The following is a 144,179-nucleotide window of genomic DNA, read 5'->3' on the forward strand; positions in this document are numbered from 1 at the left end:
ATGTGTGTAACCTTGACTCATGTTAGATAACTGGAACTAGGAAAAGAAGATCAATCTCTTGTCAGCATTTCTGTGTAACGTAACTATATTATAATGATATAAGCAGCTGCTCACAAAAGCCTGGGCTTTTTTACAGTAGAGAAAAGTTCTAATTCACATGCATAGAATTGCTGAATTATGTTTTATAACTTTAAAAATACCTTGCTAAGTTTCTTCAAACTTGTCTTGGTATTTAAATCTTACCGGGATCTACAAAGCAATCCAAGTGTGAGGTCACTAGTTCAGCCATTTTAAAAGTTATCTGTCCACAAAATTTCAGTGTGGAGCATATGGGGACAAAATTTGCCAGGCTTGAGTAGTTACATAAAAATGGCACAATCAAAAATTAATAAGTGAGACAGTAAAAAGGCTCTTTTGGCTGAGACCAAGCATTAATGATTTCAGCACACAAAGAATTAGTTTGAGAAAGATATAAGCAAATGAAGAAAAGGATTTACAATAGAAGTGAGATTAACAATAAGAGGAGGATACTGGGGACTGTTACAATAAATCTCCCTGTTGGATCTTTCCATTTCCTGCATTCTCTGTACTGCAGAAAAGTGAACAAACATGCTAAGCACAGAATTGTGAAATTCAAAAGGCAAAGCTGATGTGAAAAGTGATCCTTGATAAGTAAACCGTGAAAAAAAAAATTTGTTGTATGCATTTTCATGTTCTTGGCCAGTCTCACTGAATGAGAATTACATGTATTAGAGAAACAAGGTGGGTGAGGTAATATCTTTTATTGCACCAACTTGTGTTGGAAAAAGAGACAAGCTTTCAAGCTTACACAGAGCTGTTCTTCAGTGTAAACCTGAAAGCTTGTCTCTTTCACCAACAGAAGCTGGTCCAATAAAAGACATTACTTCGCCACCCCCTCCAATATCCAGGGACCAACAACACTGCAAAAAAATTAAATATACCGTATGTTTCTCATTTATAGATTAAGTTGACTAATGCACTTCTGTGTGTTTTTGCTCCTTATCCTTTCCCAAGTTTTCACTCCAGTGGGTACAAGTGTAAAATGCTAGAAATGTCATGCAATTTCACACAGTCTGGAGTTTAGTGAGTTTAAGAAAACTTGAAGCTCAACAGTGCTTCACTCTTAGGTGCCATCATCAAAAGTCATCTACCTACTATATTCTGTTATGTTGTGGTAAGAACTAAAAAGAAAAACTTCATGCTCTAGTCTCTGGTATGTTAAAAAAAAAAAAAAAAAAAAGAGATGGTCCCTAAGAGCACATTAACATGCAAATTCTATGTATGGTCCTGCCAAAAATATAAGTATTCCATCCAAAATATATAAATACAGTCTACATCCCTAAAGAGGCATCACTTTAATCACATTTATATTTGAAGCACCACTCACTAAGAATTTGTACTCTTCTTGTCATTATTTGTATTAAAAAACAGATTGCCAAGTTTTAATAAAGAGCTAGTTATCTTCATTTGCTAATATAGCATTCTAATTTTGCTTCTGCATCCAAGAATGTAGGTGGCCAAAATCCTTCTTTACCGTTTCAAGGTCTAGTTGTAATGCCATACACACACACACTTACATAGCTATAGCAGAGGGTGTGCAGGGAGGCAAAAAGGGCATAAGGAGCCTGCATAAGGCCATGCATAAACCTCAGTACAGGATCACTTCAGAGCACATGTGGTAGTGATTTAGGGGATATGCCCACCTACCAGAATGGACAGTTCACCATGACCCCAAGGATGTATAAATGTGGGCACAATTTAACCTATAATTTTATTTTATTTTTAAAGTGTATCCTTCCATTGCCAAACATAATTCAAGATGGCTGAGATGAGGTCATGTGATCAAACAGCACGCTCCTCATCCTAGTTAGATGATACACTTTCATCATCGGCTCAGGCAGTCGTGTGGCCCTGTGTGAGGTGAAGGAGAGAAATATCAACAGAACTCCAAAGGAAAGCCTTGTGGAGCTTCTATTAGGATGGGGAGGATTCACACTGCCTCCTATGTAGAATTGTGTCACAATAGAGTCCAGTTTAAGTGTTTGCAGGAAGAGGCCCTTCCTGTACTTCCTGTACTTGCTTTTTTTAAGTCATGGAAGATGAAGGAAAGCTGCATAAGAGGCAGCAGGTTAAAAAGCACAGGGGTGTCAGAGAATTACCTGAACCTTTAAGCTCCTCATCTAACCTTGTAACTTCACACAGTCCCCCACGTGTATTGTCATTTCTTCTGTAATCTCTCTTCTTGACCTTAAGGGGTGATTCAGGCACTTATCACTTCCATAGTCAGGGTCTTTCTAACAGGCAATAACTACCAGTGCCTTCCCTCCCTCTTTGATTTTAAGGGTACTCAGGGAAGGGCTGGCAGGGTAGCTCCGGCTGTCCTAGTGCTGCTCCTTGTGCACGTGGGGTGAACAACCTGCTCCATCGCAAAGGTGCATGGTGTGCTTCCCAGGCTGGCATGGATAAAGGGGTAGGGCCATGCCCCCACCTTTCCCCTTTTTAGAGTCCTGTTGATTATGGGATGGAGATGGCCCTACTCTCAACAGACACAAAAGCTAGCCTGTAGTGCGGGGGTGGGCAAACTTTTTGGCCCGAGGGCCACATCTGGGAATAGAAATTGTATGGTGGCCATGAATGCTCACAAAATTGGGGTTGGGATGCGGGAGGAGGTGAGGGCTCTGGCTGGGGGGTGTGGGCTCCGGGGTGGGGCCAGAAATGAGGAGTTCAGGGTGTGAGAGGGGACTTTGGGCTGGGGTAGGGGGTTGGGGTGTGGGAAAGGATGCAGGCTCCAACTGGGGGTGCAGGCTCTGGGGTGGGACTAGGGATAAGAGGTTGGGGTGCAGGAGGGTGCTCCGGGCTGGGATCGAGGCGTTCAGAGGGTGAAGGGGGCATCAGGGTTGGGGCAGGGGTTTAGGGAGTGGGGAGAGTCTCAATGGTGCAGGCTTCAAGAGGCGCTTACCTCAAGCGTCTCCCTGAAGCAGCAGCATGTCCCTTCTCCAGCTCCTACTCCGAGGCGCAGCCAGGTGGCTCTGCACGCTGCCCCATCCACAGGCACCACCCATGCAGCTCCCATTGGAGCACCAGAGGGGGTCATTAGAGTATGTTGGAGCCGGAGTGGGGCCATGCCATGGCTTCTGGGAGCTGCATGGTGCAGCCCCCGACCCTGCACCCCAGCTGGAGTGCTGGAGTGGTGTAAGCCCCAAACCCCGTTCCCCACCAGGAGCTGGCGGGCCGGCTTAAAGCAGCTCGTGGGCCGGATCCAGCCCGCAGGCCATAGGTTGCCCACCCCTGCAATAGTATATAACATTTTAAAAAAACAATTTCATAATTCAAACCTGGCTTTTTTGGGGGGGGTTCATTCAGTTTAATCAAATATAGGGCTACAGACAGACCTGGTGTAAGTGGATAAAACTTTATTGACTTGACTAGAGCTCCAATCAGTTCCATCAACTCTGAATTTGGTCCATGGTGTTCAAGCAGTTTTCCTTGTCTACTGAAACATGCTGTACTTTGAAAAGAATTCTATGCATGCATGTGAAAGCATATTTCTGTGTATCAAAAGGTTTTATGGGGTAGGGCAAGCTGAACCACTAGCAATGGGAACTTGATAGCGATTCTTGCCTATACTTCCTTTTGCAAAGTTGCAACACTGGGAAATGAACTAAACCCACTCTTAGACATTAATGAAAGAACTCTAACAAACAACTACATGTGAAAATGATTCCACTGTTTATATTTTATATACACACACAATGTGTGTCAGATTTTGTGCATATGCATAATAATTATGTTATTATGTAGACAGAATTATAGGTGTTATGCAGTTATGGTGCTGGTTATAAACTGATTCTGGAAAAGATTAGTGTGGAGAAATGTTGACTTTCCCACAGAAAAGTACATTAGCAAACTATTTGAGAGTTTCATGTTGGAATGAGGACTAATGATATAAAGATATTAAATTCCCAGTGTACAACTTTATTTACAGGTGGTTGTATATATCAAAACAATTTAGTTTGGGATTTTTGTTTTCATTGAGTGAAACAAAGTAGTTTTATGTATTGTATTCTTGCTTTATGCAAAACAATTTTATATTGAAAACCTCTTCATAAAATAATAATTTAGCAATGGCCAATCATGTTTTATTTTAATATTATGCAACTTGTAAAGCACAGCTCACGATTAAAGTGCTTGTGCACAGTATAAGAAATTTGACGTGCTTAACTCATTACTAAGCTTCATTACTAATCTTTAGAAATATTAAAAATGCTTCTCACTACAATATCATGATAATCCCGTGGCCAATTAGTTTAAGAGAAAATATTTCACTAAGAAAACAAGTTTTTATACTTATTAAAAAATCACAATAAATGTTTGAAATAAAGAAATTGCATAGTAAAGGATACTCTTAATGCTAGATCAGCTCATTCCATATCAGTGAAAAGGAGACAGTAGTGAATGTGACTTACCTTCAACACATGAGTATGCTTTGATGACTATTTGAGCTCTCAGCAAGAGGCCACATTGCCCCTTTTGCTTTCATTTCTAAACAGAACAGGCCAACTTCCAAGTTTCATTTTGTGACACTCTTAGAAAAACTGAAATGTAGCTAAAGTTCATGAATTTCACATATTTCTTGATACATTTTGCAATTGAAAAGTTTTACCCAGGGTCAGTGTACCGGGATTTTGAAAATTTTGGGATGTGACTTATCATTGTTCAACTCTCAGATCTTCTGTTCATCTCAGTAAGAGCTTACATTAAAACTGCTGGGCACAGACCATAGCCCTTAAAGATAAATGTTCACAACTCTTTCTCCCTCTCTTTCCCCTTCCCCGACCCCCATGAAAATGTCTGACCACGCTTGGCAAACATAGGCAAGATGACACTGCTGAAAACAGGGGGCCACATTCTCCACTCACTTATACCAATTTTTTTGCCAGCATAACTCTGCTGACCTCCATAGAGTTACTTCCTGTTTATATCAGTTAAATGTGTGGAGAAACAGGCACTGGATCTAAAGGGTCAGATTTGATATTTCCATTTAACATGTGAAATATTTTTCACAGCACTGCTTCTTTTTTCAATTTTTTATGTGTATAGTAAAAAACATTAAACGTAATTCAAAAATGAAATGGAGGACTCAAACCACATGAAACAAACTTGTGATGAATTGTGTGTGAAGCATCTTGAAAAACATGTTGCCATTTTGTCCCCAGTCCTAATTAAAAAAAACAAATAACTGCTGACTCACATGGGGGGAAAGGAAAGCAGAGAGTGCAATAAATTGGCTGCCTGTCAGAGATTCTAACTGTGGGACAATCCCCTCCCAGCCAGTGAACTCCTTGCCATTCGCCTTGCTAAAGAGCAAGTCACAAATCACACCAGCTATTCATAGAGGTATCAGCAAATGTCAAAATACTTCATGTGCAGCAGCCTACAGCAGCTATCAAATAACATTCAGGGCTCAAACGCTGGATCATAATCTCATTCAGAACATAGCTTTTAATGTGAGCGGGAGCTGGAGTGTATATATGTGAACTGGAGCTCAGTGTCAGAAAAAACAAGAGGAGTCAGATGCTGACAAACGCTTAACTATGGTGTTGCAAATATGACACCAGAATACTTATATTACAAGGGCTTATTGGTATTACCAACAGCCTCTTCAGTCTGATTTCTTTTCTGTGTTTGAAAGAAAGAGGTTCACACAAATCCACTCCATTTTAGCAAAATAAATTCATCTCCCTTCATGGCTTCTCACCTGAGCCTGCCAACGAGGGTGCCTATAAGTACCATCTGAGGCTATGGTTTGTGCTTTGTGAGCATCTTTCCATTGCAAAATGGACCGAGCCTAGGAAACTCACCTTTCATAGACCACCCAGCAAAACAGCCAACAAATGGGAAAAACTTTGAATCACTACCATCTTGGGCTATGCTTGAACTGGTGACATAGAGGTCAAAGGTTCTGCACTGTCACCCAAGCCCTCAGGACAACATTTCAGTTATAACATAGCCATCAACTAAAATAGGAAATAAAATCATCAGGGGGCCTCATCAGTGCGATGTTTTTTCTTGCAACCCATTACGCATCACGCCTTTTCACAGATAAGGGACAAAAGCAAGTCTCTTCAAAAGCTGCATTAACTGGATGCAAATCACGAGTCAGATTCTAACTTACAAAAAAAATATCAAAAGTTGTGTTTTTTCCTGGTCTCCTGCTGACTGTCCTTCTATACATTTCTGTGGTAGGCCAGAAGCTGACTACTAATATCAAAAAGTTTGAGGAATAAGAATACACACCTTTCAGTTTGTGACAGGACAAGCTAGCCGTGCAGAAGAGGAAAAGATCTCAAGGACAAGCCAGTGCTTGTTAACAAGTTTCAGAGTGGTAGCCGTGTTAGTCTGTATCAGCAAAAACAATGAGGAGTCCTTGTGGCACCTTGGAGACTAACAAATTTATCTGGGCATAAGCTTTCGTGGGCTAGAACCCAATTCATCAGATGCATGGAGTGGAAAATACAGGAGCACGTATAAATAAATGAAGAGATGTGAGTTGCCTTACCAAGTGTGAAGTCAGTCTAATGAGACAATTCAATTGACAGCAGGATACCAAGGGAGGAAAAATAACTTTTGAAGTGGTAATGAGCGTGGCCCATTTCAGACAGTTGACAAGAAGGTGTGAGTAACAGTAGGGGAAAATTAGTATTGGGGAAATTAGGTTTAGGTTTTGTAATGGTTGCGTCAGATTCCACTCCATGCATCTGCATGTATTTTCCATTCCATGCATCTGATGAAGTGGGTTCTAGGCCACAAAAGCTTATGCCCAAATAAATATGTTAGTCTCTAAGTGCCACAAGGACTCCTTGTTCTTTTTGCTTGTTAACAAGTTTATCTTGTTGTCCCAGGATGTTATATTAGGTTGAGAAGTGTTCCCTTCCCTCCCGTTATTAGAAGGTTCTCTATTTCCCCTAGACCGAGCAGACAGCTGGTCCCTGATACAGGTTCACCTTCTTTCTGGAAAAGGGAGCATAGGCAGGAGTGGTGTTGTGGGGAAGGTTTGCAGGGACTATAGCCACCCCAAAATTTGCCTCACCCACCCATAGCCATCCCTCCTAGCACAAAGGTCAAATATTATGCCGAAATAAGGTTGGCATGGTATGGCATTGCCACCCTTACTTCTGAACTGCTGCTGGCAACGACGCTGCCTTCAGAGTTGGGTGCCTGGCCAGCAGCCACCGCTTTCCAGCTGTCCAGTTCTGAAGGCAGAGCAGAGAAAGTGGTGGCTGCTGGCCTGGTGCCCAACTCTCATGGCAACCCCACCGCCAGCAACAGCACAGCTGCCAGAAGCAGCACAGGACTGTGGAAGTAAGGGTGGCATGTGCCCACAAGATGTATAGCAGAGCTCTGCCCCAATTTTCTGTCTAGCCCACCTCAGCTCCACTCTACACACCAGGAAGAGGCTGGTACTGCCCCTGAGCATAGAACAGATCTGGCTGATTCTTCAAGATAATAAATTGAACGGGAAGGCTCAGAGCTGCCCTACTTTGCAGCAGGGTCTGAACTGGCTCTCAAAGGTCCTTGAATAGAAGAGGCACAAACCACCTCTGCACAGTTCTGTGCTGGCCCATGGTGGCCCCTTCCTTGAGCAACCTCAGTAGAATCCATCTGATATAGATTCATTGAGTTTAGGCCAAGAAGGGACCATTGTGATCATCTAATCTGATCTGCGTAACAAAGGACATAAAATTTACCTGAATTAATATCCTGCATCGAGTGCAATAGCTGTAGGTGAACTAGAGAATATATTTTTAAAAAACAGCCAATATCGATTTTAAAATTGCCAGTGATAGAGAATCCTCTGCAACGATTAGTTAATTGTTCCAATGGTTAGTTACCCTCACTGTTAAATCACAGAAAATCATAGAATATCAGGGTTGGAAGGGACTGTTAAAAAATTGCACTTTATTTCTACTCTAAATTTATCTAGCTTCAAATTCCAGCCATTGGATCTTGTTATATCTTTGTCTGCTAGACTGATGAGCCTTCTATTATCAAATTTTGTTCCCCAGGTAGGTACTTATAGATTGTGATCAACTAACCCCTTAACCTTTTCTTTGATAAACTACATAGGTGGAGTTCCGAGTCTCTTACTGTAAGGCATGTTTTCCAGTCCTTTAATCATTCTTATTAGAAATTGTAGGAAATGGTTTTTCTGTCCCACAAGAGTATTGAGATTTTGAATTTTTTTCCTGTCTCCAATCTGGATGAAAAGTCAAAGTCTCAGAAAGTTTCATGACCTGATAATCTGAGTTCTGCAACAAATTTTGGATCCGTTCACTGAAATATTTCATTTTGCTAATTTCAAATAACTTTGTTACAAGTTTGACTTTTTAAAAACTTTTAGTATGAAAATTAACTAAAATTTCTAAATGAAAAGTCATTTTGAACCAAAACATTGAACCTTTTTGTTTTGAAAATATCAAAATGGGACACTAACAATTTCAAAAGGTTTTCTTTTCAAAAATTTTTCAAATTAGGAGCTTTGTCCAAACTCATCCTTTCCCATGAACTGTTTCAGTTTTGACTAATCAGTATTTTCCAACAAAACAGTTTCAGCAAAAAAATGGCCTGATTTTCAGAGGACCTGAGCTCCTGCAGCTTCCACTGATGCCAGTGGAACTATCCTAGCATCACAGTGTCATGGAGTGGAGAATCATACCCTATAAGTTCCTAAATATTTTTTTAAGTGTTTCTCTTGTTGAAAGTGCTAATTTCCATGCAGTGCAAAAATGAAGCATTAGAATGTTGATAGTATATTTCTCCAAAGCAAACAACTTTCTTTAAGAAAGGTGCAGGTATTGAAACAGTGGAATCACACTGGCTCTCATTTAAAGTTTCCTCCTCTGGAAATGTTTTATTCCACATACATTCAGTCTTCAAATTCTGTCTTGCCCCACACTCATTCTTTTTTCAGTTTCTTCATTTCACAGGAATCCACTGACTAGAGATGTGCCACGTGAATGTTTTCTATCTGCCTGCCAACTGAGAACTCCTTATCATTTTCTGTCAAAGATCCCTTTATGTCTCACAACTGCTGTTCTTTCTTTTTTTACTTCTCTTCTCCCCAGTCAGTAGCATTGTTATCTCTTTAACTGGAATACAGATCTTATCTGTCATTTCAACGACTCTGTATTTCTTACTTCTGTTAGGATTGATGGCAGTGCTGCTATTCATCTGCATTTCATCTGGCAGTGGTCACTGTTGGAAGACAAGATACTGGGCTAGATGGACCACTGGTCTGACCCACTATAGCCATTCTCATGTTCTTATGCTATTCCTGATTGGTTATTCCAGCGGTAAGCTATTTCTGTTTGCTCCACAATTACCAGATCAGGCACCTACAATCTGGGGCAGAGGTGGGTAGGAGAATTGGGAATATTGTCTAATTAATTTTTTAATGCAGCTCTGGGTGATGTAATTTAACAGTGTGATCCAAGCCAATACTATAAACCCATGGGTCTATTTTATTTGAGTAAAGCCAGTTGAACAGTAATGAATGGTTGGATCCAATTTTCACTGTAACTGATGGAAAGATTCCCAATGACTTCACTGGGAGTTGGAGCAAATGATTTTGTGTATATTTGCATGAACATACATAAAGCAGGTTTGCTATGATTAGGGGAGGGAGTCACAGTACTCATTACTGAGTCGTGAGCCTTCATACAACCCTTGAACATTCAGGAATTGTTGTGACTCTCAAAAGTTTCACTATCCGTAGCATGAACAATTATTCATTTGAAAAATTGTACCAGAAATGCATTATCCATCAACTCATTATTTGCTATTTTCCTATTTGAAATGTTTCAGTCAACCAATCAGAGGGCCCAAACAAAAACATGTCACCCAGGTGACCAACCACTTGACACAGCTCATGAACAGTTAATAATCCATCTGAGTAAATTTGTATTCATTGACTTCATATGCAGATTTGTGAACAATTGGCATAGTCAAAGAAAATGAGGATTGGTTCACTATCCAATAACCAGCCCTGATCTTTAGTTTGAACAGCTGTAGGAAGGAGCATAATACAAGTTGCTCCATTACCGCAGACAATGGCATAGATCATACATGACAGGATCCTTTCAGCTATATGGATGGGTTTTAGTGGTATCATGAACTTGTCTGTCATTTTAGGCTCTGGAATTTTTCATTCTAGGCTGGAGTGTTGTATAAGGCAATCAACAGGCAAAATTGCCTCAAGGCCAGCAAGTGTCTGGTTTGGATGTGTAAGTGATGCCTCCTGGCAAATAGTAATTATTTCTGCTTGTTATTTTGGCCATAAAATACACTCAGTGCAACATCCTCTGAAATGTGCTTTCTAAAACACATTGCACTTTACCAGCCTTAACTAAGCTATGAATATTTTTAATCCACTTAAAAAGTTATTAACAAGATGTAACATGATATTATTTGAACTGAGTGAAACACTGAACTATGAATATCGGGAGGGAGGGTAATCAAAATCCCACTGAGACCTCCGTTTGGGATTAAAGCTGTACAAAATGTTTGCATCTGAAACAAAACTCACAAATATTTGGATTTTCATCAGTTCTACTGGGATGCCAAAACTGGAATGCCTGATAGTTTTGGCAATCAAAAAATGATTTTCCTAAGTGTCATCTGTTTTTTTTCCACCAGCCAGAAAAATTGCAAAAGACCCAGGGGGACTGTCAATCATGTATCCATAGTCTCAAAGGAAAGGACTTCTCTAGGTGTTCTTTGTTTCCCCACAGTGCAGCATGCCACCTCCAGGCCCATGTTTCAGTTTTCTCATAAGAATAACCCCCCTGGCAGCCTTCCAGTCAGTAATGGTTCTGCCTTGGAAGAGGGACATACACTGCAATTCCAAAAAAATGACAGGGGCTGCAGCCTTATAACTTTGTTTGAACAAGTGCTTAGATTAAAAAAAATATTAACACTCTACTAAGCTCTCTCCTTCCTCTATAAACAGATTCAAAAATGTTTCTTCAGGGAAAGCAAAATTTCCCCTATGGACAGAAGAGGGAGTTGTTGCAGGTGCAAAATTTTGCAACAATATTTTTTACTATTACGAAGAAAAAGAGTTCTGCCCAGGTTGTTTAACAGCATCAGAGACTTTAGGATCTCATTCTAGTGTCATGACTATTTTGAAGCAATTTTTCATTATAGGGACATTGTCAAGGTTAGTAAGCCCACAAGCTGACGCAGTCTTCCCCTCCTTCCCTTCCTTCAAATGTCTGTCTCCAAAGTACACAGTTTTTATGTATTTTAATGCCTCAAGGTGTCATCTTTTCTTTAAGAAACAGATCCCTCTTACTAGCACAGGTGAGAAGAGCAGGGAGAGCTATTAACAGACAAGAATTTGTTTGATGCCTCCATTTCTGTTTGCAAATTATCCAGGAACAGGCTTATTTTATGAACTGGGTTGTTACTCAAAATGAATCCATCAGCAAATGGTTTATGTGAACATATTTCATTCTTGGGGTCCCCCAACCTATTTGCCATGACTATTGCTACAACTACTTGCTATTCATAATTCACTCTTCGTGCTGTGTGATTGGCTAAATTACAAGACATTGTTTATGCCTCTGACCAGACGATTCCTAAACCCTCAAAGTCCTTCCAAGATGGCAACACAACTACTTCTGGTGTGAAGATGTATTTACGATATTTCTAGCGCTGTCGATTAATCCCAGTTAACTCATGTAATTAACTCAAAAAATAAATTTTGATTAAAAAATTAATCACAATTAATCGTAGTTTTAATCACACTGTTAATTAATAATATACCAATTGAAATTTATTAAATATTTTGGATGCTTTTCTACATTTTCATATATGTTGTATTCTGTGTTGTAATTGAAATCAAAGTGTATATTATTTTTTATTACAAATATTTGCACTGTAAGAATGATAAACAAAAGAAACAGTATTTTTCAGTTCACCTCATACAAGTACTGTAGTGCAATCTCTTTGTCCTGAAAGCACAACTTAGAAATGTAGATTTTTTTTGTTACATAACTGCACTCAAAAACAAAATGGTGTAAAACTTCAGAGCCTACAAGTCCACTCAGTCCTACTTCTTGTTCAGCCAATCACTAAGACAAACAAGTTTGTTTACATTTACGAGAGATAATGCTGCCCACTTCCTATTTACAATGTCACCTGAAAGTGAGAACAGACATTAGCATGACACTTTTTTAGCCGGCATTGCAAGGTATTTACATGCCAGATATGCTAAACATTCGTATGCCCCTTCATGCTTTGGCCACTATTCCAGAGGACATACTTCCATGCTGATGACGCACGTTAAAAAACTAATACATTAATTAAATTTGTGACTGAACTCCTTGGGGGAGAATTGTATGTCCCCTGCTCTGTTTTACCCACATTCTGCCATATATTTCATGTTACAGCAGTCTCAAGTGATGACCCAGTACATGTTCATTTTAAGAACACTTTCACTGCAGATTTGACAAAATGCAAAGAAGGTACCAATGTGAGATTTCTAAAGTTAGCTACAGCACTCCTCCTAAGGTTTAAGAATCTGAAGTGCCTTCCAAAATCTGAAAGGGATGAGGGATGGAGCATGCTTTCAGAACTCTTAAAAGAGCAACACTCCAATGTGGAAACTACAGAACCCGAACCACCAAAAAAGAAAATCAACCTTCTGCTGGTGGCATCTGACTCAGATAATGAAAATGAACATGCGTTGGTCCTCACTGCTTTGGACTGTTATTGAGCAAAACCCATCATCAGTATGGACGCATGTCCCCTGGAATGGTAGGGTTGAAGCATGAAGGGACATATGAATCTTTATCACCTCTGGCACGTAAATATCTTGTGATACTGGCTACAACAGTGCCATGAGAATGCCTGTTTTCACTTTCAGGTGACATTGTAAACAAAAAGTGGGCAGCATTACCTCCTGCAAATGTAAACAAACTTGTTTGTGTGAGCAATTTGCTGAACAAGAAGTAGGACTGAGTGGACCTGCAGGCTCTAAAATTTTACATTGTTTTATTTTTGAATGCAGTTTTTTGTACATAATTTTACTTTTGTAAGTTCATCTTTCATGATAAGGAGATTGCACTACAGTACTTGTATTAGGTGAATTGAAAAATAAGATTTCTTTTTTTTTAGTGCAAATATTTGTAATAAAAAAATATAAAGTGAGCACTGTACACTTTGTATGCTGTGTTGTAATTGAAATCAATATATTTGACAATGTAGAAAACATCCAAAAATATTTTAATAAATGGTATTCTATTATTGTTTAAAAGTGCAATTAATCGCACAATTAATTTTTTAATAACTTGACAGCCCTAAATAGTTCCTTTTCTGCAAACATTCTCACAAATAAAAATGTGTTCACACAATAAAAGTGGTGGAATAGCACCAAAGCGAACTGACATATTTTACTGGAAGAAATGTTCATGGCTACTTTTTGTACGTGCCATATTTGTCCAGCGTTACCCCGGAGAAATCCTAAAAAATAAAGCAGTGAGTTTTGTGCACTGGTGGGAACAAAACCAGGAAAGAAACACATATGATACTTCTCTCACTAAGGTTACACCTACACAGCAGCTGGGAGGCTGCTTTCCAGCGCAGGTAAGCAGATGTACTAGGTCTGCTTGAGCTAGTGCACGAAAATTAGCAGCATGGCTAGCCACCTGAGTACAATCCTGCCTGACCAGCTGAGTATGTACCTACCTATCTATGCAGAGCTAGCGTGTCTGTCTACCCATGCTGGGGAGCATCCGCCCAGCTGCTGTGTAGATATACCTTTACAGTGTACCAAGGTATATCAGCAATCTTTACATTGAAGTCACTGCAGGTACACTGGTATAAATGAATCAGATTCTTTATTTTCAAACAGTTAGTAGCAGAAGAGTGTGAAATATTTGTCATGAAACCCAAATCATCTCCTCATAGTGTTGTATTTTAGCCACAAGACAGCCCTCCCTCCCACAAATAAATTGATCCAAGTTTGCTCAAAGTATTCATGTGCTTTTTGACAAACTTGGGCTGGGTTTAGAGTTTGGAACAAAAGCTAGTCAAGTGTTGAGTTTAATTGTGAACATTTCACTCATTTCTAACATCATAACTCTTTGGAAACCAAAAATTAAGTATGTTTCCCTTCCAGTTATCTATCTATCTATCTATGTATCTTTACACATATACAATATATATACAACACATGATAGTGTGGACATCGGCATGAGGTTGGGAGAACCACACAATCACATTACTCATGACTGGCAAAGCCATGAATGAGTTATGCAGAGTTTCCCAACTAAATGCAAATAAAACTTCTGAGCCATCTCAGTCAAGTCAAGTTTGAACAAAACTGTGAATGTTATAATCAGTTATAAAAGTAGGGGTTATAACTGGAAGTTTCATTTCAACTTTAACTAAAGCAGTAGCAAGGGCTAAAATGTGTTTATATATCCATAGACAAATAAACACACACACCGTTTGGTCTGTGCTAAAAAATCACATTAAGTTAAAGCACAAACAGCTTTGCGCTCAGTTTAGAGAGGGCCAGCACTCAAAAAGAGAGATACATGGGGCCTATTCTCATTTATACTAAGGTCTCTTTACACCACTCTGGTGGTGTCAAGGTGCCTTAAATTAGCCCATGTTATGGCCCCTTGATACTGCCATAGTGGTGTAAAGGGGCCTTAGTGCAAATGGGTATAAGGGCCAGGAGCTGAAAGACTGAAATAGGTAACATTGTGATTGCCACTATTGTCTTACCCCAATAACATGACTGAGGATTTGGCTTTCAGCTAACATTCAAGAAATTGAACTTTTAGAATATGAACACAATAGGAAAAAATCCCAGTTCAGGATTTGAAAGATTCAACATAGTTACAGACCAAAAGGTGTCTGTCAGGGCAAAAAAAGTAGAGAGACTTTACATAAAGATCTTTCCAGAGTAATCAACTATTGCTGAGGATGTGTGTATAGAAGGAGCTACATGTAGCTGATAACACTTTGTACAGTATAGATAGAGAACTGCCTTTCAAGAAGGAATGGGAGAGATACATAGGGAGCAAAATCAGTGAAAATAAAAGATAAGTATATGCCCCTCACCCTACAGAATTGGTTGTGGGGTCCACCTCTAACCTGTCAGATCCCAGGAGGTCCATGAGACACTAGGGTCATTTGCACAGAAATCCTATGCCCATACACCAGGTTTGGCCCCTGAAACCCTCTGGTCCCTAACAACATGCTATGAAGAACTGCCCCTGGCTGGTTGGGGCTCCCTGGAAAAGATTACATAGCCCCAGACTGTGGGTTATCTGCAGAGCTGGAGTATGATGTGCATCTCTCTGGCTCTGCTCTTAAGTTGTCCATCTGCACTCCTCCCCTTGCCCTGACTCTGGACCCGCAGAGCATTCTATGGGTTCTGGAGCTGTTGTGGGGAGATATAGCACCATGAAGCTGAGCCCTGATCCTCTTGCTTTGTGGGGCACTTCCACATGTCAATTTGGAGGGGCTTTTATTTCCAAAAATGTGCAGGACTAGCACCAAAGATGTTTCATGGGTTAGAGGTTCACAGAGGAAAAAGTTCCTTTCTGCCTCTCACCCCTTTTGCATTTATGCTTCCTTCTTGTGTTGATCCTTAATTAAGTACTAGGCCCTGTATAAAAGCCCCTAACTTTTTAACTGAAACTTTTTGCAGCCACCATGGAGCAGGATTTATTTATTTTCTAATAGATAATTACATCCTTATGTAACATGTGCAAAAGTGCAAGATGTGCTCAATAACTAAGTTTCAAACATCAATATCTTGAAGGCTTCAAAAATTTTTTTTTCAAAATACTAAAAATAAACCCCAACCCTATGTTCACCAAGGTCTAATTGGTTGCAAACATATTTTAAGGACTTAAATCTGTCGTTTGGTGGGTTTTTATATGCTTGGTTACTTGCTTTTTTGTTTGTTTGTGTTTGGTTTGTTTTTTTAGTTTGGCAGGGACTTTTTTTTGCCATTCTCTTTGGGGAAGATTAATGTACAGCATTTCTCAAAAAGCAACACAAGACTGACATTTCTAAAATCATGGTTGAGAGTGGAGTCAAAAGTCTCTGCTGAAATGCCTTGTCTTTCCCTAGAGCTAGATGCTTCACACTACATGATATTTCACACTGTACAATGATATAACAACTTTCCATTTTACCTTACTAGTACAAGGTGGTACCATTGCCAGGTAGCTTTACTTTAAGATTATACCACATCAAGTATGCTTTTTAATATGTAATTCCTTTAACACAGTTTGATTTTGACACCTGGTGCATGGAAACAGCTAACCTGAGCACAACATGATCTTAAGAACATGTGGACAAGATCTGCTTGTTTACTGGCATTTTAGTTATGGTTTTCCTGACCCTTTATCCATAGTCTATAAAACAGACCAACAGCACAGAAAACAAATGCAGTAGTGCCATGGCTAATCCAGAAGCGTTTTTCTGGATATTATTAACCTCCTTCAGTTGTGAATCAAATACAAAACAAAATAAAAATAAGCTGGGAAGAAATAAGGAAGGTGAAGTTGATATTCATAAAAATACTGTAAAGATCTTTTACATAGTTCCTCTTAAGTGCCTCAGTGATTTATTCCCCTGGTATTAGACTAGAATCATCTGCAGTGTTATAAATGCTTTATAAAATCATGGACTTATCTCATCTGCATGCATGGACAAGAGAATAGGCGTGACATACAGTACCCACTGAGACACCAGGTCCTTGAAAGGTATCATGGGGGCTCTACGTGCCATGGGTTGGACCTGCTGATAAAGAGGGGCAATCAGATACTGTGGAGATGAGTGCCAGACCAAAACCTTCAGACTGATCGAAATCAGGGCAGAATTACCTAGATCTTGAATAAAAATAGGGAACATTAGGTGTAGTTACAGTCCCCTGGAAAAAATGCCAATTTAGCCCATTCCCTATTGCACAAATGCTAGGGTAAAATGCCCAGCAGTAACGTGCCCTGAGGGTCTGAAGGGTTCTTTAATAGAGGAAATGGAAATTCTGCCACAGAATTTGCATCATAAGGCAAACGCACAAAGGAATTAAACTAAATTTGCTGGAATGAAGGTTGCCCAGGCATTCCTGACTTTTGAGTGCTTGACTTTCAAGCCATAGTGCAGTTTTATTTATGCTTTTCATCTGTGATTTAAAAAAAAAAACTCATTAAAACAAGTGGGTAGGGGGCATGCTGCTATCCATATGATCACACAATTTAATAGCGGAACAAGAGTATGCAGCTCATGGCTCAGAATTTGACAACTAAATAGACAAAAGGGTACCCAATGCAGGTGCATTTTCTATTGTGCTATTATTAATATTCTTTTAATATGGTGCTGTAAGGCCTGCGGTCAGCTGGTAAGTGGCTGTCTTGACAGGTGACAAAGCCAGTGTTCTGAGCCGTCAGAGTTGTCGCTGAAGGGTGAGTAAGGGTAGTTGCAGCATGGCAGCTGCCACACTTCTACCTCTTGGTCACAAGAGCACAGAGCAAGAAGAAGCAAGTGGACACTATTGGAAGAAGGTTTGTGGGTGGAAGTGATGTGTTTTACAGAGGTACCGGAGGAAATTACAGTGCCTGAATGCTGTCATGAAGACAAGCCTCTAGCATTCAGAGGTGAAGGACTTTAGATTTGATTCTTCTCCCACCAACTTCCATGGGAGCAGGAGCAGATCCTACATTATTACTTTACTATGCTTCATTTTGTTCATGAAGCCACAGTTGCCTCATTATTCATCATAGAAATAATAGAACCATAGAAATGTATGGTTGGAAGGGACCTCAAGAGATCATCTAGTGCAGCACCCTGTGGTGCTGAGGCAGAACCAAGTACATCTAGAACATCACTAACAGGTATTTGTCTAACCGGTTCTTAAAAACTTCCAGTGATGGGGATTCCACAACCTCCCTTGGAAGCCTATTATAGAGCTTAACTACCCTTATAGTTAGAAGTTTTTCCTAATATTTTACTTAAATCTTCCTGATTAAGCCCATTACTTCTTGTCCTACCTTCAGTAAACATGAAAAACCTCAATCACTGTCTTAACAGCCCTTAAGATATTTGAAGGCTGTTATCAGGTCCCCCCTGAGTCTTCTTTTCTCAAGACTAAACATATCCAGTTTTTATAACCTTTTATTATATCATGGGTTTCCTAAACTATCATTTTTTAGCTCTCCTCTGGACTCTCTCCAAATTTATCCACATCTTTCCTGAAGTGTGGTACCCAGAATCAGACACAGTACTCCAGTTCAGACCTCACCACAGCCAAGCAGAATGGGACAATTAATTCTTGTCTTATATACAGTACTCCTATTAATACACCCCAGAATTATAGTGGACTTTTTTCGCAATTGCATTGTACTTTTGACTTTGTGATCCATTAACTCTCTGATCTTTTACAGCAGTACTACTGCCTAGCCAGTTATTCCCCATTTAGTAGTTATGCATTTGATTTTTTCCTTCCTAAGTGGAGTATTTTGTGCTTGTCTTTCTTGAATTTCGTCTTTTTGATTTTAGACAAATTCTCCAATTTGCTAAGGTCATTTTGAGTTCTAATCTTGTCCCCCAAAGTGCTTACAACTCTTCCAGTTTGGTGTCATCTGAAAATGTTATAAGCATGCCATCAACTCCATTAATCAAGTCATTAATGAAAATATTGAATAGTACTGAACCCTGCTGGGCCCCACTGGATGCATCCTCTTTCAACCAGTTATGAACCTACCTTATAATAATTTAATCTAGATGATATTTCCCTAGTTGTCGTATGAGATTCATGTGAAATTGTCAAAAGCCTTATTAAAATCAAAATATATCATGTCTATAGAGTTACCTCCCATTCAGTAGGCCCAGTAACCCTGTCAAAGAAGGAAATTAGGTTGAGTTGGCATGATTTGTTCTTCACAAATCCATGTTGGCTATTAGTTATTACCCTATCATCCTTTAGGTGCTTCCTTCTCCAGACTTAAAGAAGAGCTCTGTGCGGCTTGAAAGCTTGTACCGTCCACCAATAGAAGTTGTTCCAATAAATGATATTACCTCACCTACCTTGTATCTCTAAGATCCTGGGACCAACATGGCTACAACAACACTGCATACAAATTAATTATTTAATAATTTGTTACAGCATCTTTACATTAGGCTGACTGGTCTATAATTCTCTGGGTCCTTTTTGTTCCCCTTTTTAAAGATAGAGCCTACCTATGTTTACCTTCTCCAGTCTTCTGGGACCACACCCATCCCCCATGAATTCTAAAGATAATTGATAATGGTTCTGAGATTGCTTCAGCTTGTTCTTTAAGCACCCAAGGGTCAATTTCATCAGACCTTGCTGACTTGAATAGATCTAACTTATCTAAATATTGTTTCACCTGTTCTGTCCTTATTCTGACTTGTGCTCCTTCCCCCTTGTTACTATTTAATTGTGTTAAGCATCTGGTCCCAGTTTCACCTTTTCAGTGAAGACTGAAGCAAAATAGGCATAAAACACCTAAGCCTTCTTGTTGTTGTCCATTATTAATGCTGCTTCCCCATTAAGTAGTGGACCTACATGTTCCTTTGTCTTTCTCTTGCTCCTAATGTATTAAAAGAACCTCTTCTTATTGTTTTTTTAATGTCCCTTGCTAGATGTAACTCATTTTGTGTCTTAACATTTCTGATTAATTTATGCTGTTCTCTTGTATTCGTCATTAGCAATTTATCCATGTTTCCACCTTTTTGTAGGATTTCTTTTTGATTTTTAGATTATTAAAGAGCTCCTGATGGAGCTGCATTGGCCTTTTACTATTCTTCCTACCTTTCTTTCACATTAGGATAGTTTGCTAATTTAATATTGTCTCTTTCAGAAACTGACAGACCTCCAGAACGCCTTTATCCCTTCCATTTTCTTCCCATGAGACTTACCTACCAGTTCTCTGAGTTTGTTAAAGTCTGCTTTTATAACGTCCCCTGTCCTTATTCTGCTGCTCTCACTCCTTCCTTTCCTTAGAATAATGAAAACTATCATTTCACCAATATTGCCTTCAACCTTCAGATTTACACCTGATTCCTTCCTGCTAGACAGAATCAAGTCTAAAATGGCTTTCCCCCTGCTTACTTCCTCCACCTTCTGAAACAAGAAGCTGTCCCCAATAAATTCCAATAATTTATTGAACATTTTTTGTTGTATTACTTTTCCAACAGATGTCTGCATATTCAAAGTCCCCCATTACTCCAAGGTTTTGTGTTTTGAATATTTCTATTATTTGTTCTATAAATACCTCATCCACCTTCTCCTCTAATTTGAGGGTCTATAGTAGACGTAGTATAGATTAGTACCAGATATAGCAGACTTTTATCTTCACCCAGAGACTTTCATGTGGTCTGCCTCTGACCTCCTTCTGGACCTCAGAACAAGACACAAGGATCCTGACACAAGGAAGAAAGGAGAGCAGCAGAATACGGACCCTGGACTTCAGAAAAGCAGACTTTGACTCCCTCAGGGAACTGATGGCCAGGATCCCCTGGGAGAATAACATGAGAGGTAAAGGACTCCAGGAGAGCTGGCTGTATTTTAAAGAATCCTTATTGAGGTTACAGGGACAAACCATCCCGATGTGTAGAAAGAATAGTAAATATGGCAGGCGACCAGCTTGGCTTAACAATGAAATCCTTGCTGATCTTAAAGACAAAAAAGAAGCTTATAAAAAGTGGAAGATTGGACAAATGACCAGGGAGAAATATAAAAATATTGCTCAGGCATGCAGGAGTGAAATCAGGAAGGCCAAATCTCACCTGGAGTTGCAGCGAGCAAGAGATGTTAAGAGTAACAAGAAGGGTTTCTTCAGGTATGTTAGCAACAAGAAGAAAGTTAAGGAAAGTGTTGGCCCCTTACTGAATGAGGGAGGCAACCTAGTGACAGAGGATGTGGAAAAAGCTAATGTACTTTTTTTGCCTCTGTCTTCACAAACAAGGTCAGCTCCCAGACTACTGCACTGGGCAGCACAGCATGGGGAGGAGGTGACCAGCCCTCTGTTGAGAAAGAAGTGATTCGGGACTATTTAGAAAAGCTGGATGAGCACAAGTCCATGGGGCCAGATGCACTGCATCCGAGAGTGCTAAAGGAATTGGTGGATGTGACTGCAGAGCCATTGGCCATTATCTTTGAAAACTCATGGTGATCGGGGGAGGTCCCGGACAACTGGAAAAAGGCTAATGTAGTGCCCATCTTTAAAAAAGGGAAGAAGGACGATCTGGGGAACTACAGGCCAGTCAGCCTCACCTCAGTCCCTGGAAAAATCATGGAGCAGGTCCTCAAGGAATCAATTCTGAAGCACTTAGAGGAGAGGAAAGTGATCAGGAACAGTCAGCATGGATTCACCAAGGGCAAGTCATGCCTGACTAATCTAATTGCCTTCTATGATAAGATAACTGGCTCTGTGGATGAGGGGAAAGCAGTGGACGTGTTATTCCTTGACTTTAACAAAGCTTTTGATACAGTATCCCACAGTATTATTGCCAGCAAGTTAAAGAAAGGCTGGATGAATGGACTATAAGGTGGATAGAAAGCTGGCTAGATTGTCGGGTTCAATGGGTTGTGATCAATGGCTCCATCTCTAGTTGGCAGTTGGTATCAAGTGGAGTGCCCCAAGGGTCAGTCCTGGGGCCGGTTTGTTCAATATCTTCATTAATGATCTGGAGGATGGTGTGGACTGAACCCTCAGCAAGTTTGCAGATGACACTAAACTGGGAGGAGCGGTAGATACGCTGGAGGGTAGGGATAGGATACAGAGGGACCTAGACAAATTGGAGGATTGGGCCAAAAGAAATCTGATGAGGTTCAACAAAGACAAGTGCAGAGTCCTGCACTTAGGACGGAAGAATCCCATGCACTGCTACAGACTAGGGACTGAATGGCTAGGCAGCAGTTCTACAGAAAAGGACCTAGGGGTTACAGTGGACGAGAAGCTGGATATGAGTCAACAGTATGCTCTTGTTGCCAAGAAGGCTAACGGTATTTTGGGCTGTATAAGTAGGGGCATTGCCAGCAGATTGAGGGACATGATCGTTCCCCTCTATTCGACATTGGTGAGGCCTCATCTGGAGTACTGTGTCCAGTTTTGGGCCCCACACTACAAGAAGGATGTGGAAAAATTGGAAAGAGTGCAGCGGAGGGCAACAAAAATGATTAGGGGACTGGAGCACATGACTTATGAGGAGAGGCTGAGGGAACTGGGATTGTTTAGTCTGCGGAAGAGAAGAATGAGGGGGGATTTGATAGCTGCTTTTAACTACCTGAAAGGGGGTTCCAAAGAGGATGGATCTAGACTGTTCTCAGTGGTAGCAGATGACAGAACAAGGAGTAATGGTCTCAAGTTGCAGTGGGGGAGGTTTAGGTTGGATATTAGGAAAAACTTTTTCACTAGGAGGGTGGTGAAGCACTGGAATGGGTTACCTAGGGAGGTGGTGGAATCTCCTTCCTTTGTGGTTTTTAAGGTCAGGCTTGACAAAGCCCTGGCTGGGATGATTTAATTGGGGATTGGTCCTGCTTTGAGCAGGGGTTTGGATTAGATGACCTCCTGAGGTCCCTTCCAACCCTGGTATTCTATGAATCTATGTCTCTATGATCAACTTGGCTAATATACATTGATGGACCTATCCCCAATGAACTTACCTAATTCTTTTTTTAATCCATTATAGTTTTGGCCTTCACAATCTACCATGGCAACAAGTTCCACAGGTTAATTATGCATTGTGGGAAGAAGTATTTCCTTTTGTTTGCTTTAAATCTGCTGTCTATTAATTTCATCAGGTGACCCCTAGGTCTTGTGATATGTGAAGGGGTAACAACCCTTCCTTATTCACTTTCTCCATACCATGCATGATTGTATAGTCTCTAAGGTGCCACAAGTCCTCCTTTTCTTTTTGCGAATACAGACTAACACGGCTGCTACTCTGAAACCTATCATATCTCATACACTCATAGACTTTAAGTCAGAAGGGGCGATCATGATCATCTAGTTTGACCTCCTGCACATTGCAAGCCACAGAACCTCGCCCCCACCACTCCTGTAATCGACCCGTAAGGGCATAGTTGTCTCTTTTCTCAGCTGAGCAGTCCCAGTCTTTTTAACCTCTTCTCATATGGAAGCTGTTCCATACCCCGAATCATTTTTGTTACACAACTCTGCACCTTTCCGAATTCTAATGTATCTTTTTTGGGATGGGGCAACCAGAACTTAACACAGTATTCAAAGTGTGGATGTACGATGGATTTAGATAGAGGCATTATGATATTTTCTGTTTTATTATCTATACCTTTTATAATAATGCCTAACACTGAAAGCTATTTTTGACTGCGATTGCGCAGTGAGTGGATGTTTTCAGGGAATTATCCATGATGACTACACACAGTGGCACTGGAGCAACTTTTATAATGGAGGTGCTGAAAGCCATTGAATAGAACTGTAAACCCTGTATCTGATGGAATCCACTTCAAGCCAGGGGGTGCTGTTTCACCCCCAGCACGCCTAGGTCCATCACCCCTGACTCCAAGATCTCTTTCTTGAGTGGTAACAGCTAATTTAGACTGTATCATTTTGTATGTATATTTGGGATTATTTTTCCAGTGGGCATTACTTTGCATTTGTCAGCATTGAATGTATCTATCATTTTGTTGCCCAGCTTAGTGACAGCCCTTTGTAACTCTTCCTGTTTATTCTGCATCCTCCTTGCATTTGTGTGTAGACATAAGTTGTTGAGCAGAGTCCCCCCCTGTTTCCCCTCTTGTTGCTCCCATGACCCTATTGTAATTTTCCATTCTCCCCACTCCAACATCTAGCCCTCTGTTAAGGTCACTTTTTTTAATACCTACCTGGGGCTTTTGTCACCTGCTCACTTTGAACCTAGTTTAAAGCCCTCCTTACTAGGTTAGTGAGTTGGTATCCAAAGATGCTCTTCCCCTTTTTTGGTCAGGTGGACCCCATCTCTTCCCAGCAGTCCCCCTTTGTGGAACAGCACCCCATGGTCTAAGAAGCCAAACCCTTCCTGTTGATTCATCAACGATGAATTCATCAGGATGAATGTGTCCCTGCCTGGGCCTTTACCCTCAACTGGGAAGTTTGGACCAGGCCACCATCTGTACCCCTAACTCCTTTACTCTTGGTGCCAGAGCCCTGTAGTCATTGCTGATCTCCTAAGAGTCACACCTGGAAGTATCATTAATGTTCACATGGATTAACAGTTTGGGGTAGTGATCAGAGGGATGGATGAGTCTCTGCAACCTTTCTGTAACATTTTGGATTTGGGCACAGGCAGGCAGCAGCCCTCTCAGGACATCAGGTCAGGTCAGCAGATGGATGCCTCAGTCTCCCACAGAAGGGGGACACCGACCCCCCCATCCCATTGTCTCCTCTTGGGTGTATTAGCCATGAGCCTCCCAGCTGTGTGGACAGCTAGCTCCGACCCTTCAGTACTGTGGTCTGCTCCTCGCCTCCTGTTACCAGTACAGCGTACTGTTTCTTGACCTTGATGGACTGGAGACCTAGGAGAGGGGTGGAGCACAGTGTCTTGCCCGAGGTGACCAGCAGCCAGTCTCCTCCCCTGACAGAAGCTGGTTCTCCTTCCTTCCCTGGTGCCACTGTAATCTTCACTAGTCAGCTAGCATCTTCCATCCTGGACATCTCCATGTGCATCTGGCTGGTGAAATCCTCATACTACCAGATTCTATGAAGAAGTAATGGCAGTTTCTAACACACTGGTATAGTTCTCTCCTCTCTGCAAATGCCTGTAGAGACAGGGACATGAACGTTAGATTTGATACAGCCCTTATCTAAAGTCATTCTGCTCTTTACTAAAGGGATTTTGCAATGAAGAGAGTGTTTCTTTTTACCTGTATCAAGAGATTGAATCCCTGAATTAGAATGATGTTTAACATTGCTGTTCTCCTGTTCGTAAAACACAATTTGAAAAGTTTGGTTTTGCCATGCATGAACGGACCTGTTTAAAAGTTAATCTTTTCTGTAGGATGGAAACTGAAGAAGCAGCAACTTACCAGATGTTGCAAAAGACCAGCTTATTCATAGCAGAAAGTCCAGGCCAAATCTTTTGAAAGGATGGTTTTTTTTTTAATATATAGACTTCAAAGAAATGACTTGTGGCATCTGTAACATCTACCAAACAGTGCTAGTTGAAACCAGTGAAGCACAGTCTACAGCAGTACAGTACAAGTCATGCAATTATTGGAGTTTGCAGTCCCACTTTCTGGAACAACATATGGTCTGCAGCAAGAAAGCCAGGATTTTTAAAAGAGCTCCTACAGTGTTTCAAACTTTGAATTTACAGAGGTGTAGGAAAAGAAACAGACTCCATTCAGGCACTTATATTTAAATCCAGGTGTTGTTGTTTTGGTCATTGAAGAGGCCCCTGTTCTGCTCTGACATATGCAGAGGATATTCAAGTAACAGATGATCATGTACAGTCACATAACAAACCCTCCTTCTAATTTACAGTTGAGGAAATGTGGATGTAGTGCTGAGCACAACAGGACTGGAGAGGGAAGTGACACAACAGCAAAAAAAAACAAAAACCACCCAGAAAGTCTCACTTGCCAATATGAGTAAATTGCTTTTATTTTCTTCTCTACCAATAAAGACATAGCACTTTAGTTACAAGTTCCTTTGTCATAGAAACAGAATTTTTGACAACATACTGCGTGGAGGCCGACTGGGGTCTGAGGCTGCACTGGTACAGGGTCCACCCATACAGATCCTGAAGCAAGATTAGGGTTCAACTTACGTTCTTCCCAAGCAGCAAACCAGAAGAGATCAGACATTCCCGCGAAGCAAACACAGCAGAGTTGTGGCAGTATGAGTTATAATATATGTATGTTCATATTACTCATAAGAGCAAGATAGAGTCCCATTTGTCCCAATTTTATTTAAGTTGTTTATCTAGTAAGTCATCCATTTCTCTTATTTTTGTCAACCACATTTTATGGGGGGTATTTGGTTTCACAAGCGCAGGCCCTGCTCTTGCAAACACGTGACTTAACAGGACTGTTCATGTGAACAAGTGTTTACAGGATCAGGATCATACTGCTGAAATACTTTTATTGGCTGCAGTCTCAAGGATTCTAAGTACATATCTCTTGTACTTGTTTTAGCAAATCATGAGAATTCCTTAATACCACAATAGGAATTCAGGAGATATATCCCTGAAATGACTCTTGAATCTACTGTTTAAACACCCAGTCTTTTATTCAGGATGATCTCAGAAGATTGGACGATTTTGAATAAGTACGAATTGTACAGCATTATGGTAGTCCCAGTAAGATCATCAGGGTTCAATCAACTTCAGGGTTCAGACCCCAAGGCAAGCCAAAACTGTAGGCCTTAACAGAATCTTTATTTAGTCTCTCAGAGGACTGTCCTAACCCTAAAACATCTCTGGTTCTGCAGAGCATGCTGCGGCCAACTCTTGTGATTTTATTATCATCTCATTAAAATAGTCACTCCTGTTTTAGTAACTTCATACCTGTTCTGGCAACATTTTGGAGTGTTAGCTAACTCCCAGTTAAGAAATCAAGACAGTTTCTATCACAGTGGCAGAATGTGATATCTCTCCTCTGCAAATGACTGTAGAGACAGGGACATTAATACTACATTTGATACAGCTGGTATTTAAAATGATTATGCTGTTTACTGAAATGATTTTGCATTACAGTGGGGTTTTTGTTTTTACCTATGTCAATTGTCTCAATTCCTGAATAAGAGTAAGGTTTAACATTGTTGTTCCCCTGTTTTTAAAACACAATCTGAAATGTTTGGCTTTGCAATGTATGAACTGACATGCGGGGATCCATTTACGTTTGATTTTTTGCTATTTAACTGGTGGTAATAAAAGTAGAATCTGCTTATTAGTAGTCATAATGTGTCTTGAAAAAGATTCCTACCTCCAAGCACCATGACTCCCTTCAGATATAAGGAATCTGATTTTCAAAGATGTGTGTGCACTTTTGTGACCATAAAAATGCACATACAACTGCCTGTCTAAGTTGTGTGCACAATTACTGTAAATGCACATGGAGATAGGGTATTTGCTCTTGTGACTGGCCAATTACAGACATAGCAGCTCTCTTGCTTGTGCAGATACCATATGTGTGCAAAAAAACCAAATACCCCCCTCCCACTCAGTAATTATACATGAAGATTAGGTGTGCAGTTGCACACAATATTGAAACTCAGTCTTAAAGGATTGCTTCAACTCCTTTTGAAGTTAGTAGCGCAGTCTCCATTCACTTCAATAAGAAGAGGCTATTACCCTAGTAAAAAATCCTTATGAGTTTTCATAAGATCTTTAGACAAGATTTCATTCCACAAGTATATTTTGACACTACATCCACAGATGAGACTCTGTGTCCAGCTGGGAGAACTGGGAGACCTCCATTCTGCATCCCCAGTTGCTGTCATTCAGTTTAACCAGCTCTGGCTGAACATAGAATTTCAGTACAGATGTAGCTAGATACCAAAATACCCTAATATCCTTCCCAACTATTGCCCAGTCTTAAATTTCACCTTTCAGAGGAAGATCATTGAAAAGTAGGTGACAGGCCAACTCCAACATCTGACATCCTTGGTTTCCCTGCACCCATCCATTCAGGACCAGACAGGGTCATGGCCATGAGTAAACATTGTGGTCAATGACCCTTCATGGCAATGGACAGAGGCCAGAAACCCCTGCTGATTCCGCTCAGTATTCTCATAATTTTGGATACAGAGAATCACAAGAATGTAGGACCTGGCAGAAGTGGCTGGAACTGCATTAGAGTGGCTCTGCTCCATTCTTTCTGATAATTCCCGGAGGGTAGTTATGGGCAGCCGTTTCTTCTCCTTGAGAGGTCTCAGCTGTGAAATACCTTACAGCTCAATTATGTTGCCTCATCATTTATATGAAGTCCCTGGAGATTTAATGAAATAGTATGGGCTACACTATCATCAGTAAACTGATTATACTTAGCTGTTTGGCTTCATTTTCACCTGAGCCAGACCCCTTAGTCATGAGGTTTACCCAACATTTACATAAACTGTGATTTGAGTAAAAGGCAGCTGGCTGTAAGTCAACCCAGACTAGATGGAGATGATGCAGATCAGCAAAGATAAATACATGTGGACCTGGCAACCTCAGTAACTCTTTCATCAGCTGAGACCATCTGCCTGACTACTGTCAATATGGTCCACAGTCTTTGAATATTACTACAGTCATTGCTGCTCAGACTGTATCATTAGTCAGAAGGACTTTCTTTCATCTTTGGCCAGCAAAGAATGTATGCCCATTCCTCTCACATCTCAACTTTGTCCTTTAAGGTAGGATCCATGATGGGACTTAGGCATTACAATGCTGAGCATCATGGTGCCTAGAAAACCCAGGAACAACACTGCGATCCACAAAGCTGCATAAGGTACCTAGGCTCACTATACAACAAATGGGAAGAGATAGATGCCTAAGAATGATATCCACAAAAGCCGGTATGTAAGGCAGGGAGTGGCCACGCTGGCCAGTAGGGAGAGATGCCCAGGCGATGGGTGGGTTCAAAGCCCCTCCCCTCTCTCAGAGATAGGTGCCTACATCCAGGCTGCAGGGAGGTGCTAAGCTGTGCTTAGTGGTCCACAAATGGGCACCAGCCACCTGGAGTCCGGGGTTTCTTGCAGAGAATGAGTCAGGCACCTGCCTCATGCCACACAAAGTGGCTGGAGGAGGAGCCCATCTTATAACTTGTGGGGTTCCATCAGTCTCTCCTGTTGAAGCTAACTAATGAAAGCGTGAGTGGAGCAGGGGGACTGGACCCAAGGTCTCCCTCCCAGGTGATGCCCTAACCACTGGGCTACAGATTCATTCTCGCTAGCTTTCTGACTATTTAAATATTCACAGTGGAACAGTCACTGTGCCAGAGACAGAGAGAGTAGAAATGATTTTGTGGGCCAGTGGTTAGAGCACCCCCTTGGGAGGTGGAAGACCCTGGGTCCATTCCCCCTACTTCAACTACTCTTTCATTATTTAGCCACAGCGATAGAGCTCAACAGGAGAGACTGAGGGGCCCCATATCAGAATATTCCATAGCCAATGGTTCGGACACTCACCTAATAGTGGCAGATCCCTCTTCAAATCCCTTCTGTTCATCAGGTGGAGGGATGTGGGGGAATTGAACTTGGGTCTCCCACATCCCACATGAATGTACTAGCCACTGGCTAAAAATTATAAGGTGGGCCCTTCCCCCTCATTTTTGAATGGCCCCGATCCCAAGGCACACCTCCTGGATTGGACCCCACATGCAATTTCGGCAGATGAATGCCTATCTTCCCCTGGTTTGTGGATAGCTCTTGTGTGGGAAATAGGTGCTTGAACACCTAGGGTGAGGCGGCTGTGCATGTGCCCAGTGCAGAAACATAAGCCCGAGGGAAATTTTACTCTGAAAAACTTAAATACGGAATGAGTTTCAGCATCTACAGCATTTGATGGGAGTTTTGTGGTTTGCAGTAATGCCCAAACTGGGACTTTAACATGTAAGACAGGGACTTACACAGCTAAGTTTTGGGTGCCTGAATACTTTTATGGATCCCAATCTTTGCTACCTCTAGACTTGCACAAAGCTGCACTTTGGACTAACTGTGAAGAACACTCAGAATCTTAACAGACCAAAAAGCACCTGGCCACCTGCTTAGTGAGTGAAGCTAGTGGGCGGAACCATATTCCACAACTGGTGTAGAGGGCCTGAGGCTGCTAGTCCAACACAAGCTACTCCAGCCCAGGCTTTGCAGCCCTCTTCCCTAGCCCCAGGAAAATCACTACTCAGAGCTTTCACTATATCTCCTCCATCAGGCTTGAACACACCAGGAGGCAAGCTGTATTCATGTAAAGGGAATATGGAATATAGCAGGATCAGGATCAGCAAGGGAAGTTTTGTTTAGTGTCGATGAAAGTAAAATAGGAAGTTTCCATGGTTTACCACACACACACACGGAGAGATTTTCTTCAATCTTTGAAAATCTTCCCCTTAAGCTATACCCAAATATTGAATAATTTATTAGTAGAAACTGTATAATATCATTGTAGATTCTGAAATCATTTGACTATGTGAAATAGAGACAAACATTTTGTGGAAAAATACACACTACTCGACTGGATTCATTAAACGCTAGTAATTTTAGCTCAGGTTAAAACATCTGAGCCCTTAACTAGAGCAAGGGCAAAGCATAAATCAACAAAGTAAGTTTCTAATAGAATTTGGCCTTGGGAAATTTTTCTACATATTCTTTCTGGATGATGTTATTGTTTTTAGGGAGCTTATCTACTATCTTGCTGGGAACAACTATCTACTTTAATAAAGTGCCTAAAATATCGTAATAAACACACAGCTTATATCAATAGCATCAGATTTCCCCACACAGTATTGGTGTGTGGTTTAATTAGATGAAAGGATTACGGGAGAAGTTTGTGTCATGATGATTTTTTTCAAGGCAAACCATAGATCAAAGTTCATAGCTGCCAAATATACAACTTTCAAAATGAGCTCAAGTGCTGCTATTAATCATGGCTGCTGGGGGATTTGATGACAAAGATTACACTGCTGTAAAGGATACTGCTGTGCATCAGATTCTTGCAACTGTCATCAAATACTTTGTCAACTGTTAACAGGTCGGGAAAGTTGTCCAGCATTTACTGCAGGTGCCTCTGTCACTACGCTGGGTGAGAAAGTCTATGCAACAGTGAATAATAGCTAATAACAACATCCTTGGCAGGGATTCTGAAACTTTTTCATAATGTGGACCATATCTTAGAGAGTGCCTCATGGACTACCGCCCCTCCCATGTGTGACTGTGCAGACCATCTCCCTCGCATTCACAATCATATAATATCTCTGTGGGCAGCTACAGCAATTGCTTACATGGGAATGTAGGATTAGAAATGTATTTGTAGTTTATTTTAATGCAACTTAATCGCAGGAAACCACCAGGTACGCCAGGACCATGTGACCTGCCAGCGCTCTCTGACCCATCAACAAGCGCTCCGTGGTGAGTCACCATGAGCCTTTAGACTACACTTTGGGAATTGTTAACTTAGAGACCTGTAAACTGCTGCTGCTCCTGCTTCATAGGGAATGCACGAATAGTGCACTTTAGAAGGGGTGACTGTGCATAGTTTAACCCCCAAAACGGTCTAAAACAAGACATCAGAATTTCTATCTAGCTGTCGGTGGAAAGCAGATGTGAATGACACAATGTGCTACAAGAAATAACGAAAGAGCCAAACCGTAACTGCAAATTGGAACACTCATCAGCCACTGGGAGAGTTCAGATCAGGGTCCAGACTTCACAGCTCTGGCCAGCTATAAAAGGAGCTTGTCTGTATAATGGGATGAACCAAACCTCTATACCTTAACACCCTTGAACTGTGGGGAAGTTTGGAGATACATCTGGATGTGACTTTTTCCATTCAGAGCCATCCATTACTAACAATATCTTTAATAGATCTACAAAATAGATTTAAAAAGTGTACTAAATTCTAGATCACTGCAAGTGTTCTGGTGACTAACTTACCAAATAATTGCCATTCATTCTGCAAGCCGCTTCATAAATCAGAGCTCGCTAACGGACCCACTTCTCTTCCTAACACCCCAATTCCTTTTTATAAAAAATAATGTTTTTAAATAATGTTCATGGTAACAGTATAAACATTATAGGTAACATAAAAACATTATAGCACTGATAACATATAGCTTATATTAATAACACCCTCCAAGTTCAGGAGGTGGGGAGGGGGGAACGTGGTCTGGGGAGCAGCCCCTGGGCACGGCTGGCCCCTGGGGTCTATAAAGGCTCATTGGGATTTGCCCCTCAATGAACCAATGTGCGGGGAGCAAGGTGGAAGTTTCGCCTAGGGTGCAAAATATCCTTGCACTGGTCCTGCTTCCTTTTAGTCCTTAGACTTATAGAGGTCAACGGAGACATTTTTCTTCGTGAGAAATGTATTATGCACTGTAATGGGGATAGGGTTTTTTTCCCATTAGGCTAGTGGAAAAGACTGCCTTAAGAACAGAAAAAAAATGCCTTTTTTTAAAAACTTTTCTCCTTAAAAAAAAAAAAGTAGTGAAAATCTCAGAAAAAATCTCTGGAATGAGCTGTGAGCGCAGCATTCGCTGGCTAGTCTGTGGATAGTCTATCCTTATTTCAATGTGAGCTACATTCCGGTTTGAAACCTGCACATGTAAGCTTTTTTAAAAATTTGGCTGTGTAAACTGTGCATAGCATCCACGTAAGAAGCACTGCACCCCAATTCTGGTCAAAAGAGTGCGCCTGCTGAATGCAATACAACCATACCTGTCGCACGACGAAAAGCACTTAACGGAAGAAAGGGGCATGATTTTGGTTTACCAGCTGTGGTGCCCCCTAAAAAACAACTGGAAGTCAATGAAGTCAATGACCAAATGCCGGGATTTCACCTCACATGCATAAGCTTAGCCTTGTTCCTATACCACAGCACCCCAGTCAAACAGTCTGTCCAGGAGATAAAGTAAGTTACTGGCAGGAACTCTTTGGTCCTGTTTTATCCCTCTCAACCATCCGTGGTTGTTGCTTATCATTTTGGCTTGTGGGCTCCTCAGAGGGAGGGACCGCGACATATATTTGGACAGTGACTACAAATCATGGGTACCACCACACAAGAAATAATCGCTTTAAAAAAATGTGTACGCTAGGGTCCTTTGGCCCTGTTTGCCTGCCTGCCCCCATTCTTCCAGCAGCTTCCTGCTGCAGAAGTGACACCCGGGTGCCCGCGTTAAAGCCGACGCATCATTTCTAACCGGCAAAGAAAGTCAGCTCGGGAAAAACTCACCTGGGTTCAGCAGCCCCTGGAGCTTTTTGTGTGCATTCTAGTGGACTGTAGGGTGGCCCCCATTTCGCAGATATTGGCTACTTAATGGCTGTAATCCCTTTGTGTGGTAGATATTGCCTCCCCTCCACAGAAATTCAAAATGAAGTACAAATAGACTAAGGCCAGCATTTTTCAAGTGTCCAGTGTATACAGTGAAGCACTGAAGTGCTTCATTTTAGGTACTCAACTTTGAAAATCCCCAGAGATGGGATTCAACCTGGATAAATTTTTCAAAAGTGAGTAAATGACTTAAGGGTGGAAGTCACAACGGTATTTAGAAACTTAATGCCCATCCAACACCTACCCTTAGGAGCCTAAATCTGATTTTATCAAGTGACTTAGCACCTAGGAGGCTAAATTTCATTTAAAGATAATGGAACTTCAGGTCCAGGTCCAAAAAAAAAACAAAAACGATTTAGGCTCCTAACTTCCACTGATTTCAGTAGCAAGGCAAGGTAATATCTTTGGAGCTCTTTCTGTTGGTGAGAGAGACAAGCATTCAAGCTTACACAGAGCTCCTCTTCAAGTCTGTGTAAGCTTGAAAGCTTGTCTCTCTGACCCAGAGGAGTTGGTCCAATAAAAGATATTACCTCACCCACCTTGTCTCTAATATCTTGGGACCAACACGGCTAGAGCAAAACAGCATACATTGATTTCAATGGAAGTTAGGAGCCTGAATATTTTTGTGGATCTGGGACTTACGCACTTTTCAAAAGATTACTCCTTGTTTAGGCCCCTAAACTACAAGACCACTCTTTGTAGCCAAAGGTCATGCTAGCTGTTCAGAGCAGTAGCTGGCTCAGCTGCAGGCTATTAGCTGATAGGAAGCTTATTTCAGCATCATCTGTAGTAGCCTGGGAAGTTCTGACCCCAACAGCTGTGAACTTGATCTGATGTCTTCCCAAATCTCAAAGGACTGATGGATGGGAGGGAGCTGTGACTAACCTTTGATCAGTGACAAGCTTTCAACCTGAGTTTACATGTTACCACACTATCTTTACAAGGGAAGAGCTAGAAACTTATTTTTATACTAAGGCCTAGAGTCTTCTCCCTCAGCTCAAGAGAGCACTGGCTTCACTTTCAGCATGGCTTGAAGACATCCCCCATCTAGACCTAAATCTTCTTGCAAGGAAATGGCACGTTAGGAGAATTTAAGTTTTCAGTTGATCCAGGGTCCACAGGACCATTCTATCCTAGCTCTTTTTAAAGGCACTTCTGTACCTAAGTGTGAACAAAAGCTGACCACATAAGATTTTATTCTGGCTGGTTAATGGGTTTTCCTTCTCATTTGTTTAATAACACTGGTAAAAAGTATTTAAACCAAGCTGTGGCGATTTTATTCACCAGTCACTCAATGACAGCCTCAATGAACACTTGTTAAAAGAGTATGTCATCTCTTTGGAATGATAATGTTTTGAATTACTTGCATTAGCTGATTAATGTGCCTGAAAACAAAGCAGGACATGTATGTTGATCTAGCACTGAACAGATTAAATAAATTACCATATAGTCAACTTTGTGACACATATATAGACAAATATTGTACCTGAGCCTTCATGTGAATAAATTCAGAGCCCAGCTGGCAAGCTAATACATTTTGTCAATGAAGTTTAAAATGCTGTCTAAAAAAGTAGCAATTCTCTCAATTACACTTAATTGAAATCCACACTTGGACTTTAAACTAAACCTGAATAATTATGTTATAAAAGTTTGAGGGAATATTCAGAAGAGCACAGTGACAAATTCTTTTTATGTTTAAGTTGCTACATAAATTAGTAAAGAAAGTTACTCTGCAGCATTTAAAAAAACCACCACACTCCTACAATATAAGGAGCAATTAGGTCCACTATATTTACATGAAAACTTTAATATGGTTATGAAATCTCAAGGCTCCTTCTAGTGATGAAAAGCATTTCCACTGATGAACTGCTCAAAGTATATCTTTACTCGAACTACCTCCAGTATCATGAGATTAGAGCTACTCCTTCCTCCTCCGAGTTGATAAATTCTAAAACATGGGGACTGGTTCTGCAGTTCTTATAGAGGAAATATTTTTACTATAATCATTACTTGTTTTCCATCCATGTATGGCCAGATCTGGTCCACTTATGACTGAATTCTTCAGGCCTGATTCTGTTTCATCTTGTATCTTGTGAAGTCATTTGCAACAGTGCCCAAGTGTGTGTAAAACATCACAATTTTGATTTGGTAGCATTTTGTATCCACTTTGCATTGATTACCCATGTGGTACAAAAATGGCACCACCATGCACAAAAGTATTTTCAGATGTGTTTGTTTGCATGCCTGTTGATTAGCAGCATGGTACAACCATTTGATTATGTTCATTCTTAAAGACTTTGAAATCAACGTATTTTGGCATTTAGAATATGCAAAGCAAACATTGTGGCCAAAGTGAGAGCATGAAGAGAAATTCTGCAGGGTACTAAAGCTCTCACTGAAGCACTTGGTAGCAGGCAAGTGTTAATTTCCTAGATTTGGTTGATAAAGAGAGGCTGAGGTCATCCCATCACCACATCTTTTGGAATCCGTTCAGGTATGTCGCATTAACAGGGGTCTGTCACTAGCTAGTCAGCCTTGCAAGCCACTCATTCTTGTGTTCCAAAATAAAAACCTCACTGTTCTGCCATCGCTATTAGAATCTTTATGTGCTCAACATTTGTCATGGCCTTCACCTTCACATGACAAGGGGGCTCTCCAGCAGCTAGTTAAATTTAAACACACACGAAATCTCTGCTAGTTGAATGCTCCCAAACTTGTATAAGTCTGTGCACCCTATGGTAAGTGCCTTTGTTTTTGTTGAAGTTGTGGACAACCCCCAACCCTTAAGTTTCCAAATCTAATAAAAATTTTTAGATACACACTTTAATATAATTTCTGTGACATTTTCATAAAATACAGATATATAATTATAGATATAATGCATATATAGCATTTACTATATTGATAAAAAGCTAGTCTTTGGTATGACACACCAATAACTATTTACAATATGAACTGAAGTTTAAGGAAGAAATGTTTCAAGCAATATTGTGAGATTATAAGATTAAAAATAACTTGAAGAAAAAGCAACCAGTAAATGGTACTGAAAAATTCTCAAATTACAATGCAAATACTATCTCCACACATTTGCACGCATGCTCACGCACTTACACACTACACTGCAATGCAAATATTATCTCTGCTCACACACACACACTCCTGCAGTCCTTATACAGACATTTCCCCAAGTAAGGGCTTGCAGGATTTCACACACCAGCCCCTCCTCCCCACAACCCCATTAAGATGGCACACACTGTATGGAGAATTCTCCCGCTTATCCCTTCCAAACATAAAGTACAGAGAGCATTACAGCCACTTAAAGCTTTGCATAATGGCAGGCTTTCAAATCTTTTGTTAGGATAGGGATTGCCGACACAAGTATCTTGAAAATTAAATTGTCATAGCTCCATTGACTTGGCACTTGTTGAAGATCTGGCCCTTGCCAAATGTAATTTAAAGGCATTTTACAAAGCGGTATTTCCTTATTTAGTATGAACTTTAAAGACAAAGCATGGACGGGAAGTAGAAAAAAGAACACATTGTACTGCTGGTACTCTTCATTAGGGGATCTGTCTGAAAGGACACAGATGAGTTGAATTCCAAAGCTAAAGATGGGCTGACACCAACCTCCACAATCTATCTAAGGTACTTACATGCCCCCCCCCCCCCCCATTACTGTAGTATCTGAGTGCCTCACAGTCTTTAATGTATTTCTCCTCACAACACGCCTGTGAGGTAGGAAAGTGCTATTATCCCATTTTACAGATGGGAAACTGTGGCACAGAGAGGCTAAGGGCTGGATTTTGAAAGGTATTTAGGTGCCTAATGGGATTTTCAGAAGCACCTGTAGGTGCAAGATGCTTTTGAAAATCCCACTAGGCACCTAAATACCTTTCAAAGTCTGGCCCTAAGTGACTTGCCCACTGTTACACAGAATGTCTGTAGCTAAGGAAGACCTTGAACTCAGGACTCCTCACTCCCAGGCAAACATCCTACGCCTCTCTGATGTTGGGGGGAGGAGGCGGAAGGGAGAGATTGTTTTTCCTCCCCTTACCCCACATCCCCGATGAAAACATATTAGCTATAATGGGTATTTCTTAAAATGTAAGCAGCTAAGTTATTGTTTGCTACAAAACAGACAGTGGCCCTGAGAAATGCAATGAACTACTTTTGTTGAAATCTAAAACCATACTACTAAGGGCTTTGTTTTCATTTGCACTATGTCACTGTACACTGCTCTGGCTATAAAAAGTCTTTACATTACCTTTGCACTCGTTTTAAGTTGTCTTTATACTACCCAAGTGGTAGCATAGGAGGCTTAGTGTAAAAAGAATGAGGCCTCCAATCTTTAAAGATTAAAATCTTTTACATAATTGGTAAGATCTAAAATCTGACAGGTGTAGATCAGAATACATCTCCAAACGTGCAGCTGAGCGACCATATTGATCGCAAATAGGATGCACTGGTGTAACTAAGGGCAGAAGTTTGCCAGTAATCTTCCTTTTGTGGCATAAAAGTACCTCATTTCACTGTGAACCATGGGAAGCTTGCTAGGAATTGGTTTAGATCTCTGTACAAACGCTCTCCGGGTTACACAAGACCTGACTTACGCAAATCTGCACTTAGGGAAAAAGTTCCATAAGCTAGAAATAGGAGTTTTTGGTTTTGGGGTTTTTTTTTGCATAATGGTCGGGTATACATTTCCGATCTCCGTAAAATTCGAGTTACACAAGGTGTTCTGGAACGGAACAATTGCGTAAATTGGGGAGCATCTGTACTTACTGACCAGCTAAAAGCAACTAAAGGAAGTGAACTGTTTAAACTCCATGGAGAAGAGTGAGAAACAAAGCAGTAGTGACAGAAAAGAACAAGAAAGAAACCAAGTGGAACCAAGACTCCCACTGGGATGGAAATAATAGGCTGTAGGTGCCATACTTAAAACCTTAAGCACAGTACTATGGAAGTTGTCTATAGCCATCCTAATCCAAATTCCTCCTGGTTACATGGGCATCTTCTCCCACTGCGTTCTACTCCCCATATATCTGAGGGAAGAATTTTGGTCACCTGTTTAACTTGGGCCTAAGTACCAGCACAGACAACTCGTTTGTTAGGATTCTAGGGCGGGCAGTAAATTTGCCCACAAGAAGGGTAAAATTGATAATGGAATTTCTCAGCCTGTTAACTTAACTCAATGGGCAACATTTTAAAAGACTTAAACCTGCATTTTCTTTTTAAACAATCAAAGAATATTCTATTCTCCAGCAAAACAATTTAAAATTGAAATTTTCAATAGAAAACATTTATGGAAAAAGTGTATCAAGTCTTTCCCCTTGACAAAAATGAATCTCCCCAAAAATTCGCTCTGCACAGAGGAATAAGACAAGTTGATCTTTCCACTGCTTGTTTTAAATTACTCTTATCACCACAATTTGGATTTGCACTATGTTTTTTCAATGATGTGACAACATCAGGTGAATCTGGACTAACACTGAAATATCCTAATAAGAATGCCATGTCACTGACAGGCTAGAAACAGCATAGCATGAGAAGGAATGCTATTCTTTCCATTTACTTTGTAGATAATCCATAGCTATCCCCCTATTTTAGACTGGACTCTGCATGTTTAACACTTGAAGTCCAAATAACTATTGTATCTCTTATAACAGAGAAGAACATTGTACTATGTGTTTGCTGCATCAGCTCAGCACTGGATGAACACTGCAGGGAAATTTGCTAGTTCTGCAGAAAATGTGTTTTGTTTGTATTGTCTAATTCAGACCCAAGTGTCATTTCACTCTTTAAAGGGGTAAGAAAGGGGGAGGGCGAAAGGGGAGGAAGTCCTGCTTAATTTGTTGCATATGTTCCAATGTGTAATACAACTAAGTGTACTATCCCAGAAAACTAAATGGACTGTGCCACAACAAACTCCACAGAACTCAAACCAGAAAACAATCTGGCCACAAGCAAGTCAAACGATTCAGCGAAACTTCCTCTCATATTATATATACATTTTACAAGCTACATTGTGTCCTTTCGTATTCCAAGAGAAGTACATCGTAGATACCAAACATACTGTACTTTTCCTTAAGAAGCTTCATCAAACCATATGTGCAGACACTTGAGATGATGACAGTGTTAAGCTTCCTAGGGTCCTAGAGTCAAAGAAATTCTGCTGCCCCCCACTGCTAAGTAAGTGAACTCCTTCCACAGGGGGTAACATCTGCCGATCAGTCATGGTTCCACTTGGTGAGGACCCCAAGAAACTTCCTTGGGAAGAAACAATTTTCTCAGGACTGGCAGCCAGTTTGGGGGATGTGGAAAAGTTATATCCATACAAAGCACAGGGACTGTGTAGTCTAAACGTATTGTAAGAGCCTTGGTGGGTTTGATTAGTGGTGAAGGCATTGCTTGATGGGGATGGCATGATGTACTGAAGCTGTGGAGACATCCCTGATATCTGCATAGATAAACCGGTTTGTGGGCAGCTGAATGCATCACCGTCATTGCCCGTCATGGACATGTTCACAGTTGTGCTACTTGACACACCCACATAAGAGGGAGTCCTTGGGGGTGCAAAGGTCTCACTGGTTTGGTTTGTGAGCCTGTTGTAGGTTTCAGCAAGAGAAGTGCTGTATCTGTTAAGGGTTAAGCCTGAGCGGGCACAAGCCGTATAGTCAGCTGGAGCAAGGCTACAGAGCTGGCTAGTGTTGGGACCCAGGTGGAAGGCAGGAGAAGAGCAAGGGGACCCAGGTAAGAGGTGAGGGTGGGTAGATGGAACTCCATTGCCAGGTCCCTGGAGTAAAGTAGAGGAGCCCGCATTTCCTGGAAGAGAATTTTAAAACATAAATAGCATACCGAAAAGGTTAACATCTTAGACGGTGTTTGATCATCAATTAAAACCTGCACTCTCCTGGTACTAAATGCGATCAGTTTGGTACAAAGATTTTTGATAAATGTTACAAATATTATCCCTTCAAAATACACTAACTAAATACGGAATACAAGTTGGGACTGTGCAACCCTGCATACACCCAAGGTTACATCCAGATTTGTTCTCCTGTCGCACAGTTTACAGTTATTTCAGTAGACACTGGAAACAAATTGTCAGGGCCTAGGCTATGGTGTTGTAAATTTCAACTCAGAATGTATCTTAAGTCAAAATGATGAACCCTAGAAGAGTTTGCCCTGGATTATTTATAACCAGCCTGCCCTTTGGAGTGCATTTATAACCTCGGGCTCAGTGTGTGTTACACATTCCTCTCTGTGCCTGATCTACAGAGGATAGGAGTCTGCCTCTTGTTCTGCCCACAGCCCACTGCATCGACTACCACCAGCCACTATGAGACGCTCACAATCCCAACTCTCTCAGCCTGTGTCACTGTGCCCACAATGTGGAGACAAGGTCTAACAGTCAGGATACCATTCAGCAAAAGGATAAGTCTCAGCTCTGTAGTGGAGCTACCAGGCAAGGAGACTGAGAGGTATATTCAGTGGTGAGCTGGAGCCCGTTGTCACCGGTTCGCTAGAACCGGTTGTTAAATTTAGACGCCCCTTTAGAACCGGTTGTCCCATGAGGGAGAACCGGTTCTAAAAGGGCTTCTAAGTTTAACAACCAGCCAAAAGTGGTACCTTAGGCGCCGACTCCGTGGGTGCTCTGGGGCTGGAGCACCCACGGGGAAAATTTGATGGGTGCAGAGCACCCGCCAGCAGCTCCCCGCCCCGCCCCAGCTCACCTCCGCTCCGCTTCCGCCTCCTCCCCTGAACGCGCCACCCTGCTCTGCTTCTCTGCACACCCCCCCCAGCTTCCCACAAATCAGCTGTTCGTGCGGGAAGCCTGGGAGAGCTGAGAAGCAAGCGGCAGCTTTGCGCTCAGGCCCAGGGAGGTGGAGGCGGAGCGGAGGTGATCTGGGACGGGGCGGGGGGGCAAGAAGGCTGCCCGCACCGCAGCAGGTAAACCTGGGGGAGGGGGGTCACAGGGGAACCGCTTCCCGCCCCAGCTCACCTCCACCTCGGTGGGCCTGAGTGCGAAGCTGCTGCCTGCTTCTCAGCCCTCCCCGGCTTCCCGCACAAACAGCTGATTCGCAGGAAGCCGGGGGAGGGGGGCGGAGAAGCAGAGCGGGGCAGCGCATTCAGCGGAGGAGGTGGAGCGGAGGTGAGGTGAGCTGGGGCTGGGTGCGAGGAGCTGCCAGTGGGTGCTCTGCACCCACCAAATTTTCCCCTTGGGTGCTCCAGCCCCGGAGCGCCCACAGAGTTGACACCTAAGACCCCACTTTTGATATGATCAGTGTGGGGAGTGGCCGCTCCCCCTGCTCCCCCTCAGCTACGCTCCCCGGCCCCTAGGAGCCAGAGGGACCTGCCGGATGCTTCCTGGGAGGTAAGCACCGCCAGGACTCCCCACCTTGCCCCCCGGCAGGTCCCTCAGGCTCTTAGGGGCGGGGTGGGCACCCACTATGGTGGCCCACGAGACCCTCCTGCCCAGTTCTGGGGGCAGTCAAGGGACAGGGGTGGATGGGGCAGGGGTCCCCGTGGGGTGGGGGTGGGCCACGACCCCCACGTGGGGTGAGGAAGGAACCGGTTGTTAAGATTTTGGCAGCTCATCACTGGGTATATTAGAGCTAAAATGTCGCCAGAAACCTAGCTTCCATTCTCACCATCTGTGAACAGAAATTGTAACTTCCACAGCCCGTGTGACCACCAAAGAAGGGGAGAGAAGAGGAAGTAGAACTATGAGTAGTCATGTGTAGGAAGCAGGAAGTTTATTGATATGAGCGCCCTGCTCTCAAAACAGCACTGTTACTTAGAAGTAAATAGGTAGGGTTGATCTGCCTCCTGGATAGCTCAGCCTGGTAAGCAAGCAGCATAAACTGCCTTTGGGGGCTTATGTACTGAAGTATCTCCATAGTATGAAGTCAGCTTTCTATGTCAAGCCTTCTCTCTCTCTCTCTTGCTCACACACACGTACAACTAGCCTTGCCAGAACTCAGCCAACCTGTCTGAAGTTTCACACGTATGATATTATGTTGGCGTAGAGCTACTCTGGAAAGTTTGAGGCAAGTAAAGCTCTGTGTTTTGGAAATCCGACGATTTTTTTTAAAAAGGAAGATGATTTCACTTCTTGAACACTCTCCTGGCCTTTTTTGGCTTTTTGTAACTCAAAATGGCTTGGCACAGAAACTCCAGTTTTGTGTTTGGCCAGCGCGAGGATTGGAGCCCAGGACTGCTTTTGTGTTTTATTAGAAGGTGGAGGAGGAAAGAGGCTAGTTATTAAAAGTGGTTTCTATGTATACTATAGGCTCTGAGGATTTATTAAAGCTTCTTGATGTGAATGAGACTACCACAAAGGTTGGGGCCAGGGGGCATGATTGCAGTCAGGCAAGCACCTGGCATGGGTGGGGAGGCATTGAAAGCAGCAAAAGAGATCTGGTTTGGGTGGGGAGGGATGACACGTACACTTGAACCCACAGAGAGATGGTTTGGGGTGGAGAGGGGACCCAGGCCCAGAGAGTGATCTGCCTCTGCCCAAGAAGTTCCACTTTATGTGCCCCCTCCTCCACATAGCTCTCCCCACTATGGGGGAAGGGGGAGGCAGGAAACCATAAAAAGGGGTGTGGCCTACACAGCCGGCCAGAGAAAGCCACATGGAGAGAGGCAGTCTCTAGCTCTTTGCAAAGTCTGCTGGAGTCTCTAGGCAGTTTGCAAACCCCACAGGGACGCCTTGCTGAGCAGTTCTTATGTTTTTCAGAATCTAAGGAGTTTCTCCAAAGGAAAGTTAGTGTTAAATTTGCCAATATCTATGAGATACTTCAACACCCGCTCCCAGCCCACCCACACTTTTTTAAAGAAAACTAAAACCACACGAAAGAGAGAGTCTGGAAATACATGGTGAAAGTCACCTATAAACGAACTCTGTCCCTGCATCTCTGCCCAAGAACGGCCAAGACCAAGAGACCATCCTGTCCTTAATAACTCACATCTTCAGCCACATTAGTGGCATTAAAACCAAGAACTGACTTAACTTGATAACCTTACTCCATAAGAAAAATTAAACGTCCACTGCAGCAGCATTTAAACAGAAGTACCCTCCCTTATACTGCCGATCACAAGCTACTCCTGCCAAATTTTAAATTAACACCCTTATGCAATTATTGGAAACAGTCAGCTTTCTACTTCTTTTCTTCAAAGGGCACCATTCTCAGGACAATTCTCCAGACATATGGAAATTCAAATGCAAATGTCATGATACTGCAAGATATACAGCTACAAACCTCAGAAGGGCTGGACCAAAAGACTGACAACACATGCAGCAAAACATCAGAGTAAGTGGGAAGACGTGCATAGCATAGACACTTATTGCATAGACCCAAAGTAGATAGCCACAACATACAGCCTTTAGAGTCTATGAAAACATCATTTAGCAAGAGTCCGTCACCAGAATATCTCCATTTTACAAGTAAGAGGTAACAGGTGCACAAGAGACAAAGTGGAATGGAGCAAAATTACGGTAGTTTGGGTGATCTTTACTATGCACTTCCATATTTATTTTAAGTGTAGTCTTTATTTTGAAATTTCTGGCTAACATTTGTGAGTTTACTTGAGAGACCTTCAACACTTCTCTTAGGGCTCCCCCACTTCTTAAAATATTCCCAACTTCAGTTCCTGCTTAATGAAAGCTTGTTGTAATTGTTGTTAATTTTGGGGGGGCGGGAGGGGAGGTTGGTTAGGTTTTCTGTGCTTAGTAATATACATATTAGTCTGGATTAATGGATTTGGGAGTTTTAAAGGCTTAATCCTTGGTGAAAAGCAAATTAAGTACTGGGGGAATGTTCAAGTTAATGCATAGCTATGTCAGTAATAGTATCCGACACCCTTTTTATGATTACTGGCATAACATTGTAGAATAGTGAATTTACTGAAACATTCTATACCGGGTTTTAGAAGCTACAATAATAGATCTCTTTTGTCCTGTTCACTGCAAACCTGGTTAAATTAGTTTATTTCTATCTCTGGAAATAAAAAACCTATCATCTGCATCTGGAGTTAACTTAGTTTTTCTGTAGGTGATACACAAATCTAAGTTTTTCATAAGGAGTGGTAGTACAATTTTATCTTTAGACATTTTGTTTTTTCAGGACTATAAATAAGATTATTACCTTGTTTGGGGATCCCAGGTATATCTTCAAATGTAAGTGTCCTCAGTGAAGGTCTCCAGAATGCATAGGACTCCACTAAAGCTTCCAGTCCCATTCTAAATAGAACAAAAACACCACTATGTGAAAAGAATGATCTGTTTTTGGTTTGTCACTTTTTGTAGCTAGTTCATCACTCAGTCTCACACACACTGTATGTTTCAGGAAAAAAAATATTTTTAGAACAATGTTTCTCAGACTCTGGTCCATGGACCACCAGTGATCTGCAGTGAACGTGCTGGTGGTCGCAGAGAGCTGGCTGGTCCCATGGTGCTGGCTCTTCTTGTTTCCAGCTGCTAAATCACTTTAAAAAACTGCTAGCAGTACCTTTAATAATTCCCTAATAGGACTTTTCCACATCAATCTGATTGCCTGAAGGATGATCTGCCATCTCACATTTTAGAAGGAAAGTGATCCATAAAACAACTTCTGTTAAAATGTGATTCAACACTCTCCTTGCCTTAGAAAATTGTGCATACAAGATGCATGACTCATGGATATGCTACTCTTTTTGAGCCTGTTACTGGGCGCTATTGGATTAAAAATATCTTTAGAAAATAGCTTCAAGAGTTTTCTCTCAGCCTTTACAAGCTTTTGAATGACAAATAGAAATAATTGACTAACCACTCAACCCACTGGATGTGCCACATACATTTATATAAATCAATTTGATCTTATACAAATATACAGGTATACCTATATACAGGTCATGCTTTTTGTGCCACAAATTCACAAACAAAGCTACAATGTCAGCACACCAGTATAATTTGGCTGCTAGTTTTGAGTGCTAAACTCATAAGGCTTGTTAAGTGTCGATATCGAGCACATACCACAAACAAATGCTTGCCTTTGAACAGCAACACTCTGTAAAATGAAAATATGCAAATGGTCCGATTTGAGACCATCCACATTCTCTTCTGATATTGCTTTTTCCACACTGCAGTTCCAGCAGGATCACAGATATGTTGCAGGAAACAGTTATAAAGTATTTATTAGCTGAACCTGGACTAAAACATAGCCTTCATTTTCTGCAGTAATGGTGACTTTTCACTTCTAGTTAAAGTGGAGATAAAAGCCACCTCCTGGAGGAGAGTAGCCAAGGCGATAATTTATACAAGATGCCGTCGAACAATTTCCACTTTTTATCACCACCCTAATTTATGCTATTAAATGGCCAAGTTTATTTAACAAAACAGTTATGTTTTTCCTGAAGTATTTAAAGAAAAGAAATTTTGGTACCTTCCTGAGTAAAAGATTTTTATAGGGTCAAACCTAAGGCCTAACTGAAGAATGAAACGACTCTCAGCACATAAATTCTGGTTCACTTTGCAAAAGTACAGAGGGTGCTTTTAAAGGGCAAGGCTACTGATCTTTATAAAGCAGCCTGTGAGACTGTAAATGACCTGAAAGGGAATATTTTTAATTAAACAGAATTGTTTTATGTAGTGTTACAAGGCAAAGTTATTGCAGCACAATAGACAATTAAAATGCATCCAAAAGGAGAATGCAATGACACCACGGTATTTTTAACTTTCGGTACAGACTATCATGCTTTCGTAAAAGACATGCTGTAGAAGGCTGTGGAAAATAAAGCCTTTACATTTAGATTCTTCAAAGAATAAAAAACTTGCTGCAAAAAGAATTAAAAATATGAAGCACATTCCCAAATGTATTTGGCCATGTCCTTAGTGCGTGTAAACCAGCACAGGACTATTGATTTCAATGGAGCTACCTCAATTTGTAGCAGCTGACAATCTGGCCCCTTCTACAATAAACATCCTTATTGCAACAAAAGGGCATTTAGATTTGTATTTAAAAGCAGAACAAAACCATTTACACAGAGGCCTTCTTCAGTGGAATTCCATCATGCTCTCCTTGTTCTGAATCACACTTTTCATTCAACGTCCACACAAACAGAATTTAATTAATTTAATTTAAAACAAAAACAAAAACAAGCAGGTCCCAATCCTGAAACAGGATCTGTGTGGTTGGGCCCCTGCAATCACACAGAACGTGAGGAAAGTCAATGGAGCTCTATCCATGCATACCCAGTTGCAAGACTGGTCTCTAACTTATCCCCACCTTTGGATTTCAAAGTGCACCCCATCTTCTGAGGGTGTCTGCTGGAACATAAAGCATGAAATCTGGCCCCAATGAAGTCAGTAGGAGTTTTGCTATTGACTGCAGTGGTGTGAGGATTTTCTCCAAAGGCTTCTGTGCAGGGATTATTTACTTTTGGATATTTGACAGCCCCAAGAATAGTGCTGGTGCTAAAGATATATCAAATATACCATCAGATGGTCATTGAAGGAGTTCAGAGGCACATAGGGTGACTTTCTCTCTCTTGTTAAATATGTAGCATATTCAGCAAATTTAATTTGCTTCTTCCTTAACTAACTCTATCTGGAAGTTAGTTGTTTACTCAATTCTAAAATAAAGGACTAAGTTCACCAAAGCTTTCCCAGACCTGAAGAAGAGCTCTGTCGCTCTCACCCACAGAAGTTAGTCCAATAAAAGATAGTATCTCACCCACCTTGTCTCTCTAATATCCAGGGACCAACACGGCTACAACACTGCAAACATAAGTTCGCAACTGGCATATTCAGGCACAACTCCCTTCTGCCAATGGAGTGGTGCCTATTTTGTCCCAGGGCTGAGTTTGGCCAATTATTTCCAATCAGGAAGACTCTTAATCCAAGTGCTCAGTGTGAAAGTCTAAGATACTTTGTAATGGATTCCTATCAGTCATCTCTCCCCTTCTATTATTAGTATTTATTATTTGTATTATCATAGCACCTAGAAGCCCTAGTCATGGACCAGTACCCCCACACAGTGCTAGGTGCTGTAATGTTCATCTCCTCCTCTCCCAACATCATCCATTTAAAAAAATACTAATTTGCTCTCCAAAAATGAATCTGAGCTCTTCTGCGATTTGCTGTGAGCCGAAATTGATCTCCAATGCTTCACCTTTCTACTAAAATAGAAGCTCAGTAAACTGGCAGGCATTCACTGAACATTTTTACTGACACAGTTTGTTCTCTTCTCTGGAAGATCAGCTCATAAATACGGCACTTGTAGAAAACAAAATGCAAAGTGGTAACTGAAATTACTGCACCATGTGCAATACAATTACATGCTTTCTTTTTCAGGTGGAAGGGTTTAGAATGTAATTCATAAAAGAATCACCGTTCAGACAGTGTGCAAGTTTTCTTTTCGTGTTCTATGTCCATAAGCTGCAGTATATATTAGTACATGAATCAAGTTAAACACTGAACTTTCAAGGCTGTATACTGTCATTACATCCACAGAATTTAGGTTTAATTCTATAACTCTAGGGCTAGCACTGGGACACCTAGTTCTTGCAAGCTTGAAAGGTCTGTAAGAACAGAAACTCCCTTTTGTGTGCATGGTAACCATTCTTTAAATCCTTTAACAATTTGATTTTGTCATTGCAGACAAACCCATTTTTCCAAAGCTTACCTGTTACGTCCAGAATCTCTAAATCCTTTAGCAAATGGATTCCTGTCAATCTTCAATCGAGTGATCTGTAAAGATAATAAAAGAAAGTGATGGCAAAACTTTTACCAATTCAGTTTAAATGATACGCATAGCAAATATATCCACCAAACCTGAGCTGTCATTGGAATTTTCCATTTTAATTCTGTTTAAGAATTATAAAAGTTCAAGTGGATTTCCCATTTGCAGGTTGAATGTGTTTTTCTTTTTAACACGATACATTAAGACCTAACCCAGCAATCATTCTCTGCATACATCCCCCAAGGAAGTCAATGAGTGTTTATTTTACACAAAGGCTGGTTGGGATTCTTGAAAGAAGTTGTCTGGAAAATGTTCCTGCTTCAACTAAGACAGTGCACAGCCTCCTTGTCTGTGACAGAGTTACATAACATATATGCAAACAGAGAAGGAGATGCTGAATGAGAAAGATTTCTGTTAGGCTGCTATGTTCACATGTACATACTATAAACAAATGGAACACAAGAAAAAAAATACTTGTAATTTCTTTAAATCAACAAAATAGTTACCAAATAATGGTAGCCCATCAATCAGATGACTCTCCCCCTTTAAATTTATATTGCATCATTAAATCATTTTGCTTTCTACTTTCTGAAGAAAGTAGGCCATTAATAAGCACAAAGTTTATATTTATATATACACAAATACACACAAACCAAAACATAATTGTGCTAAATTATTTAGAATGAATAAAATGCGACTATACTAAATATGATGTCATTGTGTGTTATACTTAGACAACATGGTTAGAGCAGAAGACTCGGAGTCGGGCAACCTGGGTTTTAATTTTTTCTCTGCAGCTCACGGCGTTAATTTGAATAGGTTGTTTATGGGCCAATCCTGCTCCTTTAGAAGTTAATGAAAGCTATTAATTACTAAATTAAAAACTAACTTCCCCTTTTACAACTTGGGGACATCAATACTTGACTAACGTTGGAAGGTGTTTTGCAGTCAGTGAGTGTTAAGCACCTATGGGATTTTCAGAAGTGCCTATGTACGTATCTGCATTTGAGGCAGAATATCTTTAAAAATCTGGCCTTCAGGCTATGTCTAAACTACAGCCTATGTCAGCAAGATTTCTGTTGCTCAGGGGTGTGAATATTCCACCTCCCCGAGTGACATAAGTTCCACCAACATAAGCGCTAGCGTGCACAGAGCTATGTCGGTGGGAGAGTGTCTCCCGTTGGCACAGAGCATCTTCAACAGACACGCTGCACCGGTGCCGCTGCACCACTGTAGCGCTGTACGTGTAGCCATAGCCTCTTTGGCCCAGATCCTCATAGGTATTAGGCACCCAACTCCCCTGGGAATTGTATCTCAATCCCTAACTGTAAAACAGGGATAGAACTTCTTATGTCCTGTCTATTCAAACTGCAAGAATTTCAGGGCAGGAACCATCTCTTACTATGTACAGTGCCTTGCACACTGGCACTCCTGTCTCAGTTGTGGCATCTACATGCTACAGTCATACAAAAAGCTTTTAAATATTTAGAGTATTAGACAAATGCCTTATTACTAAGTGGTGAAGTAAAAGTTTATCCTTTTCTTCTCTTGTACTTGTCTGACATATTCTGAAAAGCCAGTAAAATATTTTTTAAAAAGCCAAAGTTACCTGTTGATTCTGATATGCTGTTACAGTAGTGAAAACGGTTTCAGGAAAGGAGAAAGCTTTGACGCCATCTCCGGAAGGAATGGGCTTGACTGGAGACAGATCATCTGCACAGTCTTTACGAATGACATGGACACGAGGCTGGTATTTGTGCATAGAATGAAGGATAATCTATACAAAAGAAAACAAAGAAAAGGTAATATTTGTTAGAAAGGATGCCCCGCTGTTTCAATGCTGGTAGCATTTTGGAAAAAGATTATGGCATGTGTTGCTTATCATGCAATTTCCTGGAAATTAAGTTTTCTATAATTTATAATGGTCTCATTACAGTAATCTAATCACTATGTACTTACAACATTGCCATCCCTAAACATTCAAAATTAATGAGTGAGGAAGTCAAAAAATAATGAGATTGGCTTAAAAATCACGGGTGAAATGCTGGCCTCACGGAAGTCAATAGGAATTTTGCCATAGACTTCAGTGGGGATGGATTTCACCATATGAGATTTTTTTCTAAAATAAAATCAGTTTGCTTTCTGGATTTTGAATCTTTAAGACAATATTGAAAATGCCTGAAGTATGGTGGTGGTGGATTTGGTTGGTTGGCTTTTGTGACCATAAGGGCTAGAAACATACTTTGTTGGGGTTGTATTTAAAATGAAAGCTGAGATTCTCATGACTCCAAGAGCAGTGGCTTGAAGAAAACCTCCAAATGTCACAGTTGCAAACGTTAGTCACTGTGTATTTACAAAAAGAAAAGGAGGACTTGTGGCACCTTAGAAACTAACAAATTTATTTGAGCATAAGCTTTCGTGAGCTACAGCTCACTTCTTTGGATGCTGTCGCTCACGAAAGCTTATGCTTAAATAAATTTGTTAATCTCTAAGGTGCCACAAGTACTCCTTTTCTTTTTGCGGATACAGACTAACACGGCTTCTACTCTGAAAGCTGTGTATTTACAGTATGTAAACAGATACAAGGAGCATTACTTATACGGGAATAATATCTACACTCACCATAATATACATGTGTCAATTTAGGAAAAAGAACAATTCCCTTTACTAAGGATTTAGGCCCCAATTCTATAAAAATCTTATGAATATCAGTGCCTCAAATTAAAGACATCCATAATCGTTTGCAGGATTGCGGTGGTATTTCTACATTTTGAAGGAGGCTTAAAACATCGAAGTTTTGTCCTTATGTTTTCTTCCATTTCATTAAAGATAAACACACTTTTAATAAAGATTTCTTTTTTAAAAAATCAGAAGCTTGGCAATTTTGGAAGGTCTAATCAATAAATAAATCACCAGTCCCATAGCTACTGGCTTGCAGAAACTTTAATCAAGATTCAAGAGCAACCTATTTTAAATTTCCTGCTTCTTTAGCAGCCGCAGAGTGCTTATGCAATCAGACATCACAACATGGAGCCCTTAACGTCACATGGCCTGAATAATGCCAAATACCATGAAACCTCATTTCTCCAAACAAAATGGGGTCATTAAATTAGCTTGGATAAACAAGGGTTGGCTAGGCAGAGTACTTTTTAATACATTTAGTCCTGGCTGGGGGACATAATCCTGTTTTGGAGAAGCAAAGTTTCTGGATAATCAAGGTTTTCATTACATTGCAATTGGGCTTTTTGACAATGACATCAGAAGAGCTCCAGTAAATGACTTCAGACAGTCCCCTATGGATAGGGCCCTACCAAATTCTCAGCCATGAAAAACGCCTCACAGACCATGAAAATCTGGTCTCCCCCCTGTGAACTCTGGTCTTTTATGTGCTTTTACCCTCCACTATACAGATTTCACAGGGGGAGACCAGCGTTTCTCAAATGGGGGTCCTGCCCAAAAGGGAGTTGCACGGGGGGTCGCAAGGTTATTTTAGGAGGGTTGCGGCATGGCCATCCTTACTTCCGTGCTGCCTTCAGAGCTCAGCAGCTAGAGAGCGGCCACAGTTGGCCAGGCGCCCAGCTCTGAAGGTGGCGCCCTGCCAGCAGCAGCGCAGAAATAAGGGTGGCAATACCACTCCAGGCCACCCTTACTTCTGCACTGCTGCCTTCAGAGCTGGGCAGCCAGAGAGTGGCGGCTGCTGACTGCGGGCCCAGCTCTGCAGGCAGCAACCCAGAAGTAAGGGTGGCAACACCGTACCCTGCTCTCCTTCCTTCTGGGCTGCTGCTGGCGGCGGCTCTGCCTTCAGAGCGGGGCTCCTGGCCAGCAGCTCTCAAGGCAGTGCCGCCGCCAGCAGCAGTGCAGATGTAAGGGTAGCAGTACCACAACCTACTCTGAAATAACTGTGCGACCCTCCGACAACTCCTTCTTGGGTCAGGATCCTACAAGTACAACACCCTGCACTTGAAATAGCTGAAATCATGAAATTTACGATTTTTAAAATCCTATCACCATGAAATTGACCGAAATGGACCATGAATTTGGTAGGGCCCTACCTATGGTTATTCTAATTCAAGGTGTCTTCCCCAGCTTCTGCAGCCTCGCTTACAGCGAAAGGCTAGATATTGGCTTTGTTGAATTGAGTGTTTAAATATCTCTTCCAACAATCTTTCCAGAGTTTTTCTGTTGGAAAAATCTCTATAAAAGAAGAATTAGCAGGTAAATAACAGCAAAAGTCTGATCTTGCATTCCTTGCACACCCTAAATACCTGATGATGTAAGAGAGTAATGGGTGTATTAAAAATGCAGGATCAAGCTAAAACTATACAGTAGAACCCCAGTTGCCCATTGCCCTGCACCTTGCCTAGTCATTTACACCAGCATAATTGAATATAAATTTCAGGTTTCAGAGTAGCAGCCGTGTTAGTCTGTATTCGCAAAAAGAAAAGGAGGACTTGTGGCACCTTAGAGACTAACCAATTTATTTGAGCATAAGCGCTCGTGAGCTACAGCTCACTTCATCGGATGCATTCAGTGGAAAATACAGTGGGGATAAATTGCTTTTCTACTCTTCTGATTAGGCAGAAGTTTACATACACACAGCCTTTGTACTGGGTTAAATGACTACACAAGGTGCAGGGCAATGGTGAAGTGGGCCCAAGACATTGCCAATTTAATAAACAAATAACTAAATCACACCTCTCCCTGAAAATGTATTACCCTCTATTGTTGTTAGTAATGCCTATAATTCCTATCACGGAGAGATTAGAGAAAAGAAGCTCTATGTTTTCAGTTTGCTTCCTCTGTGCATTTAATAGCTCTGAGTAGACTGGCTCTACACCGCTGTCCCTGGAGAATCAGTCAGGTTCCCCTGTTTGTGTGGGTCTTTTAAAAAGCAGGAAACATGCAAACCACAAAAATGGCCAAAGAATTGACATTACCTTGAACTTATTTTTTTTAAGTTGGCTGCATACCTTTAATAATTCATTACACAGCATGACCCAGTCAACGACACCCATCTCAGACCAGTCCATTCTTTATTTAAGATAATTATACTCAAATTGACAAGCAGCTCAGTACGGTACGTGGGTGTAACAAAATACTGGTTCATTTCCTTTAGATCCAGGCCATGGTCCGCCCTGTGAATGGGAGTAAGGAAGTCGAAGGCAGGCACGCCATTTCTGTGACTTGAAGAGTCCCAATCTCCCTCCCAGGCTGCTCCAGGGACAGTGCAACAACACAAACTGCAATTGCAAACTGACAGTCCAGTTCCTAGGAAGCAAGCTGGCTTTCCACACACTTTAATTTTACTTGCAGAATAGCTCATCTTAAATGTTAATATTGCATGGTTAGGATTTTTTAAATAATGACTATGTTAATATCTTGTTCTCAGGCTCTTCCCTGTTGTTCCCTTAGGCTCATTGTTCTTGTACTGATTACCCATGAAGGTCTTCAGCTTCCTGACCATGCTATAAAAACAAATATTTCAGTGGAACCATGAGAAGAGGCACAGCAGCCTGTGATGGAAGGTGCTAATCAGTGTACTATGGCATCATTTGTCTGGTGGCGCTATCATTTCTTGCAGCATTTAAGCTTTCTTTTTAAATGACTTAAGTATCTACCCCATAGTGGTGAAGATCTTGTTCTTAATGCGGAACGACAAAGAACGAAACAACAGCACCAAAGAACAAACCTTGGCCCTAGCAGTGGCTACAGCTGGCCCTAAACACAAGGGAAGCCAATGTTACTGCTCCATGGGCATGCACACCATGCAGAAGGACCTTGCTGCAACTCCCCTTTTCCATACAAAGTGACAGGGCCAATGAACGCACAGCCACACGTGACATTTTTTGTAGCAGGGACTTTCTAAGGAGTGTTTATGGAATGCCTGTCACAATGGAGACCAATGATGGGAGCCTTATGCATAACCACAAGACAATCAATAACACCAGCACAACAGGGGTCCTCCCCCGCTTGCCTGCAGCCTAGCAGCACAAGGGGCTTTTCTCCTAGCTGCCAGGTTCCTTTCCCCACATCTTGAAAACCAAGCCAACCAACCAAGCAAAAATCCTTTTTGACCCTTTGTGCAAAGCTCATTTATTCAGGCTTTGGACGTGGGGAGAAACATTTGGGTCTAAGACGTATAAACTGCCCCCTATCACCTTCACAAAACTTAGCAATGGAAATTTAAATGGCAACACTTTCAACTTTTCACTGCAGGTCATTTTAACAAAAAACCTACAGCTACTCTGAACTTTTGAACGTGAGCAGAACAATGGCCTGCCTCCACCTGTAATCTGACCACTGCATTACAGAGGGGAGAAAATAGACAAATTTAATTCAATTTCAATACCACAGGTAGGACTCTATTTCAAACTAGGGGTTAAAACAATTTACTCTGCATCAAAAGTAGTTAGTGGAAGAATGTCAAAATATTGAATTTTTTTCCATTGAAATCTTGATAAAAAGGGTGTGAAAATTTCAACCAGTTCTAATCAAAGAAGATTGATATTACCTGGGAGCCTCTATTCCAGAGACTGCAGGGGGAAGGGGTTAGTATAAGAAAGAGGACGTATGCACGTGTGATGTGTGCAGCATGTTTGTGCGTGTATCTGTGTCAGTCGTAATACGAAGATTTCCTTTTCATCGTCGTAAAATCTCTAATTAATGATACTGATGTCTTTCAAGGGACAACGCTATACCCCAGTGTCTCAGTGGAGATTACAGCCCGGTATAATTTAAGGTGCATTACCTTTTCAAAGCAGTCTGCGACAAATTAACTGGGCGACTCCCATTAAGTATGGAAGTATCACATTGAAAATGTGTCTTTATAAATTTCACCTGACCCTCCAGTTGTTCCACGTGCAAAATTCACATGGGGATTCTATGTGCAAAACCACTTCAAGATCTGTTCCATGTGTCTGGTTATACAACATTACTATCGAAGTGGGAAGACAAGGACTCCCAATCAAAATGCTGATGACAACATTAGCACACAAGAGTGTTTACAGGAAGTGTTCAAATGGCAAAGTGAGTGGCCCTAAAATATTAAGAAATGTAGCCATGTTCCGTTCTAAACAAAGGGCTACAATTGGGGAAGGCACTGTCACTTACTGTCATTCTGTACAGGGCCCTGACCTGGCTGGCCAGTAGTCACTTTCACAACATAAATGTTTACTAATATGCTGTAAAGTTCACGTATGTAGCCCCAACAGTTCACATATGTAGCCCCAACTCACGTGAATGGGAGTTACACGTACAGCTTGAGGATAGTAGGGCACCTGGGTTAGTATTTTAACATGCCCCTTAAAAATGTGTCACATTGACTTTAGAGTATTTTACCTATTTACTTAGTGTCGTTGATTAGTTGCAACAGCAAGCAGCTTTGTGAAATGTGACTGCTGCCAGTACCAGTAAGTTAGTACTACAGTGTAGATTAAGCGCTCCAACTCATCGCACACTACTGTCATTCCATGGAGGTCAATGGAGTTATGTTGCTGAAGGATCAGAATCAAGCCCCAGAATACTAGCGGAGAAACTTGTGTGTAAACTGGCTATACTTAGGAAGAATATAGGTGTTTGGAAAGAGCAAAATCAACAGGGTGTCAAAATGGAGAACTGGACACGTGTAAAATATGTTCAAAGGCTAAATTCTGTTTCTCCTTATATGACCATCAAGAGGTGAGTGTGGAGCAGAACTGTAGAAGCCAAGTGGAGGTTCCTCCAAGCCATTCTGCCTGAGCACAATGAAAATAAACTTTGCAAAAGCATAAAATCCACCAAATTAAGGATGTGAGGAAAGAAGATTCAGACCTTGAATATAAAAATTAATATTTTGGGAGACTATGTGGGCCTGACTGCTAGCTCTTCTTATCTAACACCCCTCTCTTTTGCCACCATGCAGAGAAAAGTGGGTAATTACCATTTATGTGAAACATAATTATTTCTTATATTCATCAAAAAATATGCAATTTTTCCTTTTCCAATATTGCTGGAGGCCCCCAGAGGCTGCATAGCCATTTCAATTCTGCATTCCATGCTACTCAAAAAGAAAAAATGTACCCATTGAAATAGACACTTCTCTGCTTTCTGTTTTTGCCTTTTCTGATAAGGATGAGTGTTTGCCATGCCCCAGATTTTAGAAATATGAAGTTTGCAACCAACCGTCTATTGTCTTTTTAAAAAAAACCCTTAAATTTCCATTTTTTATTTTATTTTTGGAGGGGGCGATGTTGCAGTTCTCAATCAGTTCAATGTATCTTGAATCTCTGTAGAAGAATACTACTTGGCTAGCTTCCAACTGAAACTTTAATAAATAAAGAGCGCTCCAGTAATTTTAAATTTCTCTGCACCATGAATAAGGAGGTGCTACAAACACTGTGGATTTCCGCTCAGGGGGAGGAAAGCCTGAAATGTGGCCTTGCACAATATAGTATAGTATACAGCATACAGTACAGCAAATACGGTAATTTAGCTCTTTGTCCATCTTCAAGATTAAATCTTGAGCCCCAGTCCTGCAACTAATAGTACATGGGCAGACTGCTGTGTCCATATGTAGCCTCACTGAAGTCAATGGTTACAACAATCTGCCTGGACGGTTGGCTACGTCTCCTCTTGGACGTAGAGGAGTGTGATTCCCAGCTCACCTACACATACTCTCTATAGCTCTCATGGAACTAGCAAGCTAAAAGCTGTAGTGTAGCCGCAGTAACATGGGGCAGCGGTGCGGGGTGGCATTGGCTAACTGCCTTGAGTACAAACCGGTCTGGACCTCATGAGTACATACTTGGGGCAGCTAGGTCAGGCTGCCACTCGTTTCTGCCCAGGCTACCAACACTATACTACTATTTTTAGCACACAGTGCGAGTATGTCTACACGATCTCAGAATCACACTACTAACTGCAAGTGTCGACACAGCCTGTCAGCTGTAGAATTGGAGTCTTCCAGAATTGCAGCTCTCTTCACTTTTTAAGCACTTCAGTAAAATGTTGGTGCAACCCGTGTTCACATTAATTGCAGATACACAAGTAATCCCACTGAAGCCCATGGAACTTCTCAGGCTGAATAACATTTTATTCATTCCAGGACCACAGAATCAGACCCCCCGGATCATAATTCCACAGATAAACAGTGTAAATATTGGGGGGAGGCATTAAATCCTAAATAGAAATACTGTTAATTCAAAACCTTTTATGGCCGTATCTACAGTGAAACAGCAATCTGACTCCGGCAACATCTGCCGATAACATAGTATGACTCTTTCTTGCAATCAGGTGGGAAAAAATAGTTGCTCACACCTATGTAACATAAACAAAGGATAGGCAAAGAACTGAAAAAAGACTGCCGAGATAAAGGACAAGGCTTAACACAGCAGAGTTATTGGACCAGATTTATCTCTAGTGCAAATCCACTATTTAATTAGGTATGACTTGGCCCCATCACTTTACTACCCCCTCCCATGTAGGGACATTCAGCATGGGCTGTACAAGCCCACCTGGAACCCTGATTTCACTGCTCCGGTACCCAACCGGGCTAGATTACAGCTAGCTCAGTACGTCCACCCAAGCTGCAGTCACACCCTATGACTGCAGTACAGACGTTCCCTATAGACACATATTTTCTTTAGAGAAAATGGAGGTGCTTGTAGAATTTACAATTGGGACCATGTTCTCACACTGTTCTGCAAGCAGTGGTCCCGCTGACTTCAATGGGAAATGCGCACAGAAGAAAACTGCTGATAGCTATATATAGCATCTTTGCATATAGTGCTCGGGGTATTCCATTTTATCCCTTTTCGTGACTGAGGAATCATCCTATTTAATAAGTCTGGCCACTTTAGAGTCAATGGAACCCACATCCAGTCTGTGACTTGTCACTCAAGTTTCTAAAACTCTAGACACTTTGAATTCAATGTTCCCTTTGAAAGAACCCCAACATTTGCCATTTATTACTGGATTTGTCCAAAGTAAAGACTTCATCCTGTCTAAAAACAATTCTTGTTTTTTAATTATTTCCTAAGGTGTCAAGTACAACTATTTTAGGGATTGTTGGAAAGATGCTGGCTTACATCTGTCATGTTTCAACAGTTTTCAAGAGAAAAGGAAATATGAATATAAACACATTTTGTCACATTAGATAATGTCATAACTAAACAATTCATAGCTTGCAAACAGAGCACTCATACTGCAGCAGTTTGCCAGCTTTTTCAGAAGTAATGAGCCTCAGCTGTGAAAGGGTCTTGCTTCATAAGGTATGTAATAAATCATTATCAGAGTGAACCCAGCTCCCATGTTGTTCATTTTGGAGTGCAATTATTAACACCCCATGGGATTTCACACAAATGTTTAGGTTAAAAAAAAACAGTTAAACGTACTTTTTATTCACTTAAACTTATTACATATTACTAACATTTATTCGCAATACTTGTGAATTTAAGCACACTTTTTTGATAAAAACTGAAATTGCAAGATAGATAGATATGGTGGTAAAATATGAGAGCAATTCTGTACTTTTAGTTTAGTTAATCCAGTCTTGCACAATTCTATTTATCCAGGGGTCTTATATTTTTGAGGGGCAAATAAACTAGCAGCCATTTTTAAAAAATCATCAATCAATTATCAAAGCTAAAGAATGAGCAGATTTTGAATGTGTGCTGGTCAATTTTTATGAAGCTTTGCAAGGCTGAGTTCATTCTTGTCAACAGGAAGGTATACGTCATAAAATCTTTATTTGACTGATGTGCTAGTTTGCAATATTGTAAGACAATATATTGTAAGACAATATTGTAAGACATGGGATACTCACATGCCCTTGATCGTCCAGCTCATTGTTCGTAAGTTTCAGTTTGTCAAAGCTGATCACTTGCCTCATCCAAGTCTCCCCTGAGGCGGGTGAATCAGGGTGAATATACACACGAGGAGGTACTGGTGAATCAGCATTCCCGGCCACCATCCACTTAGAGCTATGGTAAACATACCTATAAAAAGAAGCCCAACATCTGTCAGAATTGAACTGGAAATAATTCATCAGGCTGATTTATATTGATATAGCAGGACTTCATATGTACAGCACCCGTCAATGTACAAATGTTGAGGGACAATAATTACAATGGATCTAGTCACAATATCCCAGAGAGAAGTGATCATTTTTCCAACAGGAAAAAAAAAAGAGGGAAAATAACCAACTTAAAAGAAGTCTATAAAAATAGTTAGGAAATTCAACTGAGATTTGAGAGATAAAAGGCAAGTAATCAATATAAACAAAGTCACAGCATTTTGGGGAGCCTTCTCTCTCACCACTGTCAAGTTACCTTAATAGCTGCACTAAGAAACACAATAGTGTTCTTTGCTGCAAATAACATGTTTAATTTACTTTTATTTCAACTTTCAATTTTCAGTTGCTGCATACAGCTGAGTTACAAAATATTAGCAAAAGTATCTACAATAGACAGGACCAAATTCTGCTCTCATTTAGAGCCTGATCCAACTCTCATTAAAGCCAGTTGCAGTCTTCCCACTAACCACCAGTTACGCTGGGATAGATCCACTGATCTCAATGGCATCACTCTGGATGGCCTCCAGTATAAACAGAGCAAAATCTGGCCCTTAATCTATACAATGACATAAACAACTCTTTATATGACTCACTTAGCATGTTGTTTCTAACATGAAACAGTCCACAAATAAAACTATTCCAGATACAACGCATCTTGTGACCATGAAAAAGAGAATGAAATTAAAAGAAGAATTCTGTGAGAACCATATTGATCTTCTCGACAGTACCACAGAAATATTTAAATAAAAAACCCACATCCTATTATGTTTCTTTTTATTAAAAAAAAAATAAAGTCATTCTGCAGTAAAAATGTCTTATCCTTCAGTAAAAATATCTTATTCTGAATTCAGCCATTTTGTAGATTATGTATTTTTTAAAACCCACTAATTAAAAACTGTGCAAATGAATATGTCTGATAGGCATACACCCTTCAGAAAAAAGAACAATGCCCTTAGCAAAAAAAATAAACAGTATGATTTAATTTTAAGAAACGTCTTTCAACACTTTCATCAGGTATGTCTCTTTGTACAGTTCTCCTCTTTAAGAGAAAAAAGAATATGCAACATTATCAATAGTGGAAACAAAATTATTCATTACAAATATGTATGGATGTAAATCATACGAAGCCATCAATTATGAAATGATATCTATGATACCTTCTCGTGATTCCTTCTTGTGGAGAAACAGCTTCTACCTAAATCATACAGTTTGTTATTTGTTTTAATATTTCTTATCTTATGTATTATTCTTTTTAATTTGTGAATGAATTAGATTTAATATTTAATATTAAGATGTGAACATTACAAATTGTACTTCATTGAATTTATTTAAAATGTTTTAAAACAATACCTAACTTTTCAGATAAGGTTTAATTTTGCTAAGTTTAAATATAAATTATCCTCAGCTGATACCATTTCAGTTAAAGTTTTGTCATTTACTTCAAGGGGAGCAGGATTGGGCCTAGTGTACAACTGTTACGGTATCTCTGTGCTGTTCAGATGTTCAGGGCAGGCAGTTTGTAAAGTATCAAGCACAGTAATGGGACTAAAATAATAATTAGTATAAAAGAATACATCCACTGCATAAGAGCCTTGCTTACAGAAAAGTGAAATCAGATAAAAGTAACACCACCATTTACCAGGAAGATAAAATAAACATAATACTAAATTCTTAACAAAAATATGTGTGTGCCAACCATGAAAATACTGCATTTTATATATGATAACATGAGCTGAATTTGTTTTTTTGGAAAATTAATAGTCAGCCATGCAGACAGCAAGGACTATAATAATACATATATATTTAAAATGAAAAAGACACATTCATTGTTAAAACTACTACTATTTAATATTAATTTCCTCCTCTGAATATCAGAATTTTTAACATTATTCAAGTCTTGACATAAAGATCGCTGTTTATAAAGATCAGAAACTACATGCTCACAGTACTGTGTAAATTTACATTTCTGTTATGACCAGCTGACAAAGTCTTAATTTGGACCCAAATCAGCATAAAGATTTTCCATTTTAATTGAACTGCTCTAGCCCATAGCCCAGAGAAAACCTGTTTCGGTTTGTTATGACATAATCCAAAAACAAACACCCTTTCTCCTCCCCCCCGCCCACTATATGAATTGTTCTCGGAGTTTATATGGTCACCTTGCTGAAAATTTCTCTGTAAACAGAACTACAATTGTCATAAATGTGCCTATGAAAGGAGGAAATTACAATTAATAATTTTAGTTACACAAGAAATGTAGTTCAGACTCAGTGCTGGTATGGTGAGAAAAAAGTATTCCTTGAGAGTAAGTCTGTTCAGCTTGATCCTCTTCCCCTATATTAAAGTGTCATAGTTCTACAATTAAACCTATGGGAAATAGATTTACTGAATTGTTCTAACAATGGGTTGAAATAAACAAAATGATAATATGTTAGGGTCCAATCCTGCTCCCATTGAACCACTTGGTAAAAATCTTCTCTTGACTTTAATGGCAAATAAGGTCAGGCCCTTGATTCATAAAGTTTCTAAACGTGCTAATAGTAATTATTGTGGGCCTAAACCTGCAAACATTTCATCAGACCAGTAGTCCAATAGGCATAGGACTACTTGCTTAGCTCAGGACTGCCCTGGTAAGAGTTCACATAAATGTGACCCTTCTTTGAAGTGTTAAAGAAATAATTAGCATAACTGGTCAATCATTAATAAATATATTCTTTAAAATATGAAGTTTTCACAGACAGAAATGCCATAATTCATTCAAATCAAAATCACTAAAGATACCTACCTGTTATCCCTTTTTAATCTGAATCCATAACACAAGGAGCAGCATTTATCATAAATCCATCTGAATCATAATTCAAGAACATTTAAATGCTTTGCATTTTAATGTAGTGTCACTAGAATATATAATTTTAATATTTATTCATTGATAGGAAATAACTACAAAGGGACACAAAGTGGATGTATGTAGCTGTGGACTAGGAACAAAATACATGAAAAATTTCTCTTTGATGGGGCTAAATTGCAGTCTGTGAAAGCAAAAAAAAAAAAAATGACTGCTCACCTATCGAACATAAGCCTAATGTAGAAAGCACTTCAATAAAAACTGCAGTTGTTCTTGCACACTTGGCACAACAAACTTATTTTTATGCACTGAGATGAAAATAGAAATTTGGAAGAGCGTTAAACTCTACCTTCTGTTCATATATATTTGATTTATATTCTCTGCCAACAGCCATATCTGTATGGTTTGCATCACAAGCTTTGTGTTTTACAATTACAGTACCTGTATCTTTTGTTATCCACTGGCACAATGTCCATGGCAATGTAATATTGCTGATGTGGGTCTAAACCTGAGATCTTCACTCTCATTGCGGGGAACATCCGCCTGAACAGAGAAAAAGGGAGGTCATTTTAATATGAAACGGATTTGGGAACAGTTTTACAGTACAGCAAAGTAACCAGTTTGTGAGCACCCTCTCCCTCCCTAACACAGAGAAGTCTGTAAGAGTCTTTTTTGATCATTATGGCCACATAGCCACGAAATGGTCCATTTGATAGGTTACAACAGATTTTTAAAGTGCATTTTTGCTGAACAATGCTTCATATGTTTTGTGATACATTTTGAGAGTACAAATATCGCCATTTAATTTCAGCTTTATTGTTAGATAGTAAGTCATTTTGTTTTGAGACTTTATTTTAGCTACATGTGCATTCAAAACCTGCTAGCCATTTACTAGACATATATTACATGAGATGCGCAAGTAACAGCTCTTATCAAGCAAGATCACAACCTGCAGAAATTTAAATTGTCAGATGAGTACTGACAGCAGCAAAGGGTGTGTCACTTATATATCAGCAAATCATACCATTAAAGACATGGTGATATAAATATAAAACAAGGATGCAGTTATAAAACTCAATGTACCATGCTGTAACCAAACAATATGTTCCTTATTCAGAAGGGACTTACGGTCTGTAACATACTAAAGGTGAAGTCCATGAGTTGCTCTGTGTTTGAAAGGTACAGTAAAACATCTTTATTGAAAGCAGAAACCAAAGTACAAAGTATGTTTATAAATAAGTTCATCATTTAGATCATTTGATGTCCAAAAGTGGAATAGTTAACCAATGTGGAGATTTTAGATAAAAAAAATCATGTCTCAATTCAGGGTGTGTTTGACACTTGCCTTTTAGATGAAAAGTTCATTCTGAAGGGCAAAAATAAGAAATTTTATAATGACTAGTTGATTGCATACTAATAAAAGAATTTTTCTTACTACATAAATCCAAATGCCATCCAAATTAAATTCCATGTTTTCTGTTGTTCTTAAACAATTAGCGAAATTAAAATTGTAGAAGGAAAAAAATATATGTTATTTCTATAATTTCTAAATAAACAGCAGGGTGAAACTGCCTTGGCTAACTGGTTCCTACTGTTATTTCAGTGCACCTGTAAGATAAAAAAGGAAAATCTTTGACTGGACCCTCAAGACAAATGTTGCTTTGTGCTAGTTAAGACTGCATTTCAATCATTAATAAAGCCTCCCTGAAAATGGAGAAGGTAGCATATGGATTCAATCAAATATGTTTTTGTAATTTCTAATAAGTTCAGATATTTTTATACTAGCCAGGTTTTTGCCATGTGTATCCATTGGAAAGGGGGGAAAGTTTATTTTAAAAGAATACAACATTCATAGACTTCATCCTAATGAACAGGAAACCTAAAACTCCACATGCTCCTGTGCCCATCTAAAATTATCCTGATCTACCTAGCTCATAAATCAATTTGCTTTATCCACTTTGATGTATTTGCAGATTTTAGACTGTGCATGCCATCTGTATAGTTATTATAAATTAGCTGTCCAAAACAGCATAACAAATCTGGCTGCTGCAGCATCACATTTTGTATTCGATTAACATGAATGAACAAAGCTATATTATGAGACAATGTGTTTATCCACCTGAAGGAGAGCATAGCATAAATCAGGAGGGCAGTTAGGATATCCTGTCTCATTTGTATTCAGTCTGATCTTCCTTTATCAATGGACTTCACAATTAATTTTAGCCATATTAGCCTCCTAGAAACTCCAGCTTTCCCTAGTTCCAAGAAACAACAGGAAAAAGAAAAAGAGAAATGTGCCTGTGCAACTGTAAATTGGACCGGAGACTAGAAATTAACAAGCCAGTTTATACTATTCATTTGTTGTATTTATGAGTGTGGGATGCAAATGACTAACAAACTACTGCTTTCTTCAAGGACCCGTGCACCCAAGCGCTGCCTGCGGGAAAATGGGCCTGAACTCTTTAGTTTTCTCATGGCGGTTTGATTGTGATGTGGTTGTGCCGTCTGATTTCGATTACTTCTAGGCAACTTCTCCCTCCGCGGTACTGCTGCGCCCACCCAGAGGTGCAGAAGCTGGGTGCTGGCTTTCTGCGTCTCTCCTGACCGGTGTAGCAGAACAGCCCGGCGCAGAAGGACACTTTTGCCCTAGTGCCTTTGCCCCAGAAGGCAGAACTGGATGAGTGCGCGCCGCGCCTTTTTACCTTCCTGCCTTGGTGATGATCATCTCGGTGCCGATCTCATGGAAGCGCTTCCACAGCTCGGCTCCCTGCAGATCTACCCGGGGCACTTGCGGGGTTGGCGGAGGGGAACCGGCCCTAGACCCCTTGGGGGAGCCGCCGGGCGAGACTGGCGGGGACCCTCCTAGGAAACTCTCCTCGCAGCTGCCTGGAATGAGAGCCGGGAGGCAGGGAAGCGGAAGAGAGGGTCAGGCAGAGAGCAGGGCCCGGGATCGCCGCAGCCACAGCTCCCGGGGACTTTGGAGCGCCTTGGACTGAGAGGAGCCCGGGGAAGGGCTGCTGGGTCCAGCCCTTGCCCCCAAAGCAGCAGAGAAAGAGCCAGTCAAAAGTCTTCCCACGCCACCCACTGCAGCTAGGGGAGAGGCACCGAGAGGCCTGGAGCATCTCCCGACCCAGCGCGCGTCCCTCCCAGCGTTTACACACCGCTGCGCCGAGGCCCTCCTGTCTCTCCCGTGGCGGGCCCAGCGCAGAGATACCCGGCCTGTGCAAGTGGGTATACGCGGGTGTCCCAGCGCGGGGTGAAAAGTCATCCGGGACCATGTGCGGAGTTCAGAGCTGATAACAGACGCCGGAGGGGTATCTTTTCAATAGCACCCATCACCCCCATCACAGCCAGGGCGCTCGCTCCACGGGACCGGGCAGCCCCGCTTCAGGGGTGAGCACCAGCATGCAGCAAACCCCTGGCACCGAGGAGATACTGTCGGGCTGACTGTTTTCCCGGTGCTGCCGGGACGGAGCGAGCCAGGCCCTTTGCGCTGCTTTTTGCAGGCGTGCGGGAAATGAATTAGCGTCGCAACGTTGGCTGCAGATTTCGCTGGACATTTGATTTCACCTCTGCAGCGTTTGCCCTTCTCTGGCATATTAATGCACCGGTTTTTTTTTAACGGACACGAATCCACGTTGTTCCTCGCCTCAGCTCTTTTACGTCTAGTGTTAGGATTGGGGTGCTGTTAACCTGAAATGCAGTTGCCAAAAATACCAGGGAACGGAACTTTTAAATGAACACGATCGGGGCGCACCAGACCCTTGCTTTCCCCGAATGCCTGGAGAAGTTGAATTAACACATCTCCGCTCTGACAGATATTTTACTACCAGCTCATTGGCGGGAGGGATTTTTGCACCACGGTGTTAAAGAGAAAAAATAATCAGGGGACGGGAGGGAAGTGTTGGATCCGGAGCCAAGCCGGGTTCGAAGGGGGGGAGGCGAGAGGAAAGAAACTTGAAAAACTGTCAGAAGAGTGAGTGAGCCTCCAACACAGCGAGAGGGAGAAGCCGGAGTGCCTGACCCGGCGCAGGAGGGTTTACAGCGAGCAAAGATGAGCCACGCCGGGGTTGGGCTCTGGGACAGAATCCGCCCCCCCCCCCGCCCCTTCTCAGTGTGCCCGGGGAAGTTCCACGGGCCCCGGCCGGTGTGTGGGGCCAGCGGCTGCTTTGACAGCTTGGGCGGGGTGCGCAGGTTGGTCCCGGTCCCGCTGCAGCGCCCAGCGCGGTGGGATGGGAGCGGGGAGGAGACTCACCGGCGGGTCCCTGGGCGCCGCAGCTCAGCTCCAGCTCGCCGCAGCTCCTGCCAGGCGCCGACGCTGCCCCAGCGTGGGGCTGCAACGGGGCGATGTCGGCGCCCTCGCAGGAGCCCGTTTCGCAGCCGCTGTCCGCTTCTGCCGCCGCCGCCGCCGCCGCCGGCTCCTCCTCGCCGCCCAGCTTGCGCCGCTTCGGCTGCTTGTGCTGCTGCTTCTCGGCTCCGATCAGCGCCTCCACCGAGAAGGCGTGAGCCTTGAGACTCATCGCGGTGCCGGGCGAGGGTCGCCGCTTCTCTGCCATGCCCGGCGCGCAGCCCTCCCCGCCCTAGACCCCGCTCATAGACACACCGCGGGCCCCTGGCCAAAGCCGCGCCGCAGCGCCCGGCCCTCGCTCCCTGCCGCCCTCCCGATCCCCCAGCCGCGGGGCGCGGGGCTCTCCTCGCCCTGCTTTTCCAGTGCCAGGGATCAGCCAAGTCTGCCTAAACTGGTCCCGTTTGCAGAGGCGCTGTTCCGCCCCCTCCTCCTCCGAGCTCTGCCTCGTCTGACGGGCCAGGCAGGACTGACATGGGGCACGAACGCTCTGCGGACACAAATTAGGGCTTGTAATTGAAATTTGTTGCCTTGATCTGTCAGCACTTCCAAGCAGGAGACCGGTGGGAAAGAACTCGCTCATTAGTGTCAATAAAGTGACTGGGGCTGGGCGGAGCCAGGGGGGGTTGTGTCAATCAAGCCGTGTGCGGGCCAATCAGAAATTGGGGATTATCTCGAGCCCGGTCCTTCTTCCTTACAAGGTTATAAAAGTGCAGGGTGTGGGGGAACCCAACGTGTTGCTCTCCGACTCCAGAATTCACCCCCTTCGCCCCCCGCCCCCCTGCGGGCGTGTCAGTCACAGCCCCGCCCCCCCTTCCCGCGAGAAAGGTGCGAGGCTGCTTCACTTGATCGTGACAGCAGCATAGACCAGAATTCAATAGATAAAAATAGGTTCGTGCCCCTCCCCCGTTACACTCCCATCAAATTAACTCTGGGTAAAGAGCATTCATTAAAAATAGGGGAACGTTGCTTTTCCCAGCTTGCAATGTTTCCTCCTGGGAACACACGCAAACCTCAGAGGGGACTCAGATTTGCATACATGCAAAATAAGGGTATGGCACTACACCAGGGTTTATTAGCATGGCAGAGTTTTTTATTCTTTTACCTTTCTGGTCAGGAGCTTTCAGTTCTGTGGTTGGGACTGTACCTGCGTTAGTCTTAAAACTCCCCTCAAGGAATCTCATTTGAAATGTGCAAAGCTGTCCCGCGGCTTTAAGTGCCCATTGCATTCCCTTTCTACAGTAGTTCTTCGGGGGAACAACCGGGTTTAAAAACTTAATAATAATAACAACGGCAGGGTTGTGAATTATTCCGCTGCTCTGATTGCATTAAAACAGGGGCCAGCGTGAATTTAAGCACAAACCCTCGAAGCCCCCGTTACAATAATCGATTGTACACTGAAGCTAAAAAGAAAAAAAAAGGAAATTCAGCGAAGCCTTGTATGAGCACTGACATTTACTTTAAGAATAATCATATTCGGGTGCGGGCTAGGGAACGGATCGTTTTGTCTTTTTTCCCATGAACAAAATATCAAACGCTACAGAGCTGGGGCCAGTATTATTATGCTCTTTGCTTTCCCAGACCAGCCGAAGAAACAGCTCGCCTACCCTTTCCTTTAGAACACAGCGTTACAGAACGTTTCCACTGTCACATCAAAGTGCTTCATATCGTTAAACAGAAGAAAAACACATCTTACGTAAGGAATAGTAAGGTTTTATATAAGAGCGATCACGGATTTAGGGCACTGTTTTAAACAATCATATCCATATTCTGTAATTGTAGACTACATTAACGCCCTGCGTCATGTATGTTCTTAGAGCTATTGTTTGAACTATTGAGTAGCAAATCTCATAGGTTCTAAAGGTCCAGATAACAGGGTTTTACATACCACTAAAATGTAAACCCATCTCTTAACTTCAATGACGAGCGGGGTGAACCTCCAGAATTTGGGGAAGGGGAAGGACTGCGTAGCAAATATCCTAGTGCTAAATTAGCCTTTCGGGTAATTTTAACAATGTTTAAATTTTAGAAATGCGTTAACGGTGTGAAAATGTAGATGGCCCAGACACATTTAATGAATCAAACAAGCAGTGGCATTATCCAGCCCCCCTTGGAGAAGATAGTAACTTGTCTTAAAGCCAGTCATAAGTGGGAAAATCCCCCTCCAGTTTATGTCATTTTGAATCTGTAGGATAATGTAAAATGTCTAGTGTCAGTCACTGAACAGGGCTGTGGAGTTAATCTTTACATTCAATCTGGGATCTATTAACTGTTCCATGGTCTAAAATCTGTCTGCTCTGCCTGTTCCAAGTGTGATTGAATCTGAAGAAAATCAGATGTGCAGAGTGGATGAAAGTGCTAAGCTAAAGGATCTTTCAAGAGTTTAAACGCCATCAAGATGGAAATTAGGCCAATATATACAGAGGAGGGAAATGGATCTGTGCATGCGGCGGCTGCGGGGATCTCTCTGTAATTGGGACCCTGGCCGCGGACCACCAAGGCTCCTTGCCCACCTGCAAAGATCTCACCGGGTCATCTGCCCATTCCTAGGGATCTGAAATGGCAGGACCCACCCGGGCACCCACCGAGGAAGCTGCGAGCCATCCACCGGACTCTGACCGGCAGGTACTTTCCAAATCATCATCTCCCTTATCGGCAGGCCCCATCTCAGGGATCAGGTACTGACCTACCAACGCATATACTTTAGGCTGAAAATACCGCAATGCTTCCCACCCACCGACCGTTATCGTTTGGAGACTGGGAGCCTGTCCTGCTGGCAAACTTTGCAGAATGTCATATCGGGTCTGGTGGGCAAGGGCAACACACAATAAACACCACAAACACCGGGGCTGGGTTTAAATGTGTCTGTTGATCTCAGTGTTTATGGAGTTGTTTTTTAAACGGGCGAGAGCCGAGCCAACTTCTGCAGAAAGCAGTGCCATGGGGCATACTATGGGGAATGCTAGGTGGGTTTCGGGCTTAATACAACAATAACTTTCCAGAAATGTGCTAAATTCATCCAAACAGTCACCGGTTTAAACGGCTACAACAATCCCCAATAAAAACGGCTGTTCTGTATTCCCAATAATACTATGTCTGTTAAAGGAGCCTGGTATGGTATGCACTACAGGGAGACCGGGTTTAGAAGAATAAGCAAGACATATTTCAAAACGAACCAATCAAAAGCAACCAGTTACAGATGCCATACGTACACTTTAGAAAACCGGGAGTTACTAACATAAAGGTTCCTGATCAACCCCAATTCCTGTTTCGTTCTTCTGGGGCTAAATCATTGTCCTTTACCAGCGAGAAGTCTAACGTTTAGAGATGCAGAACGGCTGCAGTGTATGTATACTCATGAAATGGTTATTGCTCTAACCCTGAGTGCTTTCACATCAGGTATATACAAATCATCCCGTATTTCAGGGCGTTTACTTTTTCAGTTTTCTGCTGCAAATCTGCGATTTGACTTGCTGTTTTCATTTTTTTAATAGCTGGATTTATTGAAATGTGTTGAACGATCTGTGATCCATATGGCTGTAAAAACTTTTTTTTAAAAAAGGGATGATGAAAAACACACCTTCGTGGTGTCTCTCGGCATAACCTTTATTTTTCTGGATTTTAAATGTAGATGGGGTTTAAGCATTTGAGTACTGTATTTCTGTATTCAAGGCTATTACAAATTTAGACCTGAAAAAATATATTTTAACGACTTGACATTTTCTTACACTGAATATCTTCAAGGGCATACAGAAGTTAGTTTGCGGTTTGTCTTCATTCAAATTTTTTCTTTCTGCAAATATATTTGAACATTAAACCTCCGCTTACCATGAAAGAGGGCAGGAATGTCAAAAACTGCCATTTCTTTTCTCTTTCAGGACCCGACTCCGCATATCTTTACTCAGCCAGGGAAACCAGAATCGGGCCCTACGAAAGTTGTTTATATCATTTTACAAAAGTTTTCGATAAAGTGGACCCTCTCACCCCCCAAAAAAGTTTTATATAAAAAGTCAGCAGTTATTTTAGCTCAGCTGCTTTGTAATAGAATAAACTAAATATTACCAACTAAAGAGGATTTATAGGAGTTGATCAGAAATTCTTAGGATAAGCCACGATCTTACTGTACATGAGACGTGTGTCCATCATTAAAACGTTTCTAGCTTATTCTAAGCAAAGTGCTAAGCAAGATAGAGCAAATATGTAAAATGCTGGAAGGCAGGTTAACACCTCAGTTACTCCGCCAGAACAGTATTCAGCTCGGGGCGGGGCGAGGTGGGAGGAGAACAAAAAAAAAAAAAATCTAGACTGAATCTCCCAAAGATCTGTATCGCCTATAAAAATTCGCTAAAATAGGGTAAAGTAAGGCTTAAATTTAAAACAGACAGGAAAACTTCCTTAGCCCTCCTGGTTGTGTGGGGGTATTACAGTTTCTCAGCAGTCAGCTACATGGGGCTATCTAGGCCTAAATCTGGAAATTGGGGACTGGATTTCAAGCACCAATTCTGTTTAAATGCTCTTGCTGTTTAGAACCAAGTTGCTTTCACCAGCTCTCTTGTTAAGCTTCCTTCTCTGTGTTTAATGTTAGCTTAAAAAGAAAGAGGTGAGCATAAAAAATAAAAGGCTGTCTCCAGTGACTGAGAATTGCTGATTGGATGATAAATCAATCAGTCAACCAATTGATCGATAATGGGCCTGATCCCGTTCACACTGGCGATCAGGAGGGTTTTGTCAGGGATTTCAGTGGAAACAGAATCTAGCAGGATATCTCCTTTGGAGCTGCACAGTTGAAGGGGCGGGGCTCAGCCGCTCAAGTGCTCTTCACCCAAAACCTCCACTGAACTCAGCCAGTTTTGGCTGAATAAGGAGGGTTGAATTGGGCCCTATTTGTTCCAGGGCCTGTCCTTGTTCCCAGTCAAGTCAATGGCAAAACCTCCAGGGACAAATCACACGCTCACTTCAATGGGGTTTCACACGGTGTGAATCGGGACAACATTCCCACTCCCTCCCCGTTGACTTCAGGGCGATCAGGATCCCTTCCATAGTCTCTCAAGTAAATGGGTTTTGTTTTCCGCGCACCCGGACATGAGCGAGGCTCTTTCCCAACTTGATTTTCCAAACCGAGGAGTCAGGCGCACGATTCCCACTAGCATGAATGGGAGTTGTGTAGCTAAATCTCCTAGTCCCGTTGGAACATCTCAAGCCCGTTTTCTGAAAGGCTTTCGTTCAGATTATTAGGGCTCGTTTAGATTTTCCCAAATTGTTGTCCCCAAACGTAGTCATTTGTTTCCAGCCCAATGGCGGAAAACCAGAGCACATACGATTGCTGACACAACCAGCCATCCCCTTCTGTCCTTACTGATTCTACACTCCGGCGAAACTTGTCTACACGCATGAGTAAAGGATGGATTCTGATGTCAGTTACACCCGTGTAAACCTAGAGTTACCCCATCCAATACGGATTCCCATCCATGCAACAGATCAGGCTTTCGACATGACTCAAGACCTCAGGATTTGAGCCAACTTTATCTGGACGGCTCTGGTGAATACGATGCGATTCATTAGCGTCCAGTAAAAGTGAGCAATGCAGGCCCATGGAGCTGGAGACTCTGGGCGTAAAGTTTAGCAGGTTGGCCTCATCCATTTTGTCATGTTTTTACCAACAGATGAGGATCCCATGAATGTACCTAAACCGTTATATTTATCACACGGTTCTACTCAGCAGCAGGTTTCATCTTACACTGTTAGAAAGAAGAGAAGGGTGAAGCCCAATAAATGAAACAAGCCGCTATTATGGTTAGCTACCCAACACACTTGCTTCAGATGCTCCACGCCAAGGTTCCAGTGTAGCCCGGTGGAGCTACAAGGAGCCCGGTGGGAAGGGGCAAATTAGATCCCTTTGGGGAAACAGAGCGAGGAACCAGCCTGTCAGATTTATTAAGTAACCAGGTGTCCAGCGATTATTCAGTAACACAGGCAAACCTCCCGTTGATTTCAAAGAGGACTGCAGAATCCGGCTTCAGGTCCAGGTCCTATCATGCCTACATGATAGGATCGACCTGTCTTCTCTATTTCTGTTGCATTTGGACCGTTGTTTTGCTTAGCCTCTTGCCATCTCAACGCGGCAGTTGACCTCTTTTTAATTAACTGTAAAACGATCACTCTCTCCGTATCCATAGTTTCGTTTGAAAACTCAGGAAAATAAATGCTTGCCTGCTGCTGAGTATAAAGGCGGAAATAAACACGCGATCCCTTTTAATCAGTTTTTCCTGACCGATGAAAATGTTGAGGAATTGCATTAAAGAATTAAAGACACAATTTAAAGCCATCAGTGTTAAAACTATAAATATTACCTTCATTGAGTTTTCTAGCATTTAAAAATATGACATCAATTTGGAATTATGCAGCCACAAGTATGAATCATTTTAAAGGAAATCTCTGGTCTTTAGTATGACTTTGTCACTTACATTTATTGTGAATTTCAGAAAAATGATTTAAAACCCAGCCTTTTCATGATTCTAGTCACAAAAATGAGAGACGGCAAACATTAAATGAGGGCTGAGGAAACCTGGGGCTTAACTTTTTTATTGCTTTACTATAAATTTAAGTAATATTTTCACTATTGTCTCAGGAAAAAAATATCAAAACATGTACGGAATTAAATTAGATGGTCTTAAATCACCATCGTTTGGGGGGCAGGGGCACTAATTGGAAATATTTATGTTTGGGATTTGGGATTTCAGCAGTAAAAAGATACAGCGTATATATCTCGGTTTTATCCTAACGTGGGCCCACAAGAACACTATGGTACAATTGTAAGCAACAATTTGCAGTTAAATAGAATTTTAAAGCAAGGCTTGTGTTTTTATGGTGACCCTCGGTCTTTAGTCAGGGCTAGTTCTCAGATTACATGAAATGTACTTTAAGAAGCACCAGGAAAAACTGAATTATGGAAGTAGGAAACATATGGCAGTTGCATATTGCATGAGGAAGGTACATATGAAAGTTATAAATTTCTTTTTAAGTAACCATTGTAAACGCATTTTTATAGGTTTCACAGTATGTATTACATCTGTAATTTTAATTTTTGCAATATACCTTTTTAAAGATACCTGTTTTCTGTCCCTCAGGGGAAGAAATGCAAAGAGACGTTTATGCGTTAAAAATGCTACAAGGAAAACAAACAAACAGGGTAAATAAATCGGCGAAGGTTTTAGTCCAGGCTCCCTTACAATGGAAAGGACACTATGCCATCTATTGGCAAAGGAGTTATTTACAAAGCAACAGGTATCGAAAAAAGTATTTTCCTCTTTCTCTCTTCACCCTGTCCCTCCGTGTGTGTGATTTTTGTACAATCATACTTTTGGGATATTACAAACAATATCCAATTAGGTTAACGGAGAGAGAGAGTGTGTGTTTGTGAATTTATACAGAACAAATTAGGTCATTATCTCCCGGGGGGGATTTTTCAGCTGCTTGCAAACTCTCTGCTTGGAGCGTTTGAACTGGAAAGGGTTCGTTTTTCGATCATTTTAATTTTAAACCATGTAAAAGGGATTGTTCCCCTGAAGCCTAAATATGAAAGTAGAGTTAGATAAGAGCCTTAAAATGGACTTTATGGAATAAGAAGACACAAAACAACCCAGAAGATTATTTGTGGTCCCGGTCTTGCAATCTTTACTCTGACAAGACTTCCACTGACTTTAGCAGGCGTTTTTACTGCAGGATCGGGCCCCTATTTTCCTGTTCATAGTGTGGGCATCAGATAGCTCGCCTGAAATATGAGTCTGCTCTGAAATGCTGTATAAAAGAATAGTCTTCAGTGCAGATAGGACAAAGATGAGGCCATACAATTCCACAAGCCTAGCAAGCCAGAGGTCACATCATTTGGTTTGTTGCCAGAGAATTATTTGAATTTTTCTGGAGTGAAGAAGAGATGCATTACATAAAACACACGCTTGAGATAATACCATACTGTTATTCCTTCGGATTTTTAAAAGTAAGAATCTCATAAATCAAAAGAACGATATAAATATATAATATTCCCTTTTTCCAGGAAGGAGGGGGGATATTTCAACATCAGCTATAAATAAGACAGAATAATTGTATTTATGGAAAAGGGAAAATTATAGCCTTCTGTTACAAAGGCAGATCAATTTTTGAAGGAAAGGCACTGCACCGTTCTCTGTTCGCATGCCCTGAACTGGCTTTTCCCCTGTTTCTCACACTTGCGAAGGACTTGGCTTTTTCCCTGTAAGAGCGAGACCAGTGGGAAATACGAGAGCTCTTTGGTTTTTGCTTTTCAACATTGTAATAAGCCTTTAGTTAAAAGTTGTACCGCAGAATGGGGCTATACATGGGCTTCTTGTCCATGTATTAAAAATCTGGGGAAAGAATTATTATGAGCACCTGTGTTCCTTTGCCGGAGAGGTTGGTCCTTCCCCATAGAAGAAAAAAAAATGAAATATCCTCTATCTAAAACCAGACCCTCCCCCGCCCCAGGAGAGGAAAATACAAGATTCAGACCGTGCGCTCAGACCCTTTTATCACTGTTCTCACTGTGAACGTGTAAACAGACGATGTTTTACAAAGTTGTCTGAATGTCCTGGAAGGCCATTCCGGTGTTTATATGCAAGGGGAGTAGGAGAGTTGCAATCGATTATTGACTAACGCACGTTCACTAACTGATTTATAATCTAGCACTTAGAGCAGACGTTAGATCCAAAAGTCTCTGGTTGCCTTCGCTTTGGACTCTCACTGTGAGATTTTCTGAGCAGCCCTCTTTGCCTTTTTGTCATAGCCGAAGACAAACTAATTTACTGTTATGTCTGAGAAGGGGGGGGGAGTTAATAAAAGCTCGCATGACTTCACCATATTTGCCTCTGAGTTTTAGTGCTTTATCTTCGATGCACAATTGTTTTTAATGAATGGCTGCTTGAGTTCAAAATGTTCAGGGTGATTTTTTTTTTAAATCTCTTTTATAGAAATTCTTTCAGCCTGATATAGGGAATAACAATTGTTTAGTCTTTGAAAGGAAAAAAAAAAGAGCATTTGTATAATACAGCTGCCAGATCTCGAGCCGCGAAGTTGATAGAAATATGTTTTCCAGCTCTCCGTGTATTAGCATCTAGGAAGTTCTTCAAAGCCCAGCAAATGACACATTTTGCAATCGCCTTAAAGCCTGTGTTCCCTGAGCTACCTTAATTGAGCCAAAGAGTCAAAGCGCCGGTTGTTTCTTCGGTTTGTTGGTTTGTTTGTTTGTTTTCAACGGAGTGAACTGAGAAAGATTAAACCGGGTAAGAATTAAGAGTGGAAAGCACATTTATCTAGGCGGAAGCTGAATTCCATCTGGTCAGCAATCTTGCAAGCAGCCCATCAAACAGGGGTTTTTTTTCAACATACTCAAATAAAAGTCTGCAGCTCTCTCTCTCTCTCTCTCTCTCTCTCTCTCTCTCTCTCTCTCTCTCTCTCTCTCTCTCTCTCTCCAGTGAAAGAAGTCTAGAAATGCTATTGAGGTCCAAGGACATAGTCTGGTTTTCCATGTCACCTGAAAGAAGGCATTTGGCTCGTCTAAATTAAATTCCTTGACAATCAGCCAGCCCCAAATGCTTTCATAGAAACTGATAGGAGATCATTTCCGTGAGAGCTCGCTATCAAGTGTTGCATGCATAATACATCTTTTAAATATATTGCTCTTTCAATGTGGTGAAAGGCAGACAGTTATTGAAAACGGTGCTAGCATTCTGCTCCTACGGAGAGCATTAAGTAGGGTGAGGCATCAAACTACAGTTACGTGCCGTGAATGATGTCCTTAACTTGAGCCACTTTACCGTTTGTGTAAAATCGTTCGGCGCCTTCATCAATTTAAAAAAATAAATGTATAAATCGACTACATTCTCTCGTTTCATTTTGCAGGGCGCCTTCATTAATTTGTTTCCGTCGATAAATGCACTGGACTTTTCTTTTTCCCTGTGTAAAGTGCACAGTAAGTGTGAAGTATACATCATCTCCCGAGGAATTTGTCTTGAAAAGTCCTATCAGCCCCCTGGTGTTCAAAGACTGAAGGATGATTATTGATTAGTACACTAGATCTCTAAATTAAAGCCAGGAAAACAAACGGAAGGTTTTGGAGCGCTCATAACAATGTTCAGAATTTATTCCTCGGAATTAACACAAAGAAAATATATCGGAGTAAGAATAGTAGACTGAATGTCTGACTGTATAATGTTTCAGAGCGGTAGCCCTGTTAGTCTGTATCAGCAAAAACAACTAGGAGTACTTGTTGCACCTTATAGACTAACACATTTATTTGGGCATGAGCTTTAGTGGGCTAAAACCCACTTCATCAGATGCACGACTGTATAATGTTATACACACACACGCTTTAAATGTGATATATGCTATTCATTCAGGCAACGCCAGCTTGAACCTAATATTAAAACAGAGTATCTTTTAAACGTGCAACAACTGGACTATGCACCGCTCTCTTTTCGCTTCCATAGTATTTATGATGAAAATGGTGTTAGAGTATTTTGGGATTTTGTCTCAGCCTCTTGATCACAGAAATATTCACTTCGGATCAAACCCTGCTGCCTTTTGTCAGGCAAAACTCCCCGTTGTGAATTTTGCCAGAGTAGGGAGAGCAGGATTTGGCCACACGAAAAGCAGCTTGTCTGGCACTGAAAAGCTAGTTGCTGTTTTTTAACTGAGCCGATTTTGAAAAGTGCAAATTAGTGCAACCGATTTTGCAAACCCCAGCCAAAGCAGGGGCGGTGAATCCCGGATAAACCGAGGTTTTACAGGTAAAGGGGTTTAGAAAGTGCTGGTAATCCCGTCTCACTCGAGAAAGAACCCCTTGGTTTACAGCTGCCAGAGACCCCGCTGGGAGCGGAAGGCAGGGCTCGCCCTGCGGCAGATGTTGCATTCTCTGGCCCGTCTGTCCCCCTCGGCTCGGGAGGGAGGCAGCGGCAGACCCTGATGCGCAAGGAGCGGGAGCTGGGTCTCTGCCTGCGGTACATCGTTTCCTCTCCTTCGTTCAACACTTCACGTGCCTGTTGTTCGCTACCCATATAGGGCAGCACCAAAGCCTGGCGGCGCGACACCCCAGCCTTCCGTGACTCGGATCTGATGGCAGACACATTCCGCTCCCGCCTGCACCCCCCAAACAAGTGTCTGATAACCGCTGGGGGGGGGGGGAGAGGGGAGCATGAGGAGTGGTACATGCATTTGAAAGCAGGGGATCGCAGCGCGGACTCCCTGGCAGAGGGGGAAACGTGGGCTTCCGCCGAGCGTCCCCGTCATTGTGCAAAACCCCCTTGTGGCTGGGACCCAGCCCCGCACCCACAAGCGAGGGGCCGCGGTCTCCGGGGAAGCAAAGAGACTAACCGCGGCAGGGCTCGGCTATCCCACGGGGACCCGGGGCAGCTAGCAGGGGCGGGGCGTGGCCAGGGTCAGCGCCCAGCCTCAGGCTAGGTCCGCTCAGCCTGGTGGACTCTTCTGGCCGGAGCTGGCGGGCAGCAGCCGGACGCCCGCTGAGCCGCGCCAGGCGTGCAGCGGGGCAGAGCGGTGGAGGCGATTCGAGCTGCTCCGTGCCCGGCTCCCCCTCGCGGCGACCTGCCCGGTGGGGGCTGCCGCGGGACAGGCGCTCAGAGCTGGGGGTCTGCGCCGGACACTCAGCGCCCCTGGGGCCCCAACAGCTCGGGGCTCGCGCTCCCTCTCCCCCGGCCGCCGCCAGTTTCTGTTGCTTCCCTTGGTGGCAGCGGCTGACAAAGCAGCAGCCGGGCGCCACGTAACCCGTGGACATGCGGTGGGGTAACGTAGTGGGGCAGCGCTTCTTCCGAGTGGCGATGTTTGCCCCCCGGCTAGATCTCCCCAGCACTGCGCCTACCGAGGCAGCCAGAAGGGAAGGCGCTGGCAGAGAGAGGGGCTAGGAAGTCGGGGGCAGCTGCTCTCTAGCTCCCTAGCTTGGGTAAGTAACCCTCAGCCACGTCTCCCCTCCAAGAACTTAGCTCGTGCTGGGAGATCTCCCCCGGCTGGTCCCGTCTACCTTAGCCGCGGGAGGCCGTGGTCATGCTGCGGTACGCTTCTGGAGGGGGGCCTCAGTTATAGGGGCGCAGCTTGAGCCGGCAAGATTTGCACCTGTCTTCATTGATTTCTGAGATTTGGGACGCGTGCACTGCCCTCCCTAGCCTCCCCCCCCCCCCGTTTGGACCCATTTTGCAAGTTCAAAAAACTGGAGGGTTTATTTTGAAGTTGCCGGTTTGACCAGTGACAAGAGAAGTTGAGCCTCTTCCTAGCTTCAAATATACATACTCCACTTTGATTAAGACATGTCTGCTTCCAGAAGCTAGGAGCATACAGGCCTGGGAAGGCCCTGGAACAGACTTTACACCATGCCATTATTTATATGCAACAGGACTATTTTAAGTAATTTTAACAGGTGTAATTTATTTTCCTCTCCCTTTGAGCTCTGTACTCTTCCACTCAGGGTAACCTAGACCCCTCAGCCCATGAATGAAAGGATTAAAAAACAGTCCCAATAAATAGTTTAACCAACACCTCTCTGAGGTGCCCTGCTCCCGTCCCCTTCCCTACTGATCTCATATACTCTGGGTCCTGTATGGTCCTGCCCCAGGGTGTTATTGGAGTGAGAATTGCAGAGTAAATTGCATCACTGTGCCCCATTTGGGGTGGCTTTTCAGCTACCCAGAGCCTGCAGGCCTGGGTCTTCTGAAGGACGCCACACAGGGAATCTGGCTCTGTACTATACAAATAAAATTAAGGTTGCTTTATTTACATTTATATATATATAAAATATATATATATGCCAAAATGCAGTATACATTACAGCTTCTGTATTTCCCCCTCTCCATAGGTATATTTAACTCCCATTGACATTGATAGGAATTATGCACATGTCTAGAAAGGAGAACAAAGCCTTAGATCTTTTTCTCATAGTTTACATGAGATCAAAGGGAATCGAATGGAGTTAATGAAGGGCCAGATGGGTTTTGTTTATACTCTCTAAGACAGTACAAGAGAATGGGAAGGAATATGTGTACTTTAACGGGGTAGAAGAGGACACTTATTGTAGCATTTAATGGGCACAGAAGGAAGCATGTTATCTTCAGAAGCAGGAAAGGCTTGCTTATTTTCCCCTTAGGTAGTGGTGAGATGTCATGGCTTTGGCCAGCTTTGGCAAGCATTGGATGAAGGGCTTCCAGACTCTGAAATCACTCACCTTTGTCTCTTTGGAAGCACGAGTTTCTCTGTACCCAGAGAATTCTATATTTTTGCTTTTAAGCCGTGGGATATGTGGATTTTTCCAATTCATGGCAAATGTGTAATCTAAGCTTCTAACAGGAGAAGGATCTGTAAAGGCAGTAGAGTCTTTGATTTGGATCCTTGCTGTGAACACTTACAGGAGATTTTGGCATAAAGGATGCAGGATGTTACAAACCTTCCTGGTTGTGTATAAAGAGCAACTCTCAAATCCCAGAAGATTCAAAGGCCCTTTGCCCCTGTCCCTTCTTCCTCAGCTCCTTGACTTTATGGGCTACAACTGCCACTGGGATCCCTTAAAAAGGAGATGGGGGTCTGGAGTACAGATAATACAGCCCACGTTGCATTACCTTTTTAACTTCAGCTTTGGAGGGCCAGATGGGTAGGGATCACCCAGTCTCTGCCGCCTCCTCCACTGTAGCTCCAGGCTCCGTGGAATACCATGTGCAGGGTCATAAGAAGAGTAAATGATGTCACAAGGAGTACTGAATACCTTTCTGGGGGGAGGGGAATCTGTACACAGCCATATCGTCTCCAAGTGCGGCTCTTGCAGGGGTGTGTTTGTGGGGGCAGTCAGGGACATATTGTTGTATATATGTTTGCATTACAACTTTGTGCTGGACAATTAAGCAACATGTTAGAAATTTCCTAACAATGTGATGTCGTGTCCTGGCACTGCATGATAATTTTGTAATGCCATTTGATGAAAAAGTGATTCCAGTGATGTGTTCTACAGCTCTAATTGTTGACAAAGTGCGTCTCTTGCTTTTGAAGATTTAGCAGCTGAAGTGAAGGACTGGGAGGCCACCTTGTTTTAATAGATGCAGCCAGAGTCTACCTTAAAATTACTTAGCCAGGGCTGATGCTTATGTCAATTATTCTGAGGAGGATAGAAACCATTCATGTTTATACTTTCCAATGAAAATGATATAAAGAAGACCCTATCACTGCATAGCCCCATCTTCTCTTTCCTCAGTTCTGCCTGGTAAAAAGATAGTCATGCATCTATGAGTGACACCACTTTCACCTGTTTTAGGTGTGTTTATATGCCTTTCATTCTGAGTGAAACTTCATATTTGTATTCATTTGCTGATTTTTATATGCACATGTGGTAGGTCAAGTTTTGCCCATGTTAGCCACGGTTTTGTGCTGTTTGTTGTGTTAATACTTTCCCTGGCTGTATTCCTTGTTAAAAAGGAACAAAATTATTTTTTTCATGGTTAGGGACTAGCAGAAAAATCATGAGGACTTCCTTGCCCTTTTATATATCTAGCATTTTTTATTGAGTGAGTGTGCAGTAATTTGTGTGGTTTAATAAGTAACTTGACAGTTAATAAGATACACCTGTAGCAGATTTCAAAATAACTGGCTTCTTAGACATATAGAAAACACCAACATTCAACCTCCTTTCAGCTCTCTGTTGAGAAATTCATACTTGGTTTAACTACACCGAAGTTAAGACTCCATTAAAGATACATACACTTTGGGATCAACTACCAGCCATAATTACCCTCTTATGGATCCCAAAACTGTCATTAGAATGAAGATTTATTATCTACTTTAAATAATCTACCAAGATTTGCCCTTGCAGTTACAAAAAGCTGCTAATTAAGAAATACAAGGTATTTTTATGAGGCTTAATGGTGCCAGTGTAAAAGGAAACTCAGATATTGAATTCTGCAAATAAAGAGACATCCTATGCCTCCATGGTCCGTATGTAGATGGGCCCCTGCCTCACATATGGAAAGGGGAGGGATAATTGCATCTGTGGCATTATGCCTCCTTTCCCCAGGTCCTTCAGAGGAAGCTACATGAGATTAGGATCTAGCCGGGTAAAGGGATGGAGACTGGTGTCAAGAGCTGTGGGCCACATCAGCACTCCACTGGCCCTGAGAAAATCACACAGCAAAAGGTTGTAATTTCCTTTTCTGTGGTGCCTTCCCCATGGTGGGAAACCCTCCCTTTAAGTAAAACAAAGCTTCCCAGCAAGGGCCCCAGATAGGGGGTGTTCCCGGTAGTGAGACCCCATTGAAGCTATTCTGCCAGGATGGGGGTAGAAAGTAAGGGATATGCTGGAGACACAGAGCCAGATTGGATGGTTCAGGCATCCTGTGGATCCTGGGAAATGATGCTATGAGATGGGAGAAACAGGATTCCATTGTAGAGCTTCCCTATGTCTTAGCTCCTGGGGAGGAAGTGATGTGGTCTGAAGTCTTAACTGCAGTTCTTTTAATGTTCTTTTTACAACGTTTTAAATGAATATGGATAGATAATGCATGCTAAACAGCACAGACATTTTTGGTAAATGTCTAATATTTTACCAAGAAGTTAATATAGGACGCTGAAGAATTATCTTGATCAAATCATTAGTAATTTCAATTCATCAAATACTCTCTGCTTTTCAGTGTCAAAGAGTTGGTAGTGGGTAGAGCTTCATCAAGTTGTTTTTGAAAGCTGATAAACAAGTCCCTTGATAACGCCTCACAAAAGGTTCCTTCATGTATTGACATCTGCCCATTTAGCTCCTATTGAAAGGCAAATCTGGAAAGTTACTCCAAATGCTTATATGTCAATTATTCAATTTGCTTGATGACAAATAATTTTTCAATATCTTATTGAGAGCAAACATGGCTCAAGACATAATTTATAAGGTTTAAATTTAAGACAAAAGTATTGCCAAACTATGCACTCAGCCCATTTTACCCCAATTTGAAATCTGTTAACTATCAGCATCTCTGCCTCAGACAAATACCAATAAAAATTATTTACTGACTGTGAGAGATGCTAAATCTTTTCACTGTAATATTCAGTTGCGTAAGATCACAAATTCTCATTTTCAGTAATTTACAACGGGTTATTTCCAGTTAGCAACAACACTTAGGACTTTCACAGTGCCTTAAATCTTCAAAGCACCATACAAACGTTAGCTACTTAATGTTCATAAACATCTGCCTCACATGGATGTTAAGTATTTCTATCCCTATTTTTCAGATGGCAAAACAGAAGCAGTAGAGTTGTGATTTGCCCAAAGCTATACCCCAAGTTAATGACAGAGGGAAGATTAGAATGCCTGACCTCCTGGTTCCAGTTACGTAAGTAGACAGTGAGTAAAACTTTTTAAAGCATCTAAGTGACTCAGGAGCCTAAATCCTAATGAAAGTCAATGGGACTTAATTTTCCACAGCTACCAAGTCACTTAGCTGCTTTGAAAAATGTATGTAGTGGCTTTTCCCCAAGTGTATAACATCAAATGTTGTAAACAGACGTGTATATGAAGAGGAAAGCAGACATTCGAAGCTAAAAGCAGAGTTTCAAATAACTAGTCCATTGGTCTATATGCAAGCCACTCCTTAAAGGTGGACTGGTTCTTGATCAGGCAGTGCAAATGTGGGCCCACACAGTGTCATGACCAGGGCTTGGGCAGTCAGACCTAATGGTCAGAGCAGGAGTCAGGGTCAGGCAGTGGTGCTGCAACAATTTTTATAGGGGGTGTGGCAGGTAGAAACCATATATTTTGGTTGTTATTACTATTTCAAGCCAGAGGGTGTGGCAGCACCCCCAGCATCCCTAGTTCCAGCACCTATCGGGTCAGACGTCAAGCCAAGGGTCAGAACTGAAGTCAGGAGTTGAGCCAAGGGTCGGAGCTGGAGTCAACAAACAGCTTCTCGTGATTTTATTCTGTTTAAACAATTCTACAATGCACAGCAACAGAGGAGGGGGATGCTGAGTATGGCTCTTTTAGCTCTTCTGTCTGAAGTTACAGGGAGTCATGCTAGGAGTGTCACTCAGCATAGGCTTGCGAGGCAGAGCAATGGGTTGGGATGGCTAGGCCATTCAGAGCTAAAGAGTCTCCTTGTGCAGGGAGAATCTCCAGCCCCTCAGATGTTTCAGCCCTGGAGAGTGAGGTACCCCTTTTGATTGTCTGTCTGTCTCATTTGCCCGTCTTCTGGAGAAGACCGGCCAATTAGAGCTTCTGCGAGGCAGGCAGCGCTCCTCTAGCCCCTCCCTCCTCCTCCTCTCAACAGCTTTTGGATAGGGGAGGGAAGACACTGTTCTCATGAGCGGGGATTTGGGAGAAAGGTGCTGAGAGGGCCTAGAAGCTGAGGGCAGCTCTGCTCCCTCCTCCTGTCTCCCAAGCAGTGGGTCCCTCTGCTCCTCTCCCCTCCCTGCAACACCAGGCCAGGCCTGGGAAGGGGGAGAGGGTGCCCTGTTGAACCACCCCTAAAACTGCAGGAGGATCAGAGGAACTGCCGGAGGGCAGAACTGATGTGGGGGTAGAATTAACGTGGGGGGCAAGGAGACAGAATTGTGGTGGGGCTCAGTGGGAGTATAATTAGTTGCTGGGCTGGACAAGGAGAATGCAACTGATCAGTTAGAATTCTGGAAGCTGGAAACTCCGCACCATCAGGAAACCAGTGAGAGCCCCTGCAGTGGGGAGCCAATATCACCTCACTATACGGAGGTGAGACACACATGGCAATGACACACATGCACACAGAGGGTGGGCAGGGGGTGTCCAAAAATCAGAAGACAGAGCAAAACCCTAATTTAAAACAAATCAATCATGATTTTTGTGACAATTTCATTATTAGAAAGTGAGCTTGGCACTTGCGTGAGAGACTGAGGCAGAAACTTTGGCGAGAAGGAACTCAAAGGGAGAGAAAACTTTGTGGCAAAGGAAAGCACAGCAGGTTTGCAGTTCTCATGGGAGGACCAGATGGCAAACCTTGGTCCTCCTCTCAAGGTATTTTCATTTTTTTTAATTTTATTTTTTGGCTATGAGCTGTGGAACAAGACATTCACTGGCTACAAATACCGTGGATTGTGTCTTCAATTCAAAACACTCAAAGGGATAGAGTAACTGTTTGCACTGCAGTTTTAAGTTTTTTTGTTGTTTTTTTGTTTTTGTCCCTGGTTAGAAATACTCAGTAGTTTCATCACATCAAAAACTTAAGTGAGTGCACATAGCTAAGAAGATCTCAAGGTAATGGTGAATTAAAGAATAAAAAAAGCCTCCTTTTCGTGAGTGAAACCAAAGGACTAGCCCTCTAAGCCAAAACCTATTAAATCTGAAGTAAAAAGCAACTTTCAGATGGCCTTGTGCCTACACTTGGAAATTTAATTGAATTTGGAGTAGACTTATAGACCTAGAGACCCACAGCATGAGATTAATTATTTGCTGTAATGATGGCAAAGGCTAGCAATAAATTGGCCAGCTGATCCAGCCAACAGGATAAAAGAACCTAATCAAGGGTGGTGAGGATAAATCAGGTAAAATCCTTCAATGGCGGAAAGCCACTCGGAGGGGAAGCAAGCTCCCTGAGAGTTGTTAAATATTCTTTAGCTTGACCATTTTATGCTCAACAAGGCCCCGTCCTTACATAATTCTGTTTGCACAGGAAGAAGTGTATGGGAGCTTTGCCAACTGTATATAATTCATTGTAAAATCCTTGAAAATCCTATATTTAAAATATGTATACAACAAAAAAGTTATTTCACACATTCCTACTCAGCAACCAGGTTTTAAGATAAACAAAATCCATTCTCAAAAATAAAAAAGGAAGAAATATAGATCCAGATCCTCAGTTGGTATAAATCGGCAGACTTCCACTGAAGTCAATGCAACTCTGCTGATCTAAACCAGCTGAGGATCTGGTCCAGCGACAATAAGTTTTATTTTAGATTATAAACTCTTTGGAGCCTAACTGAGCGCTCTAGGCACTTCCACAATATAAACCATAACTAGAAATAGTATAATCCTGAGATTTTGCTCACTAAATGTTACATCAATTGAGATTAGTGAATTTAGGATTGTTCAGAGGACCAAGAAGGAACATGCACTCAGATGTAATTAGTCCTCTGAGAAGCCCAGGCATACAGGACCTAGGTTAAGAGCAATCTATCAAAGTTACATATTAAAAGCTTGGGGAAGCAAATTAAACAAAAAAAGTTAGATATTCCTTTTAATTCTTGACATAAAAAATGGGGGTTCCTACGTTCAAAAGTGTGATGGGTTTGGTCACAGAGAGCACCGTGGGACTGTCACCTGATGTGCTGAAATTACCTCTGAGCCCATTTTCCCTGCCAGCTTGGGACTTCCAGAATCCTGTCTTGTTGAGCCAGACATGCTAGCCTGCTGCAACATAGACTCAGTGTCTGGCCACCCCCGCAAAGCTGCAGACTTTAACCAAAAACAGCTCAGCAGGTTACCTCTCCAACACCCAGCCACCCAGTTCCCAATGGGATCCAAACCCCAAATAAATCCGTTTTACTCTGTATAAAGCTTATACCGGGTAAATTCACGAATTGTCTGCCCTACATAACACTGATAGAGAGATATTCACAGCTGTTTGCTCCCCCAGGTATTAATCACTTACTCTGGGTTTATTAATAAACAAAAGTGATTTTATTAAGTATAAAAAGTAGAATTTAAGTGATTTCAAGTAATAACAGACAGAACAAAGTAAGTCACCAAGCAAAATAAAGCAAAAACACGCAAGTCTAAGCTTAATATATTAAGAAACTGATTACAGGTAATATCTCACCCTCAGAGATGTTCCAATAAGCTTACCTCACAGACTAGACTCCTTCCTAGTCTGGACCCAGTCCTTTCCCCGGTATAGTCCTTGTTAGTTCCAGCAGACATCTGAGGTGGTAAGCAGGGGTTTTCTCATGACTGGCAGCCCTTTTTGTCCTGTTCCACCCCCTTTTATAGCTTTGGCACAAGGCAGGAATCTTTTGTCTCTCTGGGTCTCCACGCGTCCTTCTAAATGGAAAAGTACCAAATTTAAGATGGATTTAATTATCAGGTGACATAGTCACATGTCACTGTAAGACCCCTAGTCTCCATTCCCTATGGGCTGACCCACACGTAAACAGGAAGGCTTTCAAGTAACTAAGGCCATTTACAACTGATTGTTTCTGGAGCACCCTTAATGGCCTCCACTTAATATGTTTACATCTGTGATACAAGTTTATATCTTATTCTCCTAACTCTAGATATAGAAATAATACATGCAAACAAATAGGATGAACACACTTAGTAGATTACAAGCTTTCTAATGACACCATACAAGGGGTATTTAGCATAAAGCATATTCCAGTTATGTCATATTCATAAGCATATTTTCAAAAAGCATATGGAGTGCAACATCACAAAAAGGATATTATGCAATAAAACATATACTTGAGCAATCTTTAGCAGACTCAAAATTCCCCATGATATTGTGAGCATAATGAGTTTTCTACTGTTACTATCCTTTTAGTGCTGATAGTCAAAACACGGTGGAACTTAAAAATAAAATCTCTAGAACCACAGACTGATCAGAATTGAATGGTCATAATTATAATTTCTTCTAAATCTATTCTGGGTGATCACACATAGCATAAGACTGCAGTGATTCTAACACTTCCAGTTGTTCTAGAGATAGATACTGCTGGAGAACTAGGAAGAACCTCTCTAAAGGATCCAGTTCATTATATGACAATGGGAACATTCTCTTTAAAGAACAAACTGATGAGAGTCATTGACAATATATAGATAAAATATTCTCTCTTGTGTTGCCAGTTTCATGGTGGCCCTCACAATAGAGCTGAACAAATAATTGATGTTTCAGTTCAGTGGCTGAACTGAATAATCCAAAAGAATATTTGTTTTGGATTGACCCAAACCAGAATTTTGTTTTTTCTTTCTGAAACCAACAAACAAAAAAATTTCATTTCAGGTCGAATGAAATGTTTCATTTGTCCTGAAATGTTTTTTTTTTTAATGTTGTTTTTTTTAAAAAAGCACTCAAACAAAACAAGCAAACCTTTTAAAGTAAATCTAGCTACATTTTGAATAAAAGAGTAAACATTTTTGTTTCAAACATCAAAATGAAATGTTTCTACTTTTAAGTTTTGTTTTTCCATTTGTTTTGGCAGAAACTATTTCCCAAATATGACTCATATTCACAAATAGTTTTGCAAAATACTGCATTTTTTGGTGAATAAACTATTTGTCCGAAAACTATCACCCAGTTCTACCTCTCTGCCATGGGATTGTATAATAGAATTTTTGCCAACAGATTTCTCTAGATTGGGGCGAAAGCAGATTAATTGTCAGGATATTATAAAGGTAGATTTTCAGAGACCCAAATGGAAGCTAGGTGCCTAACTTACACTGAAGGTTATCAATGGTCTTCTCTATCTTGATAATTTATGTACAATTGAATCTGTTGACCAATAAGAGTCTGTGGCAGGGTAGTAGAGATGAGCGTGCAAGCTCTTTGGACAAAGACTGTGTTTAAGTACTGTTTACTGTTTATAAGTATCTATCTCAATGGGACTGTGATCAGGATCTCTGACTGCTACTACAATATTAGTATTACCATATCATCATCATAATAGGACGTGTTTTATAAGAGTTTTTTTCTCTGCACTGGAAAAAGCAACCACTAATGGAAAGAAATGTGAAGTTTCTGGCTGAAGTCTTGTGCAAGATTTCAGTAGATGCTGCCATGATCTACTGAAGTCAGTTGAGCTGCACTGTTTTACACGAGCTGATGATCTGGTCCCAGATGCATAAAAACAGTGACCAAGCTGACCTCTTTGCCATGTAGTGTTCAGCATTATATTCAGTACAGCAGCTTTCTTTCAGAAGCTAGGCAAAGATAGCAGGAAGCTAAAAATTCTTGTAGGGCACTCAGTCACTGCATGAAAAGTTTGAGGGCATGGAAAACTCTCACTAACACTGGTGTAAAGGGGAAGTAGGTTCCCTGAAGTCAAAGGGGGAAGTAGGAACAGAAGCAAGCCTTAGCCTTCCTCCTCTGTTGAAACTATATTAAAAATCCTGATAGTTCAAAGAAAGGGTGTGTTGTGTGTGTGTGTGTGGACGTGCGTGTGGAGGGAGGGGAAGGCAGTGACAGATTTTAAAGGAAACAAAAAAGAAAAAGCGCCAGAGCCACAAGGCAGCAATTCTGGTCATATTAAGACATGTCCTCAGACAGAAGTTAATGTAAGGGGACTATTGCCCCTTACTAACATTCAGTGGGGGTGTTTTAGTTGCTAGGTCCCAGTACTAAAAGGGGGAAGGGTCGATGGGGAATCAGGACCCTGAGACGACTAGTCCCTAGGAGAAATAGGGAGAAGCCAATGCTCCAGGTCAGCCTGAATGACAGGGCAGGCAGGCTAATCAGGGAGTCAGGAGGCCAGGGAGGTCCCGTCCTCCGTGTGAGCTGGATTTGCCTGGGTCAGACAGAGTGGGGCCGAGCTAAGGAAAGAGCAGGGGCCCAAGCTAAGCTGGGGAGCAGAGCTGTGCCAGATCCAGAGGGACCAGAAAAGCAGCCCAGAGAGAGCAGACCCTGTCCTGGGAGCAGAGCTGCAGCCCCAAAGCCAGAGGCACAGTCCAGAGAGGGCAGACTTGCCCTAGGAGGAGCTGCAGCAACCAGAGCCAGAGAGGCCAGAAAAGCAGCCCAGGAAGCAGGTCAGTGCTGGGAGCAGAGTCACAGAAGCAGCCTGCAGAGCAGACCTGTCCTGGGGGCAGAGCTGCAGCAGCCAGAGGCAGAGGGGCCAAAGAAGCAGCCCAGGGAGCTGGAGGCAGAGCAGCAGCAGCAGTGCAGAGACCGAGTGGTGCAGCTGGGGCTGGAGCAGTCTGGAGCTGGGTGCGGTGAGCAGCTGGGGAGAGCGAGGGGGACCCTGGGCAGCAGGCCCAGCACAGGGAGACGCCTCAGCCAAGAGGCTCTGCAGGCCAGGCTTGGATTGTAACCCCGACAGGGCGGGGGCAACACTGGGAAGAAGGGTCCTACCACTTAGAGCCTGAGGGCGTGTGGCCACCACCAGAGCAAGTGTCCAACCCACAGCATCCCTGCAGCACAGCCAGGGCCTGAGAAGAAGGCCTGGGACTTACAAGGAACAGACTGTGAACTGCCCTGACATTCCAGAGACACTGTTTGTGAAGTTCCCTGCCACAGAGCAGGTTGATGTTTTTCCTTTAACCTTTCCCATTTTTCCTTATTCTTTTTAAAATTAATTGTTGATTCAATAACTTGCATTTGCTTTAACTTGTATGTAATGGTCAGTGGGTCAGAGAAGTGCCCAGTGCAGAGAGAGTACCCCGGAGTGGGGACACCCTAGCCCCCTGTCCTAGGTGACCACAGCAGGGTTGAGGGTCGAGCCCCCCAGGAATCCTGGGCCCAGCCTTGCTGGGGTTACGAGGACTCTGCCAGACAGGAGAGTGGAAGGGAAGTTCTCAAGGGCAGGGTGGCCACTGGGTAAAGAAAGTGGGAGGGAGGACTCAGATCCTTTCGCTAGCCCACTTCACCGGGATAGTGCAGAAGCCAGGAAAGTTCCCCACAATAGCGGGACTATTCCCCCGCTTACATTAAGATTATTATAACCCAATCTATCACTCTTTGTACCATGGGATTTTCTTGTTTCTTTCAGTGAGGAGGTTGCACCTGTTCACAGTTGTACACTGATCCATGACTGCAACATCAAGAAGATCATGACTGCAACATATAACCTTTGCGGAAGAGAAAAGGTTTTGTTTAGATCGTAAGCTCCTCAGGGCAAGAATGGTCTTTGTTATACGCATGTAAAGTTCCCTGGTTCCCAGTTGTGCCCTCTAAGTGCTACCCCAATAGAAAAAAAAAAGGGACAATCAGTGTCCAAAGTCATACTCTAAAGCTAACCAGTTCAATTTTTTACCATATTGTGGGGGGAGATGAGGAGCTTTCCTCAGAGGGATGAGTGACATAACTTTGCTGTTAGGTCTTATGGGAGATCCCCAGGGAGTGTTTAACATGTTTAATGTGCAACAAGAACATCCTTTCTTGCATCAGATGAACTTCACTATATTAAATGGATGAATGCTTTGTGTTCTCAAAGAAACAGTTTCCCTGTGGAGGAAGAGTGGAAATATCTACATTATTTATGTGTTATCCAACTATCTAGCTACATATGTGTGTGTTATATTTTATGTGTGTTCCAATAATAGATATGCTGTATAAAGCTGGTTATAAAAGGGCCAGCAGAAGAGAAGTTTAATAGGTACTCAGTATAAAACTCAGACTTCTAATTTGCCAGCACTGTTTTACCTTAAGTTATAACTAACAATTATAAGAAACATCTGTGTCCCTGAGTACATTCCAAGGAATATATTCAAATAGATCTTCACATTTTAAAAACTGTTCCGATAACCAGCTTTTTTCGCCCCCAAGGAAAAAAAATGAACAACTGCCCTGCCAAAATAAATCCATTAGATCATGGATTAAATAGGTCTTCAAAAACTAGTAGAGAGGAGAAGTAATATTCTTCCCTTTCGTGGAGAAGGTTTTCGGAAACAAATTCAGTTTCTTAAAGCCTAAATATTATGTGGTCTTTGGCAGCAATCCTTTCAAAAATTTTGCTGGCAGTCTTTGATTGTTGACTGGTATAATCTGTCTTTAATAGCTTCCAGGAATTATAATGTGTTAGTTCCCATTTTTAACAAATGAAGAGTCATTACCTAGAATACTACAGAAAATGTGATTGCCACCAGGAATTTAAAATGGGTAATTGTTTTTCTCTTAATCAGTCATTGACTCATTATTTTCCTCTTGGTTTCACCTTTACCCCTTCCTAGATCCTAATGAACCAACAGGTACACGATAAATAAATAGAAAGGTAATCATTTTTCTCTTACAAAGACCATTCATGAGAAACTTTGTTCTGATACTGAAAGCTGAGAGATATAATAAAACTGAATGAAACATTAACATGGATCATAATGGTGATGTTTTAATTTTTTGCTATTTTGGATATTTAAATGATCAAATTATGTTTTTATGCTTAGGAAGTTTCCCACTAAACCATTTCTCCCCTGATTTCATATCTAGAGTCTGATTATTCTGTTGTAATAATCACATAGTAGCAGTATTTGTTATTAACACATTTTTGTCAATGATTTAATTTTATTTGCTTATGTTTCTCATTTTCATAATTGCCACTGAAATTGTTCTGATGAGCATTTTTTAAAACGGTCTCCGGGTCATTGATATGAGTAGCTGAGAAAAGACAACCCAGTCCCCAGATCCTTATCTTATTCCTTCTCCTTAAATACAAGATGAAATCTTGCTAAGGAAAAATAATTTGTTTTGCCCAACTCCAGTGAAGAAGTCATAAATATCAGCCACACTGAATAAATCAGGCAAGAGGAACAGGCTGATTATAGAGTAACAGATATAAGGTCTGATCCTTTGATCCTTACTTTGACAAGTATCCCACTGCCCGAGTGCGGATTGCGGGATTAGGCCCAAAGCATGTATCTTGGTCACCAGCCAACAATGACAAACCGAGTGAACAGAAATTAGTTTTCCATTTGCCATGCAGAGGCAGCAGTGTTTGGACTCAGAGTAGGAACATGAGTCTCCACTGTTTTCCATGTTTATTCCAACCTGCTCCCCCAACTACTGTTGTGGGAGAGGGCAAGAGGAAAAATGTAAAGTAATTGCTGTTATTAAGGGTTCTCTTTCAATGCTTTCTGCAAAATCTATTTAATGTACAATTAGTGTATCTGTCCTATTACCTGTCAATGGCGAATGGCTGTGTAGTCCCTTCGACGTGTATGAAGTCAGTGTAAAATACTACCAAATCAGCATTTTACACCCATTCTGTCGTGGTATAAATGGCTACATAGGATGCGAGGCAGTGGAGAATCAGGCCCTATGTTTAGACCAGGGTTAGGGTTTGAGGTCAGGCTCACATTTGATAATGACAAAATATACCAAGCTGTTCACATGAGATTTAGGCCCTAAGTGTCAGAAATCTTGCAAGATCAGCAGACCTCAAGAGGTTTCATCCTGAAATCTTGCAAGGAGAGTTGATTTTACAAGATTTCCAGAAAATACACTCCTTTAAGTTCTTAATCAGTCTTGAAACCAAAAATAGGAGCAAATTCAAATCTGAACCTACCTGTGAAATTCAAGATTCTGGGTTTGTCCCAGTGCTGTTTTAATTTATACCTGTTGGTTCCATGGTGGGGCAATCTAGAATAACTGGAAGATATTGGATAGGTATACTGTGAGATATCACAGGACTGCTAGTCCTTTTTCATGATATACAAGAGTAACAGGTGTCACCGTATGTCTTTGCTGACTAGACTGAGCCATGAAAATTGCTGATATGTAACTCCCAATCATATCTTGATAGTTTGCATAACTCTATTTGTTCAGTAGGACTAAAATTTATTAGCAATCTGCCCTCATTTAATAATGGTGATTGTCTTGTGGAACCACAATTAATGTTTAATAAACCTTGTGGCCTTATGTGGTTTGTATCTTGTGACAGTATATTAGTTTAAGAACTATATATCAGGCTGAGACTGTTTTCTTATTCCATAGTAATTGGTTACTCTTGAGATGAAATCTAAATTTATTAACTATGATCATATCTGTGCTTCAAGTTCCATTATAAGATCAACATTTACTGCTGCATTTTCAGAAATCCTTCTGCTTCCAAAAGTTGGGAAGAATTTATCCATTGATTTGCATGGGATTCAAAAATTAAAAGGGAAGATCAACTGTCTTCCATGGAACAATTAAAATGAAGGCTTGAGACCTTCACTTCTAAGAGTGGCTCAAATGTATTTCACTGTAGGCAATAGTTTATGATATACCAATAGAAAGACCAACTGGACCAGATTCTTCTCTCACTTACAAACCATACAACCTTACAGCTGAGTGGCCCATCAAAATTTAAAAATCGTCAGATTTCCCCCAGAGCTGTTGGACAGTTTTAGCTGATTTGTTTCTGAAAATTGACATTTTATTCATTTCACTATTAAAAGGACTTATTTCTTAAGCCCCAACAGTGATCTACCTGCTATGGAAGACAGATATTGAGACTGTTTCTGCCACAGAGCGCTTACTATCTAGCAGTTTTGTGTTTTTTTAATATTTAGACCCATGGGGGAGATTCTGTTAGGGTAAGCTGGCACGAGTGATGAATACCTAGTGCCAGATCCTCTGCTTCTGTAAACTGGTGTAGCTCTATTGGAGTCAATGGAACTACACCAATTTACATTAGCTGAGAATATGGTCCTTGATTTTTTGTAATGGACTTAGGGGTATATAGTCTCTCTTGACTTGATATGAAAATATAAATATAGAAAGGGACTCCTTTCACATGACCCCTGGTTGGTTAGAGAGCTAGTCTCTGAATACAAATAAGATACTACTGAAAAGCCTGTGATGATACTGCAAAGTGGTCTCTTAGAATAATCTCTTAGAGCAGGGAGTCGTCAGGTAAGCATGGGTCTGCACAATAGTAAAAAAAATTCCTCTTTCCATTACAGATAAACATAGGCATAGATCCTCAGATGTAGTGTAGCCACTTCGCACCAAACTGCTGGTGTAACAGTTTATCTGTTTCAGGGGACATCCTTGCAGTTGACGGACAATCCTGCAGACATGTAGATCTGTTTCTTGTATGCCACTCCCCCACCTGCTTGCCACTCCCCTCTGCCAGTTTACCAGGGAAAGAGGGTGTGGCTACAGAAATCGAAGTGTGTTTGGGATTCACCTAAACCATGCTGCAATTTTGACTCCCAATGGTTGGTAAAGGCTAGTGTGTGTTCAAAGCTGCCCTCAGCAGAGGGATCTGACTTGCACAGAACAGCATCAGGATCAGTATTTTAAGGCACCCTAGCACACCACCCAATGACATGCAGTCTCGGCATTTTGGTGACACCAGAGAATGTGTATTATCATTTAAGTATTAGTTTTTTGTCACATATTTACATATTGATTCTAAATTTTACCTTTAGCAGCACTAGGCAAGTATTTAAACATCCAACAATTTCAAAGTCAAGGGATTGTATGAAATCCTTGAATTATTTATCTGATTAAGTTATTCTATTTTTCAAATTACTGAAGTTGCTACTTCATGGGTGTTTGACTTGAGCCATGTTCCTGTGTTTGCATGCATAGAATTATAGAATCATAGAATATCAGGGTTGGAAGGGACCTCAGGAGGTCATCTAGTAAAAGCCCTTGCTCAAAGCAGGACCAATCCCCAACTAAATCATCCCAGCCAGGGCTTTGTCAAGCCTCAACTTAAAAACCTCTAAAGAAGAAGATTCCACCACCTCCCTAAGTAACCCATTCCAGTGCTTCACCACACTTCTAGTGAAAAAGTTTTTCCTAATATCCAACCTAAACCTCCCCCACTGCAACTTGAGTCCACTGCTTCTTGTTGTCATCTGCCACCACTGAAAACAGCCTAGCTCTATCCTTTTTGGAATCCCCTTTTAGGTAGTTGAAAGCAGCTATCAAATGCCCCCTCATTCTTCTCTTCTTCAGACTAAATAATCCTAGTTCCCTCAGCCTCTCCTCATAAGTCATGTGCTCTAGCCCCTTAGGACTGATGATGTTAAGATCACTGCTGATGAGTACCAGCCCATGGACTTTGCTTAAAATATAAGAGGCAAGCTTCATTTCCCCCCCATATTTGGTGCTGGCTGTCCCCCTTTGCGGACCACACCACAAGGCAGGTAAAGCTATATTAAATATGTTGGAAAGAGATGGAGTCCAGCTGATCAAGAAGGGGAGGAGCATCTTCATGCACTGTCAAGGTTCCTTCCCTACTCTGAACTCTAGCGTACAGATGTGGGGACCTGCATGAAAGACCCCCTAAGCTTATTCTTACCAGCTTAGGTTAAAAACTTCCCCAAAGTACAAACTTTGCCTTGTCCTTGAACCCTATGCTGCCACCACCAAGCATGTTAAACAAAGAACAGGGAAAGAGACCACTTGGAGACGTCTTCCCCCCAAAATATCCCCCCAAACCCTACACCCCCTTTCTTGGGGAAGACTTGATAAAAATCCTCACCAATTTGCATAGGTGAACCCAGACCCAAACCCTTGGATCTTAAGAACAATGAAAAAGCAATCAGGATCTTAAAAGAAGAATTTTAATTAAAGAAAAAGTAAAAGAATCACCTCTGTAAAATCAGGATGGTAAATACCTTACAGGGTAATCAGATTGAAAACATAGAGAATCCCTCTAGGCACAACCTTAAGTTATAAAAAGACACAAAAACAGGAATATACATTCCATTCAGCACAGCTTATTTACCAGGCATTTAAACAAAAGGAAATCTAACACATTTCTAGCTAGATTACTTACTAACAAGTTCTAATACTCCATTTCTGTTCTGTTCCCGGCAAAAGCATCACACAGACAGACAGACCTTTGTCGTCCCCCCTCCAGCTTTGAAAGTAACTTGTCTCCTCACTGGTCATTTTGGTCAGGTGCCAGCGAGGTTATCCTAGCTTCTTAACCCTTTACAGGGGAAATTCCTCTGGCCAGGAGGGATTTTATAGTTCTGTATACAGAAAGGTGGTTACCCTTCCCTTTATATTTAATGACATGCACAAACTCACCAATCTAATGAGGAGGCCTTTCAATGAGGTTCAAAGTGGGTAGGTAATAAAAGCCCACAGCTAAGCAGAAAAAACCTTAACAGAAGGCTAGATGTTGACAGATGGCAGGGGGCAGGGAGGGACATGGAATATCTTTCATAGGAACAACAGGAGGGAAATCAGTGCGCAAATCTGCTCAACATTTTAGCTGTCTGTAGACAATACAAGGAATATGGGGACTAAACAGGAAGAACTGGAAGTATTAGTACATAAGCTAAATTGGCATCACAGAGACTTGGTGGGATAAATCTCATGATTGGTATATTGGTAAAGAGGGGTATAGCTTGTTCAGGAAGGACAGAGCAGGGGAAAAGGTAGGAGGTGTTGCAATATATATAAAGAATACATGCACTTGTTCAGAAGGAGGTGGGAGGCAGACCAATTGAAAGTGTCTGGGTAAAGAAAAAAGGAGAAAAAGAAGGGGGTGACATGAATCTACTGTAGACTACCAAATCAGGAAGAAGAGGTGGATGTGGCATTTATAGAACAAATAGCAAATATCCAAAACACAAGACCTGGTCGTAAGGGGGGACTTTGAGTACTCGAATCTGTTGGAAAAGTAATACAGCAAAACACAAAATGTTCAATAAATTCTTGGAATTTATTGGGGACAACTTCCTGTTGCAGAAGGTGGAGGAAGTAACTAAGACTACAGCCATTTTAAACTTGATTGTGTCTAACAGGGAGGAATTGGTGGTGAATATGAAGGTTGAAGGAAATTTGGGTGAAAGTGATCATGAAATAATAGACTTCATGATTCTAAGGAAAAGAAGAAGGGAAAGCAGCAGATTAAGGACAATGGACTTCAATAAAGCAGACTTTAACAAACTCAGAACTGGTAGGTAAGGTCCCATGGTAAGAAAATCTGAGGGATAAAGAAGTTCAGGAGAGCTGGAAGTTTCTCAAGGAGACAATATTAAAGTTACAACAGCAAACTATCCCAGTGTGAAGGAAAGATTGTCTGTACATGCTTGTGGTATTTTTTTTTGTACTCCTCCTTTTCAGATAATCCATTTTCCCACTTTTTGTAGGATTCCTTTTTTATTTACAGGTCATTAAAGAGCTCCTGGTGGAACCATATAGAAATAATAGTAACCTGACCTATAAGAAAAGGTTAAAAAACCAGGGCATGTTTAGTCTTGAGAAAAGACTGAGGGGGGACCCAATAACAGATACAGGTTAGATAAGGGCTGTCATAAAGCAGATGGTGATCAATTGTTTTCCATGTCCACTGAAGATGGGACAAGAAGTAAAGGGCTTAGTCTGCAGCAAAGGAGATATAGGTTAGATATTAGGAAAAACTTTCTAACAATAAGGGTAGTTGAGTTCTGGAATAGGCTTCCAAGGGAGGTTGTGGAATTCCCATCATTTGATGTTTTTAAGAACAGATTGGACAGACACCTTTCAGGGATGGTCTAAGTTTTTTTGGGCCTGCCAACCAGTAACTGGGGAACAGATCATAGACTATCAGGGTTGGAAGGGACCTCAGGAGGTCATCTAGTCCAACCCCCTGCTTGAAACAGGACCAATCCCCAATTTTTGCCCCAATCCCTAAATGGCCCCCTCAAGGATTGAACTCACAACCCTGGGTTTAGCAGGCCAACACTCAAACCACTGAGCTATCCCACCGACCCCAACCCACAGAACAATGGGCTGGATCAGATGATTTCTTGAGGTTCCTTCCAGCCCTATATGTCTAATATCACCGTTTAGTATAAGCAAGTGCTATAGACACCACCAGGATGTTATGGAAAGATGAGAGACAGTCCATGCAATTGTGAATAGACAATCTCTGTATTAATTTGCACTCGATACTACGAAAGTATTTGAGAACCCTTGCCTCATAGTATTTACATATATCTCCTTGGCTTTTGTTAGGGTCTCTACAACCTTAACAATATTTAACAGTGAGTTTTGTTTTAATTTCCTTAAAGAAAGGTCTTTTTGGTAAATATTTGTTGAAACTTGTGATGTTTTGGTTCTTTCAGACAGGTAGTCAGGGTGTTTATCAAAAACATTCAGTACCTTGATAAACATGATTAATACGGTAAATAATATCACAAAAATCTGACAGACTGAAATGGTTCTGTCTATTGGCTAATTATCCAAATACTTAAAAAAAAAAAAAGCTAGGCTAATGACTTCCAGATAGTTGTTATGCCATATCATGTTAAAGCAGCTGTTAACCATATGCACTACTGTAGCTCTGCTTATACTAATCATTATGAAATTTGCCAAAGGGGGGCGGGGGAAAGGGTTTGTTTGCCTGGGGGAAAAAAAAAAGATCTGCCACCTTTCTAATTAATTAACATGGTTAAATTTAGAGCTGGGTCAATAATTTGTAGCATATAATTTATCTGTGAGTCGAGGTCAAATTTTCAGAAGAACCCAAGTGACTGAGGAACTTTAGCCCCATTTTTCAAAGTGATTTCAGCACTAAGGAGCCTACGCCCTATTGAATTTCAATGAGACTTCAATTTCAGCTCTTGGAGCCGAATGCTGAAACCACTTTTGAAAATGGGAATGAGTCATGTAGCAATTTTGAAAAAGAAAATCAAGATTGAGGGTAAAATTTTCAAATGTGCCTATTTGAAAGGATTTGCCAAATAATGCTTGTTCTGTAGCTTGTTCATGGAGAATTCACTGCAAGTATTCAGAATGAGGGTTGTTTTAACTGGACAGAAAGGTCACACAGGAACCGATCCTGCAAATACTTTTTGCACATGAATAATTTCTGAGGTGAATAGTCCCATTGAGATCAATAGGAGTACTCGCCCGAGTGAGATTACTTACATGCATAGATATTTGCATGATCAAGCCCATAGTACTGCTCTGCTCCCTGACTGGATAAATGTAAATTTAAGATTAGCGTTTTGAAATTGAAACAAAAACTTACTTTGTGAATACTCGCTAGTATTCACTTAAAAGTCAGTTTCTGTGGTCCCTTTGGAAGCTAATTTTGCTTGAATATTCCCAGAAAGTCAACATGAAGACAGTCATAACAAATTCATTTAAAAATTCAAAGTGATGTTCCCAGAACATTTTTAAGTATTCCCCCACTTCTGGTATTTTTTTCCATAAGTTAACCCAGGAAACTATTCTCTGCTAAGAACTAGTCTTCTGGAGTGTTGTTAAATATAACTCAAATGCCATTGGTTTTTAATTTAGTGTAGGGATATCTGTGGTGCTTATCACTACAGTATCTGGGTGCCATAACAGTATCTGGGTGCCACTACAGTATCTGGGTGCCATGAATAAGAATTCACAAAACTCTCCAGTGGTTAGGGCACTAGTTTAGGACTTGTAGACCCGGGCTCAATTGCATGTACTGCCACAGACTTCCTGACTTTGGGCAAATCATTTAGCCTCTCTGTGCCCCAGTTCCCCATCAGTAAAATTGGGATAATAGCACTTCCCTACCTCACAGGGATGTTGTGAGCAGAAATACATTAAAGATTGGGAAGTGCTTTGAGATCTACTGATGAAAAGTGCTGTATATGAGCTTGGTATTATTATTATTTTTCAATGTCAGATGAAATCGTGGCCCCATTGAAGGAATACCATAAAGGTCTATTTATTTAAAAGGACCCCATTGCCCTGCTTAAGTCCTGTAAAGCCTTCTATTTCTCCTCTGCTCCACTCTCAAGCTTCACGGCTAAAGAGGACTGGAGAAGAAACCTTCCAGAATCTATTAACACCACTCAGCCTGAATGCTCACTGGTGAGTGATGAAAGGGCTTCTTTCTCTGAACATTTTCAACAGATGCCTGAGGCCTGATTAATGTTACGCTAGTTTTACCCTGGCATAACTCCACTGATCTCACAATGGTCTCTACGACCCTCATTCTAAAATTATATTATTGGAACTCAGTTATAAGCTGTGACAATGGTGTGTTGTTCAACAGACTCAGTCCTTTGCCAGGAATATATGGAAAGGTCTGACATTTATAAGGGTATGTCTACACAGCCCATGGCAATGAGCCTCCCAGCCTGGGTCGACACACGTGGGCTACCGGGACTTGTGCTAGTGCTCTAAAAATAGCAGTGTAGACAGAGCTTTTATCTGATTAAGCCTCAAAGCCAGAGATCCAGCCGGAGCTGCAACTTCAAAGCGCTGTCTCCACCGCTATTTTTAGAGCATTTGCATCAGCCCTGCAAGCCCCAAGTCTGGCGGCCTGGGTTGGGCGGCTCGCTACTGCAGGCTGTGTAGACAGATCCTGTATGACCCAGTAGACGTCTTCAGGTTTGGAAGAAAACTAAGACGACTAATCACTGTTCCTCGCTGTTTGTGTCAAATCTTACAATTGCATTTTACAAGAGAAATATGTACTCAGTCACTGATGAGTGGTTTGAAAATAGCTGGTCTGACAACACTCTCAAAACTGTTTACAGGAAAGAAATGAATATTAGTCCAACGAACACACAAGATTAAAGGCTTCCCCCCAGAGCACTTGCCCACGCTGAGGCCCGGACACTGACCTCTCCCCTCAGCTGTTGACCTGAGAGAGGAAAGGGAGGAGCATAAGAACAGTTCCGAATAAGAGTTCTCTTTCAATGCTTCCAGTAAAGTCTACTGCACATAGGAAAGATCTAATAATCATATCAGCTGGTATCTGTGAAAGGCTAGTCAGTGAGGTGTGGACAAATAGAGAATATTTCTTTTCAAAATATAAAGATATGTGTATTGCCAGATATTTCAAAACCCACGGAAGTTCAGAGAAACAAGCAATTGAGCCAGATTCTCATTGGCACCAAGGCCCCTTTACACCACTCTGGCAGTATAAAGAGGCCTCAAAGTGGGTGTAAATGTAAGAGCCAGAGCGGTGTAAAGGGGCCTATGTGCAAATGAGAATCTTGTCCACTGCATCCAAGAGCCAAATGTTTTGATTTGAAAGCTATTTAAACTACACATTTTATATAATTCCAGATGTCGTGATACCTGTGGGGACCTCTCATGGATTCTGGACCCTCCTTGGAGAGCAAGAACTTGGAGCTTAAGGGTGAAACCACATTATAAGTGCTACAGCAGCAACTGCAGCGCTGCAACTATGCCATTGTAGTGTCGACACTTGCTACGGGCACGGAAAGCATTTTTTGTGTCACTATAGTAAATCCACCCCTTGACAGGTGGCAGCTAGATTAATGGAAGAATTCTTCCCTTGACCTGGTGGCATCTACTCCAGGGCTTACATTGTCTTAACTACGTCTCTCAGGGGTGTAGATTTTAGAGTCTGCTGCACACTTCTTCCCAGGCTTGCTCTTCTCCTATGACAGCAGATCTGTCAGGTAGACATGGCTACCATGTGCTCCCTATTGGAGGCTGCTGCAGATTTTCACTTCAGGGCAGGGAGCAATAATATGGCAGAGTATGACTCTCACCACATTACTGTCCCTGAGGAAGTCCCTGCAGAGGTTTGTGGGGAAGGAGGAATTTTGCAGAGCATGTCCGAGTGCAGTTTCCTTGGAAAACTAGTGTGGTTGAACAGCTAAATAAAACTTTCAGGCTGAGATTTTCAAAGGAGCCTAAGGGAGTTAGGCACCCACGAAGGGGAATACTTACTGGGAGTGCAACCTAATACTGAGGCCAGGTGTGGCAGGTTGTCTTCCTCCCGTGTGTTCCCCTTTCTCACTATAAATCCACCACGTGGGAGTCTGTCATGTTAGCAACTCAGTCTTCTGGCTGGGTCACTTTTTCAAGTCTACCCCTTGCAGGGTACACAAAGAGTCCAATCTTCAGAAGTCAGCAAAGATTTCAGGGGCCCCCACTGGGTGATGGTCCTAGGGTTTGAGCCCCTGCATTTTCAGTATCTTCCCCAATGATCTTCTGTCATTGTCCCCTCTTTAGAGATTGGTAGGGGATCCTCGGCCCACCCTCTCCACAAGGCTTTACCCAGGGCCAAAAGGTAGGCAGCTAAATTCTTCACCTCCAGGTGCTACGCAGCTTTGTCCCTGGATCACTTCCTATCTGTATCCCCTCTTCCTGAAGGGTGGAATAAAGAACTGAACACAAAATTAAGGTTCCTGACATTCAAAAGTCACCAGTCCCTCCTTTGCAGGCTTAGTCAGGTCAGTATCTCTAAGCCTCAGACAGCAAGAGCTCCTGGAGTACTCCTTCCCAAGCACTCAGAGCAGGTCTACTCCCTTCCACTGTCTGTCTCCTTCTGAGCTGTTCTGCTTCCCTTTTTAAGCTCCATCTCCACCTTGTGTAGCAAGGTGGGGGCACATGGGACTAGAGCAGCTCCTTAACCCCTTCTTCTCCAGGATGGGGTTTGTATACCCCATGACAGCACCCACATCCTATAGAATTCCAGTGGGAGATGGGACCTAACTCCCTTCAACTAATTTGACAATCCCAACCCCTAACTGATCACATATTGAATTAGCAACTTTAAAACCCCAAAGCAAATTTTGTATCACCATTTTTTTTAATCCATATATGGGATCTAAAAAATGTTTCTTTCTGCACAAGATTTCACTATAGCCTTGAATTTCCTGCTGAATGTGTGTGAAATCTCAACTTTAGGAACAACAGTAACTGATACCTTTGCATTTAAATGTTACTTCTTTAAAAGACAAGAAAAATGTGTTTCAAAGTGAGAGCTGAGACTTGAATTGCTGCACGTAGAAAAACATCAGTCCACATTCTGCCCTGCCTCACACCCCCCATGCAGCTTCTCTGAAGTCAACAATTTTAAAAGATGCTTCCATTTTCACATTGGTGTTTACATAATCCTCAGTAAGAAATGTAGCAAATCCATCCATTTATAAAAACAGGTTGAGAAACAAAGGGAGAAAGCAAGTGAGTATAGCTAAGATTACTATTTTGGCATGGAAATTTTTAGTAAGTCACATGGCAGAGCTGTGGCCGGGGCAGGGGGTGGGGGGAAGATATGTAACAGAAAGGTCACCAAATAATATAAATCTTGCTACATCAACATACCCCAGAGTATAGTAGGGGTTCTGAAAGGTCAGGCCTGGGGGATAGGGAGTTGGAAAGTGAGCCTGCTCCACACTCACACTGTGGTTGCGACTCCTATCTCATCGGACGGCCCAGGTCACCCCTGTGGGCATTGGGACCTAGCACGCAAGGTCAAAACACCACTCAGGTTTGCATCACCCACCCTTCCACTAGATAGAGATGGAGGAGTCAAACCTAAATGGCTCTGCAACTCTGTGTAGCAAGTTGAAACACCACTTGGTTGGGGGAAGGGGGAAGGACTAATCAAATGTGTTTTTACAGCCATTTCCAAGATTTCACGGACTTTATTCAAGAGCATGATTTTTGTGACACCCCTCCCCCCAGGACCACCATGACAAAATCACAGCCCTAAGTATAGCATACAAGGTGTGAACAAACGGGGAAGCCTATGGTGTGCGATCCCAGTGCCGAAATGAGGGGTGTGTGGATGGACCAGTGCATCTATGTGGACTTCAGCATCAGGGTCTAAGTCAATGAAGAGTTTTTAACCCACTTTATTTCACATCTAATTTGTCAAATGTAACAAATTATAACTGCTCGAGGACTACATGAGGTCACCACATTTGAAAAGTTCCACCGGCTTAAAAGATTTTATCAGAACGGCCCATTATAAAAATAAGGAATCTTCCTGGATATGAGAGAATTTTTCAAACCCAAGGAACCCATTTCAGTGTGTCCACTGTATGGGACAAGTTTGAACTTTTATAACCAGAGCAACTGTCAGTTATCCAAGTACCAACAAAATGCATGAAAATACACCTGTTTTCACATTTGGATTAAACAGAAATCCCCTCCCCCCAAAATATAATTTTTGCCAAACTTTTCAAACAAATTTACCTTTGGGCTTAGAATAGCATTAGAAAATTCAGCCCAAGTATGTTTTTTTCTGGAAAGTTATAAATCAGAGATTTAAATACAAATGCCTGCTCAATAGCTGTGTACCCAATCCTGCAAAGTTTTCTCAGGCAAAAACTCCCACTGACCTGTACTGAATTATATTTGGATTATTTCTTAACTAAATAATATTGCTTAAATGTCACATAAGGGTCCTTATATGAATAAACTATACTCACTTCCTGTCCCCCGCCGCGCAGTGAGTCTCACAAATCCACATGGTGTTCCTAAGTGGTGGATTTTGCATCCGGATCTCCAGCTTTTCTTGCTAGTCATGAGGGCAGATGGCTGTCTATTGACCAAGGAGGCTCATGCATGTATATTTCACCTGGTACATGAAATATTTACATTCATGCGGGATTGTAAGCTCTTTGGGCAGGACTCCCTCATTATGTGTCTGTACAGTGCTTAACTCAATAGGACTCTTGGCTTCTAGGCACAACTCTAAAAAATAACATTTTCCAGTATGGTTGCCACATTGGATTTTCTTGTACATATGTTGGTCCATCCCTTATTTTTCTTAACAGGTACATAGACACTCATTCAGATGTTTTCTATCAGGTAAGAGCTAGATTCTCTGGGGATAATGTGTAGGATACCTTTGTCCTGCAAAACTCATTTTCACAATGAAAACCAGCCATTATATTACTGTTCTCATTTTTATCACAAAGATGGATCACCCCAATCCTTTGAATCCTGGCTTCAACAACATACACTATTGAAATTGCCCATTGTGGTATTTATATTATTCTTCCTCAAGTTATCAGTCTTCTATTAGGTCAGTTTAGAAGATAGCTTTAGAAAACTCTGGATGCAATGAGAATTTTAATGATCTGTCAGTGACATCATGTCTGTGTCTGTATTGAACACACAGGTCTAAGTGTTTCTCTGTATTTAATGTACTGTAGAAATTCCATTTCAGGATAGCACTAAGACACTTGTGAGCCAATTTTGCATTTCTCATGAAGTTAAGACCTTGGCTTTTGGCCTTATGACTTCTAGCACTTCCAGAGTTATACTACAATCCTCCAGAAATACACTGTCTCTTGTGTTTTACTGCTTATGTGAAAACTGTCAAATTCCTCATCAGCTGACAAGGGAGGAGCATAGACTTGAAGGATTGCACAGCAGTGCATTTGGGATTTGCATTATTTCACAGCACCATCAACCTTTCAAAGTTTGCTCTATATCCTAGTATGATGTCGGTGCTTTTGCCATACAGCAGAGAACTAACCCTATTGTAGTCACTCTCTCTGCCAGAGAAACTAACTCACGTTGCCAAATATCTCCCCTCAACACATTTATTGAACATTAAAACAGCAGAACAGCATTGAATGAAGTCCAGTAATTTTATAGGATATATTTTAGTCACTAGACTTTGAAGATTATTCCAACATTAATTATAACGTTTCTGTGTCTGGATAACATATTGTTAACAGTTATTTTGTAAGTGCTAATGGCAAGATGGAAGATTTCCAATCATTTTATTGAGGAAGTGGCAATTAAAATGTTGAGCACTGCAACATACGTACACAATAATAATAATCCTGCATATAAGTGCACTTTATGTAAAAAATGGGGACAAATATTTTCCTTTGAAATAAATGTAACAGTTTTATTTTTAACAGTCACTTCTGAAAAAACAAACATTGACTTGTTTGCCAGCTTCAAATGTCATGAGTCTTGAACAAGTCTGACTCTGTTTAAAAGAACATCATGAAACTATTAGAAAGTCAAGACAAGTTGCTATCTCTTGTGTTTTTCCACACACAAAGAGCAACAATATGCTCTCGTCTGAATAACTTCGTGGAGATTAATGAGAGTGCAGTGTGGGTATGTCTACACTGGGGAATTTTAAGGGGGAAAAAAGTGCTACCACAGATGGGAGCTGTTGACATGCACAGATGGGAGCTGTTGCACGTAGTGCTATGTAAAAGAGTATGTATTTTTGTGTACATGCGGGGAGTTAACATAAAGATGACCATCTACTGGTGCATGAGAATACGACGTTTTGTTCCTAAGTCAGTAGGTTCTATAAAGTTGTTATGCACTGGAAATGGAGGCCTGGTGGGAGCTGTAGTGTAGACAGGAATTCTGCAGCTCCCTTTTTTTTTTTTTTTAACTTTTGTGTCAATCCAACCTGAGGAACTTAATCTGTGTAGCACCAGCAAAATACCACAGGTGCCACTGTTTTTTCCTGCAGCATTTCTATTTTGATCTAAGCCAACTGCAGTTGGTAGGTTTTAAGTGCCCTCTCTATTTCCTTTCAGTTAAGTACCTGAAGTTTTCAAGGTTAGTTGTTACCATTTTCTTGGATGGGACTCACATCGCTGTATCCAGTGCAGTGTCCCTTGCTATAGAGAAGAAACCGGACTTAGTTACAGCAAATACAAAAAGGGATTCTTTCATTAGTGTGCTGGGAACACATAGGCCCAGTGGGTCACCGGCTTACTAGCTCAGACAGAGACACAAACGTGTGCTGCTCAGGCAAAGAGGCTGTCTAAATTAGAGCCGGTCAAAGATTTTTTTCATGGAAACATTCTTTCAACATAAACCGGCTTTTTGACCGAATCGAAATTTTTCTGCCAGTTTTCATGTGGTTGAAATGTTTGGATTTTTCATGAAAAAAAAAAGATTTGGGTTTTCCCTCCCCTCTGCTTCTTCCTCCCCTGCCCCATACATGCTTTTCCACTGGAAAAAAGGGGAGGGGCAGAAAACCAAATTCCCTCTCTGCGCCCAATTTTGTTTTGCATCAGACTGAAGTTTTCTGTTTTGTCTTGCTTTGTCAAACAGTTCTGCGAATGATTTCAAATGTTCAGAACATATTTCCCATTTCTTTAGAAATTTTTCGCAGAACGAACTAATTTTTCAACCAGCTGTAGTGTACAGCCTGGCTCAGGTTAAGCAATCATGGAATGTACGTTGGTCTACGCTATGGAGCTAATGATATGCAGTAAAAAGCAGAAGAACCAAGCCTGAAGTTCGAAATCTATTCCTTGCTCCCCTAGGCAGCAATAGCTGAAGCGCTCTGGAAGTGGCACTCAGCTTCCCGGGGAACTGAAAGTTGTGATGCTTAGCAGTGACGGCTGCCGGCCAATGGGGAGTCATGTTAACAGAGATCTGACAGTTCCTTCCTGACTGCAGGATGATGGTTATGTAAGGCCTTTATGCAGAGAGGAAGTTGCACACGGGTGGGGGTGGGATGGGGAGAAGAAATAGATTTCTCATGAAGGTACAATAATACTGATCTCTCCACACATTGGGCAGGCTCCCAATTCATGACCTGAGTACAGCCTCTTCCTTCCCCCGACCCACCCTCTATCTAGACAGCTATCTGGGAGATGCACTTTGCAAACAGTTAACAAGGAGACCTTCTTTCTTCTGTCTTTTTTCTCAGAGTCTCATTTTCCCTAAAAATATCAGCATGAGAGTATATCATGGACCAGCTCATTCTGCCTCTGAGGTCCTGCTGGGGACCAAGGACAACATTTTCAAAAACAACCTAGGTGACCAAGTCAGTGGGATTTACTCTCCCTTTAGTGAGACTAAATCACTTTTGAAATGGGGACTTCGAGGTACTTTTGAAAGCTCATAACGTGGTGCTGTGAATCTGTTTAAGCACACTTCAGAAGAACGATCCCTTGCACCAAAACTTCAGACCCAGACATTCTTGAACTCTGGGGAAATTTGAATCCAGATCTGAATTTTTGGCTCAAATTTCTTTGACCAGCAAAGACTGGGTGTGTGCCAGCCACACATTTTTTGCTCCTTTTCTCCTTACACAACACTGGGCTTTAGAACAGCCCAAGATCCATTGCAGATCACAATACACACAGCTGAATGGGAGGCAGCAGTCACTGGCTACTACACAGAGGACTTATGGCCATATGCTGGGTGCCTCCTGGGAGATGCTAAGCAGCCTGGAAATAGAGGGTGCTCAGCACTTCACAGGCAGATCACAGGCTAGATAGATCTGATAAAGTGGTATAGTTATCTATCTATAAAGGTTGAGAACCCATGCATAGACCACTGGAGATTTGCCTTGATATGGTTATGTATTCTAGATGTCACTTTGGCAATAAGCTAAAGATAGTGGGCCAAAATCATTCCTGCTGTAAGCTCAGTGAAATTGTGCGAGGGATGAAATTGGCCCACTGTTTTTATGGAAAGGATTCTTTACAAGAAGTTTCCTTATCACAGATCAAATTGCTTGCAAGAGAAAGCTTGCTGATGGGGTCAGTGAGGATTATAAACCAATAATGTGGATATTGTATCTACAAATAGTGCCGTATATTTTGACTATTCTCCAGAATATCCAGCAGTAACCGGAGGTTTATTTTCATTATGCCTTCACCTAAAAATGTCAGCAGTGCTTTCTGTGTCATCTTTTTTTGTTTAGATCTATCACTAGAGGGAGAGTAGTGAAAACAGTTCACACTAAGTAAATATTTATGTGGGTGACCGTTTATGTCATTATACTTTATTTTAAAATCTTTCTTCAAAGTTAAATAAAATACCAAATAGGCTGATTAGAAAACAGTATGTCATTCTCAATTTGCCTTTCCTTGTGGACAAAGGATTTTTTTCCCCATTGGACTCTAGTCTAAAATGAAATAGCGCTAGAACAAAGGTCAAGAACTTGGAAGAATTCATTCAGGGTAACCAGGTACAGCTTGATTTAATATCAATATTTCATATGTTCTGAGATTGTGGTTCAAACTACAAGATAGCTGAACACCATTTTTATAGCTTTCCATCTGTGAAGAGTTATTTTTCAAAGCACACTGCGTGAACAATCTACCAGGTATTCATGTTTGAGATCATATGCACAGCTAAGTTAGAGTTTTTTGATGCACAATCTGTCTGTGATAATAATTTTTAAGAGTAAGGAGTATTAAAAACCAGATTTGTAAAAATAAACATTTTCTACACTAGGTTATTTTTCATGATACATTAATTTCTCCTTCCCCAGACACATGTATGCAAGTATTGTAGTCTGTTACATACCTGTGAAGTTGGGGGAAGGTAAACTCATTGGGGCAGAGACTGTGTTTCTGTTGTAATTGTACAGCACAATGGGATCCTGGGCCATGCCAAGGGCCCCGTAGCACTATAGTAATGTAAATAAAATAAAATAAAATAATGAGGCAGAATGAGATGAAAAAAGTGGTTTGGGATTTCATTAATAAAAATACACATACCATTCCTTTAAACAAATGAAGAAAAATATTTCTTTTTCTGTTAAAGAAATAAGAGTACAAGCAATTGTAGTTTGGAACAGCCAGAAACTATACCAACAAGATTTCACATAGCCATTGATTTTGCTCTTTCACAGAGCAGGCTACTCGAGTGATTGCCGCATCGATGGTATAGAAAGCACCTTGGAAATGTTGTAGATCAGTTTTCACCTATCCTAACATGTTATTGCTATGGTAACAAGAGGCTTGTGAAGTTGCAGTGCTAACCCTTTCATTTATTTGGTCATTGACTTTCAACTATACAACTGAAGTTCTGTGGCCTGTGTTATGCAGGAGGATAGCTTAAGTGATCGTAGTGGCCTCTTCTGGCCTTAGAGATGGTGAACGTACAGAAACACTGCTCATTTTTAGGGAGGTATCAAAGTTTGCTGTAGCTTATAGGGATGCATAATCCCTATATGCTACAGCACTCACTACTATCCTGTTTGTGGCTTTCCTGTGATCTTTCAGAAGCTCTCCATGGTGAGTTTGCAGCTGCCAAGCCACATTGATTGGTCCTGGTGGGGATACATCACATCAGGGATCTTGTTTTCCTGCTGGTGTCCCGGTTGGTATTGGCAGCCTCTTTCTCTTGGGTTTGCTCTCACTGGCTCTAGCCATATTTGGAGTAATTAGGAACACTTTGAACAGAGGAGCGGGTAAATGCCAGAGGTGATGTCCTGACCTTATTGAAGTCAATGGAAGTTTTGCCATTAGCTTCAACGGGGCCAGGATTTTGCCCCAGATTTTATAGGAAACATACAAGGTGTTCCTTATTCAGATGCCGAGCTTCGGTGAGTGCTGTTTTCTGGGTCATGAAGGAAGTTTGCTCAGGAGCAGATTGGCCCAGCGTTAGGGTTTTTCCCTCTCTTGTGACATCCTGCCAGGTTCATAGACATGGGAAAGATTTGTGTCACTGATAAGGAAAGACAAAAACCTGATAGCAAACCACCATATTTTAGTTTTACGCCTCAAAACAAGAATTGCTGGTAAAGGTCAGTGCAGAGTCAGAAGCCTATTCCACTTATCTATTTTAGCATTTTCTGCATCCAGCTCTATTGCATCTAACATTTCTCAGAGGAGTATCTTGCAACATGTGCTATAGGTAGTCAGACCCCAGATTAGTTTGACCTCTTCTAGTATCTTTTCCCACAGCTGATACCCTTGACCAAGCACACTTTACCTCTGGCTCTCACATGCTTCATCCTGAGGAGTTCAATTGACTGAGTGGGTCATGGATGGAGATGCAGTCACTAATGTAGCTGGGTCCTCACCCACTTCTGAATTTGAAGATCCAGACTAGGGCCTGGAACTGACAAGAAGGCTGACGGGAAGCCTGTGGAAGCATTGCTACCTTAGGGATGATGTGATTGTGATGGCTTGTAGTGTCGTGGGGGATGGCTGCCTCTGCACTGCTTCAGGCCCAGATTCTAAGGCTGAAAGCTCTCATTTAAATCACAAATATCTAGGCTATGTCTCACGATCAGAGGAAATAGAGGAGAGCTCAGAGAAGCTGCCATAATATTTTGTTCAAATGTTCTTCAGGTTTGCTCAGGACGCTCATCTTGTGGGGAGCTGAGGTAGTGCTTCCTGAGTAGTGTAGTGCACTGGCAGAGTGTGGCCACTGGGGTGTGCAGGCATGCACATGAAGGGAGAGGGGCTGTGCTAAGCCCCAAAATGCTTTTTACACCTTCAAGTGACGAGATCAACAGAGCACATTAAAGGCATTATTAGATCTCACTACACAAAGGTGGGCTGCTTTGTTCTTCCTTAAGGATATGAAGGCCCCAGGCTGGTGGAGAAAGAGGGTTCTTAGGGTGTGGGCTGGTTACCCTGTGCAGGAGTCCCAAAAATGGAAGCAGTATTAGGCCCCAGGCTCCCACTGGAGAGGAGAAAGAGGGACACACCTCGAGGAGAATAGGAGGAGGGGCTGTTGGGCCTTCCTCCCTCCCAACCAAGCAACTGGAGGGAGCAGTACAGGATCAGTACAAGTAAGTCTGGAGCTACCTGTGAATGAAGTTCCAAGTTTGGTAAGTCTTAGCCAGTCCTAAGGAAGGCCTGAGTGACTGGGTAGTGAGGGAAGATTGGTAGGTCTTGTGTTAAGAAATACGGTGATCTACTTCATGTAAGGTTTCAGAGTAACAGCCGTGTTAGTCTGTATTCGCAAAAAGAAAAGGAGGACTTGTGGCACCTTAGAGACTAACCAATTTATTAGAGCATGAGCTTTCGTGAGCTACAGCTCACTTCATCAGATGCATGCCGTGGAAACTGCAGCAGAGAATCTCTGTATATATAAAGTCTGCTGCAGTTTCCACGATATGCATCTGATGAAGTGGGCTGTAGCTCACGAAAGCTTATGCTCTAAGAAATTGGTTAGTCTCTAAGGTGCCACAAGTCCTCCTTTTCTTTTTACTTCATGTAAGCATCTAGACTTTTAGGTGCTTCTCCAAGCTGTAGACACTGGTGGGATTTATCCATTACTATTTAATGAAGAAGTTATGCAACTTCAGATTGACACTGGAAGTGGAATGCTTAGAATTGCTAACATTTTCCAATGGTGCATATTAAAGGAAAAATCAGAAACTCTTATGTGATGTGTAACTGAGAACATTGAGACAGGATAAATCTAAGAAGAGTGCTTAATAATGCCGTGCAATGTATTTTTGAAACATATACCCCCTCATGTCCTCGTAAGCAGGGGGAGTTCAAAGAACAATCAGCCAAACTGGAATAGGTACAGGATACCAAAATTGTTTTTCCTTATACTGTAGTTGCCCTCAATAAAGCATCATTTCTCATACTACTTGAGGCTGATTTAAGTTTTGGGAGTATGCCAATCATTTGCTAAGCCTTCTGTCTTTATTTTATGGCTTATATCCTACAATTGACCAACACAGGGAAACATCTGTTGCAGACAAAGCCAAAAGCTACTAGGAATCTACCAATATATAGATGGTCACTTTGTGCCTTTATGCCATCATTACCTATATATGGTCTTGAATATGGGATAGATTAATCTAAAATATTGTTTTATTCATTGCATGTAACAAAGAATTCATTGCTCATTTAATTTGATGAAGGCAATTTTTGTTAGCTAAGTGTGTAATTAAAATTATAGCATTTGATGTGGACCTGGGCAGCTTAGTGGATATAGCACCAGTCTTGCAGTACTAATCACAAAGAGCTGTAGTTCAGCCAGAGGTCCTGCATAATATGAGTTTTTAGGGATTTTAGCATAGTCCCAACTGGAATGTTATCTACAGCACAAACAAGCATACATAATTTGGCAACCAAGGATGCTTAGGAGACACCCTGTTCTGGCTAGCTGAAAGAAATGAGGAGTGCTTTCTTTCCAGAGTCGTTATTTCTGGCGAGGCTTGCGGTTCTTAATGAAGAAAAGAACCTCAGCTACCCTGTACCGAACCTCCACAGTCAGAGCACACTGAATTCTACACTTCTTCCTCTATCATACGTGTAGCAAAAGCTTAGCGGTATGAAATAGAACTTGATCTGCCACCTCAGAAACTTCTTAAACTTTGGTTTAAAAACAAAGTTTTTGCCATTTCATCATAATTTGTGCTACTTTTATTTAATCTAACTGTATTTCTAGTGCACTCATTGCCATACTGCCTAGACACCACTTACAAAATTATGCTTTTTTTGTTTTAAGACCTATTCCTTTCCTCCCCATTCCACACACTAAGCCATTGGTATTGTATGAGGTCCATCTTGGTGGTTGTCTTTCAAGTGAAAGACTGCCAGGGAGGGAGACTTTCACAATTCTGGTTGATCCAACCACTACCTCCTTTTCATTCAAATCCTTTTTTAAGATTGACTCACTTCCTGTGGGCATCATGGAAGAAGTGAATCATATTTTTTGCAGTTACTTTTAACTGACCCATCAAGATGAGCCTAAAATGTGTAATTTCTCATACAGCTGTAACACTTGCCCTTGCCCACCCCATCCCCTCCCCATTGCTTGTTAACCTCACTCAGGATGATATCATCAGGCCTTACCTGCAAACAGCAGGAACAAGGACGTGTCAGCAAACTCTCTCAGTCTGTGTGGGAAGTGGCGCAGGAGCCAGGATGCAGAACTGAAGGCAGAAGAATCTGATTAGAAAACAGATTTAACTGAGATTTCTAAAGTGACATGATTAGGGGAAGGTGAGTTTTTCAAAGACACAATTTAAGTTGACAAAGTCCCATAAGCTGTAAAAATTCAGACATCAAAATCCAACAAGGTTTGTGCTGAGAAAGAGACCAGTGCAGCATTACACTGTGGCAAATATTAGGCAATCCCTGGCTGTGAAACAGCCCATTGGGGAACACTGCGGCTGGGTGTAATTTAGAGCAGCCTCGAGGGTGTCCTAAAATGAGGACCTTTAGTCCTCATCCCTCCTTTCCTGAGATGTCATGATGTGAGCTTTGGCACACTGAGGATGGGTGCCATTGAAGACTTACGATACCCTTTGCAGGCTGTTTTCAATTGGATGCAATGGAACTTGAGGTTCCTGATAAAAGCTACCTTTTCTGCACCTCATATTCAATAGAGCGTCCTCTACTCTCCAATGTGGCAGCCTTGGCTCCCCCGTTGCTCTGCAAAACATTCCCATGCAGTTCCTCCCTCTTAAATACTCACTCATTTTTTCACCTCCTACGTCTTTTTGGGTATCAACCTAGGTTTACAGCAGTTTCTGGTATATATTAAGCCATCGCTGTAATTGTTAGTTAATTCCTTAGTGGTTTCTATTTGGATAAAGAATTATTTCCCACAAATGCTTGTATTAAGGCATGTCTCCCTCTTTTCCAGAACTGAAATCTCATTTAAATCACTACTTTCATACAGGTCTCAGAAGTGGCTCTTTTTTTAAAGTTATTTCCAGAGATCTGGGGCAATTTTAGCATATTGGCTTCCTGAAGTGTAAAGGGCATTCCGTTTTCTTCCATGGTCTGGAATGCAACTTTTTCTCTCCTGACTTCTCGGTTTCTTCCTGAGTATATTATTTTCTTTTATTATATACTGCTGTCCCTAAGGGATCTCATATGCTGTTTCATGGTCCTCTGTTGTTCCTCTGTCTTGTTTTACATGATATTCTCCTCATGCCTTATCTTCTAGATCTAAGTGCCATATATCTTTTATCTCTGAGTGCTTTAAAATACTGCTACAATACAGGAAAATCCAGTTTTCCCCCAACCTCCACTGCTAGGAATACAGCTGTATACTCCCAGGCTGCTAGCATAAATTTTAGAGGAATATAGTTCAGTTTTATAAACCATATCATTTACATGCACTTTTAAAGGCATTTTCAGACAGTAGGCAAAGGCCTTTCTCATAATTTGAAAAGTGTGTTGTTTTGTTAGCCTTGAATTTACTCCCAGTTTGTTAGCTGATTGATTATTTTGTTTTCTGTGTACTGCACCTTTAAGTTTCTCGGAGTCAGATGTCTACAGAGGTAGCCACCATTTTTGTAAGGCAAAATTGATGTAACAGGTAACAGAGGAGAAATACACTGGCCTCTCTCATGGCGATTACTTTGTTCTCTTGTTTTGTCATTGACACATTCATTCAAACTGAGGGCATGTCTACACAGCGGCTGAGAGGGTACTCAGGGCTCAAGGAGACAGAGGCATGGTAGCTCCGCTCAGACTAACATGCCAACAAATAGCAGTGTGGCCACAGCAGCATGGGCAGTGGCTCAGGCTAGTTGCCCGAGTACAATCCCGTCCAGCCCCCCCGGGTACGTCCTCTGGCAGCCATGCCGATCCTCCGCGCACTGCAGCCGCACTGCTCTTTCTCAGATGCGCTTGCTCAAGCAGAGCGGGCACCCATTGGGCAGCACACTCTCAGCTGCTGAGTGGATGTACCCCTAAAGGAAATGGTTGATTTACTGAATGCAAGAACCCTACTCCCACCCCAACAAAGATTTTCCAGAACCAGAGCAGTTTACCAAAACTGCCCATCCTTTCCCACCCACGTTTTGGAGATTTAAATTCAAATGAGACATCTCCAAATGATCCCAGTTTTTGTTTTTGGCTATTTTGCAAAGCCAGTGGTGGATCAACGTGGTTTCTCCAAACGGCTAAAACAAAAGCCACCCTCTATTTCATTGTGCACATTGAAAAAGTCCAGCTGCCTTATTCCTGTCTAAGTCCAAAGAAGGTTCATAACTGGTACGTAAGGACACTGAGGATAATGAAGTAGTGAGATACAAAGCCTTATTACGTTTGGGTCTGTGATAAGTCAAAAGGAGCACATTAAAGTGGCTTCCTATATGGCATTCAATATAATGAAACCAACATTGGTGTAATGCATTTCATCTGCCTTGCAACAAAGAATCCTAACAGCTCAGATTTGCACTAATTACAGCTGATTAATAGTATGTTAGGAAACACCTCTCTGTATAATGTTATGATTTAAAGAGAAGGAAAGTAAGGCATGAACAAAAAAATCTTGAGCCATTTCAAGATAGATAAGGATGCATACTAGTAATAACTTGTAAGCGATAAAACAAAGATACCATAACAGAAACATCCACTTTGTGTGACTTCTAATCTCTGTTTCAAACTTCTAAACTGCCAACAACAAACAATGAATGCATAAGACACCCCCCCCCAGATTATAATAGAAATTAAATGGGGTAGCAGAGCAGATGTTTGGAGGCCACTAACTGGAGCTCAGTTTTCCATCATGTGGAATAGTCACAACATATTTGTATCTCCCCATTGTCAAGACAAAATTTCTCTTCTAGATCACTAATGAAAATATTCAGCAAGACTGGAGCTCACCCAGATCACTGTGGCATAGTAGAAAACTGAGGGAAGTTGGCTACGTGAGTGCCATTTACCATGTCTTTATCTACAGTCTATCGTCCAGTTTTCAGTCCATGACAGCAGTCGTGTCCAAGCCAATTTTATTGTTTTGCAAGACACTATCAAGTGTCAGACTAAAACCCAACTGTGACATCTACTACTTTCCCTTCATCCAACAATCAAATGTGTCTGGCAAAAGGGGTTCTTTACAAACAGATGGTATTGCTCATGGGCATATTATCTTCAGACATTTACTATTTTGTTTCCGCTGGGACAGTAGTGGCCAGATCACTCTTCCTTTTTTGAAGAGTCATGCTCTATTTGATCTTCCCCCCACCCCCAGTCTTCCCAGACCTCCCCAGTGTTCCATGGCACTTCATGAATGAATTGCCAGTGCTATAATAAGCTTGTTTAATAACTCTCTTAACACCTTGCATATCATGCAGACAGGATGATTTCTATAACTAGTCACATTTCCCAAGCAGTCCTGCCTGCTCTTAATTATATATGTGTGTATATATATATATATATATATATATATATATATATATATATATATATGAAAGAAGAATATATATATATATATATATATATATATATATATATATATATATATTCATTCCCCCTTTTCTTAGTTGTGTACATTTCTAAGTCCTCCTCCCCCACCCCCTTTTCCTCCTTCCTTCTCCTTTTTTCTTTCCTAAAAACATTTTTAAAGCAGAATTTATTCTGATAGCTCAGCTATTTCCAAATCATTAACTGTTGCCCAAGCAGAGCTAGATGCCTCCCTCCAGGCCAGACTTACACCCCTATCTCCCCCAGAGGGGTGGGGCTTAGTACTACAGGACTACCTCTCTTTCGCATCTCCTATTGACTTGCTTAGGGGTATGTCTACACTTAAAATGCTATAGCAGCTGTATCGCTGCTATAGTGCTTCAGTGTAGACACCACCTACACTGATGAGAGGGGTTCTCCTGTCGGTATAGGTAATCCGCCTCCCTGAGAGGCAATAGCTTTCATTGACCTAACACTTGTCTACACAGGGATTAGGTTGTCTTAACTACACCGCTCAGGAGTGTGGATTCAGGGTTTGTAAATTCCACTGGGTGGCAAGACACCTACAAGTTAGGCACTACAATGCCTGAGACCTTTTGTGGATCTGGGCCAAAGAGCCTGTGTGCAAGATGGGAATAATAGCACTTCCTTTCCTCACAGAGGGCGTTGTGAAGATGAGTATATTTTTAAAAGGATTGGGAGGTGCTCAGATACTACAGAATGGGGGTCACATGAGTATCTAAGATAACCAGTGTAAGCAGTGTCAGGATGAGCTCCACCCTGACATCTGGTGGTGAGGTGTGGCAAGTTGTGGAAAAGAACTTCAGGGGCCGATCTCATTTGCATAGGCACACCCACCACGCCTAGAATGAGACCATAGCTGCCCAAATGGTCACTTTGGCTGCTGTGGGATCCCCAGTGTCTCTGTTATTGGGGCAGGAAGAATAAATTGTTATTACCCTGATTATGGGAACTGTGCTTGGAACTGTACGTGGCCTTTTGTTATGATGGAGGGATTCACCATCAACTAAGTAGCACTCGCTAGGCAAGGGAAATGGGTTCCAAAACTGTGTGAATGGAGAGAGGCTGGGGACAAGTATTAATACTTAGTGGCATGGGCCCCCTGGTGAGGGCCTTACATGCTAATTGCACTTCCTCCTCTCTCCACTGTGGAATATCAGAGCTAATTTTGATTTCATTAGAAGTCTAGTTATAGGCTGCTGAGCTCACTTTGGGCTGACAGTGCACCAGCACTGGGGCTCCCCTATTATAAGCTGAATTCATCTAAGAGCTGAAATCACTGAGTGTTGTGTTAAGTAGTGGGGGAGCCTGAAGATATATTGTGGAGCAGTTTGCGGGACGGCTGGTGAAGCAGTTCGATGCGGCGCAGTATGTGGATGGCAGGAGCTGCTTGTGGGCCGTGGAGCTGAGTGAAGGAGTTCGTGGGGCGGCTGACGGAGCGGAGCGGAGCGGGGCGCAGCTGAGCGAAGGAGTTCGTGGGGCGGCTGACTGGCAAGAAGCCCAGCGGCAAGATATTGACATTCGTGATACACTACTTGCCAAAAGGGAGGGGCGAAGCCCAGCTGCGGTTGTCCCACCTAACCCGGAGGGTAAACTACTATTGAGAGAATGGACCAAACTAAAACTGATTCAGGGAGTGCTACACCGAATGACCACTGACCCTTTACAAAAACAACGAGCACAACTAGTACTGCCAAAAAAGTACAGAGCCCTGGCCATGAGGGCCCTGCATGATGACTTTGGGCATTTAGGGATGGAGAGGACTCTGGAACTTATTCGTAGTAGGTTCTATTGGCCCCGAATGGCTGAAGATGTTCGCAGGAAATGTGAGACTTGCGCTCGATGTGTTCAAAGGAAAACTCTGCCCACGAGGGCTGCATATCTCAAGAACATCACCAGCAACAAACCTTTGGAGTTGGTATGCATTGATTTCTTGTCTGTAGAGGTAGACAAGAGGAATGTTGGAAACATTCTAGTAGTGACTGACCATTTTACACGGTATGCACAAGCATATCCCACACGTGATCAGAGGGCCACCACCGTTGCTCGAGTATTGTGGGACAAATATTTCTCAGTCTATGGATTCCCGGCTCGGATACACTCTGATCAGGGGCGGGATTTTGAGAGTCACCTTCTGAAGGAGGTGCTGAAGATAGCAGGAATTAAAAAGTCTAGGACAACGCCTTATCACCCCCAAGGTGATCCTCAGCCAGAGAGGTTCAATCGAACCCTATTAGATATGTTGGGAACTTTGCGACCAGAGCAGAAGGCAACCTGGAGCCAGCATGTCGCATTTCTGGTGCATGCCTACAATGCCACAAAGAACGATGCTACGGGAGTCACCCCATATCTCTTGATGTTTGGGCGAGAACCAAGATTACCCATAGACTTGTGCTTTGGTGTATCAGAGGATGGAGATAGCTATGAAACTCATCAGCAATATGTATCCCGACTAAGAGAAAAGCTGCGGGATGCTTATCGCTTAGCTACCGCTGCGGCTCGGAAGAACGCAGACCGCAACAAACATCGATATGATGCTAGAGTGCGTTCGCAGGAGCTCCAGCCGGGGGACAGAGTCCTGCTGCGAAATTTGGGTATTGCTGGCAAACACAAGATAGCTGACAGATGGAAGGCAATACCTTACCTGGTGATGGAAAAGCTGGAAGATCTGCCGGTCTACAAGATCAAACCTGAAGACGGTCCAGGGCAAATAAAGACGGTGCATAGAAACCTTTTGCTCCCTGTGGGGGAATTGGTAAGCACCCCTTGTGAGATGGGCCACAGCAGGGCCGCCGGGCAGAACAGAGGTGCTAGACCAAAGCCGCCATCCAACACAGATAGTGGGCCCCCTGCAGCTAACTTACCCCTATTCTGCACATCTGAGAGTGAGTCTGAGGAGGAAGACACAACCCTGGTGTATCCTGGGATGGAGACAAGATTTCAGTCTCGATCAGCTGAACCAAACGAGAGTTTTCCCTCTTCCGCCCTAAACCCAATGGCGGAACTATTTAGGCCCCTTTCTGATACCCCGGTGCTGCTGATGAGACCCCCCTGTGATGACACACACAGGTTATTGGACAATGGGGACAGACAGGTAGAGGATGTCCTGGGCACCTTGGACCCTCCAGCGTTAGAACTAGGAGTGCAGGGGCCTACGCCAGTAGCCGAGGGACCCTCCAGGGAAGCCTCTCCATCCGTCACTCAAGAGGATGTTCCCCCTACCTCGGCAACAGAGATTCTCAATAGACGAGACAGGGTGATAAGACCAGTGAAACGGTTAACTTATGATGCACCTGGGGTGACTAGTGAGGAGCCAATACATTTAGCACAAAGGCTTGTGGAAGCTAAAGTGGGCTTCCTGAGGCCCTTTGGAGGAAACCAATGAGTTGGTATAAAGGGAGTGTGATTTGTCGGGACGACAAAGTCTCGGCTGGGGGGAGGATGTAAGCAGTGTCAGGATGAGCTCCACCCTGACATCTGGTGGTGAGGTGTGGCAAGTTGTGGAAAAGAACTTCAGGGGCCGATCTCATTTGCATAGGCACACCCACCACGCCTAGAATGAGACCATAGCTGCCCAAATGGTCACTTTGGCTGCTGTGGGATCCCCAGTGTCTCTGTTATTGGGGCAGGAAGAATAAATTGTTATTACCCTGATTATGGGAACTGTGCTTGGAACTGTACGTGGCCTTTTGTTATGATGGAGGGATTCACCATCAACTAAGTAGCACTCGCTAGGCAAGGGTCATGGGTTCCAAAACTGTGTGAATGGAGAGAGGCTGGGGACAAGTATTAATACTTGGTGGCATGGGCCCCCTGGTGAGGGCCTTACATGCTAATTGCACTTCCTCCTCTCTCCACTGTGGAATATCAGAGCTAATTTTGATTTCATTAGAAGTCTAGTTATAGGCTGCTGAGCTCACTTTGGGCTGACAGTGCACCAGCACTGGGGCTCCCCTATTATAAGCTGAATTCATCTAAGAGCTGAAATCACTGAGTGTTGTGTTAAGTAGTGGGGGAGCCTGAAGATATATTGTGGAGCAGTTTGCGGGACGGCTGGTGAAGCAGTTCGATGCGGCGCAGTATGTGGATGGCAGGAGCTGCTTGTGGGCCGTGGAGCTGAGTGAAGGAGTTCGTGGGGCGGCTGACGGAGCGGAGCGGGGCGCAGCTGAGCGAAGGAGTTCGTGGGGCGGCTGGCGGAGCAGGGCGCAGCTAAGCGAAGGAGTTCGTGGGGTGGCTGGCGGAGCAGAGCGCAGCTGAGCGAAGGAGTTTGTGGGGCGGCTGGCGGAGTGGAGCGCCGCTATGGAGCTATGGGGCGGTCAGCTTCAGATCACGTAAGGTGCCTCTTACCCCTGTCCCATTTCCACCCAGGTTGGGAGGTAAAGCTCTGCAGATAAACTTTCGAACTCTGGGGCTGCCCTGACCAGGGACAGAGACTTTTGGGGCATTGGACTTTTGGGACTTTGGGTGATTTGGGATTGCTGGACTCAAGAACCAAAGGGAAAAGGGCATGCCCCCAATTTGCCTGGGGTGGGTTTTTTGCTCATGGGTTGTGTTATGAATCCTGTTGGTGGTGTTTCCCCAACATAATGCCACATTGTTTCTCTCTGTTATTAAAAGACTTTGGCTACACTCAGACTATGTGCTTGCGAGAGGGGAAGTATTGCCTCTTGGAGGCGCCCAGCGGGGGTGGTATATATTGGTCCCAGGTCACTGGGTGGGGGCTCGAGCCGGTTTGCATTGTGTTATTGGAATGGAACCCCTAGATATTGAACCCGGCCCTTGTTGCTGCCAACTCTGACGGGCAGAAGGGTTACACCAGAAAACAAAATTCCCCATTTTTCTTTCTACACTCTCCCTAGCTCCTAATATTTCTGGCACCCTGATCAATTCTAGCACCTGCTTCTTATTTCCCAGGCTCAGACTCAGTTGTTTTTGACTCATCTCTGCAGCTCTAGGCACATCCCTACATCTTGCCAACTTTTGCCTCCAGCAGCTCAACAATCTGTCTTTTCACACAAACAAAAGCTTTGTCCAGGTTCTGGTCATCTCCTCTCTTTAGTGATTTTCACCTCATGCTTCATCCCCTCCAAAAATGCTGCTGCAAAAATTATCTGCCTCACCATTTTCCCTTTGGCTAGCGTTAAATCATGTCAGTTCCCTTTCACCCTAATTTAAATCCTCGGTAGTTTAAATTATTAAATATATTGTGGAGATTGTAATATTACTGCCAAGTATACAGTGAACATAAATCAAGTATTCATCATACAATCACGATGGAGATTTATAATCTCCCTTCCCACAAATATATTTATAACAAATGTAGATTACCCCTGGATTTAATTTAAGGGAGCATGGGATTAGAACTGAGGTTTAATGGGTAGCAAATTGGTAAATTTAAGAATCTGATGCTTGAACTCCCCAGTTCTCACTTTCAAGTTGCCTGTCCCAGCCTTACAGCCTGATGTTCCCAAAAGATCCAATTTTGGTCTTTATTGTGACATTATTTTCCCTTCCAGTTTGCTACAGTTATCTTCATATGTATGAACCAACGCCAATGCGATATTCAGAATCATGTATTTACTAACCCTCAGCATCACCAAGTGACATCCTCTGCAAAATCAAAATCTGATGAGCATATTCAATGTGACCATCAGTCTCTTCTGCACCTCCATGCAATACATCCCAAATCAAAGTCACTTTCTCTGAAGCAGGATGGAATAGAAAAGGAACCAAAAAGAATGATGCAGATGGATTCTGCACGCTAAGACAAAGGAGGTTCACAGAACCTAAACCAATCACTTGGCTTCTGAATCACTTAAAAATATGTAAAATAATTTTACATAGTGTCCAGCAGAAAGCAAGCAGCAGACGCTTGTAGCCAGTGAAAGCTGGAGTTGGGCACACTATACAGTACAGAAGAATGGCCATCCTGAGTCAGACCATCTAGCCCAGTATGCTCTCTTCTGATGGTAGCCAGATGGATCAGAGGGAATGAACAGAACAAGGCAATTATTGAATGATCCATCCCTTGGCATCCAGTTTCAGCTTTTGGCAGTCAGAGCTTTAGGGACAGCTTTTCGTTTTTCTACAACTATCATATTAAGTCATTCTTGTATTGACTTTCTTACACCAGGCCCATCACCATGGCCCCCTACCAAACCTACTAATCAGTAGTCAGTCCTCTTGTTTTAACCAAAAGTGATACAGAAGATGACTATGATGTACAAATACAATCTCCTGAGAAGACGTGTCCTAGGATGTAATTAGTACCACTATGAATAATCAAGCGTCAGCGTTCCACTGATGTCTGCCAAAAGAAGACACAAAACAGAAGTTAACCCTCTGGTTAATGTAGTCCCCTTTGACTCCACAAAAATATCTCAGCTTCTTCTCTCTCTATTACTCACATTGTCTTCTCCCTGAAATAAGCACCTTACACCAGTTGTGCAGAGTCACTTTTTTATCAGACATCTGATGATCCATACCATGCTCCATGTGTCCTCTGTAAAATGCACAGAAGCCAAATAAATGGGATTTCTGCTTCCTGCATTAGTTTTATGATGAATTCTTCTGTGTAAGCATCCAAATCATATATTTGTTTCTGCTTCTTCTGGTGTCATGTGGAAGACACCATACACAGTGTGCCAGCAGTGCTTGTAATGGAAATGAAGAGCTTAGTGGGGAAGAAGGAAAGTTTAACTCTTCACAATGAAGTAACTTCTTTGTTATCTAGAAGCCGTATTACTAGTACAGTATCTCCACCACCACTTGATAGATACAAGAGCTTCCCAAACGATGGCAGGCAGAGCTTAGTTTACACCAGGCTGAACGACAGCAATGTCCATTCCTAAATTAGAAGAAAAAATAGATTGCCTTGGATCTGCACCTATAATCCATTGTAAAAGGATACTAGTTTCCAAAGGTTCTTAAGAATATGTGGTATCAAGCCATAATGTTCCTTCCGAAGAACGATATTCTTCTCCACCAGGGCTGTGTCATATAATGGTTTCATCAGACATGTCAGAATGGTCCAGGACAAAGCCTTACGCCTCTCTACCTGTACAGTCTGTGGACAAAAAGAGAAATGAATGTATCTTTTCCCTTTTACACCACATTAAGGTTTGAAGCTGAGGAAGTTATTTCTAACACTGGTTTGGAGCCTAACATAGCTATCACCACCACGAGGAAGCAAAAACACAACAGCAGCACTCAAAGCTGGAGCAGGGGGGAGGGGGTAAGAGACTGTACTCCAGACATCACATTTCCAGCATACACACCAGATGAGAACACTGAAAAACTGGAAAGTATGGTTAGTGTTTGGATCATGTCCTAAGGTCTCACATGTGGCTTCTTCCCCATGTACAGTAGTAGCAATATAAAACAAAGTGCTCAAGAATTCAGGTCTCACTCACATTTATTACTTCACCCATTGTCTTAGTTTTTGCATCATTTCTTTGACTGTACTAGGTAGGAAAGGTACAAAAAGTTTTAACCTATTTGTGACCCTAAGAGCCCCTCAGCGCCAACTGGCAAAGGGTTCACTGCACTGTAATAGCAAATCCTATCAGACTTGACAAAAATCACTGCTCCCAACATACTGCTTTCACCGTATTTACCCAAAAAGAGTTGTGCCAGGTGTCTAATGGAAACTTATGTCATGCTGATCCTCCTAGCCGTTGCAGAATGTACATTCAAGTGGTATTTAAGGAGGTGTATGTATGGATTGAAACATGTTTAGAGTCTGTGTCCTAGGCAGGGTGGACAAGCAAGTTTTGCCAGACAAACGGGTGTGAAATAACCTATGTGCACAGTCTCTGATGTAAATGAAGCATTGTGAAGCCAAGACAAAGCAAGTCTCACTTATATATAAAGTTAATAGGAAAAAGGTGGATTGGGGGGATGTAAACTCAGCATGGGCCAGCACACCAGAGAACATACAGCAAGATATGTTTTAAAGATTTACCAGACTACAGAAGAGGATGCAAGGATAACAGCCTGCTGTCCATTTCCCTGAGGAATGCCCTGGGCACAGGGGGGGTGGTTCGTGAACGTTCTAGATCCTGGTTTGACTGAAAACCACAAGCTCTACAGAAAGACTCTGAGGGTGAAAAACTATTTTTGATAAGGATTGTAGCCTGTTAAGTTTTAGTCCCTGGAAAGCATGTTATACTTTTGTTTAATTTGTAATCTGTTCTTATGACTCTTACTCACTATCTCTAAAAATCTTAACCTTTATTAATAAACTTATGTTTGATTTTACACTGTCAATAGATTACAATACTGTGATCCTCTACTGAGCTTATATTCAAGTTATGTCTACCCTACAGTTTATGTTGGTATAACTGATGTCGCTCAGGGGTGTGACTAAACTACACCCCCAAGGGACATAAATTATGCCAGGATAAGCGCTCGCGTGCAGTGTTATGGTGGCAGGAGAGCTCTCTCCCGCCAGCATGGAGCATCCTCACCAGATGTGCTGCAGCTGCAGAGGTACAGTTGCCCTCAGACATGCTCTCAGTTGAATCAAACAAGCCGGAATGTAGATACTATTCCCATGGGAATAGCAAACTTGGTAATTTCTGTGACTGTCCAGTGATAGGGTCACATTCTTCAAACAGGCTTGAGTACACCATGTGTTAACCTGCAAAGCAAAAAGAAGGCTGGCAGAGCTTCTGAGGAGACTGTTTGGGTGACTAACAGACTTGGATGGCAGGGAGCTGATCCCCAGGTTAGCACCAGCAAATCTCTCTCTCACTGAGGCAGGGGGATACACAGTGACCTGAGTGCTCAGAAGAAGCGTGCACCATTTTAATTAACTTACAAAAGCTCCAGAAACTTTTTCCAGAATCCAGAAAATAAAGGCTTTCTAATTTATCTGCTTCTTCACCGTACTGTGGAGTTAAACCTGCACAGTGCTATTGCGAGATATATATATAAGAACCAGGTAAAAAAATGATGTGCAGGATCAGGTAGACAAAAATACCCAAACCTGCACTGATGAGAGGGCTCTCCACAGCCACCAGTTTACTTTGGCCTACCGGAAAGAGTAAGACCAAAGCGGGCAGAGCACACCTAAGTACCCCAATTTGCACTCTGAGGATCATACTTAAATCCTTATCTCCTCACATACCTAGTCTTCATCCAAACCCCACCCGTTTTTACCTTGCATTCTTGAGAATAATGGAGAGGGCATGAAACCAGCTTTGGCCCTGTGCAGAGGACTATGTGTTTAACCCTACTTGTCTTCATGAGTAGTCTCCACTCACACTGGAGGATCACAAACTTGCTGTTCCTGCTATACACTATCTAAGGACTTGAAAGACCAAGGACTTTACGTACTAGCAGTTAGAATTCTGCCTGTTACATATTTAAAGTGTGTTCTTCTGACAGTGACAATCATATATTGTGTACAATGACAGAAAGTGCATTGCTTTTCATTCTGACCATTGGACCCTGCTGGGTTACCATTTTCAAAATAAGAAACAATATGATTGCCATCAAAGTAGTAAGGGTTAAAAATAGCAGCATGTCAAGTTATCCCTTATGGGGAAAAATGGCGAGGGGAAAAATAAGGCAGGCAATCATGCAACTCTTCCATGGTCATCCAGGTAACCCCCCCTTTTTGTTGTATGAATACAAGGGTGTTAAAGCACCACTTCACCTTGAATGATCCCTTAGAATATTGCTAACTGCTTATGCTAAATGCTCTGTCAACTTTGTATTTCACTGTGACACTCTTAATACCTTTCCCAGACCTAAAGAAGAGCTCTGTGTTACTTGAAAGCTTGTCTCTCACCACCAGAAGTTGGTCCAATAAAAAATATTAACTCATCCTTTGTCTCTCTATGAATCTATTAACACCACATTGGTGCCTATTGATTATGTAGTCTGATCTCCCGCATAACACAAACCATAGAATTTCACATGCTAATTCCTGCATCCAGCTCACAACTTCTGATTGAGCTACAACACATCTTTTAGAAAGACAAGTAGGAAGAGCATCCAATACTTTTGGGAGATGGGGGTTGTTTAGATTGTGGACAATGATAGAAAGGAGGGGATGTGAAGGCCAAGGTTATAAGAGACCAAGTTGAATAAGTAGGGTGGGGTAGAATTATGTAATGTTTTAAAGGCGATATCAAGAACTTTAAGAATGATTGGATGATGGAAGAGCCAGTGGAGAGGTCTGGAGAGAATGACAGTCAGATCAAGGGGGCGTAAAGACAATGTTAGTGGCCCCATTTTGGCGAGGCTAGAGAAGGGCGATGAGGCTCTTCGCTAGGCCAGAGACATGGGAGGTCACAGAAATCCCCCAGTTTGTGAAATACACTCTGTGTTGCTTGAGTGCATAAAGCAGACTTCAAGTGGCCTGCAACAGTCAGTGGAGAATTCCATCACTTCTGGCGAATTCTGGGCAGAAAGCTGGCAGATACAGCTCCTGTGCCAGCTACCCCTACCATAAAGGGTAGGGGGGAAGCATGGCAGAGCAGACCTAAGCTATGGTCCTCCACTGGAGTAAGGTCACTGACAGACTTTTAGCCTTCGTTCAGGCCCTCCCCTCCACTGCATCTGAATAGCATCTGGCCCCAAGACGGCAGTGAGATATGTGCACTTATCTTCTATTAGGTGATGTTAAAATACACTTCTCTCCAATTGCTTTACTACTTGGTTTCATTCTATTTGTGCACGTGCAGTGCATGATGGTGTGGTACAGTCTTACTTTTTTATGAGTTTGGGTTCACTCAGTGGCAAAGCATCTTTTGCAGGCCACCCCAAATGAGTGTCAGTAAAACCTTTATCACACATGGTTGAGATGCTGTCTGTAACAGGAAAGGTATTTTAAAGGGGCCTTCGTAATGTCCTGAGACTACTTCTTGGATCCCTTCATCTGTAGGCCCACTTGCCTCCATTATCAGGTATCCATCTGTCCAGCCCTCAGGGATGGGGAAATTAGAACTAATAAATGTAGAGCACCTCTTAAAGGGCCCTAAAATAGCTCTTCTAAAGAGAAAAACGTTGTGACTTTCGTGTAGCTAATCTGGGGCTTTTCCAGGGAAAACAGCAAATGTAGTTTATCCCGTTGGAAAGCTGGGAAGCTCTCTTGCTATAAAGCGCCTGTTTCTAGCTCTAACTGATTGCCATTGGCCCAGGTCTGAATACTGCACATTCAAAAACTCAGTGCAGTGTAATTTGGGGATGAATATTCCACTTTCAGGGAATAGGAGGAGACTTTTTTTTGTGGCAGGTGATTTAATGAAAACCAAACGTGGCTGTTTAAAGTTGCTCCAGTGTTTGGAACATGAGAATAAGTCGCAGGGTTGCTGGATCCTTGGACAGAAGGCAGGTAAGGTGGTCATTTCAATTTGTCACGTAGTTCTGCAATTTAGCACCTGGATATCACCAAAACCTGTGGGGTAACACTTGGTTTCTGTTCCTAGAGCTCACGCCAACTCACTGTATGACTTAACATCTGCATGCCTCAGTGTCTTGAGCTATACAATGGGGATAATGATACATTCCCAACTTTGTAAAGGGGTCAGAGCTACACATGAAAGATACTTAATGCAGTGTGAAATATATGTGTTGATGTGTAATAATTTCACACATACATACACACACACACACACACACATTTCTTTTCTAGGGATATTTTTGTATCAGAAATTGGCTTTCCTCCAGAAACAAACAGGACTACTTCTCTGGGAATATTGTCCAGTTGCTAATTTCACTACCGGAACTGTGTTTCTGCACATTCTGGCCCATGTCCACAAGTGCTTCTATTGAAAATAAAGGGTCTGATGATTCTATGGATAATGGTAAACATATGTAGCCCATGCAGTGTTATACTTTGAAAGCCAGAAATCATTAAAAGGTATTTTAGTTGTTGGCAACATAAGATCAGTGTAGGAAACATCATCTAACAGAGAAATCTCATAACATTAAATTTCATGCTCGGACAACATTTGGCATCTTTCTTTCTTTCAGTTGACTAATTCAAAACTAGGGCCAAAGAGTGTTCTGAAGTTTCAAATTAGTTTGTCACAACTGCAAAAAAGCAAGAAAAAACTGGATCTTTGGTTTTGTTTGTGTTGGAAAGTACTTTCAATTCAGACTAGGTCACTTGGTTTTCTTTTGAGTGTACATGAGATCTTTGACTTTTTGGAGTACACAGGAGACGAATTGAGTAATGTGATGTCATTGTCTTGTGGAGTTCCCACATCACTAAATATATTAGTCACTTATTGCCAGTACCAAGAGGGTAAAGAAGAAAAGCAGAAAGAACATAGTATTATGTAGACAAACAGTGATGATTATTCCTTATGATACACACTACTTTCTTACTGTTTAATTCCTCCATTATTTTTTGTGTGAATCCTGATAAACCAAATTCAGACTAAATTATATTACTCAACTAAGTGTTCCCCTTCTCATGGCTGTGTAAATTTATTGTGTTAAATCAGTGAAATTTAGCACTCAGAGTAGCAATTTGAATCCATTAAGTTGAATAGGTTAAAAGTGTGTTATTTTGGGGGGAACGGGGGGAGAATCTAAGGCTATTCAATATCATGCAGACTACCTGAGTTCATATCCTTAGGAAAAATTCTCTCTATATTTTTTAAATGAAAGTTTGGTAATACAGAGCAAATATCTGTTCAGCTGGGGACAGGACCACCATTTCCCCAGGAGCAGAGAAAGCTGTATGGTTTATCTTTCCTTATAAACTGCAAGTGTCAGATTCTTGCTCTCGTGAAACGAATCTTTGGATATTTTTCATAGTGAATATTTATCTGTTGGCCAATGACAGCACATTCTCACAAGGGATAGTAATAAATAAGATTATGTATAATTTTCTTTTCCTAAGTGTTCACAATCAGGCTTCAGATGGCAGGGGGAATTATAATGTTCCTTACCAATACTGGGATTACTCCAAACTGCTTCTTGAACAACTTCTGCTACTGCTGTGGCTCCCATTGACTATGGTTGAGTGTTTTATTTATTTATTTTTTCTTTAAAAAAAAACCCATCAACCTTTGATCAAAGGGAGCACAGAATTAGTAACGCAAAGAGGAGTGCATGCTGTGACACAGCTGCTAGTGCAGAAAACATGAAATAAAAACCAAGATTTATCGTAGGGTAAGAACCATGAAAGCCAAGACTTTTTAATTAGTTATTAGATAATTCTCAAATCAATTCAGTATGGCAGAATCTATTCTTAGGGATACATGGGGGTGGGAAACTGGGCAAGGAAAATGTTGCCCATGGAATAAGTTATATGAAATTATAACTGTAAGAGCCCAGTTCCCGACAAGCGTAATAGACAAATAAAAGGTCGGTTAACTCATCTCTAATCTCCATCATAAAATAGACTAGAAGAGCTACATGAGTTTTAGTAAGTGACTAGTAAAGCAATGTCCTCCAAGTGGTGCTGCAGCGATTCCAACCTTGCGCCCACTGCCTCAGTCCTTAAGTGAATGTGCTTCTCTGAGAGGTGACTGGTTTATCCCAGATATGCCCAGACATGAATGAATACTTTGTACTAGAGAACTAGTTATTAGAGACTCACACTAGTGATGGATTAACTCTTTGTGGCTCCTAGCCCACTCTACCTAAAGACAAGGAAATAAAAAGTTGTCTGCGAGCCCTGCAGCTTGCCTCTGGAGCTGAATTCAACTTACTTCAAGTACATGTGAAAATGCATTGGTCACTGAGAACCATGGGTAATTCATCACAATGAGATGAGAGTCAGATCAAAACAAAAGTGGAGGACACCTCTCCCTCCCCACACACACACAAACAGCATAGCCTTCCCCTGCTCCTCTTTTTACCAGTGGATGTTGCACTGGTCTTGATCTACCCAGTTCATGTATCATGGAGTAAAAGTCAACTCCTAATCTAGAAGACACCTGTGATTAATCTCTAACAAAACATTTACACTGAAGAGCATACTAAGTTAACTCTTCTCAGAAGAAAAAAACAGAATTTACTTTGTTTTTAAGTTCATAGAATGTACAATGGTGCAAAATCTTTCATATATTTTGCAAAAATAAATATCAAGTTTTTTTAAAAAAGCAGAGCCCTAAGGTAAATTACAGTTGAGCATATAGGGCTGGATTTAGCTTTCACTGAAGTGAATGGACATCCTTCCATTGACTCCACCTGGAGCTGCATTGGATCAGTAATGAAGGTAATTGCTGAGAACTACCAAGAACCCTAAGGGGTTCATGCCTCATTGGGAAGTGCGTTCACCATTAATTAACATGGAATCCTACATTTGGGCTGGAAAATAAACACTCAGGCCAAAATTTTCACTCTTAGGTGTCTAAAAAAATTAGACACTTCAGTCCACATTTACGGTGAATAATCTATGTATGGGATGTCATATGCTAGACAAAGTATGTCTGTGTTTTAATATATCACATTAGGTCAGATCAAGCAATGGTCAAAAAGAGAGGGAGATGGGTAAGTGTACCAGATAAACATGCACACCAGAGCAAACAGCAGCTTTACTCTGTATCCTTCTCATCACCTCACATACACATTTCTAGTTGCTGTACCTCTGCAAACATGCAGGAGAAACTTCTGACAGACTTGCTGCTCTCCACCCAAGCTTGAGCTCTAAGGTCATGTCTGGGGGATATGCCTTCAGCCACACGCACTTTCCCCCGTTTATATTCTCAACCCAGACTTTGGCTGCCTATAGCTGGGAGCATTCTGGTGTGCAAAACTCCGTTGTGGCTATTTCTGTGCTGCAGTGGTCAGGGGAGGATCCACCCCTTGAGATTGCTGTTAGGTGCAATGTGGATAAGTTGCTCTTCAGAGGTGATACCAGGGTCCAGAGGGAAGCACTTCAAAAGAATGTGATGCCTCACCACCACCACCCCAAATCAAAAGGGTCTGCCTTTCACGATCTGCAGCCTAGGTGTCCTTCTCCCCATTTCACTGATGTGGAGTATGGAAATAGCCACTGCTGGCAAAGTGACTTTGACCTGGTCACGGGGACCTATGTATTTGAAATAATTGATCGGGCATTTGCAACTTCAAAGGAGTTAAATTGCTGGCCTTAGAAAAAGCTCCAGATGGTTCAGAAAGTAACAGCCCATGTCCTTATCACATCAGGACACCAAGAGTGCATGACCCATAGCCCCACTCCTTATGTTGGCTCCCTGCTAGATAACCTGCTGAAGGCTTCAGCCCGATCTTCAAATCTCTTTGTGGAAGTAACCAAAGCTATCAAAAGGACTGTTTCATTCATGCTGCATATTAGATTAAATTGGTTAAGGGTGGAATGGATTCATCTTTCACTCAAACACCCTTATCTCTCTGCAGTTCAACTTAAAAAGGGTATAGACAAAACACATCTGAAGATTATCTAGTTCTATTGGGCAGTTTTAGACCCTAGAGACTGAATACTAGACCCTGTGCAATCCCACTTATTTCAATAGACTTGCACGGGTCATAAGGCAGTATAGAATTTGGCCCACAATATTCAAGTCTGTTCAATGCTTCCGGAAGTGACTTTCTGCCGTCATGTGTAAGGGGTGCACCAGAAAGTTTTCTGTTCTAATGTTATATTGAAAACAACAGCCACTACTGGAATTAATGGTTTTGTGAACCAAAAGCTTCTCTAAATGCACATGATCTGAATCAAAGCCAGTGGAAATTTGGAAAAGTAAGTGTATGCATTCTCTCATCTCATCAGTCATCTACACCTATATATATATATAAATGGACATAAAATGAGTTAATATATTGGAAAATGATGCAAAGGTTTCACTTTAATTCAGAGATTTGCACACTTTGTGAGCTTTGAATTCTGTATTTCGCTATATCTCTATGGAGACAGGAAGGGGTTTTATGCATTGTAGCTTTCTCATTCCAATAAAATGGAAAACCAAGAAATACATTCTGTAATATTTTTTGAGCAGTAGGATAAGGGAAATAAACTCACTTTGTTGAATAGACCCTGAGCCAATCCGTCTCTCCATTACACCAGCATATATCCAAAGTAACAACACTGAGGTATGTGGAATTACACCAGTGTAGCAGAAGAACTGGGCCCCATTACCATTCAATATGACATGATGAAAGCATGCTCTCTCAGAGTACTCTACGCTGCTCTTGCAGAAGAGGTGAGAGGGATGTGGATGACTCATTATCAAATGGAGCTTTTTGAACTCTTTTATGGGACATGATCTGCAGTGCTATTGATAGAAGCAATTGCCAAGTGGAATTGTAGTTCCTGTTATTGTCATTTCAGCAGGATATCAGACCTATGTCATGCTGAAGGAGGTACAGTGCACCATTAAAAACAAACTAGCCTTCCTTCCCAGTAGTAAATGAGAAATAGTGTCAGATACCATCAAAGAGAGAAAAGGCTTAAATAATACAAGCAACAGTATGAATGCTACACAATAATGCAGCACAACAGTGTCAGTTCTTCATTTGTCAAAATTTATTATAAGAGTAAACCATAGAGTTCAAGGGGAGGAAAGAAGGTTTCTGGTTAAGAACCAGCTAGGAGTGACGAGTCCTGACTTTGCCACAGACCTTGGGCAAGGTGCTTAAGCCCTGATTTAGGACAGCTTAACATTAAGCTTGTGATGTCAATGGGACTTAAGCACATGGTTAAGAGCTGTTCTAATTAGGGAGGCTTTCTTGAATTGGGGTCTTAACCTCTGGTCAGTTTTCTTCATCTGTGAAATGGGGATGTAAGAAGGTGGAAAAAAGATAGCCATTGACAGAATGTAGCTTTGAGGGTCTCTTCCCACGGTCCTTCTGTTTGAAATGGCCAGTTGGGAGCCAGCATGGAGGCCCATGTAGAGGTTAAGCTGCTAAGATGAGACATTAAAACAAACAAGCCTCTGGTCTCTTATTTCGAGGACTTTTCCCCCAACCCCCACTTTGGCTTTAAAGGTACATTTTTTCTTCTGACCTCTTTTGATCTCATAGATATGGAAGTTGTGGTTTGGGAAAAAATAAGGCAAAAGAAGCTCAGGAGTCTCTTTAACCATCTCTTGGTACAACAGATTTTCCCAGTCTTTGTAGCCTTTGGGTGCCATCCAGTGTTGCTGGAGATTAGTAAATTGGATACAGTTAACTCAGTAGTAAGTTGGACACAGTTACTAGTAGTAGTAGTAGTAAGTTGGACACAGTTAACTCAGCGACAGGGCTAATGAATGAAACTTTACTGTGATAGCACCTAAGGGCCCCAATCCTTGTGTTAGGCACTGCATAAACACATAATAGGAAGAGTTCTGAAGTTTCAGTGTTCAGTCTGATTAATTCTATTTAAAAAGATGGAGGATCTTGAAGTAATCAGACAATAACTGAACTTTACATTTGGACACAATATTACATCAGCCAGTCCATCTCCCAGGGGCATGTAGAGAAATCAGCAGGGCTGTGCATGTGTGGTTGATACTCATGGATTAAAGCTGGCAACATTGCAATTGCAGAGACAATGTTCAGTTATAAGGAAAAATTAGAATTGAGACTGCCTTAAAATATGGATTTAACAATTCTTCATTTTCCAAACACTGTTGGTCAAGATCCTTAGTTTTGATTTCTTTTACATTTTATGTTTAATGCTGTCAACTTCCTTTGAAGTCATGAGCCAAGGTTTTCAACAGTAATTGTAAAAAGAAAAGGAGCACTTGTGGCACCTTAGAGACTAACCAATTTATTTGAGCATGAGCTTTTGTGAGCTACAGCTCACTTCATCGGATGCATACCGTGGAAACTGCAGCAGACTTTATATATACACAGAGAATATGAAACAATACCTCCTCCCACCCCACTGTCCTGCTGGTAATAGCTTATCTAAAGTGATCATCAGGTTGGGCCATTTCCAGCACAAATCCAGGTTTTCTCACCCTCCACCCCACCACACAAATTCACTCTCCTGCTGGTGATAGCCCATCCAAAGTGACAACTCTTTACACAATGTGCATGATAATCAAGTTGGGCTATTTCCTGCACAAATCCAGGTTTTCTCACATCCCCCCCACCCCCATACACACACAAACTCACTCTCCTGCTGGTAATAGCTCATCCAAACTGACCACTCTCCAAGTTTAAATCCAAGTTAAACCAGAACATTTGGGGGGTGGGGTAGGAAAAAACAAGAGAAAATAGGCTACCTTGCATAATGACTTAGCCACTCCCAGTCTCTATTTAAGCCTAAATTAATAGTATCCAATTTGCAAATGAATTCCAATTCAGCAGTTTCTCGCTGGAGTCTGGATTTGAAGTTTTTTTGTTTTAAGATAGCGACCTTCATGTCTGTGATTGCATGACCAGAGAGATTGAAGTGTTCTCCGACTGGTTTATGAATGTTATAATTCTTGACATCTGATTTGTGTCCATTTATTCTTTTACGTAGAGACTGTCCAGTTTGACCAATGTACATGGCAGAGGGGCATTGCTGGCACATGATGGCATATATCACATTGGTGGATGTGCAGGTGAATGAGCCTCTGATAGTGTGGCTGATGTTATTAGGCCCTGTGATGGTGTCCCCTGAATAGATATGTGGGCAGAATTGGCAACGGGCTTTGTTGCAAGGATAAGTTCCTGGGTTAGTGGTTCTGTTGTGTGGTATGTGGTTGTTGGTGAGTATTTGCTTCAGGTTGCGGGGCTGTCTGTAGGCAAGGACTGGCCTGTCTCCCAAGATTTGTGAGAGTGTTGGGTCATCCTTTAGGATAGGTTGTAGATCCTTAATAATGCGTTGGAGGGGTTTTAGTTGGGGGCTGAAGGTGACGGCTAGTGGCGTTCTGTTATTTTCTTTATTAGGCCTGTCCTGTAGTAGGTAACTTCTGGGAACTCTTCTGGCTCTATCAATCTGTTTCTTTACTTCTGCAGGTGGGTATTGTAGTTGTAAGAAAGCTTGACAGAGATCTTGTAGGTGTTTGTCTCTGTCTGAGGGGTTGGAGCAAATGCGGTTGTATCGCAGAGCTTGGCTGTAGACGATGGATCGTGTGGTGTGGTCAGGGTGAAAGCAGGAGGCATGCAGGTAGGAATAGCGGTCAGTAGGTTTCCGGTATAGGGTGGTGTTTATGTGACCATTGTTTATTAGCACTGTAGTGTCCAGGAAGTGGATCTCTTGTGTGGACTGGACCAGGCTGAGGTTGGTGGTGGGATGGAAATTGTTGAAATCATGGTGGAATTCCTCAAGGGCTTCTTTTCCATGGGTCCAGATGATGAAGATGTCATCAATATAGCGCAAGTAGAGTAGGGGCTTTAGGGGACGAGAGCTGAGGAAGCTTTGAAAACCTGGATTTGTGCAGGAAATAGCCCAACTTGATTATCATGCACATTGTGTAAAGAGTTGTCACTTTGGATGGGCTATCACCAGCAGGAGAGTGAATTTGTGTGGGGGGGTGGAGGGTGAGAAAATCTGGATTTGTGCTGGAAATGGCCCAACCTGATGATCACTTTAGATAAGCTATTACCAGTAGGACAGTGGGGGGGGAGGAGGTATTGTTTCATATTCTCTGTGTATATATAAAGTCTGCTGCAGTTTCCACGGTATGCATCCGATGAAGTGAGCTGTAGCTCACGAAAGCTCATGCTCAAATAAATTGGTTAGTCTCTAAGGTGCCACAAGTACTCCTTTTCTTTTTGCGAATACAGACTAACACGGCTGTTACTCTGAAACAGTAATTGTGGTAGGGTTGCCAATTTTGGTTGGACATATTCCTAGAAGTTTCATCATATGACAATCTTTAATGAAAGATTAATCTTTAATTCTTAGAGACTTCAGGATAATCCTGGAAAGTTGGCAACCCTAGATCATGGGTATCTCAATTTTTGGATATCTGACTGAATGCACCATAGAGAGATCAGATTTTCAGAAAGCGTTGGCACTAAAAATCAGGCCCCTTAAGATGTCACAAGTTGGGCACCCAAAAACTTGAAGTCCTCAAAATCACTTTAGAAAATTTTGAGCTTGATTTGCTCTACATTTTGTAGTTGAGGCCTACCTGAAAAATGTAATTCAAAGAATGATTATTAGAAGTTTTATTTAACCTTATATGAGATACAAAAAGCACTCGTACACCCTTTCTGAGCATCTTAGGCACAACTTTATATCACAAAAATGTCCCTTTATTATGATTAAGCTAAAGCAATTCCATCTTATGTGGCTTCCAAGCAGCAAACAAGGCAAATTAAAAACTGAAACAATATCTTCTTTCCAGCCCCTGGTCACCTCGAAAATTCTTCCCCCTTTTCAAATGCTCAGGGGAAAAGAGATGGGCTTTGCAGCACATTCTGAAGGCGATCAGATGTGGGCTACTTTGGAACAAGGGCAGGGTGAGGGGAGAGAAGTGACTTTCAAAACCGAAAAGGTCTTCACAGAGAATGCCCTGCCAGCAGTTCCTTTTTCATACTGAGGAGGCTCCAGCTCAAGCATCTCTGCTGCTCATAACTCTAGTAGATGACATGGTAGGTTAGTCATTGACCTGTAGAGCCCCAAATGGTTTGAGGCCTAGGACATTCCTACCTGGGAGGACAACAAGGCTTCATAGCCAGCCAGTGCAGAGCGGCACCGGATCTGTGGCTAGCTCAATAAGTATTATTGTGAAGGGGTGCCCACTCATCTCCTCCGGGTTACTGTTGGTATTAGCTCTGGCCAGGCATTTTGCCCTCCTCTAGCAGGGTCTCTCCCATCATCCTCTCACCCTGCAGACCCCTTTCACTTCAGGAACCACAGCCTCCTCTTCTCAACTTGGCCCTCTGGCCAGATCACTATGAGTGTTTTCCTTTCCAGGGGGAGGTAACAAAGTCTTCACAGAACAAATTGTCCCAGGCAGTCCTCTGCCTGGTCTGTGCCACATCCCCAGTGGCTGGTAGGGGAACCCAGGCCTGCACTCTACTCTGGGTTCCAGCTCAGGAGCCCTCTAATCGTCAGGTTGCATTCCTGAATATCCTGGCTAATAGTAATTGATGGACCTATCCTCCATGAACTTGTCTAATTATTTTTTGAATCCAGTTATACTTTGGCCTTCAGAACATCCCCTGGCAATGAGTTCCACAGGTTGACTGTGCACTGTGTGAAGTACTTTCTTTTGTTTGTTTTAAGCATGCAGCTTATTAAATTCATTGGGTGACCCCTGATTCTTGTGTTATGGGAAGGGGTAAGTAACACTTCCTTATTTGCTTTCTCTACACCATTCTTGATTTTATAGACCTCTATCATATCCCCCTTAGTTATCTCTTTTCCAAGCTGAACAGTCCCAGTCTTTTAAATATCTCCTTATATGGAAGCTTTCTGTACCCCTGATTTCCTTTGTTGCCTTTCTCTGTACCTTTTCCATTGTTAATATATCTTTTTTGATATGGGGCAACCAGAACTGCACACAGTACTCAAGGTGTGGGTCTACCATTGATTTATACATTGGCATTATGTTGTCTTTTTATCTATCCCTTCCTAATGGCTCCTAACATTGTCAGCTTTTTTGACTGCTGCAGCACATTGAGTGGATGTTTTCAGAGACCTAGCCACAGAGACTCCAAGGTCTCTTTCTTGAGTGGTAACAGCTAATTTAGATACCATAATTTTGTATGTATCCTTGGGATTATGTTGTCTAATGTACATTACTTTGCCTTTATCAACATTGAAATTCATCTGCCATTTTGCTGCCCACTCACCCAGTTTTGTGAGATCCCTTTGTAACTCTGCAATCTGCTTTGGACTTAACTATCTTAAGTAATTCTGTATTGTCTGCAAACTTTGCCATCTCACTGTTTATCCCATTTTCTAGATCATTTATGACTATGTTGAACAGCAGTGTTCCCACTACACATCCCTGGGAGACACCACAATTTACCTCTTTCCATTCTGACAATGGACCATTTATTCCTACCCTTTGTTTACTGTCTTTTACCCAGTTACTGATCCATGAGAGAACCTTCCTTCTTATCCCAGGACTGTTTGCTTTGCTTAAGAGCCTTTAGTGAGGGACCTTGTCCAAGACTTTCTGAAAGTCAGGTATACATATCCACTGGATCACCCTTGTCTACCTGTTTGTGACCCCCTCAAAAGAATTCTAATAGATTGGTGAGACAATTTCCCTTTACAAACGCCCTCTTGACTCTTATCCAACATATTCAGCTCATCTCTGTGTCTGATAATTCTGTTCTTTACTATAGTTTTGACCAATTTGCTGAGTACTGAAGTTAGGCTTATGGGCCTGTAATTGCGAGGATTGCCTCTGGAGCATGTTTAAAAAATTGGCACCACATTAGCTATTCTCCAGTCATGTGGTACAGCAGCTGATTTAAGCAACAGTTTACATACCAAGTTAGTGCTCTCCACTGCCATCTGGAAGACTGGTTTTGATTTTCAGTTTCATGCTACCTGGGCTTGCAAAAGCTGAAGTGCAGTAGGGGTATGCCCATCCCTGCTCCCACATCATAAAGTGGAGGAAGATCCAGAAATTAGAGTGCTTATAAACTATGCCAATTTAATGACAGATTTCAGAGTAGCAGCCGTGTTACTCTGTATTCGCAAAAAGAAAAGGAGTACTTGTGGCACCTCAGAGACTAACAAATTTCCGATGAAGTGAGCTGTAGCTCACGAAAGCTTATGCTCAAATAAATTTGTTAGTCTCTAAGGTGCCACAAGTACTCCTTTTCTTTATGGCAATTTAGACTCCCTAGATTTGCTTGCCCCCTCATTACTAATGTATAAGAGAAGCAAACCTGGAGAAAGGAAGCCTAAATAAAATGGAGTACAAGTTAATGTGAGTAAAGGTCTAATTTATACTACCTTAATGCTTCACTTCTGAATAGGATCCTCTCTTTCAGAAAATTCAACTCATTAGCCATCAGAAACTGGGTTGTTCCCAGGGCTGTGTGAAAAGGCTTGTACTTTTTTTTTTTTTTTTTTAAAAAAAAAAAGAGTTTCTAGGTTTTAACAGTTTTGCAAAATGTGGAAAAATATATATTTAAACAGGACAGCTTGTATGGGCTTTCGCCACAACCATAAGAAAAAAGTTTTTACCAGTGACGAGTCAGAAAAGATGTGCCCAAGATTTACCATTTGATTTTGAAAGTTGTAATCTATGAAGATGAGACATTTTGCACTCTGCAAATGTGCATTATTTCACAAAAATACTTCTTTTCCTTGTAAAGGTGTAAAAACACACAGAAGCCTCCTTCACTTTGAGCAGTTGCAGGCAAAAAAAAAAAAAAAAAAAAAGGAGAGAGAAGGCCAATTCCAGGACTCAGAGTGAAAGGCTGGTGAAAAAGGTACCTAGCCATGACTAAACTGCATTGTGCTGGGAATTTGTAGGGATTCTGTTGTAAAGCACCAAGCGTGTGAAACAAGATCATTTGGTGGGAGTAATCCAAGTGGCACATACTGGAACTTAAATATAAATTGAAGTTTCTGTGCAAGATCAAGTGACTGGGGGTAGATGGAGAACCCATACAGTCACAGAAGTGGTACTCCCTTGTAGTTATTAATGACTGCTCCATTCATTGAACACAAGTGGTAGTTTTCCTACTTCACATGGCTATTGTGAGGATTAATGTTCATACAGCATTTGATGATGATATATAGCACTGTGTAAGTGCCAAGCCCTACATTAGAGCTAAGAATTATTATGAAAGTGGAGAATTAATATCAGGTGAAGCAGATGATTTTCATAATTCAAAAATGTTCATTGGATGATGTGATGACGATATTATGAGAAATGTTCATTTGTATTTCCATCAGGGGGTATGTATCCTTGGTGCAACACTCACTATCCATGTTTCAACACTTTGAACCTCCCTCTGCCCCAGCACTAACTTATAACCACCATCCTAGTGGCTCAAGCACTGGATAGGACTCCTTGAAGCCATCTTAACCAGCTTTTAATAAATTGAAAGAGTTGCTGAGAAATAACTGAGGTAATTCCTTCTATCACTGGTATTTGCATGGTCCCCGATACCATAGTATCTTTTCTCACAATTTTTAACACCCTGTGAAGTAGGGAAATGCTGTTATTCTCACTATGCAAATAGGGAACAGAGGCACCCTGTGGCAGGGTCACACAGGAGGGCTGCAGCAGAGCATGAAGTTGAATCACTAAGCACCCTAACCTTTTCATGATGGGGGTGAGGTTGAACCAAAGCCTTACTGCATTTCAGCTTTTGCCAACCCAGGTAGCGTGAAATTGAAAAATCAAAGCCAGCTGGCTGTGAAGAGAACTGACTTTAAGCCACTGGTTCAAGGAATGTCACGTTTTTCTATGCAAGACCTTTTACTTCCTTTCCACCAACTTAACCAAGTCACCAACGTTTTGTCCTTTGACTTTCCATAGCTTCAAATTCATACTTGTCCTCCCTGTAACAGCTCTGCCCCATCTCAACTCATTTTGTACTCACCTCAACTGCCTATGCCTCTCTAACACCACCAGCCTAAAAGTCACTTCCTGGTTTACTTCCACGATTCTTCTCTGTGCACCTTCTTCTATGCCACTGTTTGTGCACTGAACAATCAGCTTAAGTATTTTAAGGAAGACTACCAATAACGATACACCAAAGTGAAAATTAACTTTCTGGAAACAGATCTGTGGTACTTTAATAACTGGCCATTTGTTGTATTGTTTCTGAAGTAGTTTGACTTGTAATTAATATGTAAACTCTTTGGGGGCATGGACTACATTTTCTTCTCTGGTTTGTAGAGCACTGAGTACACTAAAGATGTTCATATATTTTAATGGTTATTTTGTACACAAAAGAAATGGTTTTCTTCATGTTACCTCTTCAGCTTGACACTGTGACCTTAAAAGTACAAGTTTTTTTCCAGTGTCTCACACAATCAGAATATGGGCTCTACAATTGAGAGATAGGAATATTCCTAATTAAATTAAATCTTAATTTCTTACCAATTATAGATTTTAAAGATACAGACCAAAGATTTCCATAGCTTTGTGTGCTAACCAGGCACAAATACAGAAATTTGAAAAAAAGAAAGCTGCCCCTTTAACAGAGGTTGTTATTTAACAACATTTGAATGTACATTGGCAATTATACCCAGGGACCTTTTACAGTGGGTCCCCTGTTTTCTTCCACTACAAGCCCACATCCTGTTCAAGGCTTCTAATTGTGGCAACTTTCCTTGGGCAGTGTTGGGATGAATGGGATTCCATTTACAGCCTAAAAGTGATACCCCAACATTAAAATGACCATTGCAAAACAATGAAGAACTGTCTTCCCAGAGAGCTAGTACAGTTCCTATACAGCCTTCTCACACCCAGACAGCTGGGGAGGTGGGGAAGAGAGGTGCCAGTCTTGGTGCGGGGGAGGAGAAAGGGACATATATAGTTCCTTCTGTAGTCCATCATGACTTTAAAGAAGAAGTCCACAGTACCTCCATAGAAATTAAAGACGGGTCTAGGACACTGCAATAGAGGTTTAAGTATGTTCATGATCCCAGCCCCATGACATGTGGAATAACCTATGTAATTATATTCCCCTTAGTGCTTCAGAGAAGTCCCAGTGACTGTAATACATGCAAACTTAATCTTAGCCACAGTAAAATGTGTTTCTAATTTACAAATTCGGCAATTTTTCAATAAGAGTTGTTGCACTTTGTCTGATCTATTCTCAAAATACGGAAGTGCTTGAAGCATGACCACCTGCAATAACAGATTACTGTTCCCTAAAATATTGCCATACACCTACAATGTGGAGGCATAAAGCTTCTCTAAAAAAGAGCTTTGTTATTTTTTCTAAAAGAAAGAAATGATCCCAAAGCCAAGCCGGTTTTCAGCAGCCTTTCTGCTCCCAAATGCAACTGGCATCAAAGTCTAATGAAAACCTGTTTGCGGACACTGGATCTGATCCAAGGTACACTATTGGCATATTCCAGATCCCTTGGGACATGACTCATAAAAAACACAAGGCTGTCATCAGATGGCTGGTGACTCAAATAAATCAAATTTACTTTGAAAATTGAGGCATACCAAAATTTTATTAGGTGAAACTGGCATTTCTTATAGCCAACTTGCACATATATATTTTTATTACTTACAGCAGTTTAAAAGTATGCTACCAATCAGATGCAAAACAAGAGGAGATTGCAAATGTACATTTTTTACTGGGTGGCAGGAGGAACTATGTTTTTTTTTTTTTAAAAAAAGCACTGAATAATACTGCATGTTTATAATAGGTGGCACTGAAGAATGGACCTCAGCGTTTATTTTATTACCAGAAGTGGTTTGGTGCAAACTTCTGCACGTCTTTCATTCATGCTGTTTATCACTAATCTTAAAGAATGACTTTTATTAGAGTAATTGGTCATTAAAACAATCAACTGCACGCAAGGATGACAGATAATGTTTGCAATGTGCATTTACAAGAAACAGACATGAACACAACTAAAGCCCTTGATGATCTAAAATGGATCAGATCTTCAAAGGTCTAGTGCTGCTTGTGTGCTACATATGTTGAGGCAGTTTCCAAGACAGCCAGAGCAAGAGTGTAATGACTATTGACAGCCCAAGTGTAGCTGAAAACCATCCATGAGCACTGAAATTCTTCATTTTTTATTGAAATTTGTACTGTTTATATTTTTCTTCTATTTCAGACCCTGTAAGGGGACTATTCATGTTGTCTAGCTTTCCATTTGTTGTATCCAACTGAACCTACATTATCCACAGGGTTAGATTTTTATCCGTCAATGTCAATTTCACTGAGTTGCACATAGAGGACAAATATTTCCATCACTAATGAAAGTTTACAGATAGGCAAAGTAAGAAAAAAGCTACTTGAGAACTTAGAGTTTAAAAAGATATTTATTTACTTTGTATATTTTGATGGATAATGTGGACAATTCATATTTTAAGGTTACAAAGCTTTAACTTTCAGAATCTCAACATGTATGTTATTAAATAGTTATTTTCTAACCCCCCTCCCCAATTTCCCGCAACTGTGAAAGTTAAAAAGACCTGCTAAAAATCAGAAAAAAGTGCTTAAAAAAAAAACAAACTTTTTTTAGAATTTCAACAGATGTTCTGCCAAGCCTAATTATCCATCACATTCAAACCTTAGGGACAAATTTTGCTTTCATTGACATCATTTAAACCCTCTGGGCTTACTAAGGACCAGACTTTGTTACACTTACTCATGTTGAGTAAGGTACAACTCCTCAAATTATCCCGCTAAAAACACAAGGGCTGTCTAAACAGGTGTAAGTGGGCTACAAAATAGCCTTCACTTTAAATAGCGTGTATCTATAAGAAGCTGAGGAAAGACAAGGCCAAATCCTTAAACGCCCACTGAAATCAATGGGAATTTACTCAAATAAAGGCTGAAGAAACCCCTCTGGATTTGATCCAGAAAGACGTTAGTTTGCTTTGCAAACCAAAATAGGGCAAAAAGAATATCACTGTAGATAAGCATCCGATGAAGTGAGCTGTAGGTCACGAAAGCTCATGCTCAAATACATTGGTTAGTCTCTAAGGTGCCACAAGTCCTCCTTTTCTTTTTACTGTAGAGAAAGTCACTGGCCTGCTGTATTTGACAGTGTGCTTTTAAGATTAAGAGATATGTGGTCTCCTTTTGACACCCTGTCACCACAGGCGCTGGAACTAGTGGTACTGGGGGTATAGCAGTATCCATTAGTTTGAAGTGGTTTCCATCATATACAGCATTTACAGTTTGGTTAAATGGCTTTCAGCACCCCCTCTATACAAATTGTTCCAGCACCCCTGTGTCACTGGGTCAATCAGTGGGGTCGCACCAACAACTCCAAGAGTAACAGTTATACTCTGGTCAACCACCTTGCTGAACGCTCTGCATTTGTATGAAAATTATCTGTCTTTGCAAGCATTTTGGTTTATGGGCACTCAGTGGGAATCGAGGGGTGTAAGTCACAGAATTTGGACATATGCTCTTTAGTACATGACTATAGCTAATCTTTGGGCATAGAGGGCCAGATTGTCAAGAAAGCTCAG

At 41.8% G+C, this 144,179-nt stretch overlaps 1 protein-coding gene and 1 long non-coding RNA gene across 2 annotated transcripts; one reads left to right on the forward strand and one right to left on the reverse strand.

The window, feature by feature from the left end:
- Window positions 1–35,987: 35,987 nt before the first annotated feature.
- Window positions 35,988–66,743, reverse strand: TBX18 (T-box transcription factor 18). The gene is made up of 8 exons (XM_084622416.1): window positions 65,925–66,743; window positions 64,372–64,555; window positions 62,111–62,212; window positions 58,576–58,747; window positions 49,384–49,551; window positions 47,718–47,782; window positions 44,202–44,296; window positions 35,988–39,873 (listed from the first exon to the last, which is right to left on the reverse strand). The coding sequence occupies exons 1-8, from the start codon at window positions 66,223–66,225 to the stop codon at window positions 39,149–39,151; spliced, it is 1,812 nt and encodes a 603-aa protein (XP_084478542.1). The 5' UTR covers window positions 66,226–66,743; the 3' UTR covers window positions 35,988–39,148.
- Window positions 66,744–77,508: 10,765 nt separating this feature from the next.
- LOC311518822 lies at window positions 77,509–90,992 on the forward strand. Its single transcript, XR_014711123.1, has 3 exons — window positions 77,509–77,979; window positions 82,284–82,384; window positions 89,715–90,992. It is a non-coding gene; the product is annotated as an uncharacterized lncRNA (long non-coding RNA).
- The last annotated feature ends 53,187 nt before the right edge of the window (window positions 90,993–144,179 follow it).

The sequence above is a fragment of the Lepidochelys olivacea genome, assembly GCF_965140295.1.
Source record: "Lepidochelys olivacea isolate rLepOli2 genome assembly, chromosome: 3".
Taxonomy (NCBI): Eukaryota; Metazoa; Chordata; order Testudines; family Cheloniidae; genus Lepidochelys; species Lepidochelys olivacea.

Excerpts from the sequence above, each read along its gene's own strand:
- TBX18 (XM_084622416.1), bottom strand. The coding sequence starts at position 66,225 with ATGGCAGAGAAGCGGCGACCCTCGCCCGGCACCGCGATGAGTCTCAAG. Across the intron at positions 58,748-62,110 it reads GTGGATAACAAAAGATACAG|GTATGTTTACCATAGCTCTA; the intron begins GTACTGTAATTG and ends TTCTTTTTATAG. Across the intron at positions 47,783-49,383 it reads CAGCATATCAGAATCAACAG|ATCACTCGATTGAAGATTGA; the intron begins GTAACTTTGGCT and ends TTATCTTTACAG.